The 144,179-nt window shown below is 42.4% G+C and overlaps 1 protein-coding gene across 1 annotated transcript; it reads right to left on the bottom strand.

Moving 5' to 3' along the window:
• Positions 1–1,653: 1,653 nt before the first annotated feature.
• Positions 1,654–121,096, bottom strand: LOC308127632 (C-myc promoter-binding protein-like). Its single transcript, XM_080492774.1, has 33 exons — positions 120,808–121,096; positions 90,044–90,374; positions 82,157–82,403; positions 76,164–76,233; positions 73,102–73,271; positions 65,901–66,184; positions 64,132–64,198; positions 63,857–63,915; positions 61,948–62,092; positions 60,889–61,064; positions 59,808–59,908; positions 57,596–57,811; positions 52,050–52,195; positions 51,265–51,303; positions 45,535–45,668; positions 41,500–41,632; positions 39,001–39,207; positions 38,803–38,931; positions 30,865–31,006; positions 28,663–28,782; positions 22,999–23,118; positions 22,544–22,693; positions 20,453–21,699; positions 16,578–16,803; positions 16,111–16,214; positions 14,535–14,710; positions 13,824–13,985; positions 7,552–7,735; positions 6,431–6,685; positions 6,004–6,121; positions 3,552–3,714; positions 2,457–2,521; positions 1,654–1,879 (listed from the first exon to the last, which is right to left on the bottom strand). Exons 2-33 carry the CDS (start codon positions 90,352–90,354, stop codon positions 1,743–1,745), a joined length of 6,003 nt encoding a protein of 2,000 aa, XP_080348900.1. The 5' UTR covers positions 90,355–90,374; positions 120,808–121,096; the 3' UTR covers positions 1,654–1,742.
• Between the last annotated feature and the right edge of the window lie 23,083 nt (positions 121,097–144,179).

The following is a 144,179-nucleotide window of genomic DNA, read 5'->3' on the forward strand; positions in this document are numbered from 1 at the left end:
TTGATCTTAATAGAAGAAATGGAGACGATGTGACTCTGGGCTGTCGGTACAAATGTTTCTCTGTTGCTTCAGATTGACGGACGTTTAAAGACAAAATGGTTCAACAAGATGGTGATTTAAATGTTTGCAGCCGAGTCGCCGTCAGGGCGTGTTGTAATGAGACCAGACTGAGAAAGTCTTCATAACAGTGTATTTAAGTACCAAATGATGGTTAAAGATAACTTTGATCTTTCTCGTGTCATCTTAAAAGTACACACTTTCAAGGTACAGTGTGTAAGATTGAGCCAATCCCACCTCTGAACACTAGATAGCAGCAGTGAGTCACTCGTTGAATTTCACCTTCTTCTTGTGTCAGAGGAACGTTCAAGCGACTCACTGCACCGCCTGCTGGCGTCCAGCGGTATTACAGCTAGCTGAAGGTGGCTCGTTAACGGGGGAAACTAGTTTTGAAAACTCTGATAGTTTGTTTTTCACGTCTCGACGAAAAATGAGGTACTATTCTATTAAGGCATTTCCAGACCCTGAAACATCGAATTATGACGCCTTCGTACCATCAGATTATTTTAGATTAAAGTTTCAGATCCAAGTTGACAATCGTGAGAAAAAAGTTCCTTTATAATCTCTTCAATCTTCTCAAGTGAGAAAAAAACCTTAAAACAAAGGAGATGTTTGTTATTGTTTAAGTAGAAAGATGAAAACACTAAACATTAATACTGCATTGACTTTGAACAGAACGACGGACAGAAAATATATTGGGAGAAAAAAAACTAGTTGAGTTTGATGAAGATTTAACAGAATTAAACTTTCATGTCATTGAACAGAAGTAAAGTTTTTACATTTGGAAAATATTGTCAGTTCAGAAACTATAATTATATAAATTACACATATTAAACGTACCCGTTCACACACACGGAGATCTTTCCTGTTATTTTAAAAATTCCAGCTACAACAATGTGAGGTGAACCTGACAGACTGCTGAGTCGTGAAAATATTTACTGAGACTTTCAAGAGGGCAGATAAAAACCGCAGAGAGGAAAAGCTGATTTAAGAGAGTTTTACACTTTTCCAAGTGAAAAGTATAAACTCCTGTGTACTTTCAGCTCTTTGTTCATTCGGAGCTCCTGATAAAAAAAAAGTCCTGCAACAGTTTTCAGCTGCGAGAAATTCATCCAGAAGAAGTCAAATAAGACGGTTGAGCTCCTGCTGCAGCTGGCGAGAGCAGATATTCAACCTGTTATTGTTTTGAATGAAGGAAACATGTTTCAGGAAACACAAGAAACACAAAAAAAAACCTTTGAGTGAAATGAAATAAACTCACGCTGGTGGTTTTGTTCAGTTGAACCTTAAAAGTGTCTTAAAGCCTCTAAAGGCTCGTATTTGGTTTAACCGATCCAAAGTGATTATTTTGACTTTCTGCTTCAGTCTCTTTCAGGAAGAACGTCACACAATCAGAGGACGGCACAATAAATAAAGCTGCGTTTGTATTAATTGACTTCAAGTTAAAATACTGCTAATATTAGTCTTCATGACAAAACAATGGAAATGCTGCAGTTCCAAGAAAGAAATCCTCTGTTGCTTTGTATTTACAGAACTGTAGAATTCTCACATGGGGGGGAGGGGTGGGGGGGGGGGGGGGGGGGGGGGGGGGGGGTTCAGGCTACATTGATGCCGAAGACACCACCTCTTCCTCCGTCCAGTTTCCTGAGCTGCTCTGGACGCCGCCGTGCGGCACCGTGGTGCATTTACAGGTACGGCTCTCCGAACGTCCTGCGGCACTCCATGACGCCGGTGCTCGGCGGGCGGTCACAGTTGTGGCTCAGCTTCACCAGGTTGGGCGCGAGGCGGTCGTACGCCAGCTTGTACTCACGATCAAAGGCGTCTGAGGAGGAAGAGGAGGGGGAGGTGAGATCAGGAGATAAACAATATCAGGGTCGACTCTGGCCAGGGTTGTGTTTCCACTGCAGCAGCAGACAGACTGGCAACGGCGTAGTTAGTCTGCCGGGCCACGGGAGGGCGCTGTTGCTTGTTTTTGTAATGAAACCACACAGACGTGTGGTAGAGAACAAAACGCTATAAACGTGAACAAAATGAAGAGAACCGACACAGAGAACCCTGATCTGCCAGCATCAACTCCACCCAGCTCTGTGAGCCCAGTGGAGAACATGAAGTCTAACATCTGGGAAGGACAACAAACAAACAAACAAACAAACAAACAAACAAACAAACAAACAAACAAACAAATGACTGTTTTATGGAACAAAGTTAGTTGTTCTCCTGATATGTGACCCTTCTCTCTCTCTCTCTCTCTCTCTCTCTCTCTCTCTCTCTCAACTTGCCATACGTAAATAAAATATTAAATAAAATACAACAAACAATATAAAACACAAGCAATAAAAAAAATGACTGTAAAAGTTTCAATTAGACGTAAAACATTAAAATCAGAAGGTTCAACTCACCAATATCGATGTTGTCTTTTCCCAGAGCCACCAGGGAGAGGAAGAGGATGTCCCGGTACAAACTCCTGAGAGGAAGAGTCAAACAAGCAGACCAGAGCTTCAAACTCAAGTTTTTGATTTGAGCACTAATATTTCATTCAAAGTGTTTTTTTAAAGTTCAACAACATGAACTGAATAATAAATATATTTTCAGTCAGAATGAGGACAAAGGGAACCGGCGGATCAATCAGCTGGTTCTCTGTCATAATGGAACTCGTGGCTGTATAAACATGTCACAAGCTCTTCAGCTGGACGTTTCACTCTTTTGGTTTATTAGTGAAGGAAGAGCAGAGAAGATCTTCACTGTGACGCTGAGCAGCTGGAAACTGTTCAACTCTATCAAATCTTTTCTCTCCCTCATTTCTGTAGAATTATTCTAACATTTTATTTTAAAGTTCTCATTTCATCCAGAAGTTCCTCCTGTTCACCTCCTCCTCCTGTCTCCTCCTCCTCCTGTTCTCCTCCTCCTCCTGGTCTGGTCGCTCCAGAAACCTTCAGTATTCTAAGTTTCTAGCTTCTCCTTGATTTTCCCCCATTTGAATATTGGATCATAGGAGCTGCATTCAGAATCTGCTGTGTCTGTGTGAGCTGGACTGGCTCCACCCACACATGCCCATCTTGGGAAGAGGAGGAAGTACTTCCTCTGGTGGTGCCATGTGCCAGAGCAGAGCTGCCTAATTGTGGGAGGAGTCAAAGGGAGGGCCTACCTTGATTGGGATTGGCTAAACCCCCGATGACACTATATAGGGTTTGATTCCTGATTGGCTGCTTGGAGCAACACACGTTTTAAAACCTGGAACAAGCCGGGGAGAGAGAGGACAGACTGTCTTCACTTCTGGGACGTCAGTCCAGGTATGGGGACGATTAGTACTGCTGGAAAACCTTTAGGAAGTGAATTTTCCATAATATGACCCTTTAATTTAGTATTTTGTTTTATTTTACAGCCGTTCACTGCCGACCTGACCGATTGCAAACACGACGACGAAGGAAACTTGAGATCAAAACCCGAGATTCAACATGTGATGACCTCCACATTCCCTCGCTGGCGTTGCTGACCTTTGACGTTTGACCCCGAGCGTCTGGCCCAGCAGCTGCAGCAGCTGAGCCATGGGTCTGCTCACGTCGTTCCTCTGGATGCTCTTCACCACGCTCTGCAGCAGCTCCTCGCTGAACGGACGCTCCTCCTCCAGGACGGGCCGGCTCAGAGGGTAGCCCACGTCTGAGGAGCAAACACACACCGCTGGTCAGCAGTCTGGCTGGAGACTCACAAACAAACAGGAAGTAGTGAGGATCATGTGAAGAGGACAGGCTCTCTGATGGGAAGCACTTGGGGGGGCTGGGTATCTGCACCCACTTCTGGAAATATTGTAGAGAGACAGTAAGTAAGTTTATTCAGGATTTAATCATAAGATGAGTGTGTTGTGTTTGGCAGCATATAAATAAAACTGAATTAAACTGAATTACAAAATGCTAAAACTGAGATAATTCCAGAATATCAAATGCAGTAGATCATAACCGTGAATTCTAATTATAAATACAGGAAGTATTGCCATAGTGAATACTGATGGAATACTACTGTTCCATGTTTGTACAGCTAAGGTGAGAAAATACAACTAATAATCTGCATTCAAGTTTTGGTGAATTATGTTTATTCCTCAGCTTTTTAAAGCTGCGTTCATTTTAACAAAGAACTTTATAAAAACATTACAGCCCTAAAAATATGTTTATGGAATAAATGTATCGTCTACTTTCCTGTATGCAGCAATAATACAACAGATAAATCCCATTTACATTTGCTCAGTAATAATATTGGCATCAGGACTTCAACCTGGTTTTCTAAATCTTTTTTTATTATACTTTACTGGAGTTTGGCTGCGTAATACTTCAGTATGAAACTTCCTGTTGAAATGAGACACATCTTCCGCCATCTTTTACATTTCCAGTGAATCAAACTTCATTTAGTTTTCATTCTCTTCAAACATTTATATATTTCTGTCTGCCTGCCTCTTTAAGGCGCAAAAATTACTATCCTGGGCGCCTGTTTTTCTTTTTAAATCAATTTTCATCTGACGATTTCCGGTTGTGTCGTGCCGTTGGGAGCATGTGTTCAAACCAGAATCGTCCACAAGGGGGCGCACCCCACAATGGAAGGTTTTGATTCTCGTCAACACAGGAGGCTGTCATTATAAACCCGGCCCTGTGAATTTAGCTGTTAGCCGCTATGCTAACGCTATGCGATCGCCATGATGTACAGTTCCTGCGGCCAATCAGCACGCTCCTAACATCCTGTCAAAATCTCACATGAACTCTATCGAGAGGTTTTTGTCTGAAAAAGGGTCAGAACGAGCTCCATGTTTGATTTTCTGTCCTATTAAATGTTAAGACACAGCTGTCTGCAGATGTTTTCAATAATAGGCTTAATTTATGGGCAATTTTCTTTTTTTTTTTAAAGCAAATTTCCAGGTTGTTTGTAATATATTGACATTTGTCTTATTGTATTTTATTGTCAGCGTGCGGCAGACACACAAAATGTAATCATTATGTTGTTTTTATGACTTTACGTATTTTCCCTCTCTATACTGAATCAAACTAAACTGTTGCTCCGTGGCTCCATACTCAGTTCTGCTGCTCATCCCACAAATGTCATGTGGGTGGTGTTGGGTACCCAGCCCTTTAAGCACTACAGCAACTCTCATCTTCCAGTTGCTCCAGAAAAGAAGTGTGTGTCCACCAAACACAGCAGCAGTCACCATGAAACTCACATTCAAATACACAGAAACAAAACAAATAACAGCCAATATATATATATATGTATATATATATAAACTCTGGGTGAAACTTCACACTGCAGACATTCCAACACGGTGAGACCATGAAAGGTGGAGGACGACTTTAGACAGAGAAGAGAAGAGAAGAGAAGAGAAGAGAAGAGCAGAACACAACACCAACAGCGTGTGAGAGCGGAGACTCACGCTCTAACAACAGAGTACAATTAAGGCCTGAAACACAAGAGAGCAGACAGAAGCCGTTAGAGGAGGATGGTTTTCCTCCAGCAGCTCAAACTGCCTCCGTTCAATAAGAACTGAAGAAAATCAATCAGTCTGAGTCGCTTCATTCACAAATCCAGTTCAAGTGTTTTCAAGATGAACTCAGAGTCTCACGACACTGAAAATGATTCTTTTATTCTGACACATTTCCTAGAACGTACCATGAACAATAATACGGAGCTTTTCCATCCGATGCAGGACAAACGTCAACTTCACTTCCAAAACTTGAGCAATTTAACGCAGGAGGATTTATTTTGATTTCATGGTGGTAGATCCGTCAAAAACATGCGATCAATTGGTGCATCTGGACAAGGTGACTTTAAAGTTGATTAAGATACCTCTCTGGAACATTTTCTTTCTGTGACTTTAAAACCTTTTCAGTTTCCTTCCCCTCATGTACCTCTGAGCATCTTTAAAGTTAAATCCCCCAGAAAAGCAAAGCCTGGGAGAGCGAGACTCACTGTAGGTGTTCCACAGGATGTAGAAGGGCTGGACGGGGTCCTGGTGCAGCTTCAGGTTGTCCCACAGGATCTGGATCAACACGTGTTTGCTGTCCTCCGACATCCAGTCACGAGGGATCTGACGAGAGGAGAACCGGGCCGACTTAGGAACAGATCCAAATACTGCAAGAGGCACAATAACTAATTCAAAAGTCACTTTATTTAGATTTGTTGGTTTTTCTCTGATAAAAGTTCCTAGAAATGACTGTTGGATGTGGTGCTTTATAAAGTAAAATTGAATTGATTCATAAATTGTGGCCGATAATCGTGTAAAATACAGAGTGAATCCAGTTTTATTGGCTTAAAAAGCATCTAGAGCAGCTGGAAAGCTTGTTTCCTGCAGGGCTTATTGACATTATTCCAGCAGGGGGCGCTGTGGACGCCGGACCTGAGAGTCCCGGTTGCAGTGCTCCGAGGTGAGGATGAGGCCGGGCAGGCTGCTGGGCAGGTCCAGGCGTCTGAAGTACCACACCAGGTTCCAGTAGATGATGGGGTGATGGTCCACCATGTCGGCCTCCATGATCACCGGGTCGCCCTCGTTCTCCAGCAGAGTCTCCAGCTCCTTCCACAGCACCAGTGGGCTCAGGTAGGGAACCGTCACCGGCTCGGGGTTGTGGAGCCGCCACTCCATACTCAGCGGGTCCTGGAGGAACGGAATTAAACCATTACTGGACTGACTTGGGGAGATGAACCCTCACACTGCAGGAACATTCTAGTCATCTGTCACGCAGTTACACCAGCTGCTGGTTTGGGGGCGCTGTGGCCTGAAACAAACCCTGACCAGAGAGGAAGTGAAGAAGAATCACAGCTCATTGATTGGTCTGGAATGAAAAAGGAAGTCGCTTTAGCCTGTGGTGGCTAGGCTAGTTAGCTCATGGCTAATGGGTTGCCACAAACAACCGTGATATAAAGTCTTCAGATATCAAAGAGTCTTCTTCTTCTCTACGTCTTCCTCTCTACTTCCTCCTCCATAATTCTTTCTCGCTACTTCTTCCTCTCTACTTCACATCTGCCCGCAAGATATTCTCCAACTTTTTCTTTCTGCGTCTGCTTCTTCTGATCTGCAGGGTTAGCTTTGTTTGTTCACTACCCAGAATGCTTTGCGCACTACGTCCCGCCCTCTCACCCCGCCTGCTAGAACGATCGTTTGTAAAGGAACCGAGACTGAGGATTTCAAGATCCGGTTCAGAGTTCGGGCGTGTTCTCGTCACCCAAACCAAACGGTTTGTCCCTGAAGAGACTCTGGTCCAGAACAAACAGGGTGTGAACAGACCCTAAACAAACCAGAGCACTACTATGTTACAGCGGGGAAAATAACTATTTGATACACTTTATAAGTTTTCCCACAAAGAACGAAGTTTGTAGTTTTTATCTTAGGTACACTTCAACTCTGAGGAGTTCAGTCAAATCTCATCAGTATACTTGATAGTACAGAAGGTGAGCAGCTGGTGTTGACGGCAGTATCCGTCGCTCTACCTCCAGGCTGAGCCCTGTCCTCTCCAGACGCACCGTGGCTTCGTTCAGACGGCTGGGAAGACTCCCCGACATCGGCACGCCGCAGCGGCTGAACCCCGGAGCTTCGTCCAGGGGACCGAAGGCGCTGACGCTGCGGGCCATGGGGGCCCCCGAGAACAGCGCCCCCTGCCGGCGGTCTGAGGGGATGTTGATGCCGTGAGCCCTGGAGGACCGAACCCTGAGAACAGCAGCCGAAACAATCACACGGTTTTATCAACCAACGTCCAAAAACTCACAATGAAGAAAGATGCGCTCGTCTCACCAGGTACAATTGTGGAACTCCTAAAAGTGTTTCCATGTATTATTTCAGGTTGAATGTAAGTTCTGGTTCATGAAGGTAATTTACAGTGTACTTATGTCCTGCTGAGAGGGGAGTGAGGTCCGGGGGGACCCTTTGTGTCATTGGGATTGCTGGGGGGACTGGTTTAGAGAGCGCACGCCCCACCATCTCTTCAAAGGCCGTTTTCCAATTCTTAGAACTCCAGTGTGACTCGCCTACGTCATGAGGAACTACTGCAGGGCGTCCTCGGAAGTGTGGAAATGCAACTTTACGAGGACGCATCGGCGTTAATGGAGAATTGGAACACGAGTACTTGATGACGCTGTGACTGTCATGGCTGGAGGAGGAGGAAGAGGAGGAGGAGGAGGAGAAGGAGGAGGAGCAGGAGAAGGAGGAGGAGGAGGAGGAGGAGGAGGAGGAGGAGGAGGAGGAGGAGGAGGAGGACCCTGTTTCCTCTCTGGTTCAGCAGGAAGGTGATTTGTACATGATATTTATATGATGATCTAAACTTTAGAACATTATTGTAAAATAGTACCTTTTCTGTCACATACATGCTGTGTATAAAGTACAGTGTATAGTACCGTGTACAGTACTGTATAAGGTACAGTGTATAGGACAGTGTTACTATTACTTCTGGCCTCTTCTAAGCCTTTATTTTACTCTTCATCCTCTTGGAGTTCAGTAATAATAAAAGCAACAAGGGCATAGTGTAATTTGAATTATTATTTTACTGTCTATGTATCCGTTACAACTTTTGAATTTGTTAAATATGTGACATTTGTTGATTCATACAGTTCAGTGGCCTGTGAATATTGCAGATTCAGCATGATTTAAGGACAGTGTATAATTCATTGTTGATGGTTGAAATGAAAAGCAGTTATTAGTTTTATGCTGTGGGTAAATGACATTTACATTTCCAGTCCAGCAGTAGAACTTTTATCGATGACGGGATCTTTGAACTTCAAACAAAATGTATCAGGCCCCGCCCACAGCAAGGGTCACACCCTGGACCTGGTGTTTTCACTTGGCCTACATGTTGGAATGTTAGAGTGGAGGATGTCCACCTTAGTGATCATAGCTGTGTGTTTTATGACCTGACTGTCCCTCCAGAGCCCAGGCCTGCTCCTACAAGGACAGAATGGAGGATCATTACAGAGACATGTCCTGCTGTGTTTCATCCTCGTGCTTTGAACCACTGTGCTGATGTTAATGACCTGATGCACTGTTTTAATTCACAATGTGGTTCTATTCTCCACCAGGTGGCACCGCTAATAATGTCTCTTGAAATCTGTCCTGCCCCTGGATTGACGACAATATCAGGAATCTTAAAAGATCCTGTAGCAAAATTGAGTGCCTTTGGAACTCTACCATCTAGTATCTAGTGTCTAGTGGATCTGGTGTCTTCCCTAAACAAAACAATCAAGGAGGCAAGAACTAAGTATTTCTCACAACTGATTGTACCCAACCGAAGAAATCCTAAAGTGCTGTTTGACACTATAAACTCCATTGTGTCCCCTGCTACAATGGCTATCCCTGTCCTCTGTGAGGAAGACAGCAAAGACTTTTTGAACTTTTTTATCACTAAGTTCCGGGACATAAAGCTTAAAACCCCACCTTTCTTTATGTAGCCCATCTCCACCTGAACCTCCTCCCAACTGTGGTCCTCTTTTAATCCTGTGTGTCTTGAAGACGTCTCTGCTCTGGTGGCTAAAATGAAACCGTCCTCCAGTTCTGAAGATGAACTGCCTTTTAAGCTCATTGTGAATACCTTTGACACAACAGGACCATGGGTGACCTGGATTTTTAATCTGTCGCTCTCTTCAGGCAGGTTTCCTAATTTGTTCAAACACGCTATTGTGGAACCAAAACTTAAAAACCCAATCTGGACCAATCAGACCTCAGGAACTTCAGGCCCATTTCTAAACTGCCCTTTCTGGGCAAACTGCTGGAATAAGAGGTTCCACTGCAACTCTCCATTTCTGGAGTCTCATAACATCTCTGATGTGTTTCAATCAGGGTCTGGTAAACACCACTCTACAGAGGGTCTGGTAAACACCGCTCTACAGAGGGTCTGGTAAACACCGCTCTACAGAGGGTTTGGTAAACACCGCTCTACAGAGGGTCTGGTAAACACCACTCTACAGAGGGTCTGGTAAACACCGCTCTACAGAGGGTCTGGTAAACACCGCTCTACAGAGGGTTTGGTAAACACCACTCTACAGAGGGTCTGGTAAACACCGCTCTACAGAGGGTTTGGTAAACACCACTCTACAGAGGGTTTGGTAAGCACCGCTCTACAGAGGGTTTGGTAAACACTGCTCTACAGAGGGTTTGGTAAACACCGCTCTACAGAGACTGCTCTGTTGAAAGTGTCCAGTGACATCCTGATGTCTGCAGACTCGGGGACATGCACGGTGTTGGTCCTATTGGACGTCTCCTCAGCCTTCGACACAGTCGACCACCTGATCCTGATAAACAGGTTACGTGACCGGATTGGAATGTCGGGTCCAGTACTCCAATGGTTCTCTTCATACCTGAAGGGTAGAACCTTCAGAGTGTCTGTCAACCATATAATGTCAGAGTCCGGCAATCTGCTGTACGGTGTGTTCCAAGGCTCTGTTTTGGGGCGTCTCCTGTTCTTGTTGTATGTTCTTCCTCTGGGTCAGATAATCCAGCAGTTCAGTGACGTGTCCTACTACCAGATGATCTTCAGTTGTACTGTTCATTCAAGACCTCTGAGGTCCACAAACTGAGCTCCTTAATGAGCTGTCTCACTCAAGTGAAGCAGTGGTTCTGTGAAAATAGTCTCCAACTGAACTCTGCCAGAACTGAGACACTTGTTATAGCCCCAGATAGTGGTACCCCCTCTATCAAACAGTACCCGGGTGAACTGAGCCTCTCAGCCAAAACAAAGCTGAGGAACTTAGGGCTGATCTTTGACCCGTCTCGACTCACGCTGCCACTGACTCTCGGCATTTGTTCTGTTTTTAAGATGTTTTTTTTCTCTCTTATGTGTTTTTATCTGTTTTTACTGTGAAACACTTTGTGGCTCCATGTCTGTGAAAAACGCTATACAAATAAAATTTACTTACTTACTATATATATATATATATATATATAACAATTACTTTGTGTGTGTGTGTGTGTGTGTGTGTGTGTGTGTGTGTGTGTGTGTGTGTGTGTGTGTGTGTGTGTGAGACACACATGTCAACTGGAGGTGTATTGAAGCTCAGTAATAACTAAACCTGTTTGTTAAAGTGGAATATTAAATGTTGAATAATTGTTGATGAGGAAACTGAATAAGAAACTTTAAAACAAACTGAATGTGAACGATAACAGTGATTGTTGAGTGCTGAACAAAGTAAATTATTTGGAATGACGTGTGTTACACCTCCTTCTCATTTCTCCTCATTACTCAACCTTTTACAGGGTGACGATGTATTTGTTCTGCAGTCCCTCATCCTGGGCCCCGTAACACAATCAACATGTTATCAATAACAATATCAGCTGCTCTAACAACACTTTATTTTACAGGAAGTCCAAATGAGATCAGAAGCATTTTGTCAAGATCTTTCCTCAGAAAGTACAGAACCGACAACACACATCAAATAAATGTAACTGTCAGAAGACTCATGACTGGTGAAAGTTCTCCACTGGACTTGGAGGTAAAAAAACACTGACAGACATTATTTTAACAGGACACACACACACACACACACACACACACACACACACACACACACACACACACACACACACACACACACACACACACACACACACACACACACACACACACACACACACACACACACACACACACACAGCTTTGTTAGGACCAGGTGCTGCAGGTCTTTTACAATGCAGATGTGTGTGTGTGTGTGTGTGTGTGTGTGTGTGTGTGTGTGTGTGTGTGTGTGTGTGTGTGTGTGTGTGTGTGTGTGTGTGTGTGTGTGTGTGTTCCACGCAGCTTCCTGAGGTTTTGACATCAAACGCGTTGTGCGTTCACACAAACTGACAGCCGCATGAAGAGAAGCTACAAAAAATTAAAAAGAAAGAAATTTGAGGTGATTCAGCAGCACGTCTGAGTGAACAGCAGGAGCGACTCAAAGACATTTATTATGTTTGTTTTGTTTGTTTTCACTTCAATCTGAATCAGACTTTCTGCTAGAATCTGAGGGTGACGATAACTGTCAGCTCAGAGGTCTGTACTACTGGATTTTCTCTTATCCAGGTAACTTCAGGATTAACTCTGGTTTTCTGTACTACGACGCTCGCTCACTTCTCACCAGGATAAATCACCTGGTAACTTATGTTGAAAGTCTAACCTGCTCTGGAGCAGGTTATGTTCTGGATAAGAAGGCTAAGCTCTGCCTCCTGACCAATCAGATCTCTTAGAAAATGCCCCGCCCATTCTTAAATGATGGTGATTGGTGGGCAGGTTCAGCGCTGAGCTGCAGCAGAGAGGAGATGATAAATTAAATAGAACAATCTTTTTGACATAATAAAATAAATCCTGGTCTCTGAGGCTCTGAAGATGTTTTTGTTCTTGACTTGTTCCAGGTTGTTTATCTCCACGAGGGTTAATCTGGAATAATGAGCTTAATGATCACACCTGACAGAACTGCAGAAACATGTATTTATAGAACCAGAACTACTCTTGTCGTCACGATGAAGTAATCAATATTCCAACATAAAACACAAGAGAAACTCGGCCTCAGAACAAGTGATGGAGAATCTAAAGTAAAAGAAGATCAGTGAGGAAGTTCAGCCTGAAACCTTTCAGCTGGAATAAAGTAAAACTGAGTGATCAGCAGACGTGCTGTCCATTTACATCTCTGATAAATTAATCTGGTATAATCTCACCAAGTCAGCATTAACAAGTCAGGAAGGTTCTGGCTTTGGCTGCAGCAGCAGTGTTGCTTTAGCTGCTGGATGTGTTTGAATTCTTCATAATCTCAGAGATTAACTGCTCCTTCAGTAATCTGTAAACTGCTCTGCAGGATTTCTCAGTGTGTGATTGGTCAGATGCTGTAAACTCCGCCTCTTTCATGTGAACGCTCACACCACGGTCTGAGTTAAACAGCGAGTTGACAACCTGCTTGGTAGGAACGGTGATCAGGATTGAGAACGTCTGGATAAGTTAACCAGGAAACAGAGAGATCCTGGATATGTTGATCAGGGTTCGTGGTACAGTTCTCTGATCAGCTGTTTTTTAGTCGTCAGATCAATATTCTTTCCTGAATCAGATGAATTAAAGACAAAATGATGATCCAGTAGCCTGAGACCTGCACAGAGCGGTGAGCTCCTCTTATCCAGAGTTTTAAGCACAATAGCCTTTTTTTAAATAATATCTGTCATAGTTAGAACGTGTATTCTTTCATGAATCAAATACAAATACAACCAATTAGATTAAGAGACATATTGCAAAGACCTACCAGAACTAACTGTTGTTATATGTTTCAGTTGGTTCCTTGATCCTTGAAGTGTCTGCATCTAATCCTCATACAGGATCATAATCATCAGTGACGGTTTATTATGTCGCGTCAACAAGTGAATTACAGTGAGATTACAGGATAAATACAGGAAGCAGGCTGATCCTGTATTATTTATGTTCTTCAACTAAAATTCAACATGGAGTTAAAGATAATGAGTGAGCTGACCTTCATGGCCTCAGCATTCAGCTGCACTCTCATCTTAATAACCTGAGGGACTTTTCTTTCACTTCAGTATGGTGATGTGTGTTTCACAAGGATTTCTCTTTCTTCTTATTGCCTCAGGGCCGATCACTTTATTGCACACTGAACGTTCTGTTCCCCGAGACGTTGTTTTGTTTGTCTAACAGCCCCGCAGGACGTCACCGTCAAGTTCATGATTAAAAAAATAAACTTGTAGTTATGAAATGATACAGAAAGAAGAATTTCCAGTGAACAAACTGAACAATGATCTCATTTTGCCTCAGCGTGCAAACAGATGGAGCGCTTACCTTCCCGAGCACTCCTGCACACTGATGATGGGGGAGGGGGGGGAGACTGCGGTCGTGGGACACGGCGTGGACAAGGTGGACGTCGCCGTGTCCAAACCGGTGGAGGCGGAGTAGGAGGACGTCATGGCCTCGTCCACGGAGGGGCTGCCCTTCAGGAAGAGCCTGTGGAGAGGAGAGCAGAGGGAGAGTCATTCCCTGGAAAAACCCTTCAAAGTGCTTTCCACCAGTAAACATGTATTATTGTAACTATAGTATAATTAGATTATTTTTGTTATATTATCGTGAAGATTTTCTTTTGGATTTTAAAAATATTTAATAAAATTTTCATTTTCAACCTCATTGTCCTCAGTTTAAAACTTAATTTATTTAAGTTTTTAATAACATTTTAAATTCAGCTACTTTTTAATATCAGTTTTGGGGTCATTTTATTATTTTAGTTCATTTTTATCATAATTTGTTATATAATTGAATTAGTTGCTTTATTAAACATGATTTGAATCACCATTGAAAATACAAACTCTGGAGTTATTTTTCTTCCTCCTGTCTTGTTTCTGTTCATTTCTTTTGTCCCGATATCAAAGGAGCTATGAAACTATAACTTGACCGAAGCATTTCACATCGTATACTAATTCATTCACGCATAGTAAAAGTTAAAAAGGATTCAAACGAGATATAAGTAGAAACTCTTGTGTACTGAAAGTGTTTCTGTACCTGCCGGGACCTCGCATGTCTCTGATCTCCACGTTGAGGAAGGGTAGGAAGGGGTTTCCACAGAAGGGGCAGGTGGTGTTGAGGTTGGAGTCGTCCGCCGTCCAGCCGGCCATGATCTCCTCGTCATACACCAGGCAGTCGCAGGTCTTACAGCGAGAACAGCTGGAGATCAACAGCTGGAAAACAACCACACACAGAGGCTCCACTCAGTCCAGCTTAAAGGTGCGTTTACACATCGCCATGACGAGTTACAAATATCATTTCCCCATAATTCCTGCCACATTCCTGACATTCTTTATGGGAATTAATGCATCTGAATAAGGTTCTTAAATGGGCGTGTCGGTGTGCTGACATTCCTGAACATCTTTTTGGCTCCAATAAATCTTCCAAGAATATCAGGAATCACCTGTATTGGTGGAGTTTGTAACTGAGCGTGTGGATTAGTAGTGATGTGTGTTGATGTGTTCTACAGCGTGACAGCATTCGCTCCCTGCAGCATCCTCCTCTCTCATCAACAATGGAATTTCTCTGAATGCTGAGCGATCTGGAGCGTGTGAACTGTTCAGTAGCTGCTGGTAGAATAACTGGGGGGGGGGGGGGGGGGACCACGAGACGCATCTGAGGCAGGGTGACTCTTTTCCCCTGGTGCGCTCCCCACAGATTGAGCCCTGGGCGGCTGCCCATATTGCTCATAGCAAAATCCACCACTGTTTATACTAGATTCTCTCGATTCGCCACATTCATGACAGATTATTGCGAGAAAGTGACGATGCAACACCGCGGAACAATATCGGTGACCGTGCGTAATGACTTCTGATGATCCGCCACCATTTCGTGCTCTTCCTTGTAATGCATGATAACAGGTCAGTGACGGTGCGTGGCGCCTGCTGCCTCCGCATGGAATCATGTCATTCAGGTCAAAATCCTGATCCGCGGTCAGGAATTGAGGTTTGTGTATTTCGTGACTTGTCGTTGTGTGTGAACGCACCTTTAGAAGCCATCTTTCCAAACATTATGACAAAACCTTTTTACTTCGACTTGAATTTCCTTTAAAAATGTAAGTAGTTGTGACTGTATACTTTCATGATAAGTAAAGAGAGAACATTTACTCCAGATGAATATGTTTGTATTTGCAGACAAATTGAAGTTAAGTAGCGTGAAGGGCTGGAAAGTGAAAGACTCACCAAGACAAGACGTGGATGGAAAGACAAGAACAGCGAGAATAAAATGATAATAAAAGAATTTCCCTCTGGGATTAATAAAGTATTTCTATTCTATTCAAGACAAAGACAAAGTAAGATATACAAAAATCGAATTACCAAAAAGATAATTATTGTAGTGTTTTTTTTAACGTAGCAGAAATAACAGAAATATAGTTCAAATAATGGTCACAATATTAAAACACCAAAAATAAATTTTTTGTTAAAAATAAAAAAAGGGAATCAACTTCTATTCAAATTGAGACTTTTTAGACGGAGAAACTGTATAACATGTGAAATAGAAAATATTGAAAGACTGTTAATATCAAGATGATATACAAAAGCAATATATTTGAGTATTTTTGCAGTGTTGTTACCTCCATAGCGTAGTTGTTGAAGATGCTGGTGTTGCTGGTGTAGCGAGAAGAGCCGAGGTCGGACTTGTCTGGCAGCGGGAAGCCGGTCGGGGAGGGGGCGCCCCCTGCAGGAGAACCAGGAGAACGATACCAGACATGATACGATATGCACTATACTAGCCTGTGTGATCCAGTACTACAGCTCTGCTTCCGCTCTCACACCGATAAACAAGCACTGCTTTGTTCAAGATCGTCAGATTCTATTTAAATCACCTTTATTGGCCCTGAACTTTAATCAATTACACTTTGGGGTGATTTAGTGTGACAAATTCCAAAGAAGCATGATCACTGACGACACCAGGATTTTCTGTTTTGCATTTGAATGATTCTTTAAACAGACTTTGTCTTTCAACCTCATGATGCAGATGAAACACACAGCAACTCTCTCCACTAATACTGTTAGTTGATGACGGGGAAGCTGAGCTCACCGGGTAGCAGAGACATCGGCCTCCCATGTCTGGACCCTGCAGAGGGGCAGTCCAGGCTGCTGTGCAGGGGGCTCCGTCTGGGGCTCCGGCGGGGCCCCGGGGGGCCGGCAAGGCCGTTCCTCTGTGGGGAGATGACGGGGAACTCTGAAGATGCCCTGCAGTTGTCCTCATCCAGCAAAGAGGAGCAGTCTGGATCTCCAAAGCTCAGACCATCGCTGAGACCGTCCTGCAGGGAGACGGAGCGTCAAACCACTACTGAAAACTACCAACAGTCACATAAAACTACCAACAGTCGTATAAAACTACCAACAGTCACATGAAACTACCAACAGTCCTATAAACCTACCAACAGTCACATAAAGCTACCAACAGTCACATAAAACTACCAACAGTCCTATAAAACTACCAACAGTCGTATAAAACTACCAACAGTTGTATAAAACTACCAACAGTTGTATAAAACTACCAACAGTCACATGAAACTACCCACAGTCACATGAAACTACCAACAGTCACATAAAACTACCAACAGTCGTATAAAACTACCAACAGTTGTATAAAACTACCAACAGTCACATGAAACTACCAACAGTCACATAAAACTACCAACACTCGTATAAAACTACTAAGAGTTACATAAAACTACCAACAGTCACATAAAACTACCAAGAGTTACATAAAACTACCCACAGTCACATAAAACTACCAACAGTCATATACACTCACTGGCCACTTTATTAGGTACGCCTGTCCAACTGCTCCTTAAAGCAAATTTCTAATCAGCCAATCACATGGCAGCAACTCAATGTATTTAGGTATGTAGGCATGTAGACATCAGAATGGAGAAGAAAGGAGATTTCAGTGACTTTGAACGTGACATGGTTGTTGGTGCCAGACGGGCTGAGTAATTCAGAAACTGCTGATCTACTGGGATTTTCACCCACAACCATCTCTAGGGTTTACAGAGAATGGTCAGAAAAAGATAAAATATCCAGTGAGCAGCAGTTCTGTGGGCCAAATGCCTTGTTGATGCCAGAGGTCAGAGGAGAATGTCCAGACTGGTTGGAGCTGATAGAACATCAACAGTAACTCCAATAACCACTGGTTACAACCGAGGTCTGCAGGAGAACGTCTCTGAAGGCACAACAGAGGAGGGTGAGGGTGAGACCTGGAACCTTGAGGGGGAGGGGCTCCAGCAGCAGAAGACCACACCGGGTGCCACTCCTGTGAGCTAAAAACAGGAAACTGAGGCTCCAACCCCCACAGGCTCAACAAACCTGGACAATAGAAGATTGGAAAAACGTTGCCTGGTCTGATGAGTCTCCATTTCTGCTGCGACATTCGGATGGTCGGGTCAGAATTTGGTGTCAACAACATGAAAGCATGGATCCATCCTGGCTTGTATCAACGCTTCAGGCTGGTGGTGGTGGTGTCATGGTGTGGGGGAGATTTTCTTGGCACACTTTGGGCTCCTTAGTACCAATTGAGCATGGTGTCAACGCCACAGCCTCCCTGAGTATTGTTGCTGACCATGTCCATCCCTTTATGACCACAGTGGACCATCTTCTGAGGGTTCCTTCCAGCAGGATAACGCTCCATGTCATAAAGCACCAATCATCTCAGACTGGTTCCTTGAACATGACAATGAGTTCACTGAACTCAAACGGCCTCCACAGTCACCAGATCTCCATCCAGTAGAACCTTTGGGATGTGGTGGAACGGGAGATTCACATCCTGGATGTGCAGCCGACAAATCTGCAGCAACTGCGTGACGCCATCACGTCAATATGGACCAACGTCTCTGAGGAACGTCTCCAGTACCTTGTTGAAACTAGGCCACCAAGGATTAAGGCAGTTCTGAAGGCAAAAGGGGTCCAACTCGGTACGAGCAAGGTGTACCTAATAAAGTGGCCAGTGAGTGTAAAACTACCATCACATAAAACTACCAACAGTCAAATAAAACCACAGTCACATAAAACTACCAACAGTCACATAAAACTACCATCGCATAAAATTACCATCACATAAAACTACCAACAGTCAAATAAAACCACAGTGACATAAAACTACCAACAGTCAAATAAAACTACCATCGCATAAAACTACCAACAGTCAAATAAAACCACAGTCACTTAAAACTACCTACAGTCAAATAAAACTACCTACAGTCACATAAAACTACCAACAGTCAAATAAAATCACAGTCACATAAAACTACCTACAGTCAAATAAAACTACCAACAGTCAAATAAAACCACAGTCACATAAAACTACCTACAGTCAAATAAAACTACCTACAGTCACATAAAACTACCGACAGTCAAATAAAATCGCAGTCACATAAAACTCCAAACAACATCCACAGGTGAATTCAGCAACGGGAACGTCTCACATGAAAACATTTACTGAGGAAATACTTGAGCAAATTGGTTGATCTATAATAAAGTATTGTGAGGGTTGTTGTGAAGTTTTACCCACAAAGCCACTGATGTTAGTTGTACTAGTAGTTACGAATCTTTAAAACCTTTTTATGGCAAAGTATACAATCACACCTGAAGCCTCCAGTCACAGGAAACACTTTGAACGTGTTGCTTTGGAAGTGGAAGATTCTGTTGCACCATCAGTTGCATATTTCAGGACATTCGACTACTTTTAACCTTTATTCTTAGTGTTTGTCATTTAAAGAGCCAGACATGTTTTTTTACTGTTTGGCAGATACTAAGAAAAACTTTTTTGTTCAGGGTTGTGTATTTCATCTGAGAGGTTTTTAAAAAAAGGTTTTTTTTACTTTTCTTTATATTATATCAGTTGTATTTCTATAACTTATTTGCTGCTGAACTGTAAATTGGAAAAGGTATATATACAATGAGAGATTCCAAAAACATTATCTCAGAGGTCATTTTTCTCTGTTTGACATAATTTACAATATTATGTGAATTTGTATGCACACGGTATTATAATTATGTACATGTCTTCTTTCTTTAGAAGCATTTTTTAAACTTTCTAGTCTTTGAGCTTTCTATTTATTCTCATTTTCTTGGTGGTGTTTTTTATGAACATTGATGACAGAATGTGCAGGAAAGAAATGACATAATATAACAGGACAGAGCAAATTCTTTCAATGGAAAGGGACATTGTAAGATATTATTGTTCATTGGTATGATTCAATAAAAACAACTTGGAAAGATAACTAAGGTCTGGAACAGCACTTTTTCTTATTGAAATACTTCATCTTCATTATGAAACACACAGATGTTACTCCCTAATGATATGAAATGATATGATATGAAATATATTCTTTTTTAAATAACAGCAATTGTCATGCCAGATCTCAAAAACTAGAATTTATAAGGAAATCTGCACAACAAAAAATAACTTTAAACAATCATAAACTTATTCTTTGTTTGTTTTCTAGAACAATGACACCCCGTGCAAACAAACATTGCACAGTATTTGTTTTCTGGAGAGTAAAGTAAAGAAATAGAGTTGTGGCCATAAGAGGCCACTAGGTGGCAGCATCATTCACTTTGAGCTCGTTTTGGACTCGGACCATTTTGGCCACAGAGACAGACTTGTTGCAGTGTCAAAATGTTCTCACATAATTCTACTTTAACAGGCTTTGGCCAACACAACAATTCAATTCTGCAACACATTAGAGAACACTGAGAAGGAAACGCTCTTTTCTCTATTAAGATATAAAATACAGGTTTAAAGTTGGGCTATTGTTGGTAAAGAAACTACAGCTGAAGAAATCTGAAGGGAAAATGTATCCCTCCTTTGTTAAGTAAATTTGTGAGGGACTTCTGAAGTTCATGTTCCCTGTCTCTTCAGTCCTGTTGAAATAGCTCGTTCTCTGGTTGGAAGTGAAGCTGTACCTTTGTGGGTGTGGTGTAGGTGGCCAGGCGTGAATACCAGCGGCTGGCCTTCTCGGCCACGCCCTTCCCAGCAGAGAACATGCTGGTCTTAAACACATCCAGCGTCGGCGTGAGCAGAGTGTCCAGAGCGAAGGAGGAAGAGGAGGGTGAGGGTGAGACCAGGCTCATCCTGTCTGCCCTCTCCCTGTAGGGGCTGGGCCGGGGACTGGGCCGGGGGCTGGGGCTGGGGGTCGTGCTGGAGCTCCGGCGGGGGGGCGACGACCACAGACGCTGGCGTGCAATGGGCTGGGAGGGGGACGGGGGCTGGAAGGTGCGGGAACGTGGCATCCCAGCACTCCGGAGGGGGGAGTTGTGGGGCAGGCTGGCTCTGCGGGGGGCAGAAAGCGAGGGGGGGTGCAGCAGCAGGGGGCTGGCGGGGTCCTGCAGGTCCAGGCTGGGCGTGCGGCTGCTCAGCGGGCTGCCAATGTGGTTCATGTACAATTCGATCTCTCTGGCCAGGTTCCTGCTGGCACTGGCCGCGCTCGCCTCGTCGCCCTCCGAGTACTGATCCTCGCCATGATGCGCCAACTGCGACTCGGCTGCCAAGAGCGAGAGGGGGTCGAAGCCTGTCTCAATGCCGGTTCGCTTCACCGCCCCTCTGGGCGTCGCACTGCTCACACCGCCGTAGCTGGCGCTGCGTTCCACCGACTTCTTATGGGATTTGTTGTAGGGTTTCGCTTGAGAGTTCGGTTTGCCTAAATCCAAATCTTCCAAATCAAAAATGGCCTCTGTGTTGCTTCTGTCTTCATCACTGGAGTCCTGCCCCTCTGTTGTCTCCTCTTCCTCCTCTTCCTCTTCCTCCTCCTCCTCTTCCTCCTCCTCCTCCCTGGGATCAAGACTTCTGACATTCCCTGCCTTTACAGTCGCCTCCTCTAACCCACCGAGCCTCAGAGAGTGAGGTCTCTTGCTCCTGCTGAAGTTGGAGGAGAGGATCTTGGCGTCGGCGCCCAGGTGGCCTGCGAGCTTCTCTGGGTCGGTTTCCCCCTGACTCATGCCCAGGCCGAGGACGGTGGTGCCACTGCCACTGCTGCCCACAGTGTCACCGCTCAGCCGGTGGCCCCTGGCGCCCTGCCAGTCCACGGCCGAGCCGCTGCTGGCTCTGCCCACCACCTCCTCCAGGGCGCTCTTGTGCCTCCTCAGCAGACTGCTGGTGCGGCACTCGCCAATGTCATCCAGGGAAGTAGTGAAGAGGAGGCCGGCAACATGGCCTGCAACAAGGCAGAGAGATGGATCACTCATCAACACTAGTTAACTGCATATAGAACAAATTTAACATTATAGAATGGGTTATCGATGCTGGCCGCCATGTTTGGAAGTGTCAGACTGATTAAACATTTTTGTGGGTCAACACAAAGTCTTGACCGCAGCTACACAAGAGTTCAACATGTTGATTATCTCTGGACCGTGTTTTCTTCACACATTCCAAAAACATTCGTCTGCGGTTCTTAAAGTCATTTTAACCTACTATTTTGCACTTTCTAAACTTATTTAACTTAATCGATTCACATCTATAAACAGTGGTGTATAAATGGATGTGTGTTTGATGTTTTTCTTTTAATGAGCTGCTGGACAGTGGAATTTCCCTTTGGGGATTAATAAAGTTCATTTGTTCTGTCTGTCTGTCTGTCTGTCTGCCTGTCTGTCTGTCTGTCTGTCTGTCTGTCTGTCTGCCTGTCTGTCTGCCTGTCTGTCTGTCTGTCTGTCTGTCTGTCTGTCTGTCTGTCTGTCTGTCTGTCTGCCTGTCTGCCTGTCTGTCTGTCTGTCCTGTTGACCCGACCATGTTGTCAAATATATGTTGGATTATACTTGCTGGTTTCATTAGATTGTAAGTAATCACACCTACCTTTATTTCCTCCAGTATTTTTAGAAACAACTCTCAAGTGTGCACACTCAAACCAAATTCTCAAAAAAGATCAAAGAGTCCATATTTCTTTGTCACTGCTTGTTTAAGTCAAATTCTCTGACAACTAAAAACTGAACGGAGGAAAAAAAATAAATCAGCAAACGGGTGAAATGCCTTTACAGTTGTGTTCCAGTGTGCAGTAGGATTACCTGTGCTGGCGGAGCTCCTGGGTTTACTGGCTCGGTCTTCATACGGACAACTGCTGCGAACGATGCCGCGCGGCTTGAAAGACGCATTGATCTCCAGGTCCAGCTGCGGGAGGCAGTCCTTGCTTCCCTTCGTGCTTTCTGTCTCTGACACTACAAACAGAAATTGCAATTTAAAACAGGCCTTCTTTTTTCTTTTCTTATTTTCTTAAACACACACACACACAGCTTGAAATGAAACAGTGCTCTTCAACCAATCCGCTGGAGGACGACACACAACTGGAAATGCTTTGATGTCCCTGAAAACCAAAAAGGAATGATTTGTCTCCGGCGCAGACGCAGAGATCAAGGCAGAGGGAAAAGGGAAATCCCATGTGGTGACCATGCTGCCAAGCTGGGGTTTGTCTTTTGAGCAGGTCGACGGGAAAATCAGGTGTCAGATGAGCCAGAATACTGACGTGAGCTGCAGTCGCTCTCCTTCTTGTCGTCTTTGTCCGGAGGAGCGTCCTGCGTGGCGGCGTCTCCTCTCCTAACCTCCTCTTTGGACAGCGAGTTGTAGCCCAGATCTGACTGGTCTCCTGGAAAACAACAAGAGAAGCAATAAACGCGAATGAGATAAAACAAAAGTGCTGCTGAAACCTGCTGGTAAACCACAAGGACACGCAGACAGAGATCTCCTCTTCTCTCAACATTACTGCCCTTCAAACAGTTCGGCGTTATGTCAAAATGCTTCCTTTTTAACGGTTTATTACTTAAAAGCATTAAAAAAAAAGTTCCGTGAAAAAGTATCAATGTTTTTGTAGATGGACACAGATTAACCACATTATGTCCCTCACAGGTGAAGAAAGCCCTAATTACACGCTGCATTTTGTGATACAATTCTTGAACGCATTTCCTAATGAACGTTGTCACATTTTGTATAACGGATCTGCAACAGTTACTACAAAATGTGGGTGTTCCACTTTTTTTTATAACTATATTTACATTATATAACAACAAAACCAAAACATAGAACAAACCAAACAGTATAAAAAGAACAGAACAAACAGAAGATAGTAGGCATACACGCGTCTTCATATTGAATTAAATTCATTTTAAGTAGGGAGTCACATTGCTGCCGTCTCAGGGAGGCAGGATCCTCTTCCTTCGAAGAAAACATAATCCACTTCTCACATTCTTTTGAAAAAGTAAGTTCTATTTCTTTCTCCACTGAAGACACTGAATTTGGGGTTTTCACTCTCTGCAAGTCATCATCATCAACTTTTCAAGAAATAAAGGCTTGGAATATTTCACTCTGTGTCATGAGCCGAGATCATATCTGGATTTGACTTTCTGAAATGAGTGACAACAAATATTGAACATTTTCATGATATCCTAATTTTTTGAGATGTACCTGTACCTGTACCTGCACACACACACACACACACACACACACACACACACACACACACACACAGTGAGCACCAACACAGTATTGAGCTGCTGGTCATAATGTTGTGGCTGACCGGTGTGACTGAAACATTCGTGGCGTTAATAGAAGCAGCGAGGCTTTTCATGGCTTTGATCGGTTCTGGGAGGAACGTGTTGCAGAGTGAGCAGACAGATAAAAGGCTGTGACGGATCGACGTTCGCTGCATCAAAACAAACTGAGAATGAATTTGACTGGAAGCCGACTCCTCCGTCTGACTCTGAAACTCCGCCGGTCTCCATGGCAACCGGCTGCATGACGATTTGCCCTCCTCTCTCATCCTGCCCATGAACCTCTCTGATCGTCATCTTTAAATAAACCATGAGGCTGCAACAGCTCGGCTCTCAAACAGAATGAAACCACGAGCGGCTGACGCCACGTGACTCAACTCCACCTCCACCTCGCACGTCGAGGCCCCGCCCACCTGCAGGGCGGCGAGCCGTGGCCCCTCCTCAGAGAGTCGGCAGAGCTCCTGCCGTCTCTCCTCCATGATTAAAATGAGTCCAGCAATCAAAAAGAAGGTGCCTCTGGGTAAATTACTCGCCACAGTTGACAAAGACAAATCCCTCGATGGTGAAGAAGATGAAGAGGAGAGGAGCAGCAGACTGTGATGAAGATGGGAAGATGTCACGAAAAGACCTGAGCTCAGACAGAAGCAGCTCTATGAGGAACACGTTACTGGAATGCCACTGCTCTTTAGAAGAAACAGAAAACTTCATAGAAGTCATTTGCAGTTTTTAACTACTTTTACCTCTTTATTTCAACATGAAACTGTTTAACTTAAACGTTTGGTGTCTTTTTTCCCACCGATGTGATTCTGCAATTATTTACTCATTCTGACCTACTGGCTGAACACACTGGACTGCAAAAACTACAAAATTAAATAAATCATTTCAGTGGGGAAAAGGTTGATTGTTTTAATATTGAGAGACACAAACATGTGTAATGAAACATTTTCACTACTTAGAAAGCATATCCAATTAGTTTAATGTGGCGGTGGAGCATGCCACCGTCAGGTTCACCCTCAGAGGCGTGGAGTCAGGGTTCCAGTTAACCATTCTTTATTACAACCAAATCAGGACACACTCTGAAGGCTCCTTCATCCTCCCTTTTTGAAGCCATAAGAACAAGAAGAAAAGTCGGCAGTGACGTCAGCCAGCTGCTGAAAAAACAGCTTTCTCTCCAGGACTGTTCATACTCCTATAAGAGGCTGCCAAACTTGCAGGCCCCGCCCCCTCAAAGCAGGCCACGCCCCCTCACAGCAGGCCACGCCCCCTCACAGCAGCCACACGTGTCTGTGATGCGGCATTTAAACTGTTTAACTGCAGTTTATTTCTGTCCTCCAGTGTTTTCAGAAACACATTTCTCTGAACTGTTTCAGTAATAAAGAGAGTTTTTGTCCGAGCCGCCATGTTGGTCTGGTTCTGACTACAGTAGCTGACAGCTGTTCGTGATGCGTTCAGGTGCATCACGTAAGCCTGCTCTCCAACTTTTTAACGAGCTGTGGGGCTCATACAGTAGCGCTGTTACAAGCTAAATATGATTAATATATGACAGACAGTCATTAGCGAGCTGGAACACATGAGCAGCACACGGCAGAGCAGCAGTTTCAGCAGAGCAGCTCCTACACAGTTCAGCCAGGACGGTTGGAACAGCCCAAACTAATCTGTTCAGCCAGAAGGAGCTGGAAGAAGGAAATGAGGTCATTTTGTTCAGCAGGACCTGCACTGCTGAACTCTCTTCTTGTTCTTATGGAGGAGGAATTGACCTTCAGACACGACTGCCTCTTTCAGGCTCTTCTGTGTCTGTGTGTTCACTCCCTCCTGTCACCCCGGCACTCTGGGTGGCAGAGAGGTGAGGCAGCACACCTGATTCACATCAGAGGCTTAATCACCTCCATGTCACATGTATGTACAACAACTAACTAGGTTTTAGTGTTGGGTTCTACTTTTGTAATCATTTAGAGCTGCAGCTGCTCAGTTTCACTAAACTGTTGTTGACTGGAGAAGGAACACCTCATTATTCTTGAACTCACTCCTGATAAACATGAAAGTATCTGGAGCATAAAATTAACATTTAGTAGCTACGGTGCATTAGCAGCATTACATTAACGTTATCTTTAAAAATGTTTATTTTTTCAAAAAGCTGCAAGAGCATCTTCCTCCTCAAACATCAAATTATAGAACATCTTCCTTTTCCAACATCCAGATTATAGTGCAGCTTCCTCCTCTAACATCAGATTATAGAGCATCTTCCTCCTCAAACATCAAATTATAGAAGATCTTCCTCCCCCAACATCATATTATAGAGCATCTTCCTCCTCCAACATCCAGATTATAGTGCAGCTTCCTCCTCTAACATCAGATTATAGAGCATCGCCCTCCTCTAAATTCACATTATAGAGCATCTTCCGCCTCTCACATCAGATTATAGAGCATCTTCCTCATCTCACATCAGATTATAGAGCATCGTCCTCCTCTCACATCAGATTATAGAGCATCTTCCTCCTGTAACATCCAGATTATAGTGCATTTTCCTCCTCTAACATCAGATAATAGAGCATCGTCCTCCTCCAACATCCAGATAATAGAGCACCGTCCTCCTCCAACATCCAGATTATAGAGCATCTTCCTCCACCAACATCCAGATTATAGAGCACCCTCCTCCTCTAACATCCAGATTATAGAGCATCTTCCTCCTCTAACACCAGACTATAGAGCATCTTCCTCCTCTAACATCCACATTATAGGGCATCTTCCTCCTCTAACATCCAGATTATAGAGCATCTTCCTCCTCTAACACCAGACTATAGAGCATCTTCCTCATCTATCATCCACATTATAGGGCATCTTCCTCCTCTAACATCCAGATTATAGAGCATCTTCCTCCTCTAACACCAGACTATAGAGCATCTTCCTCCTCTAACATCCAGATTATAGAGCATCTTCCTCCTCTAACACCAGATTATAGAGCATCTTCCTCATCTATCATCCACATTATAGGGCATCTTCCTCCTCTAACATCCAGATTATAGAGCATCTTCCTCCTCTAACACCAGACTATAGAGCATCTTCCTCCTCTAACATCCAGATTATAGAGCATCTTCCTCCTCTAACACCAGATTATAGAGCATCTTCCTCATCTATCATCCACATTATAGGGCATCTTCCTCCTCTAACATCCAGATTATAGAGCATCTTCCTCCTCTAACACCAGATTATAGAGCATCTTCCTCATCTATCATCCACATTATAGGGCATCTTCCTCCTCTAACATCCAGATTATAGAGCATCTTCCTCCTCTAACACCAGACTATAGAGCATCTTCCTCATCCATCATCCACATTATAGAGCATCTTCCTCCTCTAACATCCAGATTATAGAGCATCTTCCTCTACTAACTGATATACAACATCAACTGCACTGAATTATTCTCAGCTGATGTGTTAAAGCTATTCCAATAATACAGCTACAGTATGTTTACGTTATGACGACAGGCCCAGACAATTAGATTAAACACAATAGTCACTTCTTAAAGTAACTCTTTTTTATAATTTTTATTTTCAGCAACTGGTGAAGTGAATCAAGTCTTGACCTTGATTGTGTGGGATCTGTATTTGAATCCCAGTTGCAGCAGGAATGTCATCCAGCGGAACAAAATGGACCTCTGTGTAACAGTTCATACTATAATAATGTGGACCTTTTTCTGTGTAATAAAGCCAATAACTCATTAACTATCCAATAAGGTTGTTCATCCATCATCGTAATAACATGTTGCCAATAATGTAATAAGTTATTACATGATTGAAATTGCATTAAAAGAAATCCTTTCAAAATGTTAGAACTTCAGCCAGTAATGCAATAACACATGAATAAAACTGCATGTCTTGTAAATAAAAGCTTTTTTTTGCAGGTTTTGTGCAGCTGGCTGATCAAAAATATGTATAATGGACGGGAGAGCCATCATATTCTTTGATGATACAAACTCTAACTTTCTCAATCATGATTACAAGAAGTCTTCTGCTATCTATTATATTGGTGGCTTTATTATATTCAGAATGGCAAAATTTATTACGCTACTCACCAGTTAAAGGGAGCAGCCGAACAGACAGTTTAGAAAAGTAACTCACAAATGTTCTTAAAGAGGGTCTGGTGCCATTTTTCATTTGCAGTAACTTTCACAGCACTGATGAGCGAAAGAGGTGTGAAAACAAAAAGGTGTGACAGCAGGTAGGATGAGACACAACCAGAGAAAGGGCAGACGAGTCGGCTGACAGAGAGGTTTACCTGGATGGAGGGTGGCTTCTCTGAGCTCAGAGCCCCCCCAGAGTGGGTGGGCCTGCCGCCCCATGGCGCCCACGCCGCCGCCCCCACAGGCAGCTGCATGCAAGGGCAACACAGGCAGGGCCAGAGTGAGGGCAGGGTCAGGGACAGAGCACAGCAGAGACCGGGGGCGGGCGACGCAAACAAAAAGGATGGAAGGGAGGTGGAGAAACAGGCGGCGGAAATAAAAAAATAAAAAAGGAGGGTAGAAATGAGGAAGAGTCCGGTCGGTGAGTGGCAGACATGAAGAGGAAGGAGAAGGACAAGAAATGTCACGGTGAGAAAAGAAAAAGTGAGGTAGAACAAGATGGCAGCAGCTGTGGGGAGTGTACCTGTGCTGGACCTGTCGTCAGCGGGGTCTGCTTTGGCCACGGCGCCCTGCTGCTCGGCCGCGTTCGTGTCGGCAGAGCTGTCCACGCTGCCGTGACTCACGGCGTCCAGGTCGCTGCCATCTGCCCAAAAACAACCCGGCGTTAAAGGAGTCGGTGAATCGGTAAAGACTCGCCGTGCAGGTCAAGGTACAGGAGCTGAAGATCTGCGTCAAGTTCACTGCAGAATATAACGCTGCATTTGGAGGGAATCACTGCAAAATGATGGAGGAAGACAATCTTTTCAGTTTGCATTTAGCAAATCTGGAGAATAATGTCACATTTGGATTCATTCAGAGCACTTTTAAAAAGAGTTCTTCATATGACGTCCTGAAACTGGATTGAATGGATCCATCTCAATTTCTGTGATTTCAAATAGAAGAAGTTATGTCCATCTGTACATAAATAGTAGAAATTAAATGGTAATCAAATCGAAAAAATACAGGATGAATGAAAATGTATTTAATTTATTGATTATCTGTGTTTTTACAACTTAAACTCTTCCTGATCATTTCCAGAAATTAACCAGAAAGTTGTTGACTCGGCAGCAAATAAAAACAGAAACTGTGGACATGTTGCAGCAGCATGTGTGTGTGGGCAGGAGTGTTTGAGTGTTTTACACGATGCTTATCGATCTCTGTCGGACTGAACCGCCGAGGAAAACATGGCGTCGGCTGCTTAAGGGAATATTTGTAAAAAACTGAGATGAGCAGGTTTTGGATTATCACGTGCTGGGTGTGCGGGTTATTATGGACATGCAGGAGAAGGAAAGCCCACCTGCTGGAGGGCAGGTATCTGTTTTCACCTTTAACAAGGGCTGGCAATTCATCACATCACCAGAGCATTTTATTTTGAAAGTTTAGTTACCTTGTGATCTTGGAATGAAACCGTGTATTCTCACAATTTGTTTTAACATCATCATTATATTATATTATATTATATTATATTATATTATATTATATTATATTATATTATATTATATCATATCATATCATATTATATTATATTATATTATATTATATTATATTATATTATATTATATTATATTATATTATATTATATCATATTATATTATATTATATTATATTATATTATATTATGTTATGTTATATTATATTATATTATATTATGTTATGTTATGTTATATTATATTATATTACTGCTGGATTGCTGGACAGTTAATTTTTTGTAATAAATTTGTATAAATGCAACTGAAATAAAACTAACTAAACTAAATATTCTATTACATTTATTATATACATTTTGACAGTTTATTATACTAGTACAGGAAATCAAAGGATAATATAGACATTATAGGCATATTCACAACACTGCGGATGTTTTTCATGAACTGTAGTTTCAACATAAGTGATGAGAGAGACAGTACGAGTTCTAAATTGGGGTCAAATTTGAGAGGAGGGTTTTTTGTTTTCTTTACACAAATCAATAAAGTAAAGTGAAATCCTAACTTTATGGGTGGATGACGGTTTGGATCCCGCTCTGCCGGGCTGACAGCTGCTCAGGGTTTCAATGCTTGAAAAAAAAAGAATGATGTGTATTAAAGCTTCAGGTTTTTTTTTATCTAAAATCACTTATTATTGGAGGCTTTTTGACTGAAACGGAAACAAAGGAGAGCAGGAATGCTGACTGGAAGGGAACGTCTCTGACACACAGCTGCAGACCGGTGCACTTCTCCCGGGGAATGTGCATTGGGGGGCTCATTCAACAAGCTGCGTGCAGAAGCAGACGTGTGTTTACGTCGGTGAGGGAGACCGAAGGGAAACTTAAGGAGGAACGCTCTGGAGAGTGTGTGGATGTTGGACTTTGTTGCAGGCTACAGCTCTGGATGAACTTTATTTACTGCGGATGTGTCGAGGTCTGAACTCAACGCAAAACCCCAGGGAGTTGTTGTTCACTAGGATAAACTAGGATTCAAGTTCCCCCTCCTAAATCGGATCATTGAAACCAAAGATACACGACCCCCCCCCCCCCCATGATGAAGCATGAGATATCCCTCAAGTTGTTCAAGTTACATTTGCTCATGTCAAAAACCCAAAGAAATAACGAGCCCCTTTATGGAAACAAGAATTAAATCCTGGCTTGATTCCACTTGGCAAGGCCACACTCTCTAAACGAATCAATAATCAATCAAATGGCCATAGTCACCTGACAGAGGGCTCTGAGTGAGGGGGGCGTGGCGGCGCAGCGCCTGCTTGAACTGCGCCACGCCCAGAATGACGTTTCTCAGCTTCATCCACAGGAAGTATCCTCCTCTGGTGCTGGACGGCCACGTACTCTCCAGCACCGCCTAGAGGAGCAGCAGGACAGGAAGAGGACGGCGATGATGAAGGCAGATCACTTAAACAACCGTCAGGCTCAGAAATATAAAATATGTGCAATAATAATATGAACGGACAGGGTGGGTTTCATTGTGTTTTCATAGATATTTTAATAACCTCCTTTGTTAATGTACCTTCTCTACGTAAACATTTTTATCTAAAAACAAACATTACTTGTTATAAGATCATTTTGAACTCGAGGTGCAGTTTTGCTTGACTTCCTGCTTCAGTCTGTACGTTTGAACGACACATAAATCTAATTGTTACATTAGTCTGAGTAAAACTGGACTTTAAAGGAGTCATTTCATCCAGATGTTCACCTCCTCCTCCTGTTCTCCTCCTCCTGTTCCTCCTGTTCTCCTCCTCCTCCTGTTCCTCCTCCTCCTCCTGGTCCGGTCGCTCCAGAAACCTTCAGTATTCTAAGTTTCTAGCTCCTCCTTCATTTCCCTCATTTGAATATTGGATCATAGGAGCTGCATTCAGAATCTGCTGTGTCTGTGTGAGCTGGACTGGCTCCACCCACACATGCCCATCTTGGGAAGAGGAGGAAGTACTTCCTCTCGTGGTGCCATGTTCCAGAGCAGAGCTGCCTAATTGTGGGAGGAGTCAAAGGGAGGGCCTACCTTGATTGGGACTGGCTAAACCCCCGATGACACTATATAGGGTTTGATTTCTGATTGGCTGCTTGGAGCAACACACTTTTTAAAACCTGAAACAAGCCAGGGACAGAGAGGACAGACTGTCTTCACTTCTGGGACGTCAGTCCAGGTATGAGGACGATTAGTACTGCTGGAAAACCACTAGAAAGTTAATTTAGCACAATATAACCTCTTTGAAGTTCAGGCTCTGTAGCCTCCATCAGTCTCTGCAGGAGGGATTTGCGCAGTGAAAGAATCTTTCCACCTTGGGAGCCGGATTAAAAACTTTGCAGATACAGAGGATCAGAACACTGGTGCTGTGTAAACGGACCCCCCAAAATTGAAGAACGTTTTGCGGATACACTCTAATTCGTTGTCGTGTAAACGGGGCCTACCACACTGGGATACTGAGAAAGTGGATTTACGGATTCAGTATGAGACCAAATGCTTTCACATGTGCTAAAGAGGCAAGTGTCTAAACATGATGAAAACGGGTGGGGATTGATTTTCCGCTGCACGTTAAATGTTCTACAGCAGCTAAAATAAACAGTGAACACAACTTATAACGTACATGCGTCTATATTCTAAATACATTTCTCAAGATGTGGAGTCTGACTATTCTTGGAATGCAGCTCCAACTTTATTCAATTCAACTCAAACTGGACCAAAGCCGTGAGAACAAAAGTCATCAGAGACCCTGAACGCCCAGGTATAGAGGACAGTTAGGATAGTTGGACAGTCTGTCTGCCACCAGAATGAACGTCTGCAGCCCCTCGGAGAGAAGCTGGACTGCTCTGCCAGACTAAAGGAGCCAAGGTTTATCGTGCCGGCTGCTCTGCGGCGTGTCCTGGAGGTGTTATCAGCAGTGTCGTTGAGCGTGTTCCAGTGACGAAGGAAACTGGATATTTTACCTTTATTTTAGGAACGATTATTCCATAAGAAAATTGCAGTAATCAAATACTTTCCTTCAAATATTTCCAAATAAATAAAAATACTTTCCTGCCCTTTTCCAACCACAAAATCTAGTATTTTTAACGCTGATCTCTCCAGCTTTAGTTCAAGCAAAGAATGTGATCATCTGATGTGTGGACTGCACCAAAGAACCGGAGCCAGGTTCCTTCAGAAGGTCTCAGAAATATCAGAATGAACTGAACACAGGATGAGACGACGTACCGCAGTCTCTTCTCATTGCAGTGCATCTTTACTGTTCTGTGCAACAGAGTTTCTGCTGGTGTTTTCACTCCGTCATAAAGTTTATAAGCTCTCGGTTGAGCTGTCAGAAGCTAAAAATAGCACCGCAGTAATCCCACAAGTATCCCAGCGCAGCATTGTTACTGAACTTCTCTCACATAATACACAATATCATTTGCAGTTTAAGAAAGGAAAACTAAGCAAACTGGAATTCAATACTACAGTTTCTTGTGCATTTCCAAAAGAGTGATACACATTAAGATTCACATTAACAAAACTAGAATTCAGTCGTGTAAAAAGAAAGTTTGTGCTGCTAACACCTCTTAAGGTCACAGATTAACATGGAACAGACTTTAAGCTCAGCAAATACTTCTCACCTGCTGGCTCTGGGTTTATATTGATCATACAGGCAAGAACGGGCACCAATTAACACAATCACAGCCTGGTGACATCAAAACACTCATGCACTGTATAACAAAAGTCAAATTAAAAATAAACTGCTGGTAAAATATCAATAAATCTGTAAGGACAGCTCATATGAAACAATGAAGAAAAACAAAGCAATGAAGAACTACAGTGGGATAAAAAAATACCTTTAGGAAAAGAAAAACTAGAAAAATAAAATATACAATAAACTACATAAAACTGAATTCAAAACAAAACTTAAAACAGATGGATTGAATAGAATGGAAAATACAGTACAAAATACAATGTTATGAGGGGGAATAACAGTAAGAAGACCTTGTATTATTCAATATAAATATAAAAATGTTGGGAAAAGCTTTTGCATATAAATGTTTTTATGGACTGCTTTTTAAATCAAACTAATGAAAACAGGAAAATATATAGCTGTTGCAAACGGCTGCAGCATTCTAACACTGACGCTCCGCCCACACCGCAGGTCTTGATGCTCAATTCAGATTTTTTTCTTGGATCCAATTTTTTTGTTTGATCATATCAAACGCGACCTGCCGTCTGAAGGTGATCGGACCGGATGTTTCCGGGCCTCAGAGAGCAGAAGACGACGTGAAGTCACACCGAGCAGCACACTACTTACACATGGCACACCGGTCAGCACCAGGGTTGCCAGGTGTGACTCACTGTTTCAAGCCTAAAGAAGGTAAAACCCAGACGCCTCAATAAAAATCAGCCAAGATCTCAACCTGTGTAGGAATCATGTTAAAACCATAAAACTATCATATGTGTAATAAAGAACACGCTATAAACACACAAGCGCACTAAATAAAGTTTGACATCCTAATTTGGGGATACCACCATATCTGGCAACGCTGGTCAACTTGTAGATCCATTTTCTAGTGGTTCTTATATACGAGCGACAGAATCTAGACAACATGAGGAGGGAAGAAGGAGGAGAATGAAGTAAAAAGATGAGCACAGCTTTTACAGCTTTTATTCTGGCGGAGCCGCTTCCTCCGGCACTTATCATGACGTCAGTCAAACGTCGTTGACGAAGCCGTCACATGTAGGAAAATATCAGAACTGGTAAAACATATGATGGAGGCCTGGGTCTGGTGGGAAAACATCATAATGGAGCTTTAACATGGAAACAGAACAGGTTGATGTGAGTCACTGTGGGGAAAACATCAGAATCGGGTTGCTTTACCCGGCAGTGTGAACGAGGCCTTGGAGATGCAGAACATTAAATCCTTTGAGCAGCTTAACGATGTCCAGTAGCCGGACCCTCATCCTGCCAACGCACTGCTCACTTATCTTATATCTGGACGAATATGGAATTAAAAATCCAAATCTAATAGGATCCATTATTTCATGTGAATGTAATGAGGAATTAATGCACAGCTGTGTGTGCACAATGACAAAAGCTCTCCATAAAGAGCATGAAAAGGAAAAGAAGCACCTGCAGCTGCAGTGAACACACAGATTCATCCGCCAGGAAAGAAGAAGCCCCTCTCAGGTGTCACCTGACTCACCTTGACTGTGGCCTTGGCTCCTGGCAGCGAACGTCAGCCAATTCTCTCCTCCGGATCAGGGAGAGGCGGTAGTAATAACAGTCCCCACTCATCCTGACACCTGAGGGGGGGTCCAACGACCCCGGGGGTTTGTGCGCCACAAATGTCGCTGATGTTTTTCTTTTTGTTGCGAGAGCTGAATGCGTGTGGAGGTGTTACTGTGATCAAGTATAACGGCTTGTAAATATCAATCGGGGGGGAAATTAATTCTGAGCTCCCAAGCACAGCGGTGCAATACCTCGGATACTATTACTTAAACTCCATTGTGAATCATAAACACAGAAAAAAAACAAAAAACAAGAGGAAAACATCAGAGCTGCTTTCAGTCGATATTCTGCTTCATCTGGGCCGTGAAGATGTTCTTATCCAAGACTTTTCACCTCATCAGGGTTGAATGTCACTCAGGTCATTTCAAAGGATGAGAAAGGGGGTGCGTCCTAACACTCCCTACTATCTCCTTTCCTATCTCCTTTCCTATCCACTTCTCCTTAACCCCAGAAGTGTTTAAGAGGCGGCCAAGATAAGGAGCGCTGGAATTCTCACTAAGCTAAGGAAAGGAGGCTCAAAGCTTCCTTTGGAACCTCCTCAGGGCTCAAGTGCTTTCAACTTTTTACTTACCCAGACACATTTTTATTTGCCCGAAGTTTAATGGAAATCTATAAGCTTGGGTAATATATGAATTCGACCAATAAATACATTGTAATGTGTTTTTGAATAAACTTGAGGTACATTTGACTCCAATAAAAAATAACTAGACAAACATAAAAGGATTTCACGTCTTTCCATGAGAGTATCCATGCAGATTCTGACATAGTACTGAAACATTCATTTAGCCTATCAGAGTTCATTTACATATTTAATTTATTTACATATTAACAGAGTCATTTCAATTAACTTAGAATTAGTATTATATACAAGTACTGCATTAATGATTTAAAGGGAAGAATTATATTCTTGTGCAAACCAGAGAATTAATGACTAGTTTTGGACAAAAAGTAAATTGTAGTATCATACATTAAATATTATTCAGTGACTAGAGTACACTAATAAAAAGACACAAACTGATGCATGGCAGAGTGCAGTACTGTAGAACACAAACTGACGAAATGTGGATCCAGTTTGTCACTAAAATATTTTGAAAACAAGTATTGAAGCACAATTCATGAATATTCAAATGTTCTTATTTCAGGAGTCTGATGGAGGAACAGCTTCAGGAACTTGCTCATCTACACTGCAGTAGGGAAGCAACGATCCACGTTTTTTAACTTCCGATCTGATCCCGATACGTATATTTGTATATCTGCTGATAACGATACTATTCTGATACCAGAGCTGTTTGCTTTATTAATATTATCATCATTGTTGATTTTATATGAGGCTGTAATAAACTCTTCTCTACAGTAAAGTATGAAATGTACTAATGTATACATGTATTCTCTCAAAAGACAACGTGAGGTTAGTATCAGGACAGAAAAGGAAGCAGTACAAAGTATTTTAGTTCCATGTGGACAATGTGGGGGTCTGCGTGACGTCATCATCTCATAATAAACTAGTTCTATCTTTAAAAGCTCAGAATGACTTCATTAATCCCTGGGGAAACTCTTTAGCAAGGCAGCACCAACACAATGTTTCCAGCTCTAACGCAGCTCCAACCATTGGGACTATTTTCAGGGAGTTTATTGTGGAGTAGGATGCAGCTTCACGGAGGTGTGAATCGCCTGCTGACAGCCTGGAGGAGCTGCTGTTCATTGTTTTGATGTCAGTGCTGTTCTCCTCGGAGAGCTGGAGTTTGAAAACGCTGACGTCTGGCTGCAGAGCGCCGCCTCGCTGTGCTACGGCTTTGCTAACATCCACGTTGCTACGTTGCTTTGCAAACATCCACGTTGCTGTGTTGCTTTGCATTGTGGGTACAGTAAGTCCAAACAGCAACATGTTGTGATGAAAAGTTGGATAGCACAGTGCTACTTCCCTAGCCTGCTCGCTGGCTGCAAACTGTGGAATGGATTTCCTGACTCATTCCTCCTGGTCTCATTGAGACCCGCCTCCCTTCAGGAAATCCAGTCCACAGTTTGCAGCCAGCGAGCAGAGCAGCAGCAGGGAAACACTGTGGAGTCATTTCAGCAACAGTGAAGCAGACCAGGATCATGGATCAGAAATCTCCGCAGGTTGGAGCGGAAACTTCCCGATCCGTGAATTATGTTGATATCAGAACCCGATACGATCCAGGATCGGATCGACTCCATCCCTAAAATCCACTAGCCCGTTCAGGCAAGGTGGGCAGATGATTCACTTGCCTGAGCAAAGCTTTTACTAGCCCCGGAACTTCGGACAGTCCTTTATGTCGAGCCCTGCACTGATGCTTCCTTTAGAACCTCCTGTAGACTAGGAACCACGATGCTTCTTTTAGAACCTCCTTCAGCCTAGGAACCACTGATGCTTCCTTTAGAACCTCCTTCACCCTAGGAACCACTGATGTTTCCTTTAGAACCTCCTTCACCCTAGGAACCACTGATGCGACAACATTTAAAGGAACCCACTCATCGGAGCTTCAGGGAAACTCAGGATGACTGAAAAAGGAGCAGATCATGTAAGTTACCAAAGCAATAATCTGCCTAGAACAACTTGAAATCATCTAGAACCCAGATCCCAACTAGGAATGTTCTGGATGATGTAGAACCAACACAGTAAAGTCCAGTTTCTGTGCAGCCTCTTCTCACTCTGATTGGTTCTTTATTCACCTGCAGCCGTTTCCCTTTAGTTCCTCTTTTCCTTTGATTTACATTCAAACCTGAGATATTTGACTTTATATCAGAGGTTAGAACCTCAGAGGAACGTGAGAGGAACCACCTTTATACTACTTTATACATTTCTACTTGTTTCACCACGACAGACGTCACTAACCTTCACCGCCGTCGCATTATTATTACGCCACCTAGTGGAAGTTTGGTCTGACTGTCACAACAACATGATTATCTTTCCTTAACTCCTTTAGGAAGCCTCCTAACACCTTTCCTTAACTCCTTTAGGAAGCTTCCTAACACCTTTCACTAACTCCTTTAGGAAGCCTCCTAACACCTTTCCTAACTCCTTTAGGAAGCCTCCTAACACCTTTCCTTAACTCCTTTAGGAAGCCTCCTAACACCTTTCACTAACTCCTTTAGGAAGCCTCCTAACACCTTTCCTTAACTCCTTTAGGAAGCCTCCTAACACCTTTCCTAACTCCTTTAGGAAGCCTCCTAAGACCTTTCACTAACTCCTTTAGGAAGCCTCCTAACACCTTAACCCTCCTTAATCCTGTGGATGATGTCACAGGGTTAAGGAAAGGTGGATCGGTAAGGAGATAGGAGGGACTATGAGGAAGCACCCACTATCTTGATTTTCAAAAGACTCAAAATTGTGCCTCTTCCTTTTTCTTGTTCTTTCAGTTCTCGCTCTCTGTTTGTTCACTTCTGAATACAAACTGTAAAAAAAGATCCCGTTGCTGCTGTAAGGTAATAATATGTACACATGTAATCTTGTTTTTCCAATTCAGAGATTAACAGATTATCATGTACCCAGGATTTAATGCACGTTTGAATATTCCCATTGGGCTGCAGTCTGGGGAAGAGCAGAGGCGACTCTCCCTTCTGTGTTTTCGTCATCCTTGCAGCACTCGGTCTGCATATTCATCCATCACTGTTGATGGAACAAAAAGAGCATCCCAGTGGACAGTCATCCTGGAGATGTGTCTGGCTGCCACACGCGTGTTCATGCATTAGTCAAACTTGTTGCAGAATCAGCAGAATATTCATGATGCGGCGAAAACACCCTGGTTACTGTATATTTTTATCTAATCCAACTCTACGTGTCCGGCGGCTCTTTATGCCAGTGAACGAGGGAGTACATTTGCAGGTTTAATCAGGGAGAAATATTGTTATTTGGGTGTGTTATCATAAACAGGTACTGCACCTTGTTGTAGTAGCCGTACGTGATGGCGTTTGGGTGGACTCCGGCCTTCTTCATCTCAAACAGGACCCTGACAGCCAGGACCGGCTGGCCGTACTGCCCACACAGCTGCATCAGCACCCGGTAACACACCTGGACGCACACGTTGGATTGTTCAGGAAAACAGCAGCGGCGCTGGGTGGTGCTTTGTGGGTCACCAACCTCGTCAGGCGGCTGCAGCTTCTTCGCCTGCATTTTCCTGAGGACGTCGTACGCGGTGCGCAGCGCCCGCACCTTGGAGTGGCACACCTTGACGTACGCAGGCAGGCAGATGAACCACAGGCCGTAGCAGTGACGCAGCAGACACTTGGACCACAGCTGAGGGATGGACGAGTACTTCTTGGCTATCTTCTGAGCAGATTTGATCTCCTTAGGAAACAGAAGGTTAGGGTTAGCTTTAGAGTTAGGGCAACAACAAAGATGGAGGACAACAACATTTTAGCCTCGAGGACATGCGAGACCCCCCACAGGAAATAATGTGACTGAACAAAACAACTTTTGTTTGTGCATCGCCTCAGAGAACTGCTTCCTGAACTGAAAAAAAGAAAAGAAAAAGAGAAAACAAGAAAGGAAATAAGGAAAAAAGAACTTCTTCGTTTTCCTTTAACCAATTAAAAACTATTTTCTTGGCGTGTGAATCCATAAAGCAACTGTGGAATTTACAACCAGTAGATTTCCATTTCTGGTCTGACAATTATGTAACAACAATAGATAAAGTTTCTTTGAAATGCATTAAAATATATTAAAATGAAACACTGAAGGACATTAAAAGTAGTTTGGAGGTCATAAAAACAATAAACTAAACCAGTGGAACATTGAACAGACAATAAAAACAGCAGCTTCAGATGAGATGATTAATGTAAACAGGTTTAAGACCTGATTTAAATGATCCGACAGTTTCAGTTTATTCCAAAATTGGAGAGCAGAGAAAGTAAAGGCTGCTTCAGAACAACACGAGGGCTTTGAACCTGAACTCTGCCTGAACCCGTTTCACACATTTAAGGTCTGAATCCATCATTAGATACATTAGAGAAGTGTTTAGAGCCCATTGCGTCTTTCATAGAAATGATGTTGAAGTCCGACTGCGGTTTTCTGGATGAGAAGCAGCTGCTGATGGTTTCTAACCGTCCAGCCTGCTGAACACCACAACGGCTGATTCAGGTAACTCAGAAAACAAAAGTAGTGAAGGTTAAAGCAAATCCTCCAACGTAAGAGGATAGTTTAAAAATCATTTATAAACAATGGAGAAACTTAAACCTTTTCTATTAAAATCTCTTTGGGAAAATGTTTTGAAGGTAAAGAGCCAATTTTTACACACGAATATAAAATAGTAGAACATTATTTCTTGATAATGAAATATGTGAGAAAAAGACCAGAAACTGAGCAAAAGGAGACGTGTTTCATGATTTGTCTGAATTAAATGTACGTCTCAGTGGATTTCATGAAGGGATTCCAAAGTGTTGATTGTTTCAGTTCTACTCTGCGCCTCCAATGTGTCTCCTGTCACTTTCCAGAAAGTGGTGATTTACAAAGGCAAAGAGGCAAAAGATTTATATTTATCACAATATACGAGAAGTTTAAAGCAGAAGTGTCATGTTTTAACTTAATTTACATAACTTCTAAAAATCCCACACAAGCAGCACCAATCTCAACGGGTTCTTCTGTGAAATGAGGAAGTTAGTAAATATGACCAGCTGCCTGACGAGAGATTAAGAAAATGTGGTCAAAAAAATTCTATTTTACACCAACGTGACCAGCTTCAATAGAAACGGCTTTCCCCAGAGGCCTTTCATCATAGACAAATGAGTTTAGGTGAGAAAATGGTAGTTTGATCTGATTGTCCTGTTTCCAGCAGCACTGGATGAAGTGATCGGTTCATGTGTGGGATTAAATGCACCGGGAATATCATCTGCTTCTGTCAGGGGATCGTTCCCATAATGCTTTGTGATGTACGCACACATTCCCACATTCAGCTTTACCCGAAAACCTGCCAATGTAGAAACAAGTCCCTGTTATTAACTTTACATCCGTCGAGCCTGTAAACAATATTAAAGTACTTAAATATTTATCAAGAGCAGCATCGTCTTCAGCATCAACCATCCTTCTTTATGTGTGTGTGTGAAACTTCTGGTGGTGACGTTAGGTGACAGATATTCACACATACAGTAACTCTGACAGATCGTTTCAGGATTACACCACTTCCTACAGTCCAGCTGTAATCCTAATCAGACGGGGGGCTGATCTCATCACATCTGTGTTAAGCTGGATCATTTATGTGCATGAAACTCTGTTCCCCAATGAAAGAAAAACTTTTTGACTTTCACGTTGAACTGTTCTAATCAAAGACCGATCAGGAGAGAAAGGAGATTTTAGAAAATACTAAAACCAGGACAGCTCCCGCCACACAAACAGGCTGTAAACTTCTCCTCCGTCCTTTACCTCAAAACAAACACACTCCAGCAGCTTCACGTGCCAGAACTCAGAAATACAACATACGCACAAGAATAATAAAGTGTATATTTATCTCCCCGTGTACATTTAAGAGTAACAAAGACAACTCTAATAGAATACACATGAAGTAGTGTAATACTGTGTTTTCAAACAGTCACAGTGGTATGAGCGTTCTGAGGAGGCCGCTCTGTGATGGACTGCTCTGCTCACCTGCTTGGTGCGTCTGAACATGGGGGCGGGGCTGGTGGGGCAGCTGTGCCTGGCGGCGAGGCGGGACGACGGCGTCCGCAGGCCCTCCAAGGGGTCAAACAGGTCCAGACTCAACACGGGGAAACCGTCATACCTGAGGAGGAACATTCGTGGTATTTCTATTTTATCTATTCCATTCATTAAAAAAAAAGAAAAAATCTATTTAATATCAACACAAAAGTTTACAAACTTCTGAATGAAGGAAGCAGAAGGAAGAATAATCTCATGTAATCTGCCCCTTTGTACCAATAATCGGCTCACAACAGCTTGAGAAAACAACAAACAAAAAAATGTCTGTGATGATTGAGAAGGAAGCGCCGACACTCATTCATATCAACTTTATCTTTCATAAGAAACAAAATTAAACAAACCAGAAAACAAGACTAAAGAACAAAACAGACGAGCAGAAGGTCGACATCAACAACAACAACAACACAAAAACAAAAACAAAACCCAAGACATCATGGTACTTTAGAGAAGTTCACTGTATTTTAATAATATACTTGTTTTAATTAGATGTTTAAATCTTATATTTGCTTTACATTCTTTTAAATGCTCAGATTGTTCCACAATGTGACTCCTCCCACAGAAAAGCACGGCTCCTTTCATTTTGTCCTGAACTTTGGTTTCTTTTCCTTTTCAGTTTCACTCACTGACTCTTTTTGCAAATCTGACCTGGAGATTTACAGGTTAGAATTTTTGATGCCCTTTATACATAATTTGTAAAATGCTGTGATCTACAATGTCACTGAACTTCAACAGTTTTAACTGAAGGAATAAAGGGTTTGGAGGAGGTCTGGATTCTTTTCTGCTTATTATTCATACGGCTCTTTTCTGCAATATGAAGACTGACTGGATGTTTGTCTTACATGCTTTTCCCCAAACTTCAACACAGCCAGTCAGACAAGGACCAATCAGACAGTGAGATAACATGGACAGAGCTTTGTAATCCAATAGATCATTTACTTTGTGTAGGACAGCAATTGTTTTTGATATTTTCATGTTTGTGTAATTTCTGTGTGATTTCCAGCTCAAATTCTCTTCAATCATAACACCCAAAACATCACATTTTACTCCCTGCTCGCCTGCTCACACAGAAAGAAGACGTCTTTAATCTAAACATGGATCTTAAACAGGTTGTAAATCCGATCAGGAGAGAAAAATCACTGCAGAAAAGCATTTTAGAAAAACCATATTCCAGGTTGTAGTGATATGGCTTTTAATAAGAGCTGCCGACTGAGAAAATCAGCTGCAAAGTCCAGGTCTGTGGATTTCAATGAAACTTTGCATTTGTGATCCTTTTGATGATTTAAGACCAAAATAAGTACTTGGACGTCAAGATTTATTTTGGTTGCCATGGAAACAAGCTACAATGATTTAAGCCATATTTTGGTTGTGGTGCGACGAGGAGCAGTCTGGGTTTTGACCTTTTCACAAACATGTACAGAAGAGTTTTCAAAGTAACAACATACTAAACACATTATTGGAAAGTATAGCTCTTGTACTTTCCAGATGAAGGTGACTGTTGTTTCATGAAGTGAGAATGAAACAAGGCCATTTTCATTGAGCTGCTGGAACTATAGCGCCCACTACTATTCCAATGATGTGTGTAGTTTGTTGTTACTTTGAAATATACAGAAGGGTTTCAGCGGTGGCGGAGCGTCAGGGCCTGAAGGCTTCTCTGCAGGCCTCAGAAAAAGATCTGTTCGCTTCCTCTCAGAGCTTCTCTCCTGGCTGCGCTGCTTCCAGACTGAACTTCCATATTAAAGCTTTTAACCAATCACAGTTCAGCCATCACCTGTTGCCGGGTAAAGAAATCTGCCTGAGGCCTTCACTTTCAGTTCTGCAGGCATCTGCAGTGTAAAACAAGCGTTGGTCACGCTGCTGCTTCAACCAATCACATTTTGATATTGGCGACTCAGGACCTTCTAGAAGGCCTAGGGTGACGTCAGCATATTCAAGCCCTCTGATTGGCTCGTCAGAGAGTTCACTCTCCAGCTAGCTGACTGCCTCTGGAGCAGCTGCATGAACAACAATATAGTTGGTTGATTTAATAGAGGTTTAGTCAACCTACAATGGCTGAAGGAGACGATAAAGAGATTTGGTTGCAGATTTATTGTCAAAACCATTTTCAAGAGGGACTTTTCCAAGAGGTCATTGAACGCACCGCAGCACTCCAAGTGCACGGAGGTCCGGTACAATTTACTTGTACTCACTACAACTTCCATGGCAGGATTCAGTGTTATGTTATTTGCCATTATATTATTTTTAAGACCATGAAAAGCTGAGGTTTGTCTCCCTCCTCAACCCCCACAAGTTTTGGGAAAAGCAGCTTTTTTTATGCAGCTGCAGCAGAAGGAGAGACTGAACTGGGATTTTTTTCATTTGTAAAAGTATTCATTCTGGCTACACTGAGTATCTTAAACCCCGTTTCCACCGCACAAAAAGTGCAGGAATGGTCTGGTATAGTCCGTTACGGTTCGGGTTTCCCCCACAAGAATTTGGGATTTTCCGGAAATAACCGCTCCAAAGTTTGACGCTTTTCAGTCACCCCTCCATCGAGGTACTCGGGACCATAGAACGGGTCTGATTTCGAAGAGACGTCTGCTGATTGGTCAGTGATTTACTACACGTCCTCAATATTTTAATATGTCGGTTGTATGAATCCTCTGTTGTTAACATATTCAGCTTTGCATATGTGTTCAGGAACACACATGCAAAATTTTATTGAAATCTGAGAGAGCAGCTCTCAAATACAAAAAGAACCAATAAACAAGATCTTGAAGCTGCCGTTTTTATAGATTATCATTGCAGCTTAACTTAAGTGGTTCTGGAAAATAAAGTCTTTCCCCATAAATTATTCAGAGGGAATTGTGAAGAATACAAATGGCAAGTATTTAGACCAACGCAGTCATGCAGTGAGGTTCAGTACGAGTTGGACTCCTGCTGGTCCTCAATCATCTGTCGCAAGAATAAATGAGACAACTTTTCACTCAATGTATTATTTAGATTGCTTCATTTTCTCCCTGCTGTTCGATCAGAGTTGGTTTCCACTGAGTCCTGTGCAGAATTCGAGACGGGAAGCAGCACAAGACCACAGCAAAACATACATTTTCCATGTAAAGAATATTACTTTTTCAAAATGTATCCAAGTTTAGTGATTAGAGAGGCAATTTGCTGCATGTTTTGTTATTTTCAGCAAGAAAACTAGTGAATGAACAGCATGAATAATGTTATTTAGAATATGTCCGCACTATTCTGGACGGTATGAACACTAAATGAAATGTTATCTTGATTATATATTGCCTTTCACTTTGCACCGAATTCTGTTTTCAAATTTGCAAATGAAAAATGCAATTAAGAGAAAATTATTAGAGAAACCAGCATTAATGTTTCCTTAAAGGGGATATATTGTGCAAAATAGACTTTGCATGTGTGGGCGGAGCCAGTCCAGCTCACACAGACACAGCAGATTCTGAATGCAGCTCCTATGATCCAATATTCAAATGGAGGAAAATCAAGGAGAAGCTAGACCAACCTTGAATACAAGGTTTCTGGACCAACCAGACCAGCAGGAGGAGTTTAAAAACGGGATAATATGACTCCTTCAGCATCTCAACCAAATTATTTAGTTTTAGAAGGAACATCAAAACAAATTGGCTGCAGACTCCTGTGACTGATTAAAAGTATAGAAAGTAGACAATGGATTCTGTGCAGCATAGTTTTAGTTCAGTAGTTTAAGCACCACATTTATAATGTCACTCATATGACCCATATTTTTGTGTAATCTGTAATATGCTGTGATGCTGCCTTAAATCTACCAAGTAAATTACGCCGGCATGTTCATTTGCATTATATTACCATTATTGCAGTTTTACTTTCTTCTTTTTTCACAATCAGAACTGGTGTCATAACGATGAGAACAACACAATCTTGCACAACAGAAAAGCAAAAAGCTCATTACCCCTCCCCCGGGCCGATGAGTGCAGATTGTACCTGTAGCAGAGCGGATGTTCGTCCCCGTCGGGCAGAAGAGGCAGCTCTGGGGGTGTGATGAAGACCGTGTGCTCACTGCGCTGGGATTCATCGATCTCTATCAGCCGGGCCTCCTCCGGCCTGTCGCCGTCCACCTGCAGAGCACAAACATGAGGAGAGACGCTGCTGTGACCCTTCATCTGTCACACCGATGGAACCCAGGAGGAGAACCTGCACACACATCTGGACATCACCGCCCTCTGATGAACGACTCGGGCTGAAGCTGGGTTTCCTTTTGGAAATGTTTCATGTGATTTTCAAACAGCTTTGTCGCCGTCACCCTGAGAACAGGATTCCTGCAGGACGAGTATCTGGGGGAGGTGAGGGAGGAGGAGGACAGCAGGTGACCTACATTCCCCCAGTGAACAAGCCTTGCCTTTTCTCTCTGTTCTCCAGACTTGTTCTCGCTTGCTGCAGCCTCCTGCAGTTGCTGCACACAAAGGCAAAGCTGACCTGTGTATTTCACTGCCTCTGCAGCTTTCACCTGAATAACATGAATAAAACAACCTGAAACCATGCTACAAGAGATGATATATTAGAGGCAAACAGAGAATGGTGTATCTTCTGTCATATTCGGTGGGATTGCAGTGTTCGTGCTAAATCCCTGCATTATATGATGTCCCCACAGTTTTGACTCAAACTGCATCGTCCCAGAGCAAAACATCGTCTTACACTGAAACAGACACTTGGATAAACTGAGCATGGCTCCAGGACAGAGCACGCCTCATCCCTCTGGTCCCCTGAGCTCCAGCACAGTGAGTGCAGACCTGTTTCAGACATTACTGCTGTGGCAGGGAGGTGATTAGGCCCCCGATGGGAATGAGGTGTGCTACCCCACCTCTCTGCCCATAAGAGGAGCCGCCAGACACACGAGGTGGTGGGCGGAGGGACGGAGCCTGAAAGAGGCAGTAGTGTCTGTGAGTTTGGTTTATTTAATAAAAGGACTATGATTTGGGAAAGCTCTGACTCTGGGTCTCTGTGGGGGAACCTGATGGTGGCATGCACAACTGCATTCAATTATGATTGTTCAATGCTGCAGATACAAACAAAAACAAATTGCTCGCAGTGAGTCTTGCGTTTGCTACGCTTGAGGCAGACTGAAGTCTGCAGGCGTTTGCTTGAAAACATTCAGATCAGTGATCTGGACAGAAGGAGTGAGAAGGCCAGTTCTCGCATCCGAGATGAATCGTGGAGAACCAGCCCAAGTTATTTAAACCTAATGAATGAATGTAAAGTTTATTTTGGACATGTGGGGAACAAATGAGAATATTTAAAACAATAACAACAAAATCACATAAAACAAACATAACAGAGCAAAGCAACGCCAAAAGCATGTAATTAAATATAGAATTAAATAAAAATTGCCCAACCAAATCCGAAAAGGAGTAGGATGAAGCCTTAGCTTATTTACTCCTACACCTTCTCCACCTCAACAATTAATCATCTCATTTCCCAGTGGTTGTGTTCATATTTACAGAAATGTATATATATATAGTACATTAAGAAACATAGTAAATAAATGTTTAAATATAAATAAACATCATTCCATCCTATTTTCTGTCCTTCACTTCATTTAAACAGAGCACACACTGTATATTATATTGGAAATACAGTTTCTACAGTGAGTCACATCCAATAATGATGGTGGCATATTCAAAGCACATATATAGATAATTTGAGGACAGCAATCAAACTCTGTTATTTATTTATATACCACCTATCAGCCACATGACACACTGCTTCGTTACATCAGCGTTTGACACGCTGCAGATACGAGCTTGTAATCAGCTCAGCACGAGCATTAAATTACAATTTCTAGGAGCTGGTCTGCTGCTATAATGCTTCATCCCACAAATGATGGCTGATCGCTGGTGAGGAGACGCCAGGAAGGGAATGAAAGACGTGCAGGTGGAGAAGTGAGACGCAGTCACCCATCAACTGAAGTGACATTTGGAATTACTGCACAGATTTTATAACGGCAAAGCTTGAGAAACAGTTAAAACTCACAGTGAATTTGGAAACACCAAGGCTGGGTTTAATGGCAAATATTAAAAAAGAAATCAACAGCCATGGAGGATGGCATCATGATTGGAGGAGAGCTTAATGACAGGCTTTACTGCCACGGGCAATGGTTTCATCCATGTTGGACGGCAGCGAGTTGAATCCCCCGGTTTGAGTCATAATTCAGTCTAGTTAGTGTGAAGTTAATTAAAGTTTGATCAGCAGCCTCAGTGAGCGGAGGAGTGAGGGGGAGCCTCCCCTCTGCTGCTCACTGAAGAGAAAAAGCTTCCATTACTCCTCTTTTGTCTAACGAGGCACGGCTCAAGCCCAAACCAAAGATCTGTGAAGTCGCTCTGTCAGCATTTTAAAGCACGAGGTGAGAAGTTCACGGGATGAAAGTCGAGTGGCAGCTTCAGACACAACGCCGTGGAGCTCAGGTAGACACTGAGCCGGGGGGGTTCAGGCAGACACTGAGCTGGCGGGGGTTCAGGGAGACACTGAGCCGGGGGGGGGTTCAGGGAGACACTGAGCCGTGGAGCTCAGGTAGACACTGAGCCGGGGGGGTTCAGATAGACACTGAGCTGGGGGGGTTCAGGGAGACACTGAGCTGGGGGGGTTCAGGGAGACACTGAGCCGGTGGGGGTTCAGGTAGACCCTGAGGCGGGGGGGTTCAGGGAGACACTGAGCCGGGGGGTTCAGGTAGACACTGATCTGGGGGGGTTCAGGTAGACACTGAGCCGGGGGGGTTCAGGTATCTAATCAGGAAGGGGACAGACACCAAACATACTGCAGGAATGGGACGTCCCAAGACAGTTATAACTACATAAAACTACCAGCTGCATGTTCTTTTTCAATCATATTTCATTCAAATCAAAGTTATCTAAATGTAATATTTAAAACTTTGAACCTATCTTACTGCACCTTTACAAATATATTGTGAAGTTTGAGCTCCATCGCGCCCGTCCATGTGTTGAAATGTTGAGTTCAGGCGGTTACATGGTCTATATAAATTAATAACATGTAATTTTTTACAGATTAGTTGCTCTTGTATAATTTTGTCAGTGTTGAACTCATTAGGAATATTTGGGAAAAAACTCTGGAGAGTTTGGCCACGACGAAGACAATAGAGAAGCTTTTTTTTCCTGTCTTATATCTTTATTTTGGATTCTTTAAAGGATAAAACAATGATTTAATTTATGATTTATTTTGTGGCAGAACCCTGTATCATCTATATATTCCTTTTGATTTGATTTACAAACAGCTTTACCTCCAACAAACTTCATGACTTCTGTTTTCCCTCCATTTAAAGATAAAACTTTCCAATCATTCAAAAACTTCAATTCAAATTCTCAGATGTGGAACTAAACCATTAAACTGCACCAACATGACTTCAGGGACGGTTTGTAAACTCTTATCTCTGTAGTGGATATTCACTTTGCTGCCTTCACTCTGTCCTCCACAGAGACTAAAGACAGCTGCGATGATGAAGGAGCGATGATGAAGGAGCGATCCGTCTGACGAGCAGACGTTCTGTCAGTTCAGACGTAACGGCCGAGAAAAAGTACAGGACAGATGAGAAGAGATGAGAGCATTAGTGCCCGTACTGACCAAGCGTCTCAGAGTCTTGGGCCCCCGGCTCCACACATGAAGCCGGGAGCGGCAGAGCTCAGCTGGTAGGGCACTCATCTCCCAATCGGAAGGTTGCAGGTTTGATTCCCATCTCTGCCTGCCTACATGCCAAAGTGTCCTTTGGCAAGACACTGAACCCCGAACCCCCCCCCCCCATTGGAGTGACAGCTGCACAGCTGCAGCAGTGGGTGAATGTGATGAGCTATGTGAAGCGCTTTGGGGCTGCTGTCAGTGAAAAGGTGCTACAGAAGTGAGTCCATTGTTTTAGAATGGACAGTGATTTTAGATTGGACTCTCGGATCAGGACAGTGGTTCAGTCCAGTTTCTTCCACCTCAGCAGGTAAAGGTGAAGACCATTCTGGCACAGCAGCACTTTGAAACAGTAATCCAGGCGTTTATTCCATCCTGACTGGATTACTGTAACGCTCTTCGTGTTGGAGTCGGCCAGTCGTCCCTCGCTCGTCTCCAGTTAGTCCAGAACCCCGTCTTCTACCTGGAGCAGGTAAGGGGGAGCACAGGACTCCATTCTGGCTTCCCTCCACTGGCTGCCTGTGCATTTTAGGATTCTTTTAAAAGATTATTTTCTATGTTTTTAAATCTCTGAATGGTCTGGCCCCACCCTGCCTCTCTGAGCTGCTCCACCCCCCCACCCCTCCACCCCTACACCCCTCCACTCCTCCACCCCTGCTCGGTGCCTCCGGTCAGCTGATCAGCTCTTCTGGAGTAAACTCTAAATGTTTGGATTGCCAAAACATTATCAATTCAACTATAATTAATTATAAAATGTGTAAGTAAGTGTACACGCTTACTGACATGAAAGTACCTCCCATTAACTATTACTGCTCATGATTTATTTATTTGGTTAAAAAAACAAAAACATTTGTTACCGCTCAGTGTTTCGCTTTATTATTCATGTTTTTGCTACTTTTTCATTTATTAAATTCACATTAATATGTATGATTACAGAGTCTTTTAAGTTGTGCCAACATTGGATTTAATTAATTTTGTCACTACTGGAAACTCCTTTACCTCAGGGATCAATATAGTTTAACCTTATTGTTGTTTAATGTGTGTGTGTGTGTGTGTGTGTGTGTGTCTGTGTGTGTGTGTGTGTGTGTGTGTGTGTGTGTGTGTGTGTGTGTGTGTGTGTGTGTGTGTGTGTGTGCTGAGTGGTAAAATAATGTATTCCAGCTCCAGAGCAGAAAGACAACAGGAGTATTTAATCGTCTGTAGAAATGACGCACAAAGTTGGAGATGGATGCTGGCCCCTGGACTCACTCCCACTATGTCTCAATTACAGCCAGAACACACACACACACACACACACACACACACACACACACACACACACACACACACACACACACACACACACACACACACACACACACACACACACACACACACACACACACACACACACAGCCAAGTCTATTTCAGAAGTTATTACGAGTGACACCTTCACAAACCGGCGGTGTGGAGGCGTGACTGTGGGACACGAGGAGCTGCCTGGACTTTAAGAATACAAACACACGGCGGTTGACCTTCACAGAAACACGACACTGTGAGCAGTCGGGTCAAACTACTGAAAATGTTCCCGGTGGAGCGGAGAGGATCCACCGACGGCCTCGCCGCCACGCCATCCTGCCACACAGGAAGTCATGATCACCAAGTTAAAGCTCCAGGAAGCGGTGCGGTGAAGATCCTTCCTCTCCAGACTCACAATAAACTGAGGGCAGAGATCTTTGCAGAAAAACTGCGCTCATGGATTTTTTGAGGAAACTACTTCCACTATCGGTGTGCAAACTGCCATGGCAGCACTTTCAGTGTTGGTTGCGAATATTGAAAAATTCATTAGGAACCAGGGAAGTCTTGGTGATCATAAGGAGCTAATCTTAATTAAAAAACAATGAGTGTGATGGAATATATTTCAAAGTTGAACCAAAGCAATCAGGATGAGGGATGAAGGAACCGTAGTAGTTTCTTTAACTTTTCTTTTTTAAATTGTGGTTGTACTCATGGACAGCAGCCCAGCACAGGTGAGAATAATGGTCATCTTACCTTCCCTCCTTTGTCTCCACTCCGATCTGAACTGTAAAGCTGCTCACAATCGGAGGCAGAAAGAAAGAGAGAGAAAAGCAGAGTGTGGGAGCAGGAAGGAGAGACGGAAACAGGAAACAGAGTAGAGCCAAAGCTACTCAAACCAGAGACTACACACAAAAAGTACAAATATTTAATCGATTGTTTCAATGTAAATAAAGGAAAATAAACATGGTTGTTTAGCCTATATCCAATTCAAATGGTGCCACTTTTGTGAGAAACATTGGTGGGATTGGCGGCCAGGACGGGCATCAGGTGAAGTTTCTCTGAGGCGAAGTCGCCTTTTGAGGTTTTGGTAACTCTGATGGTCGAACGCAGCCACAGCAGCAGAATCTGGACAAATGCTTTTTGAAGAAACTCGTCCCTCAGCAGTGTGTGCGGAGGCAGGAGGACATGTCAGGGTGCGTTTGATTCGTTGGTCCACAGGCCGCTGAGGCTTCTGCTTGATCAACGTAAACACAGTCAACTTGCTGATGCGTCTTATTTCTTCAAACAAACAAAAGTAAACAGCAAAGACGAGCTGTTTTTTAGAGGCAAAGAAGAGTTTCAATTGTACACAACGCACATGCTCTTGCTGGCCAGCCATCCCACTAATGCATGTTCTGTACAGACGTGGCACTAATCAAAGAGGAAATAAACCAGACTTCCAATAGTGTGACGTTGTTAAAACAAAGAACTAATCCACCAAACAAAAACGTTCTTAGTTTTTGTTTGTAGTTTATAATCCGAGCAGACGACGACCTTACTTTGTCCACACAGTCGTCGAAGAAGGCCAGGCTGGCGTCTTTGTCGCTGACAAATGAGCATTCCTCGATGAAGCGGATGAACATCTGCGTCTTGGTCATGAGAGTGTAGAACTTCTGGTGCGAGCGGTCGCGGCTCTTCAGGAACCCTGAGCAGAGAAATGTTCTGCGTTGAAGGAACGACGGTGGAGAAAGGATTCACAAGGAGCCAGGCCGAGCCAAAACTACCGTAAAATAAATATAAGAAATAATATAAAGAAAGTAAACTTGACTGATCACACACAGGGAAAATGTCCTAATGTCTCCAGTAGGACAGACTCCAAAGGAGAGTGAACGACCACAAATCCAGGTGCAGAAGAATATAAAGACCAGAAGAGGAGGATTTCTTGAACTTTTGCCACTCAAACAGCATTTTGTTCCCGGAACTCAAAGAAACTCTGCAGTGAGGTTTTTTTTCCATCTTTAAGAATGAACTAAGACTGTAAATTAATATAGATTTATCAAAAGCCCCGTGTCTCCTCCTGTTACTGCAGATCCTCTCTTCTGTCCTTAATAAAAGCTCCGGGTGACACCGGCTGGGTGGCCTTGACCTCCTCAGTTCTAGAATGAACCTGAAGCCTTCCTGACGACTGTACGTCAGAGTGGCACTTATTCCCTCCAACAACTAAAGGATGATGATGATTATGAAATATGAAGCAATGAAATGGACAAAACTATACTCCTTTTACATTAAATCCACCCTAAACCTGTGACTATATGAAGAAATGTGACAGGTATGGATGTGTGAGGATAGCAGTGTCGTATCGCTGCAAACAGGCTGTAATGCAAACAGGAAAATAGTGAGTGAGTGAAAGTATAAAGCCAAAAGATCAATCAGACCAACATCAAGTCATTCTTTTAAAAATAGATTTTTTTTTAAATCTTCATCCTTTTATTTTAAAAGTATTTTATGATTCAGTTATTTTTAAATGTATCAGATTTCACTAGTCTGTTCAAATATACTTTTCTACGGATACTTTTACAAGTACTTATTTTCAATCTCTGATGAAGGAACTTGTGGAAGTTCTTCCTCCTGTTGACACAGGTTTGTTTTACATCGTCGTATGTTTTCATGTCCAGAGAAACATCCGAGTCGTCATGAGTAGAATTTGCATCCTTCCTCCGAAGTGGTGTCATTTTGTGGTTGAAGAATCCATTACTCATTGTTTCATTGTTCCGATGGTTTGGATAATGGATGCCACAGTGTGATTAGTATAATGGCCAATCTGGGACGTTCTGCATCATGTTGAAAAGCTTCCTGAAGAGACGCTGAAAGCAGCTTGGCTGAGTAATAAGCTGCTGCTTTTACCATGCTGAGAGTAGGACGGACGGGGCACTGCCCCCCCAGGACAAACGGGGCGCTGCCCCCGCAGGACAAACGGGGCGCTGCCCCCAGGACAAACGGGGCGCCGCCCCCAGGACAAACGGGGCGCCGCCCCCGCAGGACAAACGGGGCGCTGCCCCCGCAGGACAAACGGGGCGCTGCCCCCGCAGGACAAACGGGCGCTGCCCCCAGGACAAACGGGGCGCCGCCCGCAGGACGGAGGCTAAAAGCACTTCCTGCTGCAGCTGATAAATATTTTAATCCTGACACTGGCCACTTGTGACCCCGAACAGCAACATGCAGCAGAAGCAACATGCAGCAACATGTAGCAACATGTAGCAACAGCAACATGCAGCAGCAGCAACATGCAGCAGCAGCAACATGCAGCAGCAGCAACATGCAGCAGCAGCAACACAGCAGCCGTTTCACACCAAGACTCCAGCCAGTGTCTTTACTGAGCTGCGTTCCCACGTCTGTTCCAGAGGAGCTGCTTTCCACTTCGCTCTGAAACACTCAGGGTCCTGAGGGACTTTCTTAATCGAAAGTTAATGATTCGTCCATTTGTCAACCTCTCGTTTGGTCATAAAATTAACACTAAAACATAATAGATACGTTCTTTGCTCCATTTAATTAGCCTCCAAAGGCCTTAAAATACGTTTGTTTTGGGTTTGTATTCCTTTGGTTTGCACAAGATGCATGAATTATCATACAGTTCTGAAATGACCAGACATGATGAGATTTCCACTCATCCAATAACTGAAGTCACTTCTAGTGGCTAATTTTCAATTTTATAACTGATCATATTATTTCCTCTTTTTGTATTTAATGAATATCTTAATAAGCAGACTCACAAATATGTCCATTTGAGTTCAGTCATCTATGTAGTGACAATTGAAATAAGGCCATCTTTTGAAACTACAACAACAATAATTATAATCCATTTAAAATATGTCAATAAGACTGAACCTCCTGGATGTCCATACATCGAACTTCCTCCACAAGCCGCCCCTAAAAGCTTCTACTCAATGAGGGAACTGGAGCTGCACGCCATCAGGGGGAAATGTGATATGTGATGATCTTGAGGATTATTGCAATAATGACTGTGACCATTTGTAATAAATAGAAACACTTAGATGATTTAATGTCTGCAGGCTTTGAGGTTTGTGTTTCCAAAAAAGCAGCGCTCTTTCTTCTTTTTCACACATTTTGTGACGCTCACATCTAAGTGGGTGAGAATCTCAGACTCCAGCAGATTGATCAACTACGTTGCATAGACATTGCGTGGACCCATAATTCATTGCAGGTCATATGCGTTGGCGTTTTGCCTAATGGGAACAGTCACAAAGTCACAAGAGCTGAATCACAGTTTATAATCGGGAGGACAAAAGATGCAATAAATGTTAAACAGTAATTAAAACATGTATTGGTGCCACTTCTTTGGATGAATTAGCAGCTTAGCCCCACATAGCAAACATAATTGATTTTGTTTAAGTGCATTAGGTTTACTGTGACGGTAGGCAGCTGTAATTTCATAATTCTTCAACGTAAATAGCTTCAGCTTGTGTAAAAGTGGTTGTTTTTTTCAAATAACTTGCAGGTTTGAGTCCCTCAGTGTTTATATGTGTCGGCCTGCATTTAAAACTGTTAAAGAGACATATTTTAAGGTAAAACAACCTGCTGATCATCCATCATCCACCTCTTCTTCATCCAACTTAAGGGGAAAACACAGAGACACACGGTCCAACTGGAGGAACAAAGAGCAGCCGGACTAGAACTGAAGACAGAGCGGCTGTGGGGGGAGTTAAACACCACACTGCTGTGCAGTCAGTCAGAATGAAGCAGAAAGAGGGGCAGAGAGAAAAGAGAGGTAAATATATCGAGGGGAAGATGAGTTGAATAATACAAGTAATTCTTTTCTCATTATGAAAATCCCATCTGAACTGGGTGAGGGGTTCACACACGACACACGAGTCGCTCTGCAATGTGCTGCAGTCGTTCCTGTTAGCAGTTCCACAAAACTCTAACTGGAGTCGACCTTGGCTGGTCGCAGAGCGGCCGTGACGTCACCACCGCTCCCCTCCGCTCTGATCACAACCAGCGTTCGGCTTCCGCCCAGAGGCCAGTTTGGGGCTCCAGGGGATAGATACTGTGTGTAGTGTTTTAATCAGCTGTGGTGGTCACCGTGTGACCGATAGCAGGCAACCGGCCTTCAACCGCCAACCTCAGCGTCTCCAACAAACTCCATGGATTCGCACCCAAACCAGTTCTGTCTTATTTACTCAGACACTTATGAAAGCTCATGTATTAAACAACTCCATCTGTTTTCCAGGCGGGCCAGCTGTAGAGATGACACAGTGTTAGTTTATATATTCAGAGAGTCATTAGTGCTCATCATGCGCTGCCACTGTACCACTGCTGCAGCACCGAACCAGTCACAGCCTCATTACACGTGGTGGAAAGGAAAAAACATTCCCATTCTGGACAGATTAGCTCGCTTCAATGTTCTGAGGCTGAAAATGTGTTGATATTTGTGCTGATATTTGACTTCTAGGTGAATCTGTTCTAACTGAGGGGGATCTGCTCTCCTGCAGTCCCCTCAGAGCGAGATGGAACCTGTTTGAAGCAATTCTATCATGAATTTTCCACATTTTGCATTTTATTCTCCATCTTGTTTTTTTATTATCTCAAAAAGTCCAAAGAGACTTTAGGCTCAGTCGACTTTGCCTTTTACTCAACGTCAGCTGCCATGGTCCAACAGGGACAAGAGCAGGCACAGAAGATAGAAGGAACAATCTCCTCTGATTGGTTTAGATTCTCACAAACAGAATAGGTATCCTTCGTTTTTAACCTTTTTTGACAATTAAATCAATTATTTGAAAGATTCATAGGTTTAAATTGAAAATCCGACAGACTTAAGAAAGTGTTGATGTAAGGATGGCCCTTTAAGTTCATTTTCTAGTTTTTGTTAAGATAAACCTTCACAAGTGTAACTTACCAACATGCAGCACCTGGCGTTTGTAACTTGACACCAGCCTCATTGGAATTTTGCTTCATGTGAGCTACTTCTTGAAACCCTGGTTGCACCATCAGCGGGAATGTAACCATGAAAACTACCGTGTCTTCAGTGTAATTTCCATTTAGCTGCTGTGAAGGCCGCCGGGACAAAACCGTTTTTACAGGATCAAATAGACAAACTTCAAATTCAGCATGAGGAAGTAAAGATGTCCCTGACAGGAAAACTGGTTCAAGGTGAGAGACGACAGTCTGAACCTTCGATGGGATGTTTAGCTGATGTTTGCTTTAGAACTTAATACACATGGAAGACAAAGTTTCTGTAATAAATATGAGCCTGCATCCTGGTATTTAGAAGCTTGACTTGGATATAAGCTGACTGCACTTTGGACTAAATAGGAAAAAAACATATATGTAATGAAAACATATATGCAATGAAAACATATATGCAATGAAAACATATATGTAATGAAAATATATATGCAATGAAAACATATATGTAATGAAAACATATATGCAATGAAAACATATGTAATGAAAATATATATGTAATGCTTCCCAAAGAGGTTAGCAGGAGTTGTACCAAATACTGGACCATCGAACAAACAAATACTGAGCCTTTTAAAGATATGTGAGGATAAAACTAAATGTACAGTAGAATAAACAAAAGGAAATTTTTAAGATCAGGTTTGGAGTACACAAGTTCCCCCAGAGAGAAAGCTGAGGTTTATCCTGAAAAATAGTCATTAATGTCATTTACTCTAGGAAGCCCTTTTAAAACAGACTTAGGCTTCCTCCCTTGATATTCTGTTTGTTGACCGAACACATAAGCTGAGACAGCCTAGTAATTATACAGTAATGCCCTGTTGTTTGAGGAGAGCACAGAAAACCCCCAGATAATTCCCACCCAATAAGACCCATCTTCTGCTGTGGTGATGTGACATGGCTTCTGCAATTATGTAAACACTTCAGTGGAAATCGTCTCGGAGAAACGATTCTCCCTGAGGGGAGGAACTGGCCCGTTGCACTGCAGTGGACTTCCTTTGCGAGCGGTTCTGAAGAGGCTGCTGGGAAACAGGGCGGCTGGGTTCATTGGTTCAGTCTGCTTCCTTTCCGACGCTCGCCTGCTGTTTGAGGACTCACACGCAGCTGCGACGGCAGTGGGGGTTTTTACCTTGCAGGTCAAAGAGCGAGCTGGCGTCAGTGGCTTTCTCGGACGGCGCCTGCGTGATGGGGCGCAGGAACAAGCGGTAGCCTTTCAAAATGGCCGCCATGAAACGCAGGAAGGCTTCCTGGATCTCCAGCTCCAGCATGTGGAGGCTCTTCCCGCAGCTCAGCTCGGAGGAATCGCTCATGCTCAGCTCCAGCAGCCCGTCGGGACGGTACTGACCTGCAGACAGAAGTTGGGACGTCTCAGCCTGTTGCGCTTCACATCCAGATATACAGTCGGCCAATGACGAGGTCAGGAGTACATGAAATAGCATTTAGTTCCCAGGAGAAGAGCGCCCCCCTTTTCCAAAGATGTGAAGCACACCAACAAAGAACAAACCTCATTATTTGGGGCCTCATCTCAAAATTTATTGAAAAAATTAATGGTGCATTCTACTGCATTGTGGACTACTAAATACTGCATTGTGGACTACTAAATACTGCATTGTGGACTACTAAATACTACATTGTGGACTACTAAATACTACATTGTGGACTATTAAATACTGCATTGTGGACTACTAAATACTACATTGTAGACTACTAAATACTGTATTGTGGACTACTAAATACTGTATTGTGGACTATTAAATACTACAATGTGGACTACTAAATACTACATTGTGGATGATTAAATACTGCATTGTGGACTACTAAATACTACATTGTGGACTACTAAATACTGTATTGTTGACTACTAAATACTGTATTGTGGACTAATAAATACTACATTGTGGACTATTGAATACTACATTGTGGACTAATAAATACTACATTGTGGACTATTGACTACTACATTGTGGACTAATAAATACTACATTGTGGACTATTGAATACTACATTGTGGACTAATAAATACTACATTGTGGACTACTAGCACAAAGCACATAACTGAACCAATATGAAGATGCATATATATATATATATATATATATATATATATATATATATATATATATATATATATATAAGATAAATCGCGCAGCAAAAAGCAGCAATATTCTCATCCATGTTGAAGCGATATCTATTTTCTTTACAAACATAATTTCATGCCTGTGTTGGCTTGTTGTATTTGTCATATTGTCTTGAGATTTCTACAGGACAGACTTGTTTGGGAAACGGGACTTTCCCACCTGGAAACTTTCCATGATCCTGGCTGCATGAAAGCACCAGATCAGAACTCAGAACTGTGGCCTCTGCAGAAAACGCTGCTTCCTCTGGATTTAGAAGAAGTCTTAATGATTAAACATACATGTACGAAACTGTCTTTTGCCAGCATGCACTGCTTTTGGTATTTGTATCGTAAAAGATTATCAGCTTACATAATTACACTCAATACTGGCAGTTGTTTTGGGCTTTTTCAAAAGTCTAAGAGGGCTTAAACATTGACTAAAATCCTCTGGCATCAACATTCAGCACTTCTGGCAGCTGCTTGGTAGATTTCCAACTTCACTGAATCATAAAGTCAATTTATTGCGTTTTTACAGCTCAATAAGCGGCGGGTTTCACGGTCTCTCTGAGAACGGCAGGAAGAGTTGAGGATGAAGCAGTGAGCTCTACAGTGGGGTAGAAGGGTGATTAGGACATTATGATATGGTGGGATTATTGGTGGTTTTCAGTTTGTTCAGTTTAGATCACAAGACAGACTGAATGGAGTTAGAACGACCACACAATCTGACACATAATATAGACATTTGTCTTTAGTGGATTATTTCTTTGTCTTAATAATGCTTCTTCATAATAAATCTTAACTTCATTAAAAATGTATTAGTGGGATGAGCAGCAGAGCAGAGTATGAGCGCTGCAGTAATGACCAATTTGCTGGATCTTGTCTGACACTAACAAACAGCCTGTTGTGTTCTCACTCTTTGTTCAGTAAAAAATGACTGACGATTCAAAATGAAATCAGTTTAGAGCGGTCTGCAAAGCCACAACAAAGAAAAGACTTTCTTTCTGCGTGGTTATTGTGTTTTCTTTTCATCATTTGTGAGGTTTACATGAGTTGGAAAAAAAGTAGGAACATTGTTGTTCTACTTTTTTCCAATTGTTGTTTACACACAGAATACAGTCTGAGAGAACCTCCTGTCAGCTTTCATTCAGCTGAGTTAAAAACCAATACAGCCGACGAGGCAAACGTTTACGTAAAACAAATGAAAAACACCAAACCAAACCCTCACCATCGACCAGCTGCTGGTGGAGATTGTTGAGCACATTCATGAGGTTTTTGCAGGCTTTCTTTGGCAGGATCTTCCACGTGACGGCTCGCTTGTCTTCGTTGCTGGAAAAGCAGAAGCAAACGCTGAGCGAGGAAGAAGGCCAAAACCAACAAGAGCAGCAGTGGCGCCGCCGTGCCAAGACGACCGCCATGATGGATTCTGGCTGCTAGTGATGTGAACCACAAATGACCTGACCTGACGTGGCAAAAACTGCACACAGAAATGCAAAACCACCCAATCTGAGGAAATGGGCCTCTCTCTACACTCAGAACTCATGACCTGGCACCTGTGTGCTTTGGTTCAAAAAACTGTACGAAGGAAACAATATTGAACTTGTGTCCAGGAGTGCCGTGGAGCACGAGTGGGGCCTTGCACTTTGGGACCCGACCAGTGGCAGCTGGCCAATAGAGGGCGCCAGGGCACTGCTCCGCCATCTTAATGTGTCTCTGTTCACTAGCTGTTTAAAATAACTCTAAAGTTTCACCACTAGGGGGCTCTATGTTCACTAGCTATTGAAAAGTACAATATTGTTTCACCACTGGGGGGCTCTCTGTTCACTAGCTGTTTAAAAGAACTTTAATGTTTCATCACTAGGGGGCTCTCTGTTCACTAGCTGTTTAAAAGAACTTTAATGTTTCACCACTAGGGGGCTCTCTGTTTACTAGCTGTTTAAAAGAACTTTAATGTTTCACCACTAGGGGGCTCTCTGTTTACTAGCTGTTTAAAAGAACTTTAATGTTTCACCACTAGGGGGCTCTCTGTTTACTAGCTGTTGAAAAGAACTATTTTGTTTCACCACTAGGGGGCTCTCTCAATCTAAAAAAGGTAAGCTTGTTGTAATGTGGTTTATAAAGGTAGTGTATTTAAATGAAGGTAACACTGGATGAAATCGAATAATAATGACGAGCCAAGCTGAGAGATTCACCACCAGCCGCCACACAATATAATATAATACAATAATCACCACAAGGAGTCGACGGGGCAGGAAGATTGGGTTCTGTAAATATCTGCATGTGATCTGAATAAACCAAGGTTTGCTCACTGGAAAATGGTGTTTGTGTCCAGATCCACGCAGCTCACGTCCGGCGGCGGGTCGTACAGATCAAAGTAACGGGAGTCGACTCCGACGATGAAGGGACAGGGGGCGCTCAGCACGTCGGCCAGCGCCAGGGGGCACAGAGGGATGTACGGGCACGGCCAGTGGAACGGGAAAATCATCTGAGGAGGACGAAGAGGAGGAACACGAGGTGTGAGGTGAAGAAGAAACGGTGGAGCGAGGGAAGACTTTTAAAGACGGAGCTGGATGGTGTGGACAGATTGACATGTAGTGGAGTGAAGGTAACGTCCCGGAGAGAGGAAAAGACATCAAACCTCACAAGTTTTACTACAAAAACTGAACTGAGTTCTTTTTTTTGTCTTTGGTTTGAAAACAGATTAAAAAAATGGACTTTAGAAAATAAACCACATAAATCTTCACGTTTACTGAAGAACGGCTGAAGAATAAAACTGTTGAAAGGTTTTATATCCTGCTACAAATCAGGAACGGACTCAGGTTTGTCTTCATCTTTGTCATTTTCTTTTTTTTAACTTCGTCTTTTTATTTTCTATCTTGTTCGTCTTTGTCAGCGTCGTCGTCCTCTTCATCACCTTCATTGATTTCTTCATCATGTTCTTGGACATCTTCTCTTATTTTTCATCTTTGTGTTTGACGTACTTGTCGTCTTGTTCATCGTCTACTTTTGTTTGGTCTTCTTCTTCTTCTTCTTCTTCTTCTTCTTCTTCTTCTTCTTCTTCTTCATCATGTCAATGTTCTTTGTCTTCAACTTGTCGTCGTCCTATTCATTATGTTCCTCGTCATTTTCTCTGTTGTGATCTTTCATGTCTTCTTCTTCCTTTCCTGCTGTATCTTTTCTATCAGTGCTGTGGTTTTTTTTATCATTCGTTATTTTATTTTGTAAAGCCCCTCTAGTTTACACTGGAAATCCCCTCAGTTCCTGTTTACAAATTGCAGGCTGACTTTGCTGCCAGCACATGTGAGTTGAAGCGGTCGTCCAGACGGGAACCGGTGGTGTCTGGTGTGAACGTGGACGTGTAAACTTACCGAGACCAGAGCCTCGGTGACGCTGGTGAGCACGGCTGGTCGTAACGAGTGAACGAGGATCTTGTGCTCGGTGACGGCGAACACCAGCAAGGTGACGGCGTTCTCTGGTCCCAGGTTCTGGAGCAGCGTGGAAAATCGACCCCCACTGTGGAAAACATATGAAAACATGATGATCCTGATATTGATACGGTCGAGGCTCCCCCATCGGGGGAAACACCGTGGAGTGGACTTTACTGTGAAGGACTGGGGACGCTGCCGAGCAGCAGTCTTCTGTCAGGTAGAAAGTAACGACTGGGTTCCAGCAGCAAACACGTCTTTTTGAAATGTTACTGAGCCGTCATGGTTTGTACGCTACCAAACAACCACGAGCTCCTAGCAGCAAAAAAAAGGGAAAAATCTGAGAACGACGGGATCTTATGCATTTAAAGTGGAGATGTTTGTAAACACACATCCAAGTGGCTGCAGCTTGAATCTTCCACCGTGGCCGGGGAACCCAGAACCTGGGAGAAGTTCCACTCAGACTGACGGGCTGTGTGGTGTGTAGTGGTTAGCCCTGTCACCTCCCGGTGACCGGGTGTCCGGTTCAAGTCCAGGTTGTGCTGTTCCTAGTAAAGTTTGCAGGTTTTCCTAAGGTAGTTTGAGTTTGCTCCCACAGTCCAAATACCTGCATTTGAGGTTAACTGTTAATACTGCATTTATGATCTTTTAAAATACTAGTGCTCACTTTTAAAGCCAAACAGCTTTTTAGATTTCCAACCTCCTTCACCCGTTTGCCCCAAACAGATCCTCAGGTCTGAACAACCAAAGCTGCTTGCGGTTCCACACACCAAGCTCAGAACCCGAGGTGACTGTAGCTTTGAAGCTCTTCAGCTGGGATGGCTCCACTCCTGTGCTACTTTGATGAAGCAGTTAAACACATTTTGATTCGGGCAGGCCTTTGGCCTGGAGCTGCTCAGTTTAACGTTTTTGTAGAACTATGTGTTTTTCTTGCTTCTATATTTTTAATGATTTTATCTCAGTTGTATTTTTTCTGTTTTCAGCACTGTAACGCACCTTGTGACTCATGACTGTGAAAGGTGCTATATAAGTTAAGTTCTATTCTATTCTAATCTATTGAATAGCCTCAATTTCTGACTTGTCCATTTTTTAACCAATCAAAGTGCATTTCACATCATGACCTGGGAACGTGCCACCAGATGTGGCGGTGTTGGAGTGAGTTTTCCAGCTGTTTCCATGGACGTTCCAAGGTGGTGGTTGCTTAGAGTTCACCTCTTCATCATCTCATGAACCGAGTCAGAGACTAAACACGTCCCCTCATAATGACCCCCCACCCACTTACAGGGATAGAAAGATTTATTGTGGACCAGGAGGGAGCATGTCCTGGAGGTACATTCAGTTCAACACCACCAAAGGCTCTTAAAGCCTCTTAAAGTCCTCCACCACAAAAAATATCTCCAGGAAAAACAGGCTGAAGCTTTAGAAGCTGCCCTCGCTGTACTTTGCCCCGAGGATCATTGGAAATCTGAGAGGGGATCTCAAACTTTCAGTGCATGCGAGACAAAAAAAACCTCCCAGGATTTGAAGAGATTTGGAAGAAAGGAGAAATGACCAAATTGTGAATCCTGGACTGGCTGCAAAGATCATCTGCATGCTGTCATGTGTGCCAAATCTCAAGGTCGAACGTCCGAATCGTTGTTTGTTTTCTTCAGCTGTTTGACATCATCCAATAAGAGTCACTGATCTGTAACGTTGGACAGCAGCTGCTGGGGTTGTGTGCTTACTTTTTTCGCAATTGAAAAGTCAACAGAATATGACGTTTGCCCAGAGGTGGTCAAACTTTGGCAGGCAGTTGTCGTCCTTCAAAACAGAGATTTCACTGAGTAAAGTGGGGCTCTGCAGCTGCTCTTACCTCAGTGGTAAAGGAGAAGACACCGGCTGGCTCAACATCAGGCTGTCATGAGGGGAGAGCTGGAAGAGAAAGCTGGAAGGTGAGATGAAGACAACCGAGCACAAAAAAAAAAAAAAAAAAGGCACGCCTGTAATGAATCATTCAGTCAGTCCATCAATAATGGAACAAAGACCACCGCAGGAAAACTCCACTGAAAAATGGTTTGGCAGCCACTTCTTACTTAAGACAACAAACGTACAACAAGCAGTGGTTGAAGTGCAGCAATTCAAACTCACCTGCACCAGGATGCGAGGCCGCTGAGAGGAAGGGAAGGGAACCTTGTGCATAAAGTGAGAGATGTGCCTGAGAAGAAGAAGAATTACAAGGACCTGAGTCCAGAAATCCGAGTGGAAGGCAGCTGGATGAATCACCAGAGTTCTGGCTCCAATGCTAATGCTCCAGTGCTAATACAAAGTACGACCGACATGACAGAAAGTAAAGTCCCAACCTAAAAGCTGTGAACTCTGGTCCTATATTTCACTTATATCAAACTTTTTCTGCCTCTTGACTGAAATTTGTGTTTCTGAAGGTCGATAAAAAACAGAAGCAAGAATGCTTGAAAATTCACGCTAATAAAAACATTTTGCTATAAGGAGGAGCGCAGGGTGTTTTCTCTGCTTCTCAGACATGAAATGATATCCGGTTCTAGTAAATTCATTGGTTCTCAAACTGTGGGAGGATGAGAACAGAGCTTCAAACACGATTTATCTCACACCGAGTGGTAAATTACAGTTACATGCCCGGTTCCTTCATCTTTTTCAAATCACAAGATATAATAGTTTACTGCTGGTGAGATCGTTTGGTAATGGAAGCAAACCTCTTCTCTAGCTAGTTACAGGTTTTTAATCTTCAATCTGGTGGATCAGGGGTGTTTCACTTCAGAGGCCAATTTTATCTTTAGTGGGCTGGACCAGTAAAATAATGCCAAAATAACCTATACATTTAAATTTGAAAGTTTCTCTTAGTTGTGGGAAAGAGTATATGTAATGTAAATATCTAGATGTTAACATAACCAAACAATTACTATGGAACACTACAACAATCTCAAAAAGAAGTTAATTTTAATGAAACCTTCTGGGACAAAGTGAAATGTCCCAAAAATGTCTCCTATAGCTGTTGCATTCTGGGTGTTTTTACAAACGGGCCCTGGCAGCATGGCTGTGAGACGAGTGAGATAGCAGTGAGTTTTATATGGCAGCATCACCGATATCTCAGCTCAGGTCTCAGTGTTGTGTCGCTCTCTGAGGAAATTAGTTAAAAAAAAAGAGAATCGATGTTTTCTTTGAAATCTTTACAATTTGCTTGGCGGCTTGTTGGGCCAGATTGAAGCCTCTTGCTGGCCGGTTTTGGGCCGGAGGCCTTGTGTTTAACAACCCTGTAGTAGATCAGGTCTATCGTCTATGCTCCTTTATTGGCCTTGTTTGACAAACCTCAGGTCTCTTCCCTTCATGGTTCCTTGTGTTTCCTGTAGCTTAATGTTAAATGTAAAGTTCTTGATGATTCTGACTTTGTGTCTCATGTTCTTGTTTGTCATGTCGACACTACATGGTTTGTATTCATGATTTTGCTCTACATGTCTATTGTATTCGTATCGATGTCCTTGGTTCAGTTCATCTCCAGTGTGTTGATGCTTGAGCACCTCTTCTCACATCTCTGGTGTCTTGTGACTCCGCCCCTCCCTGCTCCCTCTCTGATTCTTCTTCTTCCAGTGTTTCCACCTGCGTCTGCTCAGCCCCGCCTCCCACTGTGTGTGTGTGCCTGTCTTTGTTGGTTGGCCTGCTGGATTTCTCTGTTGTTCTTGGATCTCCGGTAAGTGAGAGCATCAACATTAAGAACGAGATGTTCATTTGTTGCTTAATATATCCACCGATATAGAAATAACAGTGACCTGTTGATCATGGCAATATCATGGCTGATGTGGTTCCGTCTAGACTTGCACCAGGTTTATTGGGTGTGTACTGGGTGCATTGTCGATAAAATGAAGGAAGAACAGGGGAGAACTCACTTCTCGATGGGCAGGGCCTGAGGGCCGGAGATGGAGTAGCGATAGAGGAATGTGAGGAACTTGCGGAAAGCGTCGAAGAAGGGCCAGTGGGAGAGCAGGCAGATGCACTTGTTGGTGTGGACCGAGCGCGACTCGGTGGCGCTTGTGGCTGTGCTGGTGCTCGTGTCGGTGGGCGGCGGGGGCTTTTGAGGGTCTGGGCTGAGCAGACCCAGCTGGGAGCGCTGCTGGTCGGTCAGACACTCCAGTGGGAAGGGCTCGTAGAACTGGATGGCAGCACCATAGACCTGCAGCAGGAGACAGGATGCAGAGTTTGACACCTGCACTAGAGACGGAGACATCAGCGCAGACCAACAACAAACTGTATGAAAACAAGCTGAAGGATCATTGTATGTGTTTCATTGTTACTTAGGGCTCCGCCCACACCACAGGTCTTATTGCTCAATTCTGATTTTTGCTGGGATCTGATTTTTTTCCGTGATCATATCAAACGCGGCTGAACGTGATCGGACCGGATGTTTTCGGGCCTCAGAGCACAGAAGATGACGTGAAGTCACACTGAGCAGTATGCTATTTACACATGGCACGCTGGTCAGCACCAGGGCTGCCAGATGTGGAAAAACACAAAACAGCGAAGATCTCAACCTGTGTAGGAATTATGTTAAAACCATAAAACTATCATATGTGTAATAATGAACACGTCATAAACACACAAATGCACGAAATAAACAAAGTTAAAAGATAAGAGAGTTTGACTCCCCGATTGGGGGATCTCGAGATATCTGGCAACTCTATTCCGCGGGTAGATTCATTTTCCAGTGGTTGTTAAATACGAGCCACAGAATCAACATGAGGAGGAAAGAAGGAGAATGAGGGGAAAAAGAGAGCACAGCTTTAACAGCTTTTATTCTGGCGGAGCCACTTCCTCCGACACTTATCACTGATGACGAAGCCGTCGCATGTAGAAAAATATGTGATGGAGGCCTGGGTGTGGTGTGAAACATCAGAATGGAGCTTTGACATGGAAACAAAACAGGTTGATACGAGTCACTGAGAGTAAAAGATCAGAATTGGGTCGCTTTTCCCTGCAGTGTGAACGAGGCCAGTTACAGTTTGAAAAAGCTTTTATCAATCAATCAATCAATCAATCAATCAATCAATCAATCAATCAATCAATCAATCAATCAATCAATCAACCAACCAACCAACCAACCAACCAACCAACCAACCAACCAACCAACCAACCAACCAACCAACCAACCAATCAATCAATCAATCAATCAATCAATCAATCAATCAATCAATCAATCAATCAACCAATCAATCTCGTCCAAATGCCAACAATAAGACAATTCTTGTTCCCAGGGAAAAAGAATCAAACCAACAATGGTGGGGAGGAATAATGTTGATATTGAGAAAGAGGCTAAAAGCCGAGACGCGTTTCAGGCAGCGGCGATCTGTCAAGTTTTTTTTTAAAAACCTGAATCTTTAAACATTTCCGCCATTTTCTTTTGTCACTTCTCATCTCAACATTCCCCACAGCCACTGTCGGTACCGCTCCGCTGGTTTGTATTTCCAAACTTGCAGGAAACTTGCAGGAATATAATAATATAACAGGATTTAAACAGCTGCAATAATATTCGTCAATTTAAAAAAGAAAAGTCGTGATGTAGAAAGCTTTGTTCTGGACTGAAAACTTAAACTGGATCACTGTCAATTCATACTGCATGGGTTTTGTTTGTTTGTTAGTTTGTTGTGTGTTCTATAATCACTGGGTCAAAGGTTTAGGCTTCTGAAAAAAGCTACTTTTTTTTTAAATTTTATTTTCATTATTATTAAGTAAAGCGCAGGTAAATATTAAATTGAATTTCTTCGGGCTGTTGCCTTCCTTGGAGGTGTTTCTGATCATGCAGGGTGTACACATGTGGTAAACATTTCTTTACTGAATGAAAGAAACAAAAAAAATGAAATGAAACTCTTTGAATTCTCCACGAAGACGATCTCTAAAAGTCTCCAAAAGGATGGAGGAAGTCACATTTTTGCAACTATTGAGTATTTTTTGTTTATTCGCCTACCAAAGTATTTAGCAATGCAGCTTCTACTGAGAAGCCAATCAGCTGGAACTGGTTGTCCTCGTTTCCATCTAGTTGTTTCGAAAGAGCAAATATCTTCATCATCCACAAGGTCCAATCTTTAATGTTGGGCCTTGACAGAACCAAGCCAACCAGACTGAAATGTAACTGAAACTTGTCATCCTCAAACTATTTTCCAGATGATCTGGCCAGGGGAGAAACGTCTCCGCTTCCCTCTGCCACTTCCCCGCACTCCTAAATAAAAGGAAACGTCAATAAGCATTGAAATAAAGTGGGCAAGAGTAGAACACTGACGTTTTTCTTTTATTGAACATCAGTGTTGTGAGAGCAAACCGGCAGCAAATCAAACAGCGGTTCAGACGAATCCTGGTCAAATAAATCCCCTCCGCTTCCTGGAAAAATAAGAGCTTCCCAAAGTGACGCTCAGTTCAAAGCTGACTGGCTGATCGGCTGAACGGCTGCTCGTTTGAACAGTTTCCTCTGATGATTGAATTTGTGTGTGTGTGTGTGTGTGTGTGTGTGTGTGTGTGTGTGTGTGTGTGTGTGTGTGTGTGTGTGTGTGTGTGTGTGTGTGTGTGTGTGTGTGTGTGTGTGTGTGTGTGTGTGTGTGTGTGTGTGAATAAAAGATTTCCTCCAACACGAAGCTGAGAAACGCAGCGTCTCGTCACTTCTTTCTTCTGCTTTTGCCTCAAAACAAACAAAAACTCCTCTGATTGGCTGCGGGACAAAATCCTCTCTCCTGATTGGCTGTGAAATCAGTCCACCTCAGATAAGCACCGCCTTTTTCTACATTGTCTGAACGCACAGGTAGTTTTTCACCAAACATCTCAGCCGCGATGTGTGATTGGTGGTTGAAGAACACAGAACCTGAGACTCGGGAAGAACTTCACATTGATTCAGGAGCACAAATGTGTTTTTCACCAAATTCACTGAAACAAAGGTTTTTTAATCTGAGACTGCTAAAATAGGATTTGTGCTTCTTGGGAATTAAGAATTTGTGAATGTGTAAGTGTTGTGTTGTATTTATGGAGAGAAAAAATCCTACAAATTCCACTTTTTCACCAATAATACCTCCAAACTGAACAAAGCTTAATGAAGTTCCTCACCATTAGAACTTAAAAACATGAACGTGACATCCCTCAATTTGTGGAGATACAAATAAAGAACTCATTACTTTGAACAATATGAATTTAAACAGCCTTCTGTTTAGGTCTGAAAGAGCTGAAAGTTGTTTTATATTCCGGGGTTGATATTCCCAGTTCATAACAACGCCACGGGGGACAGAAACAAAAAGAAGAAGCAGGATCTGATGTGCAGATACCTGACTGAACCAGTGGAACACCACATGTGCAAAACGAATGTTGAATTGACACTTTGTCGTTCAGTTGCTGCACATCAGACACTTCAGATGGCAGTCAGGTTGTCACAGTATGAAAAGAGAGTGACGAGCGCTGAGCACAGTACAAACTAGACTGTATATGAAACCATTTTATAAACCAGATTATAAACCTTGTGAAATGGGGGGTTGTCCCCTAGTCCGGGCTCATACTGGATCAATACAGTCCCGTTTACACGATATTCCTCCCTCAGTTGGAGCCGTGTGGGTCAGTGTGTTAACATTTTCACTCATTAAATTCAGCTAAATTTAAATCACTTGTTGGGAAAAAGACGCTCTATAATGTGGATTTTAGCACCTCTTATAAGAAACACATTCAAGAGGAAGCAGGAACAGAACGGCTGCAACGGCAGCAGATTTCTCCTTTAAAGTATGTTTAGTCACGTGTACTTCAGGCTGCTATAGCATCACAGGTACTGTGAATACTGTGAGGAGGACAAACAGAACTATTTAACTGCAGGGTGTTTACAGAGAATATGGATCTGCCGAGCAAGTCTGTAATTTTCACTTGCCAGTGTTATAAATGTGCTTGCATGAGTGTCTGGCTCGTGTCATTTATTTAATTATTTTATCTATGATTGTTCAGATTAGAACGCTGTTGCGTTGCCATGGTAACATATTCTTCAAGGAGAACAGCTGTAGCTGCTTCTCCTTAATCCTCAGCAGGATTACTGAGGCGCTTCTCTTCCAGCAAACAGGAGTTTATTGAAATAATGACTGCTAAGACTACAGCATTACTAATGCTGAACAGTCGGCTTGTGAGCCAGATGAAGGAACAGTAAACGCGCAGCTCTTGCACGAATTTACCAAGAAACTTCGGCGGTTACTAATTTCAGAACAGTAATTACTTACAAGAGCATCACTGCCAAAAGAAGTGGCGTTATAGTGACATTTTACTTTCACAACAGAGTGTAGAGTCGCAGTGTGGAGGAACATGTGAACATGAAGTCTGCAGCCTGCCGGAGTGCTGCTGAGCCTCCCTCTGACCTCGGCCGGTAAAAGACGAGTCAGCGTACAACATATGCTCGCCAAATACCCAGCAGCACGCGTTACAGCGAGCCCTCCACACACACACACACACACACACACACACACACACACACACACACACACACACACACACACACACACACACACACACACACACACACACACACACACACACACACACACACACACACACACACACACACACACACACACACACACGAGTAGACTCAGCATCAGCAGCAGGAGCAGCTTGGTTTGGCGCCGCCGATCACTGCTGGACTGACCTTCTTGCTGATATTAAACATCTTTCCGGTTCTGATTGTGGTTCACCACATAGTTCACTAATGTGTTTCACGGATCTCGTTCCAACCAGAACCCTTTCCAAACACACAGACCAGGACGTCAGGGCGCTTTACTTCCTGGAATTTAGGAATCGCACGCCAACACTTCAGCTGGAAGTGTGTTATTCTGACTGCATGCTGGCCGGAATGTTTGCATGTTTCTGGAGTTTTCAGTTGCACCGTATGGAAGGACGTGGCTGCTGACAAGCAGTGTCACTTCTAAAACACATACATGTATGAAACAATCAAATCAGGATGATATCATTTACAGGCCGAGATTTTTTATTTTTTTTCTCCTTTCACTCTCCTCCTGTGAAGAATTTCTTATGTCTGTAATATGGACCAATCAATGCCCCGGCAGGATCAACCAATCAGACGACGGAGCTCAACAGTGATGCAACCATATCTCCATATTCAACAAACAAATCAAAGGGAAAGCTGAATTTTTCCTGCTGTCATTAATATCCAATACTAATATTTTGTTATATGTGTTTGACCTTTTAAAATAAAGAGAAGACAGTTCACAGAATGCCAATACAGCGAAAACATTAAAAAAATATATTTAAAAAAATTCCAACATGGGAAATAAATTGTTGTCATAACTTGAAAACAACTAAAAATATGAAAACAATTCTGATGACCTGATTGTGAAGTGGTAAACATTCACCTTGGGTTTTTTTCCAAGTAAATCCAGCTTCTGTGTCTCTAAATAGCCGGTACGTGTGAGTGATTGTCTGTCTGCAGCCCGGTCTGCAGTGCGTTCGCATATAGCTTTGAGTTTAGAAGTCTTGCTGCATCGTTGTGTTTGAGTTCTTTCAGCAGGACAGATGATAAACAAAAACATAATAAGGCTTGCAGCAGTAATGTATTTGCATACTGCTACATCTTATGCAGCTTAATCAAGCTTGAACAGAGTGGTCCCTGATAAGATGTTTAAAATGAGAATTCCATCCCAAGAACGACTCTGAAGGCTTCTGGATGAAAACATCTGGGTTACATGTCATATATGAATATTAAAACATATGCATTGAAAAATAGACAAACTGACCAAAACCACAATTATTTTGCAGTATTCAAGGCCCAAAAGTTATTTCAATGTGTTTAAGTTTCTTATTGGTAGCCGTTTCAAGTCAAAAACTTTTGGTTTTCGTGTTTTTGTTTGGCGTTCCAATGAGGACAGAGTGCTGTCTGCTGCTGCCGTGTGAACAAAGACCAAACGCTATGAAAGTTTTCCATTTTCACTTGAAACCGTCGTGGAAACAAGTCCTTAATGTTTCAGACTGACAAAACGCTGCATGTGCCGGGATTATTACCTCTGCCAAAGAGGTTATAAAATCTTCTGTCTGTTAACAAAAAAGCTCAAGAAGTAATGTGCTGATCTTCAGAGAAATTGGTACTCGTGTGCATTTTGATAAAAGGAAGGACCCTTAAAACTTGGGTGGTGATCCGGATCAAAATAATTGTGAAAATTGAAAATTTTAATTTTGTAATATATTGCCTTATCTTGTGTTCTTTCAAATTATGAAATAAAATCCCCAAACTAAATAAACGAACAAAGGCAGCTGATCTGGATGTGGAATATGAGTCACTTCCTTTCCATGTCGTTCCACTTGGCAGAGGTCTGAAATCTCTGATTGCTGTTGTATTTTGATGTTTTTGATATTGAAAGCATCAGTCGGGTGCACTGACTGGGTTAGTGAATGAAAAACCCAAACAGCTGGATTTGTGGCACCCCGAGAAATGTAGGACAATATTATAGGGAATTTTCTAAATTTGCTAAAATTCTGGAAACCCTACAAATGCAATATTTATTTCAAAGTTTAGCACAATCTTCAACCGTGCACTGAGTGACTGTCATCAGAGTCAGGTTGGAGAAACACCGAAGGAAAGGAAGGGTTAAAGCTAACCAAGCCCCTGAAGGTGGAACAAGTGAAAACAGACCTTGAATGCAGTGTGGATGTGTGTGGATCATTGTGCATGGCGGAGAGTGTGAGAGTGCTTAACAGAGAACAGACTTTATTTATCTATCAAATGTCTGTTATCTTTTCTGAACTGTTAAAGTGATGTTGATGTATTTAGGGTTCAATCATCCCAATTGGCTGCTTGAGGAGAGGAAACATCCGCCGTGGAGCTTCAAGGTTTTCACCAGACAATGGAAACATGCCTGACCTACTTTGGACCTGGCAGGCGGCAGGTTGTGGTTGTTGTTGTGCCCCGCGGTGGTACGTTACTCTGTGGTCATGTCAGCTGTGAGGATGGCGGTTTGAGTGCAGCGCTGAGGTCTAACAGTCACCGGCAGCCTCTGACATTCCACGCCGGGATGAAAGTTAGTCGTCTGGGTGAGCGAGAAACAATGAAAGCATGTCTCCGTCCCTCCACCTCACCTTCTCTCCCGAGGCTCCGGTGAGGACGAAGGTGGAGAAGACAGGCAGGGAGTATTTGGTGTTGGCCGGCCAGCACTCGATGGTGGCGCCCATGGGCAGGCAGAACAGAGGGACCGACTCCGGCAGGGGGAAGGACTCGTAGTCCTCCTCTGGATATCTGCTGAATAAACCTAACAGGGACAAAACAAACACAAGGTTCAGTTTGGAGCGCAGCTGAGGACAATCCCCACTCCTCCCACCGCCAATTAGAAGCTAAATTAGAAGTGAAATCTCCTTTCAAATGAGCTCAAAATGAGTTGGTGTGTCAAAGAATTGGTTGACTTGATAATGAGCGATGCTCCGTCAGCAGGCCTGCAGGCGACTGTTCGTATCAGCCCACACAAACTACAAACAACAAAGTAATGATGCCATGCTGTTCACTGTGTTTCATCCAACCTTTAAGTACATGATGAATAAACGAACAACTTGTGGATCTTCTGGAACATTACGGAGAGACCAAAACAAATTCATCGACCTGTATGAAAAAGTCTAATTGATGCGTCAGAATATGTCTAATTTGGCCCCATTTTATTTAGTTTTGTTAGTTTAAACAGAAACCAGATATGATGTTCAGTTGCTCATGCCACAAATGCATGTTTCTTAGAAATGTGTGAGATTTATTGACAATCAAAGAAATATTCTACTAAACACAAATTCTCTTAATTGTTGTGTTGAAATAAGAAACATATTTCTACTTGTGTGTCAGGAGGGGGATTATTGTTGGAGATGCAAAATCATTTAAATACAACATCAAATAAAATAAACTTATGATCACGATAATTATTATTTTTGATGATGCAGCTAATATGCACTTTGTGAAAACATCTTGCTCTTTGGGAGTTTGATTTTTCTTATCTAATTGAGGTAAAACACCTGGATATTTTGCTGGACGTTGGTGTAAGTATAGTAGAGGTGTATGTCCTTGAACAATATCACGCTGGCTTAATATTTCTTTTTATCAACAAAGTAAGTTCTATGAACATCTTTCACCTATTCACAACTTCAAATCTATTCTATTCTCTCCTTTTATGATTTACATGGAACTTTCTTAAGAGTCCATATTTTCATTTGTGTGTTTAATAGAAATAGAAGAAAGTTTTCATTTGCACTTCATGCAACTCCGACTGTCGAGTTTTTCTGAAGCAAAGCAACTGTTGGCTGTTAAACCATAAAAACAGTGATGCGTCACAACCAGACGTGTCCTTGAACACACAGATGTAGCGCTGCTGCTGCTGCACTTCAACCCAGTGACTGACTGCAGGACAGAGCGGTGCAGGGGATCGCCCCGTCGCTTCACCGCCCCAGAGCGTCTGTTCTCCCTCCGTCTGTACGTAGGGCTTCCTCACAGACGTTCAGTCCAACTGAACACTGAAAATCTGCATTTTGTCTGAACAATAACTTCACAAAGCAAGAACTACTCAAAAATAATTCAATTCATTTGGTCTTTTGTTGACTTTTTTACAATTTAAGAGCAACATTTTCTGCTTCAGTTTGCTTCTGAGATCCGAACTTCTCCCTGCCAACGGATGGTTTTGATGTTAATGCTTCATCTGTGTCACCTTGTCATAGCTGCTGCGCTTATGAAAACACAACTTGTACCAAAAACAGTCTTCAGTGTCATTTTTACATTTTAAAAGACGCGTCATGCTGAACCCGACACCCCTGATATAAACTTTTCCATGGTGGCCGTGGCCTCAGTCAGCGGGAGAATTTGCCCTGCTGCAAAGCAGAAATGGTTCAGGAATGAGTTGAGGAACACAACAGCCAGTTGGCTTTCAAATTTCCCAGATATCATTTTAATCAAGAATTTGTGGGATGAGCAGGACAAACCAGGCTGATCCTGGACTCCACATCTCATTAAAGGGTCACATTATATAAAAATTCCCTTCCTAAAGGTTTTCCAGCAGTACTAATCGTCCCCATACCTGGACTGACGTCCCAGAAGTGAAGACAGTCTGTCCTCTCTCTCCCTGGCTTGTTTCAGGTTTTAAAAAGTGTGTTGCTCCAAGCAGCCAATCAGGAATCAAACCCTATATAGTGTCATCGGGGGTTTAGCCAATCACAATCAAGGTCGGCCCTCCCTTTGACTCCTCCCACAATTAGGCAGCTCTGCTCTGGCACATGGCACCACCAGAGGAAGTACTTCCTCCTCTTCCCAAGATGGGCATGTGTGGGCGGAGCCAGTCCAGCTCACACAGACACAGCAGATTTTGAATGCAGCTCCTATGATCCAATATTCAAATGGAAGAAAATCAAGGAGGAGCTAGAAACTTAGAACACTGAAGGTTTCTGGAGCGACCAGACCAGGAGGAGGAGGAGAACAGGAGGAGGAGGAGGAGGTGAACAGCAGGAACAGGAGGAGGAGAACAGAAGGAACAGAAGGAGGAGGTGAAGAGGAGAAGGAGGTGAACTGCTGGATGAAATGAGCCTTTTTTTTTATTTTTTGAATTGGACAGCCATGTTTGAAAACTTAATTTCTGTGTGCTGAGTCACCCAAAGCATTAACAGATAGGATCTTTCCATTCAACGAAACCTCCAGCAGCAACATCAGCTAGTGACAATCTGAAGGTCCATTCATTGTGAACAAACCCTGATATCACCTTGGAAAATACACAATGAATGTAAACCCTTTGACGTGGAATTAGAAGAGCATGCAGAGGATTATCTGATCAGCCTTCTTCTGAGGAAACTACAGGCCTGAAGTTGTGAGCTCCGGCTGCAGCAGAATCCTCACGTTGAATCTCCTCCTTTCAACAAAAACGATTTACTGCAAATACAACAACGTTTAATGATATAAATATTCATGAACTATGAGTGAGACCGGTCCGAGTTATCGCTCAGAAAACTGCAGGTAACTTTCTAAACTTGTCTAAGATAATCTAAAATGTTCTCTAAACCAAGACTTCAATAATTGTCAGTAGAGGAGAGGAAGGAGGGAAAGCGCTGACAGAGAATGTGTAATTCGATACCTCTGAGGTTCACCCAGTATTTGGACTGGTAGTTATGGGATTAGAAAGGCTTACCTGCTTTGTAAGCGATTGTGTTGGTTTTGGCCACAGACTTCTTATAACACAGGTAGACTGAGGAGCCCCACTGGAAAGGAGAGCAGAATGGGAAACACTGTGAATTCTGAGCTTCTTTCTTCTTTGTAGAATTAATAGTAAAACATACTGAAATCATCAATCACAATTTACTCCACAGATCAATCAAATATTTGCATTTTGTACAAGCTGGCCTCCAGTAACAGTACTATTGACTTGACTGCAGCGGCGCTGTTGACGCCACGGCTGTTTCAAAGTATAAGTTCCTTTATATTTAGTTTTTGGACTTTGCATTACATTGGCTTTACTTCAACGACACACTTGCAGATTAGTTTTTTTTCTTTAACACGTCACAAAGAAGCAGATTTCAAACGTCTTTTGCTGGAATCTGCCCGGATTTGGGATGTTTTGGAAAGCTCTGCTCTTGTTTATTAATCCAGCATATATTGTTAAATACACAGAATTTATAGTTTTTGGCTGCAAATGAACAGTATTAGAAACTGTTAATGAAACTGATCATTTGAAATAATCTGATAAAAGACTGCAAAATCCCAAATCAATGTCACTTATACATCATTATACAGTAAATACAATAATTGTTTAATATTTTGATGGATTTTCCATGTTCTCCAAAAACGATAAATAATATCTACAACAAATATATTTTGATAAGCAACAAATATCACGAGATCTTTTAGAAAACCCTGATCTGTTTGTGGCATTTCAACATTTTGAACATATAACAGTTCTTCAGAAATTCCTCCATAAAATTGTATCTGTAATTCCCATAAAGTTGCTTTTTGAATTCGTTTCAAGGATCAGGGCCTAAAGAAAGACACGTTCAATTTCAAATAAATTCATTTAAATCAGAAAATCTAATATTATACTGCATATTAGAAGTTTAACAATCCATCTTACTGTATATCCATCACATAAACTGTAAAAAGGTCCTTTTTCCTCCAGAGGTGATCAGCACAGCTTCTTCACCTTCTTATAATACTAAATAATAAAGCAGCCATACAGCAGAACTCTTTTCCACATCAAAAGTATGATTAAAAGCTTTTTGTCTCGTTACTTCAGTCCTTTTTAGTGCAACCTTTTCAGACTGTTCCCACTGAGCAAAAAGTGGCTTAAAACACGTCTAAACGTCTCTATACATCCAGAAGACGTCCTCAGAGGGGCCAGGATGAAAGTTTTTTAGACGTCTTTCTTGGACGTTGTATTCACGTCTTGTCTGGACGTCACATGGACGTCAATGAAAATAGTAAGTAAGTAAGTAAGTAAGTAAGCAAGTAAGTAAATTCTATTTATAAAGCGATTTCACAAATCAAATCACAAAGTGCTGTACAACAAGGTGAAACTAAGACAATAGCAGCAACATCACACAGTGGATAATAAAACATATGTGACTTTAAAACACCAGGAGCCACATAATAAAAGAAAATAAAAGTTAAAAGGCAATTTAACTAAAAGCTTTTCTGAAAAGCGCAGTCTTCAGATGCTTTTTAAAAGAGTCCACACAGCCAAGCTCACGAAGGGACTGGTGCAGGTTATTCCAGAGTCTGGGGGCTCCTGCCTGGAACGCCAGGTCTCCCTGGGTTTTAAAATGAGTCTCTGGGATCTTTAAGAGACCCTGGCCTGAGGACCGGAGGGTCCTGAAGTGTAGGGGCACAACAAGTCAGTGATGTATTGAGGGGCCTGACCATGCAACACACCAAAAATCAGGACTAAAATCTTCAATACACAGACAGTCGTGTTCGCTTTACCAACTACATGCACTTTTCTGGAACGTGGGAGGAAACCAGAGAATCCTGAGGAAACACATGCACACACAGGGAAACTCTACAAACACCTCCGGCTGGATTTGAACCAACGATCTTCTGTCTGTGAAGCAAAGCACTAACCAGTGTGCAATGAGACAATGACGAGTACCAGTGGTGATAAAACACTTACTCATGTACATAGTTGTATTGACAAGATGAAAGGTTATCAAAGTGGCCAGTTTCTCTGTGAAGTTCAATATCTGGAGACCAAAACAATGAATTGAGCATTAAACTTCACATTCTGTCTCCTCTTGCCTGTCATGATCTACGTCCATCAATATTTTAATGACAAATCAATAATCATACAGGCAGTTGGACTTAGCAGACAGCTTGTGACCGTCTCTTTCAACTGATTCTGGCTGTCTTAATGTCCATCATTTTATTTTTATGTGTCATTTGACAAGTTGAATAGACGTCCAGATTACAGCCTGGACGGACAGACGTGTCTGAGATGTCTACGGACGCTGCTTGCTCAGTGGGTTGATGATCTGAATAATGTTTTTACAAGCAGACGTTGACAGTACTAAACCGAGGCTTCAGTTCAATGATGATTTATCCTTCTATCCTCATAATCTATCATATCATCGATCCTGTGTGTTATATTGTGTGTGTGTGTGTGTGTGTGTGTGTGTGTGTGTGTGTGTGTGTGTGTGTGTGTGTGTGTGTGTGTGTGTGTGTGTGTGTGTGTGTGTGACTGAGAAGGGGGATGCTGAAAGACTTTAATGAATACAACAATAGTGTGAAAAGTGTGTGAGGAGGAAGAGAAAGAATGAAGCCACGAGGCCGAGAGACTCTGCTTTCCTCTTTGAAAAGAAGCAAGACTGAAAAAGTAAAAGTAAAAGTACACGCAGCACTAAAAGACCACCGGAGGGCTTTTAGGATTAGTTTTCATAATTGGATGCACGAGTCAGTTTGAGCTCCTCACCTGGAGGCAGGGGTCTCTCTTTTAGCTGCTGGAAAACCACAAATATTAATAATCTGGTTTTGTCTTCTTCTGGTCTCCAGTCCATCATTTCAACATAAAATAAAACAGAAGCTGCACTGAGATCAAGGCTAAGATTTATTTTTTCTTTCAAATTGTTCAACAATAGTGAAGCGTGGCATCCATCACTGTCGGAGCAGTTTACTCACTCCTGATTCCATCCTGGTCTCATCAATGACTTAATAGACTAGTTGATTAATATGATCAAATTAGTAACTTAGGCTCCGCCCACACCGCAGGTCTTGATGCTCAATTACATTTGCTGGGATCAGATTTTTTTGTTTGATCATTTCAGTCGCGACCTGCCGTCTGAAGGTGATCGGACCGGATGTTTTCGGGCCTCAGAGAGCAGAAGACAACGTGAAGTCACACCGAGCAGCACGCCGGTCAGCACCAGGGTTGCCAGCTGTGACTCACTGTTTCCAGCCTAAACAAGGTAAAACCCTGACGCCTCAATAAAAACCAGCCAAGATCTCAACCTGTGTAGGAATCATGTTAAAACCATAAAACTATCATATGTGTAATAAAGAACACGCCATAAACACACAAATGCACAAAATAAACAAAATAAATAAAGTTAAACAGTAAGAGAGTTTGGCTCGCCAATTGGGGGATACCACCATATCTGGCAACGCTGGTCAACATGTAGATTTACTTTCAAGTGGTTGTTAAACACGAGCGACAGAATCTAGACAACACGAGGAGGAAAGAAGAAGGAGAATGAAGTAAAAAGACGAGCACAGCTTTAACAGCTTTTATTCTGGCGGAGCCGCTTCCTCCGGCACTTATCCCTGACGTCGGTCAGACGTCAATGACGAAGCCGTCACGTGTAGAAAAATATCAGAACTGGTAAAACATATGATGGAGGCCTGGGTCTGGTGGGAAAACATCATAATGGAGCTTTAACATGGAAACAAAACAGCTTGATGTGAGTCACTGTGAGTAAAACATCAGAATTCGGTCACTTTTCCCTGCAGTGTGAACAAGGCCGTAGTCACTGTCACGGTAACTTAACTTGTAAGTCAGCTATCTTAAGTCTTATTATTTATTTTAAACTCATCTTAACTGGTGAAGGTATAAATTATCAATCTTAAAGTTAAATCCTCTCGGGAGCAACATTAGACTTGACGTACAACCTGTTTACAGCTCAGCTACACTACATTATTAAATGAACACATTATTAATACCAACAGGAATAATAATAACACAAAAGTTACTTTCCTAAGTTACTGGTTATGTTTCTCCAGTAACTAGTAAGTTAACTTTGTCCTGTGATGGACCTTTGCAGCGTCTGTCCTGCTTTTCACCGATTGTCATATTCATCTCTCGCTCTAACAACAGAGTAAAACAAAGGGAATATCAACGATGAATGAATGATGATTAACTCTTTGGCCTCTAGGGCTCAATTTGACTGTTTTCACCGCTGTTGATTTTACGTTCATATCTCAGTATTTAAAGTGTTTACCTCGAATATTCCATGTCCCTTTTTTCAGCACAACCTCACCTACATGATTCTACAATTATTTAGTCATTTTGACGCACTGGAAGAACACACTGGACCAAAAATCACATAAAAAAATAAAAAATAAAAAATTGGGGGGATTTCTTTCATATTTGGAGACAAGAGCATGTTTACCAAACTAATTTCACAACCGAGAATCCATTCAATCAGTTCATTACACAAAACAAATCCATTACAATACGTCATTATAGACGATTGTATAAAGTCACTGTTTTGACTATACTTTTGATTTGACCTCATATTTCACTATTTGAAGCTGATAAGACTCAAGTGTTTGGTATTATACCCGTAACTTAGTCTGTACTGCACCTGGAAACACGGGATTACTCCAGTTATATGAAAAAAGACCTATTCAATCTATTTCTCGTGAAAAAAAGTGACATATTTTGTGTGTAAAATGACTTTTCACGTCAAGCGCTGCGTCGCTGTGCCGGAAACTGAGACGCGTATTGCTGCAGCTGGCGTGACTCTGCCCGCTGATTACAAATATGGATGAATTGGACGATCGAAGAGAAGTTGCTTCGATCGCTTCTAAAGCCGTTATCTGCTTCATAATGTTTATCGTCTTTAATACTCAGTGCATAAATAAAACATTATTATTTCTGAAATGCAAGCCATTTTCTTTATTCTGTGGGCCACACCTGATTCGGCGAGGGGGGGGGTAGAGCATAGATTTACAGACCAGATGTAGAGCTATGCATTTAGAATGCATACAAACTGTGATTTATCATAAATTGTGCACAAATGAATGAAAAACATGTTTGGCTCCAACTGCTCACTGAGCGCAGCCAACAACTTCACAGATAGTTTTCATCAGAAACCTGGTTACCTATCAACCTATCAACACGGGACTGGTATGAGGCTTAGCATGTGCTCTTACCACGTCTGGTGAAATGGAGTCTCAGCGCCATCCCGCTACGTCCCGCTACGTCATCGTAAACAAGGCATGTGATAGGGCCCTTAAAAGCGTTCCCCGGTACGGGGGTTAAAAGAGAAATCTTTCTGTCCTTGTGGTCGCCAGTCCAACATGCAGAGTTTGATATGACTTCCCATACTTCAATAGATTGCCGACAATTTAGCGACTTCACTTCTGTTTACTTAATTCCAACGTTTTCCAACTCAGTTCAACCCTTTCCTACCGCAGTGGAGGGGCATCGACAGGAAGATGGATCAGATCACTCGACATGTAGCAAAGCTAAACGCGCTGCCAGTATCTCACCAGAGGAGAAATCAATCACAACGAGGAACAAAATAAATCATGATCAATCAGATTAATCATTGGAATCAAATACACAACCCAACATCTTTCTGAAATTGTTAAAAGAAATTAAGCATCAGGCTCAAACAGTAATATAAACACAATGTGTGCATGCTTTGTAAATGATGTCATATTTCTACACAAACACATCTCAGAAAACTTGTTACGTCCTGGTCATCTCCGCTGGATGAAGAACGACAGAGGATTGAGTAGTTTGATCAGTGATGTCTGGATTATAAATGAAGCAATAATCTGAACTCTTTGTCACATTTCAAAAGACAAGTTGTTTCCCAATTAATGTACATTTACTTTAATGTACTTTAATGTGGGAGTAGAAGTTGCTTGCCCCTCAGAGCAGAGCTCAGCACCCAGCTGGTGATGAAGCCTCACCATGCTGCTGTTCAGGTTCTTCTCCACCTTGCAGAAAGTGTGCGGGGGCGTCTCCCCCTTGCTCGGGATGATGATGCAGACGTCGGTGACGGCCAGGGCGGCGTGCGGCTGGCTCTCGGGCGCCCGGCGGTAGGTGACGTAGATACGCTGGGAGGAGTTACCGCTGATGTTGGCCGGCCGGCCGGAGGGTGTGGTCTGGATGAGGTGGCAGCCCTGCTTCAGTCGCTCCTTCCACTCGTACAGCACCCTGAGGGGAGAGGCACAGCGCACTCTGGTCACTCTGGTCACTCTGGACTCCAGGTTTCAGTCTGCACAGGCTTTAGTACTCACTCAAAACTACAAATCAATATCTTTTTCTTCCTTCCTTTCTTTTTCTCTTTTTTTTCCCTTTTTCTTTTTTTCTCTTTTTCATTTTTTTTCTTTCTTTTTCCTTGTTTTCTTTTCTTTTTTTCAACAATAATTTTTTTGCCTTCTTTCTTTTTCTCCCTTTTCTTTTTCTTCTTTTTTCCTTTTTCATTTTTCTTTTTTTCTTTTCTTTTATCTTTTCAACAAAACAATATCTGATTAATAATTTTTTCTGTAAACGGAGAAGGAAACGTGTAAATACTTTACTTTGTTCAAATAGCTTTTTTTATGTAACAGTATTTTCTTTGGCCCCTATTTTTTTTAAATATTATGTATTTTTACTTTGTAAGACATTGATAAGTTCTTCTGTGGGGTGAAGGCTCCTTCATCCTCCCTTTTTGAACCCATAAGAACAAGAAGAAAAGTCGGTAGTGACGTCAGCCAGCTGCTGAAAAACAGCTTTCTCTCCAGGACTGTTCATACTCCGATAAGAAGCTGCCAAACTCACAGGCCACGCCCCCTCACCGCAGGCCACGCCCCCTCGCCGCAGGCCACACATGTCTGTGATGCGGGTTTTAAACTTTTTAACTGCAGTTTATTTTTGGCCTCCAGTGCTTTCAGAAATACATTTCTCTGAACTGTTTCAGTAATAAAGACAGTTTTTGTCCGAGCGCCATGTTGGTCTGGTTTTGACTACAGGAGCTGACAGCTGTTCGTGATGCGTTCAGGTGCATCACGTAAGCCTGCTCTCCAACTTTTTAACGAGCTGCGGCGCTCGTACAGTGGAGATGTTACAAGCTAAATATGATTAAAATATGACAGACAGTCATTAGCGAGCTGGAACACATGAGCAGCACACGGCAGAGCAGCAGTTTCAGCAGAGCAGCTCCTACACAGTTCAGCCAGGACAGTTGGAACAGCCCAAACTAATCTGTTCAGCCAGAAGGAGCTGGAAGAAGGAAATGAGGTCATTTTGTTCAGCAGAACCTCCACTGCTGAACTCTCTTCTTGTTCTTATAGAGGAGGAATTGGCCTTTAGAGTGAGAGACCTTCTGGAGGATGGAGACTGCATGTTCTTTCTGTTCCTGCAGAGTCTCCTGGGTTCTCCTCCTACAACCCACAGTTAGGTTAAAGGGCTCTTATTCTCCAGCAGTTCAGAATGGAAAAATCCTATCTGTTAATGCTTTGGGTGACTCAGCACACAGAAATTAAGTTTTCAAACATTGCTGTCCAATTCAAAAAATGTAAAAAAGGGCTCATTTCATCCAGCTGTTCACCTCCTCCTCCTGGTCTGGTTGCTCCAGAAACCTTCAGCATTGTAAGTTTCTAGCTTCTCCTTGATTTTCCTCATTTGAATCTATAAACGTGAAGAAAATGTAGAGAACCTGACATCCGTATGGACTGATGACACATCGGATGATATCAGGGAGAGTCTCAACTATTAAACTACTGATCTGGACCATAAAACTAGAATATGGACCGCGGGTCGTACCACTACGGGTCGTACCACTACGGGTCGTACCACTACGGGTCGTACCACTACGGGTCGTACCACTACGGGTCGTACCACTACGGGTCGTACCACTACGGGTCGTACCACTACGGGTCGTACCACTACGGGTCGTACCACTACGCGGCCGCCATGTTTGTTTACAACTGGATGAGCAGGAGGGAGGGGGAGATGAGCAGTAACAGGCTCTGTAGCCTCCATCAGTCTCTGCAGGAGGGATTTGCGCCGTGAAAGAATCTTTCCACTTTGGGAGCCGGATTAAAAACTTTGTAGATACAGAGGATCAGAACACTGGTGTCGTGTAAACGGACCCCCCAAAAGTAAAGAAAGCTTTGCGGATACACACTAAGTTAGATTACAAGTAACTTTTTAGTTACTTTCAGCAGCTGCCGACGACGCCCCCCCACGGTCTCAACATAAAAATAACAACCGGTTTTACCAAACTCTGCTGATCCCTCCCTCGCCTCCTGCTGATACAGATTTAACCTTTGACCTTCATTCTTTGTTGTATTTATATCTGACTCACGCTTTTATTATACAATTTTTATTATTACTGCTATTTATTTGCCCAGTGATGTAGTTGTAGTCTGTTGTTGGAATATTTATTTATTTGCACTGCCTGCTCCATGTGACCTTTTAATTACCCCCAGGGGACTAATAAAGTCTTTCATTGATTGATTGATTGAAAACAAGGGGCGGGGCTTCCTGCCAATATATATTCTTACTCATGAAAATGACAAAAAATAGTGTAACATCTCTGCAGTTGTTTTCTTGATGCAAAGATAAGGTTTAGTGACGTCGTTTGTTGGTTCTGATGCTTTTGTGTCACCTTTTTGTGTTCCGTGAAAACCAGGTTTATTGTAACAAAGTCCAGGGAACACGAGGAAACCAGGCGCGACACGACGAGAGGGGCGACAAGATGACAGGAGGCAAGACATGTTGACGAGACGATCCAACAAGGACAACAGAGGGACAGGAGTTTAAATACACAAGGAAGGGCTGGACACAAGTGGAACATTGGTTAATTGGAAACACGAGGTGAGACACACAGAGGCGGACACAGAGACCTGACATGGGGTCACTTGCCCTTGGATTTTAGGGCATCCCTACATCAGAAGTTTTAATGTATTAGTAAGATACTCCAGCCACTTAAAAAAAAACTAAAAACTGTGAGATTAAGCAATTGCTGAGTTCAACTAACACCTTCTATTTTCTTTATATGTAGGATTTCCTGTGTGAAGCAAGCAGGGGATGGAAGTACTATTCTGCTTTTAAGAACAGCACAATGTAAAAAAAAAATTTTACTGAACAATGTACATTTTTTTCATTAAAAACAACATAAAGTTAATGTGTTATTTTCTGCGTCATTTGAGGGCAACATTTCTACAATACCACCCACATCCATTTCCAGTTTTGTGATCTAGCCGTCCTTGCAGGCTCCACAGGTGAGCTTAGGTACGGTGCACTGTTGGTTATTATTTATTAACCCGGCAGTGCAACGTTAGAATTAAGCAGGAGGCAATTCTAACTGAAACCACTTAGAGGCGGAGTACTCAGAGGTGGCTGCAGTAATTTTCAATGTGCCACTTTGTGTTTCCATTATCCACCATTTCTGTTTTAAGTGAGCTCAAGAGGCGTTTTGTAGCTGAAAAAGAACAGAATCTCGAGTGGCTGTGGGATGTATATACCGTTTTTTCCCGTTTGGTCATTCTGGTGCTCATTGCTCTGGTGATTTCTCTCTGCTGCTGGTACACCCAAGCCTGTTTTTCTTTCTGTCGCTGCGGTTCCCCGAGTGCAGCTGACATTTGTCGTTTTATTGACAGAATCAGCAATTCTGTAGAATTTGAAAGCACCTTTAATGTTTGCTAAATTAGACCTTGAATAGACTTCTCTAAACAGAGTTGTGTAAGTAGGGCAGAGATTTGCACAGTATTTCATTTTTGAAGGGCTGGTCTTTATTTCAGCTGTGGAGGCCTACCGCTAACACAAAATAACATGTCAACACACTGAAGGACATGAAGGATTAATACCGACATTCAGGGAGCAATTTGCCAGGAGGGATTCAGCGATATATCACCATCAAAACTGTACGGCCCCTCTTCTACTCACAGCAAGAAGTTGTTTTGTTTTGGGTTTTTTTTTTTTTCATGAAACCTTCCTTTATTTTCACACTAAGAGATATTGTACAAATTGTACTGATCAGATCCAAAGGTAATATAAATTATTAGCCAATAATTAAGGTAGACCCTTACATAAGCAACTGCACCTGTTCCACTCATGGTTCTGTATAATAGCTTGTTTTTAAGTATAATTTTAAATTGTTTCACAATGAATTCCATTTTAAAACTGCATTTTGGTGAAAAGTTTCACAAGAAGTAAAGTATACAAGAAAGACGCTATGCTGACACATGAATATCGATAGCAAGTAGAGCAAAAATAAACATTTAAATTAGTGGAAAGACAAAATTATCTGTAGTCTCATACAAATGTAGAACTTTGACTTCTCCGTCCACGGCTGCTATTTTTGATAAGCAAACTGCACAAAACCTGCGAAAAAAACTTTTATTTACGAGAAATGCAGTTCTCATTATATATTATTACATTATTGGTTGCAGTTATTACATTTTGAGAGGATTCTTTAAATGTAAACAAAGCAAGTATATATGTATATATATTTATATTTATATATTTATTTATTTATGCTTTTCAAATATATCACCCTTAACAGGCAATAATCACAAAGTGCTTCACAAACAGCAATAATGCGACTTTAGTCATGTCGTAACTTATTACAATTTTGACTAAATGTTATTATGAGACTGATCTGATAAATCATTACGTTATTGGTAACTTATTACATTATGAGCTTCATTGCTTTGAAAAAGGCCAGATTATTACATTCTTGGTTGTTACACTACCTGAGTTGGATAAATCAGTCCAGAAGACGGATGAATGGATGGAGGAAACATCTTAAACTAGAGCTAAACTCGGCAGAGCGCAGACCTTCACCAAGCAGGGAGCGTCTCCATGGCAACAGACGCTGATCTCCACGAGGTGCCTCTCTCTACCGCTTTGTATGGAACATTTTTTCAGTTTCTTGGGATTTATTATTAACGTCCCAAAATCTAATGGATTGGTGTTTGGATGATGACAGATTATCCCTGAAAATTTCATGCAATTTGGGTGAGTAGTTTTTCTGTAAAGTTGGAAAATACAAACATAGAAACCAATAAATAAATACACGCAGGCGAACACATAATCTTCTCGGCCTCATTGGTCGCCTAACTTTTACTGTTGAAGGTAATGAAGTTGTACTGACCCAAGACAAGAGGGCAAACTGTCAGTTATAATTGCCCCCAGGTGAAACAGAAAAGGAACAAACACATGGGAACCGATGAATATGCCTGTTCAGTCATGCACACACACACACACACACACACACACACACACACACACACACACACACACACACACACACACACACACACACACACACACACACACACACACACACACACACACACACGTCACCTTCCCATCCGCTGTGCAGAGAGCGGTCCGGCTGAGCCCTCGACACACAGGAGCTGCTGATACTGTCTGAGCAGAGTGTCGGTGTCAGTGCCTGATAAGCAGTTCGCTCTGTGGTGTCGAGGGCCGCTACGAGCCTCCTTAGCATTGTCACCACTCGCCTCTGCCGGGCCGAGGCGCCGGTCGACTGAACAAACGCTGTCGGATTTGCATGGCTCAAAGGATGTTGCTGAGGACGGCGCCTCACTTTCACTTTCCGTCACTAAATCACAGCGGCTGCAATGGAGACGGAAAACTGCTGCACCCGAGGAATTTCAGGCAGAGCGGAGCACTTTCTCAAAGTCACGAACACTTCAGCTTTACTGGGCTGTCTTTTCATGCTTTACCTCACGCACACTAACAGGAAACAGCCGAGAGGGTTTCACAGCATTAGAAGGCTGCCAGGTATAGAAAAACATCAATGTTTGTTGAGCTTCGGCGCAGTGCTAATGTGAGTCACAGTGGAAGCACCAAGGAGCTGCTGTTCAGGTTCAGAAATGACACTGTCCTCACTAACATTCATGCCGGCTCACAGTCTGCATCTCGCTCAAAGCACAGAGACCATAAGGATGGCACTCCTGGCATTTTGTAAAATAACTCATCAACTCTCTCGTGAATTTCCTTGAAACCTTTCTGTCTCCCACAGGATGAACTGTTTATACTGGTTTCATCGTCCATCTATTCACTGGGTTTTGGAGCTTTTTTCTTCTACGTTCCCGGCAGAGACGCTGCGGCAGGGCTTATTGTGCTCAAGGCCTTTATACACATAATGGGTTGCAAGTATGAGATGAATGTTTTTTTCTTTTTTCACTAAGAAAAGTTTGCTTTTGTCACACATAAATTCATGTAAAACACACATTGTAAGGGAGACTGTGGCTGTAATGGTCATATCACTGGTAGTCCTCCAATCTAAAGGGTCAATCCTTATGTCCACTCGTCCCAACAGTAAAAGAGTTTCCACAGTATTTTACTCCTACATTGGTAGATTATGTACATTGTGGTATTAAAGGTGATGTACACAATATTAAATCTCCAAGCTTGTATTGCCTTAAGTGAGCATTCGAATTTGAAACATTTCATCTCCAGTTGTTCTTCACTTCTGCTCATCAGTTCTACTTTAACTGTGGACAACCATGTGTGTGTGTGTGTGTGTGCGTGTGCGTGTGCGTGTGCGTGTGCGTGTGCGCGTGTGTGTGTGCGTGTGTGTGTGTGTGTGTGTGTGTGTGTGTGTGTGTGTGTGTGTGTGTGTGTGTGTGTGTAGCCTTGCTTGGGGAAAAAGTATGACTGTAGGAACAAAATATTGGGGATGAAGGAATCATCAAGCTTTTACTGTAAGTGAAGATAAGAATTGAATTTCTTACAAAGGTTGTTGTTAAGTTAAAGTTAAGATTTATGAATGAAGGTTAGGTGAGTATAAATCTGCAGGTAATGATCATAATGTAATGTAAAGTCCCCAAAAGGCCTGGGAACATGAATATGACTGATCTTATAATGAGTTTCATATTTATAACGAAGAGAAACAATCCAGCATGTGGTATAAAATGCAAAACATTTTCCCGAACAAGGTTAAATATTTTGGGAGATTTTATGTAAGTAATATAAACAATCACTTCCGCTTGAACATTACATAAGGTAGCCTGTAAATATAATTTTATTTCTGCTTTCCAAGAAGTGGTTCTTGCACCATCACAGGTTCTTCAGACAGTTTAAAAACGTGGCGCAGCAGCAGAGGTGGACCTTCAGTCTTTGTTTAAGGAGTGGAGCTCCTGCTCCTCGTCTCTACCTTGTGAAATCAAGACATGTCTAGAATCTCCTGTGGGTACTTCAAGAATATACTGAGTCAAACCTCAGAAATCCCAGCAACAAAAAGAATAAACTAGATGGATTAACTAAAATTACTTGCTTGACAAACGCTGGTTAAGCGAGCAACAGAAGCATAGTTGTTTGATACGTACAGTAATTTTCTAAAGCGACACAGCTACAATGCTTTTTATGCTATTTGCAAAAATAAAAGTGCTGAGTCTCATTTTTAGAAGAAAGCAAAAGGATCTACTAAAGCCACGTAAGCGATGCATCAGCAGGCCTTACAAGGCAAATAACCCTTCAAAGTATGATCTGCTGGAGATCCTGGCTCATGGTGCTGCTGCCCCACTGGATTACAGTCTGACAGGCCATCCTCCAGAACGCCGCCAGGCTTTGAAAGACTTCATTTAGAAAAATCATATTGACTGAGAGGCAAGTGTTTGCTATTCATGTTGAGGGGCTCGATACTTTGAAAACATCTGATCAGGAAGAACGACTAGACGCTAACCTATTTCAACATTTGACTCAATAACATCGGCCACGGACTCACATCACTGCAGTTGTGTTCTTGTGGTGTAAAATCTTTACTGTGTAGATTTACTATGATGAAACAGATTGTTTTGTTGCTGTCCTGCAAAAACTGAGAATGGCCTCGCACTCACCCCAGGTCAGTGAGCGGCGGCTTGTCCCGGCCTCGTCTGTAGCACAGGAATATCTGAGGCGCCATGAGGCCGCCATTGTTGAGGTCCGCCGACTGGCCGCTCGGTGTCGTCTCGATGCAGGTGAAACCGGGCGGCGCCTCCTCGCCCATCGACCGGATCACCAGCGCCACGTCGGTGATGGGCGCCTTGGGCTTGGCCGTCTTGTGGCAGACGTCATCAAAGTGGATCTCCTGGTCCAACGGCTTGGACGGGTCCGTCAGACCGGCCACCACAAAGTAGTCGGCTACACGAGGGCCTTTGTCCTCCATCATTTCCCATCACCGCCAACCACCTGCAGACAGGAAACAGGAAGACGGGACAGAGAGACAGGCAGGGGAGATGAAGTTTTGTTGTGGTAGCAGGTACAGACAGTTCTTGTGTCCTTGCATTGGCAGTACATATAAAAGAAAAATCTGGAGCTATAAATCTTCCTAAGGGGAGGCCAGGAGAAGGGCACGTGGAAGAGGGTAATATGTGACTCCGTACCAAAACAGCACTTTACAGTTTTGGACACTCAGTTGACGGTCTTTGACCAGAGTGACTTCAGGTCGCGTGTCCAGCCGATTGGTTCAAGCGTTCCGGCTCAAGGTCGCACGTGGCTCTGGAGAGCGCCAGACTGGAGTCGGTGTTGCAGAGTCTGAACCTTTCCCCGACTCTTGGGAGTGAAGGAGCACAGCTAAAGCCCGGCTGGCTGCACAGACCTGAGTGTGCATTTTAAAAAGGCGTTCACATGAACCCCTCAATTACAGGCCACAGCCACGTGAACAAGCTCAGCTTAGGAGCTCTGTGTTATGGTGGAGACTACAAAAGTGAGTGATAAAAGGCAAAACAATAGTTTTCTTAGTCTATCTGGCGAAGGGTGTGTACTCCTGACGGCACTACGTCGTCTTCCTGAAGACACACTGAAGTGAGGAACGGAGCACACAACAGTAAAACACAGGATAAGTGACATTTAAAGGAAAGAAGAATGAATAAAATGTCTTAATTTAACAATAACTAAGATGTTCACCATCAAGTTGGAAACATTTGATCATTTGAAACAAGAACCCACGTGACAAAGACAAAGAGAAAATGTTTTGTAAAACAGGAAAATGCATCAGAGTCTACCTGCTGCCGTTAAAAAGTCCAGAGCGACGCTGATTCAGCTCCACAGCTGTTGCTCTGTAACAATCATCGTGTCAATCTCAGCAAAACAAATTAATTAAGACCGGTGAGGTTTCCAAGTCAGACAAAGGAACTTCATTTCCATTTGGGCCAAAATAACAAGAAAAAAACTGAATTATTGTTTATTATTTATTAATTAGATGAAACTGTGACAGAAGTGGTTTGTGAGACTGTGTTGGAGGTTGTGGTTTAGTTTTGATGACAGTCAAATGTAAACAGGTGAGTGATGATTTTCATGGCTTGTTTAACTCGGTATTTAACAGAGGAGCAAACCTCAAGGAGCTCACAGTATAAGTCAAGCCTTTACACATGAGCGTGTCTCTGAAGGTTCAATTGAAACGTCAGCCTCCTCTCCTGAGAAGTCGTGAAGAAACAGATCTTAATCTAGAATCAAGATTTGAGAAATGTGCATATACACGCCATACACACAGATTGTGCTTAACTTTTCACACGAAGTCAGAAATCCCCTTGCTGGCGTCAGTCAGCGACCATTTCTCACTGGATAGGCCTTTTTTTATTACAACCAGGTTTTGTAACCCAAACGTTTTGACTCAATTTAATTGTGAGCAACTCATTCAGACAAGGCCAGTGATTCCAGCTGAATGCAGTCAGAGGGCGTGGGAAGAGAGCTCTAATTAGAAGGGTGTGTTGGCTTGTCTTAATGCACTTGCCCAGGGGGAAAGGGTTAAAAAAACTATGTCCAATGCTGTGCAAGCTGAACGCCAGCTGCCATCACATCTTCCTAACACACTGTTACAGCCTCCTGTTACTCACCTCATCATGAGAGACTGGTTTGAGTCAAAAGAAATATTAAAACTGACAGCTGCTTTCTCTTTTGTGACCTTTGTAAATGATTCTCCATTTTCATTTTTGGACTTCAGCTCTCCCCCTGGCGAGCTCAGGTGGTAGAGCATGAGACTCTCAATCTCAAGGTAGAGGGTTCGTGTCCCACGCCGGGCGCCACCTTCCCGTGGGCTCACCACCTGCAGGAACGGTTCTTAATCAGTGCTTTGTGATCTGGGTGACGGTGCTCAGACTGGCACCCCTGTGACCCGGAAACAGATAAGTGGGAGAAGATGGATGGACTTCAGCTCTCACGAGGACATTTTGACCTATTATCTGGCAAATGGTATTATTTGGTAACGGCTGCAGATTTTCCAACATGTCTTCAAAACCTAAATACAGTAAATACAGTTAAGTAGTTGTGCCAAAGCCCAGCTGAGCATCAACGAAGGCATGGTACAACCTGGACCGGTCACCAGGCCGCCACAATTCAATTCAATTCAACTTTATTTATATAGCACCAAATACAACAGTCATTTCTATGTGCTTTAAACAGAGAAAAGAGAAAAACCCAACAAATCCACATGAGCAGAAGATTTATTTGCGACTGTGGAAAGAAAAACCCCTCTAACAGGAAGAAACCTGCAGAACCAGACTCAGAGGTGGAGGCTTTCTGCTGACCGGTTGGAGTGAGGGGATAGAGGAGAGGAAAGGAGAGGATAGGATAGAAAGAGAGATAGGTTGAGGGGATAGAGGAGAGGAAAGGAGAGGATAGACAGAGAGATAGATTGAGGGGATAGAGGAGAGGAAAGGAGAGGATAGACAGAGATAGATTGAGGGGATAGAGGAGAGGAAAGGAGAGGATAGACAGAGATAGATTGAGGGGATAGAGGAGAGGAAAGGAGAGGATAGACAGAGAGATAGATTGAGGGGATAGAGGAGAGGAAAGGAGAGGATAGACAGAGATAGATTGAGGGGGAGATCCAAACCTTGGTTTGGGTAGTCACAGAGCAGGAATGAAGAGACAGACCACACACACTCTCTAACCACATTAAACCTAAACCCATGAGCGGTCTCAGCACCAGAGCGTCCTACAGAGATGTTGAAATCCCACAGAGAAGAACAACATTTGGACAAACTGCTGTCCATAAGAGGAGGTCAGTTTTTGAACAGCCTGCCAACAGATATAAGAGGATGGCCGACTTACATCTCCTTTAAAAAACAACTTAAACATTTTACCTGAGTGTAATTTGTATAGTTTTTATACTGTGTTTTGTATTCCTCTATACATTGTACTGCTTGTGTGACCTGCCTCGGGACTACAGATGTAAATTAGCAGTTTTGCTATAATCAGGTACATTTACAGTTTGCGTACAATTTGTATATGATTGTTCATTAATGTGCGTTGTCCCGTTCAAATAAACAAATAAATAAACTAACAATGAAAACCTATGGGCGGCTTAGAGTCACCAAGAAACCTTTAATGTTTTTGAAATGAATCAAACCAGGGCAGCTGAGGAAAACCAGAAGTAAAAAGACACCCTGAAATAAAGGATCACGTTTGTACTAATGTTTCTCACATTAACCACATGGTGGTCTAGTGGTTACCCCTCGGACCTTAAAGCAATATGTTGTGGGCTTGAATCGGGGCTGGACCTTTCTGTGTGGAGTTTTCATGTACTCCATGTGCCTGAATGGGTTTTCTCTGTTTTTCTTCCACAGTCCAAACACAGGCAGGCCGTATGTGTGAGTAAATGAGTGAGTAATGAGTAAATAAACGATTGAAAAAGTGAGTAAATTTCAAATGTCAAACTTGCACAATTGTAAAGAAGATATCTTGAAAACCCTTCACCTCCATATCAATGAGTGGCTGATGTTTCCTGGTGGCACATGCTGCAAAATAAAAACAGCTCAATAATATTTCACATCAAAGTTATGTGGATTAAGAATTTAGTCGTCGATGCTGCAGGCAGGAGCAGATGGAAAAGTGTTTTCTTCATTAGGGAGACCAGATCTCGTTTTATTTTATTCCAATAAGCGGTTATGAGTGTTTGGAAGCAACATTTTGTAAGAAATTGACATAATGAAATGATCATCGGAGGGTCAATGAGACTCATTAACGGAAAAACACAGAGCAATGTGTCGCTCTTTCTTTTGACTGTCACTTCCAGCTCTTGACAGATGGTGAGAAAACGCTGGTTCACTGTGTTCCGGCTCCTGTACTCAGCTTACAAACGCATCCCACCTCATCAATTGTTCACCATGAGAAGACAGTGAAGAGACGGAGTTGATTTCATGTGACAATCGATGTCTGGTCCGCTGTGATAAAACAAGACCTGAACTTCTCATTCATTCAATCTAGTGTTTTCCACAGCTCGTGATCTGGAGAAGAACCAGCTGAACGAACTAAGACTGTATGAGGACTAAATCTTGGTGCTGCTGGACTGAAGTCTGATGGAAGTCTGAATGCAGCACAGGCTCAAGAGCTGTAGGCAAATGACACAGGAGGACAGAAGTACTTCAGAAGCCATACGCTCGCAGTTCATCGCAACCGATACACGTAGCAGAGGACTTCCTGCTGCTGTCACTGACTTCTTGGCTGGTAAAACTCCGATCACAACAATCTGGCATTCAAGTGCATTTAGCTCCCCGCAGTATTGTTGTGAAAATTGTCTCAAAGAAAATATGCTCCAGCTGCTGTTCAGCACGGGTTTTGTTTACAGCACCAACTGGATCTTTTTTTTTTGTTTTTTTCAAATTTGGTGAAGTACACTGAAGTGTTAACGCTCTGTTAGAGTGGACTCAGATGCTCAGAGGGAAACACATCTGCACAACACACTCGGTCCGACGCTACAGTCCAAGTTTGCTCAAGCATTTTAGGCCAATCGACTCACGCTGCCACTGACTGTCGGCATTTGTTGTGTTTTTAAGATGTTTTATATATGTTTTTATTTGTGTTTACTGTGAAGCACTTTGTGACTCTGTCTGCGAAACGCGCTATACAAATAAAATTTACTTACTTACACACACATACATGCACCACCACTAGTCGGGGCTACAGAGCCGGTACACAGAGTCGTGGTCAATTTTGTTCGGTTGACAGGAAACTCAAAGCACCAATAACATCTCTAACGATATGACAGATCCTGGTCAGTTCAAACCCAGCAAAAATCCAGATGTAGTTTATTGATGGAAATAATATATGTCATTCCAATTCAAAGATTGCAATGTTCTGGTGATGTTGGTGTGTAAAAAGAATCCAAGAATGTATTCTGTGTCCTTACTGAAGCTCATTTGTATCTGATGAAATGTGGTGGATTCTGCTGGTAAAGGTCCCACATAACATTGATACACAAGTATTGAAAGTTTAGTTTGTTCTACACATCATAGCAGTGTCCAATATGTCAAACGTCCATGGTCTGATGCTAAAAATTCCACTGAAACCTCAAAGCAAACAGGACATAACTTCAATCTTTTGACTTTTTTTTAACACTTCCTTCCAGGCCAGTGAACTTCACCACAAGTGTGACTGTGGCTGCAAGATTCAGCAACAACAAAAACTGGGCGAGACGCTTCACTATGTCAGTAAAGGTTCTTTGATCAATGTGAAGCCCACAAAAAATATCATCCTCACATCCCAACAGCCAAATGGTGACAGACTGCTTCTATCAAAATAACGTATCATAATTAGTGCTGTCAAACAATTACAATTTTTAATCTGATTAATCACAGGACTGCTGTGGATTCATTTTGATTAATCACAATCAAACTATTTCTAATTTAATCTAGATTAATCTTGTTTCATTTTGCATGAGCAAACAGACTCAAGAAAGAAGGGAATATATATGCACTTAACATGATTATTAAACACCTTTAATAGTTCATGTTAACAAACTTTTATCCACATCAATGTGGCCCCGTTACTCCTTCAACAGTTACTGACTAACTTGTTGACGTTGTCCGAAATGAGACGCATCACTCCGGGGGCTTTCTCTTGTACAGTATTACTAAAGCAGTTCAGCGAAAAGTATTTCTGAAAACCTCTGAGGTGAGAAGTAAGCTGTGCAGCTGCAGAATGTGTCCTCGTGTTGGTTCCACCACAGCTCAGTTAGACCTTTTGAGAAAGTTTTGCAATGCGTGGAATGCCCGCTCTGCTTCATTTGCATAAAATTGACAGGGATATCACTCCTGTGGCCATGTACCTTTGTTCTGCACTGCAGATGGGTTAATTGGATTAATGTTTTTAATCAGATTACTCATGATGGTCAAATAATCTGTGTTAACGTATTTATTTGACAGTTACTGGTGTGAGACAAAATTGTTTTTATTTTTTTATTTAACTTTGGTTTATTGTTGTGTTGAGACAGTATTTAGAATTCAACTGAGGTATAAATATAGCTAAAAGGAGTTTTTTTTTTTTTTTGGGGGGGGGGGTTGTGATGACCTACGATAACAAAAATGTAAATTCCTCTGGGATTTGGCTCAGAGTCCACAAAGACTAGCTGCTGAGGCTGCTGGTGGCCCGCAGCCCGCCAGCTGTCCAGGTCTGGTGTGAAGCCTGCAGGTAACGACAGCAACCACCCAAAACTAAGCTGAGTAAGTTAAACTTTGTTTTTCATTCAAGGAGAATGCTGACTGCTCAGAAAACCGGAGGACCATAATATGGTCTGAGAGGAAGGGTGGAACAGCACAGGGTGTCGGCGAGTGCAGCAGCTATCTGGTTTCTTGCAAACGAAGGCTGTTTTATTGCACCGGGGGGATTTTGCATGAGACAGACATGGGTATCGTTTCATGGAGTGCACAGCAAGTCAACGCCTCGCTTTTGACAAACGTATAACAACAAAATAAAATAGATGGTGACCTACTTTATTCCAGTCCCTTGGATGCAGAGCCGCGTGGTGTCACCTCCCCATTCAGACGATGACAGAGGCACATGACGGGCCAAAGAATGACACCCATCCTGACCATGTTGTTGGCCGGCTAAAAATACAAATACTCGCCGCACGCCATGAGTTACATAAGGATTACATCTATATGCACCACAGATGTGGGACAATCCTGGACGCCCCCTGAAATCAAAAATCCTCTATTGTTTCCACCTTGCTCTACCTGCAGGTGTTTTATATCAAAAACATCATGACTGCAGGGAAAAAGGAATGTGTTGTCTCACAGTTATTGCCCTCTAATCCCAAAGTGAACGTTCGTGTAGAAGCTAATTGTGAAGTTTTAAGAGCTGCACGATATACTCGGATCTATCGAGAGCCATCATGCTGTACTGGTGTGATGACTTCATACAAAGGCAGGACAGTTGGGAACACTTTCATTGCCAATTTTAGCAAAAGTTTTTATTCTAGCAGAACCAACAGAGATGCAATAAAGTGCTGAGACGGCATTAAAGTGAGAAACACCCTTCCACTGGAAGCCAATGGAAAGGTTCATGTAATACTCCTCACTGGATCTGGATCCAAGAGCTGCATCCCAAAGATGCAGAGCTGTGACTCACACTGAACATTGAAAAAAAAACACGATTATTTACATCACAGCTTAAGTGGTCTGATATCTTAATTTACTGGCTGCTCTACTTCCTGCCCTGGCAGAGTGACCAGAAAGAGAAAGTTGGACTTGGACTGGGAGTAAACGCCCAGAGAGAGAGAGAGAGAGAGAGAGAGAGAGAGAGAAGGCAAACTGAATTCCTATTTAAATGCCATTAGGGCCCATTACAGGGTCCTGAAGCACTGCAGAATTAACTCATATGTTCCTGAATTATTTATGATGTTGCTCCATTCATCACAATTGCCCAAAGAGATTTCTTTATTTTCTTCAAAGCTTTAAGGACAATTTCTCAAACTGAAATCAACTTTTAGATTGTGCACCTACAAATAACAAGGCAACTAAAAACGAATTTCTATTTCTTTCTTCCCAGGAGAACACGACTAAAGTGATCTAGAAAGTTATTGTGTGATTATCAATTTCACAATGACAGCAATATATTGATGGGTGATTTATTTTAATTTTTTCCTTTTTATGGTTGACTGAACAAACCGCTGTTCCTTTGAAGGAGTGAGTGAGTTCCCTTGTCACTGCGCTCAAGCCAGCCGTCCCTCGTTTCTGTTTGGTGAAGTGAGCCGCTCCGAGATGTTTATGGTCGCTCATTATGTGAACTTTACGGTAACGTCTCGAAGCAGAGTCAAGCTCTCGGTTTTCAAAACAAAGGCCATTTATGTTCTGAATTCAATTATGGCCAGATGTCTGCAGCGACATTGATATAGCATTTTAGCAAAACAGTCTAAATCTTCGTTCATTTTGACCGAGATAGTCGTGTTAGATTTCCAATCTGTTCCAACTTCTTCATCAATGAGTAGTGTGTCGTCTGTCTCTGAGTCTTCATCATCATCGGGCACTCCACCTTGTTTTGGAACGCCACACGTGCCGGCCCCTGCGTTATTCTCCAGCCAGGCAGTAAACAGCGAATCAAGCAGCAGACCTACCACATCTCAAATGCTGAAAACATGGCCAGAAACATTCCAGGTGCCTGGCGAACGAATGCCACAGGAAATACGCTCTACAATTGTAGATGGTAGGAGACCTAAACCAGTGGAAGGACGCAGGACGATAAGAGTACTTGCAGATGATGAGGAGGTATGAAGCCAATCAGACTCGTTCACAGTGCTTTGCTGTTGTCCGAAATATAAGCAGACAGTACCCAAAGTCTTTTGCTGACATCCACCACATGGGTAACTTTTGGGAGGAGGGTATACGCCACTATTGATTCAAGTGAAGAACCGCATGGAGAACTTGAATCGTGAAGGAAGCTGCACATGCCACCGAGCCTCCAGATCCTGTTCCACAGAAAAGAGGGGGTTACGGATGTACAAGATTTCAGCCAGAGCTCCCTCCAGAGGAAACTAACGAGACTGTGGAGAAGCATCGCCAAAGACTGGAGGAGATTTACACACAGGAGGGTCAAGTGGAGCTGAAAGAGCAGAGGTCAAAAATCTCATGGAGCTCACATTTTGTCTACAACGTCGTCATATAAATGCACATCCGCCAGCTGACATCAAAGAGATGAAAAGCAAATGTTCTTTTCTTTTCATTCAGAAGTACATCTGTGGCCATTTTGAATTGCTTACAGACATCAGTGTGCTTCGTAGCTTGGAATTGCGCATGGAGGAATGTGGGAGAGCCATCACAGAAAACTTCAGGGTAAATCCTACAAACAAAGATGTTAAAGATGTCCTCGCTAACAGTGAACATACAGAGATGGCACTCTGCATTGCTCAGCTGCTCATGGCACACTTTGGAGAGAAGCTAACAGGCTTACTCCTTCTTGCAGATGTAAGTTTATATCCTCTTTCTTGCCATGTCTTTTAAATACTGAATGCCATATCTAGTTTTCACAGAAGATTACAGACATTGTCACTGAGGACAAAATACAAATACAAATACTGTAAAATAACGGTGACGTGCTGGCGTCTCTGCTTATTTTACAGAGAAAGTCTTTACAGTGTAGGTCAATCGGCCATTTGAGTCAACCTGAGCTTCCCAGAGAAGCTTATAGCGACTCAGACAGCAACACTGACCTGACAGAGACATCCGAGCGTACAGACTGACATCGCTATTCTGTCTGTATCTGTCTCGGGGACCAGAAAAGTAACGCTGGCTCTTTAATAGTGTGTCAAATATTTTCTTGGATCAGGACAAATAGTTGAAGATGTTTCACCTCTCGTGTTAATATTAACCCATTATCCAGTCATAACTGCAACAGCATTACTCCTCGTCAGTCAGTTTGATGACACTGACAACACAGGAACAGTTACTGAAGCTGCTTTTCACATGAAACTGTCAGAGGAAACAGCTTCAAAAGAAACAACCTGCTGTCTCTCTATGTCCTGCTCAATTCTTACTATTTCAATACACTCCTGTACATGAGTCATGTAGTTTGTCAACAAGAGAATAACAAAAGAATTATAATCATCCTGAAAGGAATGGAATACTGTTATGAATAAAAATCTATCCATCTTTTATACCCGCTTTATTCATCGGGGAGTTCAAGTGGATCCTGACTGACGTTAAACCAAAGACATCTTGTCACCAGTTCATCACAAGGTACACACTGACAGTCTCACACACACACACACACACACACACACACACACACACACACACACACACACACACACACACACACACACACACACACACACACACACACACACACACACACACACTTCACATGTACAGACGATCAAACAGAATCACAAGTGAACTCAGAACTCAGGGAGAACATGCAATCTCCCCACAGAAATGCAACAAACTGACTTGAAATGTGTGATTCTCGCTGTGCGGTGAGCGAAGAAACCACTGCACCACATTGCAGTCATTCTTCCTGCGCTGCAGGGATTTCTGCCGGAGGGACTGCTGCACTGCTGTTTGGTTGTTTACTCCAGTTGTGTGGGCTGTCAGTTAAAGGTACCTCAAACTATGACTCTGATGATCGGGCTTTGAGAGATTGACTGCTGCGTCCTCACTAATTATACAGGATACAGAGCAGCAGAGCAGTGTGGGAGACAGAAGAAAGCGCCACAGGCCCACAAACTTAAAACTTGGACACGTAAAAAGGGCCCGGTGCCAGAGTCGTAGACTAAAGCGTCACATTGACTTATTGCCACATTAGGAAACCAGGGAGGAGCTCGATAAGATGTTCAGACCCAACAGACCTCCACTCACTTCCACAAGAGTTTTATTAAAGCAAAGGTGACAGGGAGAAACAGTTTCCAGCTGGAACCAGAGCCAACCACATTCACTAAAGAGGTGCTCGGCTTGGGGCCGGGTCGGTCACCCCTCTCGGGTCCAGCCACAGCAGGGCAGACACGTGGAGGAGGTGAAGAGGAATGTGCTCAAGAACATAAACACAACCCAGTGGGAAGTCAAGCATCTGCTAGCAGTTATCCCAGAGTTGTGGGCGTTCGTTCCTCGCTCTTTTCACCAGACCATCAGGGTCGTGTAACATTCGGGGGAAAGACGACCTTTGTGAGAAATCAGCTTTTGCATGGAAAACCTGTAATCCTGACACCTGATTGCTGTTTAAACCCTCAGGAAAAAAAAACAATAACAGACACTTGACTCAGACTGTTACTGACACAACTACTTCGGTGACACCTGAGTGAAATGCTGATCCTCTCAAATCTAAAGGTGCTTCCATTGTACTTGCGCTGTGCGCACGTGTTGGTTGTTACCTGACAAAGGAACACCACTGAGCAGTGACCGAGCATAGTAACTGCAGCATGTTCAACATTTCACACATTCCTGGGTTTACAGTGCTCCGAAGCATTGCCGTCTAAATGTGTAACTCTTCTGAACCATAAACAAAAAGAACAATACGTTTAAACATGTAGGGTAAACACGGCAAATCTTCATATTCATCTAAACTCCCAGAAGGAAAACCAACCACTGGACGGTGGTCCGGCGGTTACTCTTGCTTCATAGTGAGAACATCACTGGTTCAAGCTCATCCTGGTTTGGGGCCATTCTGTGTGGAGTTTACATGTTCTCACCTGTGGCGGTGGGGCGCTTCACCCCCCCATGAAACATTTACGGCTATTGAACAGAGACACTTATTGGGACTTTTTATTAACATACTTGTAAACAAATATTAGCAGAAGCTTCATTAATCCCTTTTAGAAAATGAACGTGTTTTGGGGTTGGTTTACTGGAAATGACAGTTAGTCTGAGTTTAGGGAAAACAAAAGGTACATCAGGTATATTTTCAAACAACACATCAATTCCTGTCTCTTGAAAAAATACTCAAGAAAATAACAATACCGGAGAAAGTTAAACCTGTCCTGAAACTTTTCAGCCAAATTTCTTCTTTCAAACCAGTAAATTAGAAGAGATGTGACAGAGTTAATAATCAGAGGACACGTCAGGTTTCTGTGTCTGCCTCTCTGTGTCTCACCTCGTGATTCCAATTAACCAATGTTCCACTTGTGTCCACCCCTTCCTTGTGTATTTAAACTCCTCTCCCTCTGTTGTCCTTGTTGGATCGTCTCGTCAACATGTCTTGTCTCCTCGTCACTTGTCTCCCCTCTGGTCATCTCGTCTCGTCGCCCTTGTGTCTCCTCGTGTTCCATGGACTTTTGTTACAATAAAGCTGTTTTTCATGGATCTGGCTGAGTCTGCGTTTGAGTCCACCCTGCACAACCCTGACAGACTCACTGCTTGTTGTCTTCATCTCAACATCTCATAGAAACACCAGAACAAACCAGAAATGACTTTAAGCCAATCACTGAACAGGTCTGGCCAGGGGCCATTTAAAAAGCGCCCCAAGTCTCGGACATGAAACGAGCTGATTGGTTTAATTTTCTGTCAGTTGCTCTGGTGTTAATCAGTAACTGGTGAGATCGATACTAAGCCCCGCCTCCACAGGGCGGCTTTCCTCATCGGCCCAGGCTGTACACACACACACACACACACACACACACACACTATTAGAGAGAGTGAAATCCTCTCTTTTATTGAAGATTATCAATAGAAAATGAAGCGATTACAGTTCAGGGCCCATTGTTAGTTTGTTGGCATCAACAAATGTTGATAGTATTACAGTTTATTCATATATCTTATAATTTTTTTTAAAAACATTCCTCTCACTACCACCAGGGCGGCGCCCCGGTGCCCTCTATTGAAAAACCGCCACTGGTTCTCACCATGTGTATTTTTGTTTTCCCTGTCCAAAAACATATACATTTAAAGTAAATTGGGTCCTCTAAGTGCTTACAGGTATGAATGCGAGTGTGTGTCTGTAATTCTGTGTTTGCCCTGTGATGGATTGCTGTTTGGTTCAGGATGTACATGGGCGTAAAAACAGTCAGCTGAGATCGACTAGCATGAAGTGGAAAAGAAGAAAAAGGATATATGGCTTGAGTAAAGTACGACTAACGGTTTGTCTACGTACAGCCGTTGTTCATGAAAATATACGTTGACAATGTTATTAGATTTAGTGGACAAATTAACCCACCAAACAACAAGTTCCTTACATTTTGGCGTGTTTAAGAGCTGATGCTGTCAAATGAGGACTGCACTTTCTTTTCAAGGTAAAACCAATAAAAAAAAACTCAAAAAACACTGACTACATTTAAAGTCATACGTTAGAGAAACGTCATTTTATTTTATCTCATTCTCCTCTCTTGAGGATTGCAGCAGAAACCCCTCTGACCTCATAAATAACTGTGGTGGTAGGACTGTCTCTACCAGTTATTAAAAAAAAACAAAATAAAAGTCGCCCCAGCTTTGAAAAATGTGAAACAAAAATAAGCCAACAAACAAACATCAAGGTTGGTTTATTAAGAAAAAAGAAAGAGAGCAAAGGTTTAACTGTGGCCGCCTCACTGAATCTGCAATAACTCTCCTCTGGACCGAGGACGCTGGTTTGAACCACAAACACTCTCTGCTTCTCTCCACGTGAGCAAAGTGGCTTCGAAACAGGTAATAAAGCAGAAGAAAGATCAAGGGGGTAGAAAATGGAAATAACAGTGTCAAGGTTAGCAATATGGGCCCCTGCAGAGACCAACCTCCACTGTATGAATATGCTAATGGGGCAGGACGCTGCATCAGTATGAACTGCATGCATTGGGGAGCATACCAAGTGCCTGAACCTAAAGAAGGAAAAAAAAGCTTTCTGACCTAAATTTTAGAAGATGTTCTTGAAATGCAGCGCAAGTTCATTGCGACCATTCTGTGTGGTGGGGCCTGAGCAGAAGCCCGCGATGTGTTTGTTCTGGATAATTAGGCACACATCATGATGGATGAGGATTCAGCAGCGTGAGACGCAGCGGACAGGCTTTACCTGCTGGCAGCTCATACCATTAACCTCACGACTTGATTATATCCGGAATATATAAATAAATAAAAGGGTAAATGAATTGGAGAGCGTCTCCTTGCCGCCAAGTACAAGTGCAATGCCAACATTTGGAGAGTGTGGCTGAGCCTGCTTCTCTTTGGTGACGGAGGCACCACTAACAACCATACAAAGTCTAAATGCATAGGCAACAATAAGTCTGCTTTGACAGGAGAAAAGTTTTGGGCAAAATAACAACTTGCAGCGAATTGTAGTCCAAGAAAATATAGTAAGACAACATAAAAAATAAAAAGCTCTATACTTGTATTTAGTAGCTTTCTAAAGGTAAAATAATCATAAAGTAATAATAATAAGAAGAAAAAGAAACAGAAATAAAACATAAGGCAGTTGTAATAAAGACATCACCGGTACTGTAGATAGAGGGTAACATTAATGCACCTTGCAGTTAGAAATAATTAGTGTTGTTGGCTCCTCCTTGAGTAGAATAGCAACTGTTGAGACAACAGTGTAAACTGAACTTACAACAAACAGTTAACTCAATAAGCAATAGAGATGGACAGTTGACACACAGCTCTAATACTGTTTAATGTACAACAAAACTAACGCTTGATAAGCCCACTGTAATCTCATAACATAATTTTAAAAGTTGTAGCATCGCCGCTTTAATCTCCAAATAACAGAAAACACACTGAGAACTGGCAGTATCAGCTTTAGTTTTTATCAATGAAAGATTGTATGCACAGTTTATATGCATAGTTTAGTATGTTCTTCTTTCTCTATTTTCTTGTATATATATATGTGTGTGTGTGTGTGTGTGTGTGTGTGTGTGTGTGTGTGTGTGTGTGTGTGTGTGTGTGTGTGTGTGTGTGTGTGTGTGTGTGTGTGTGTGTGTGTGTGTGTGTGTGTGTGGATATGAATATGGATATAGATAGATAGATAGATAGATAGATAGATAGATACATAGATACATAGATAGATAGATAGATAAACAAGAAAATATATATAATTATCACTGTCTTCACTGCCAAACTTGTGATGAGTCTGCTGTGTGTTTAACCGCTCCGGTCACAGAGAAGACAGGGTTAGGGTTGAGGCTCTGTCAAATCACATCAACTCAACACACATCGATATGCAACACATGTTGTTCTACACCCAAGAGTCTGTTTTCTTAACTGCAGTAAGTCTGCTGGAGCAAAACAGAGAGGCAAAGTGGAACCAGATCACCCCCCGTTCTGTAGAACTCACTAACTTCAATAACATCCCAGCCTAACTATTTTAACATGTCCGTTATATATTTTCTCTGTTTAGCAAATACTTATAGAGATAATATGCAGGATTTCCAGGAACATAGTTGAAAAACTGCTTAAACTATAACAAAGCATTAGTTCAATTATGTCATCCGTGAGTTGAGCAGCAAAGGCATAAAACTAATTAGTTATATGGAGTCGAATGGCCTGAGGTTGCCCCACTCGCAATACCACTTTCTACCACACGATGCACAGTGAGTCACTCTTGTATCCAGTGTGTTGCTGAGGCCCTTCCATACTTTCCACGTTGTGATTCCGCAGACCGCTTTGGACTTGCACATGAATGGCGGATGCACACGTCGGCCTGTCAGGATAACAAATTTTGCTGGACGATAAATTTCCCAGAAATTATTGCGATAAACGATAATATTGCCGTTTTGATACCATCTTTCCACTAATATATTATTAATGGTATCATAATGCAAGTATACCCTTTTAAAGATAAATAAACTTTTATTTCTTAAGAATATTTAAAATTGGAATTGTATTATGAAAAAAGAGATTGTAAATATCCAAAATAAAGAATCAGAACAACCTCATCCCTCCCTGTCCTCCTCACGGGGTCTCATGCTGCTCTCAGGTGTGCCAGGTGCCCCCCCCCCCCCCCCCCCCCCACACACACACACACACACACACACACACACACACACACAAGAGTGATTGACAGGCAGTGTTGGGAAAGTTCAGTTTCTACATGAACCAGTTCAAAGTTCAGTTCACAAATTTTAATATGAACTACTTCAGTTCATAGTTCTAAATTCAAAGTTCCAAAAATGAACTAGTTCATAATTCTTTTTTTTAAATATGTTGCTGTGAGCTTTGGAGTTACGTGATGCACCTGAACGCATCACCCAGTATCAGCAGCATGAAGCTTGTTCACCCTTAAAAAGTAGCAGCTTGTCGTCCAGAAAGTAGGGTAACCATACGAAGATGAAGTATTAATGGTGGAGACAGAGTCTGAGGTAGAGCTGCTGTCTTCTACTTGTTTTTGTCGTGATGCTTCACATTTTGATGACGTATGCGGCACACAATGAAATACAGAATTAGCAGATCAGACACATGGACCTCTTCAGACATAAATTAACCTTCATTTTTGGATATTATATTTCTGAAGTGACATCTCTTTGCAGATTATTGAACAGCCAACGTACAGAGTACGAGAAGGCTTTAGTTGTTTTTCCTGGAACGTGTCAGAACCTTTACAGTACATTAAAAAACAACCAACCATCAGAGGAGTGAAGCAGGGAGCTTGACGAGTGTAAATGAATAGAAGCAGCAGGGCCATTTGAAAGTTTACCTCCTATTGTTTTGTAAATCTTAAATGAAACATGCAGTGCAGATGTCCGCCCATACTACAACTTACTAGATCGTACCCCGTCATCGCCCTAGTCAGCCCATTGAAAAGCTGCAACAGATTAACCTCTAAACTGAGACGGCATTGGTGCAATAGTCTGTATACTTTTTAACATGCACACTTTTGCATGATATTTGTGGAATAGTTGCGTTCATTCTAAAAATGTCTAACTTTTACATTTCTATTAAATTCTTATATGCACAGTTTAGTATGTTGTATCTTTCATTATTTATTTTTTTTCCAACTTTTTCTTCTTTCTCTATGTACTTGATATGTTGTTTTATATGAACCTGTGTCTGCAATGATTAAGGATTATATAAATAAAGAATACAACGGCGTGGAAAACACTTTGAATTCACTCCACTCTAACTGTGCAATAAGTGGTGCAATAACAATAATAATCTATAAAAACGTATTTACTATTTACTATGTGCAATACATCCGCCCCCATATTCTGTACATGTCCACACTTATAGCCACCGTGTGCATATTTTTATTATATTGTATTTTTATCTGCTTTTTTAGTTTCTGCTATGTGTGCTTCTTTCTCTTTACTATCCTGCTGTACCACTGCAAATTTCTCCACATGTGAGATAAATAAAGGGATATCTTATCTAATCTTATCTTATCTTATCTTAAACCCATTCTACAGCTCAATCCCAATGGCTGCTGCTATAGCCACCTCAACCTTGCAAATTAGATTTTTAATCAGTAAAGTACATCAATTAATAAGATGGAATGGGGAACATTCTTTCTTAACACAGCCAGGAATGTGCAGTACCATCCACCACATTTCATTGGTATTTAAAAAAAAGAAGATTTTTTTCCCAAATTAACAAAATGTCCCTACTAAAAGATCCTCCAAAGCTTTTATGATGAGAAACATTAATATCACATATTAAAATACCAAAATACTGTAGCTGTAAACATGTTATTGAGAAGATTGTGTACTTTGTTTTCTGTCTATTTGACACATTTTAAATCTCTGCTGTTTGTAATTAACCGAATGTTTACTAAAAGGTGTTCAGCTCTTTTCAATGACTTCAGTCCATATATATTAAGGCCGAGGCCTTTTTCTGCAACAGTTTGTTCTGAGGCCTTTTTCAGCACTTGATGTTCCATCTGCTGATCGCCTCCCTGCAGTCTGCTTTTAGCAATGGAGACCTAGATATCACATGAACCCATTTGTGGAGCCTCACTGCACATTTTATCTTTCATTGACGGATTTTGCACATAATCTCAGAGACACCTTAACAAGAGCGAGCCGCACTTTCACGCCTGAACATTGGGACAAAAACAGCTGCAGGATGAAAAATGTATTTCCTGAAAGTATTATACAAGGTCAATTGTCAATGCATGGATATTTAGGTAAATTCCAGAATTAAAGATCATAGCCGTTATCAGGGATGTTGTATTAATAAGTGTAAATGTAAAGCTATGTAGGAATGAAAGACCATGTCATCAGGAAACATGATCTTACCGGCTGGTTACCAGCTGATCTGTTAATTCCCTGGTTCGCAGCAAACTCTTCTGGAAGCTGCCGCTTTCTCTTTCACAGCTGTTAAACTGGAGTCTGGCAGTTTTGATTTAGCGATGTCTTTATTCTCCTCTGATAAGCACCCACTTCTGTTCCAATGATTAGCAATGAGAAAGACTGTGGGGAATAATCCTTTATCCTTGTGAACCCGGCGGACCACACAGTGGCAGCACACTGATGTGAGAGTAAGACCATTACAACCTTCAGCAGAGACGTTTTGACATCAAGCCCACGGCCAACCAAGTTTTAGTTAAAGCTGGAAAACTCAAAGTTTCCTCAAAGTGGAACGGAGCAGAAAATCAGATCTAAATGTAAATGAGCAGAGACAAAATGTTTGTGTATGTGGGCCGAGCATTATCACTCAAAGTGCTGCACACATGGAGGGGCTGTGGTGAGAATTGGAAAAGATTCACCACTTTTTGGCGTTTCCGATTCAGGGTCCACAAAGTTTCAGTGTAGGGAAGCACTGATACACATTTTTTCTCTTCCGATCCGATCCCGATACCCGAATTTGGATATCTGCCGATACCGATACTATTCCGATACCAGAGCTGTTTGCTTTAATATTATCATTATTAGCATTGTTGACTTTATATGAGGCTGTAATAAACTTCTCTCTACAGTAAAGTAAAGTATGAAATGTACTAATGTATACATGTATTCTCCCAAAAGACAACTTGAGGTTAGTATCAGGTCAGAAAAGGAAGCAGTACAAAGTATTTTTGTTCCATGTGGACAATGTGGGGGTCTGCGTGACGTCATCATCTCATAATAAACTAGTTCTACCTTTAAAAGCTCAGAATGACTTTATTAATCCCTGAGGAAACTCTTGAGCAAGGCAGCAGCAACACAATGTTTCCAGCTCTAACGCAGCTCCAACCATTGGGACTATTTTCAGGGAGTTTAACGTGGAGTAGGACGCAGCTTCAGGGAGGTGTGAATCGCCTGCTGACAGCCTGGAGGAGCTGCTGTTCATTGTTTTGATGTCAGTGCTGTTCTCCTCCGAGAGCTGGAGTTTGAAAACGCTGACGTCTGGCTGCAGAGCGCCGCCTCGCTGTGCTACGGCTTTGCTAACATTGCTGCGTTGCTTTGCTAACATTGCTGCATTGCTTTTCAAACATTGCTGCATTGCTGTGTTGCTTTGCGTTGTGGGTACAGTAAGTCCAAACAGCAACATGTTGTGATGAAAAGTTGGATAGCACAGTGCTACTTCCCTAGCCTGCTCGCTGGCTGCAAACTGTGGAATGGATTTCCTGACTCATTCCTCCTGGTCTCATTGAGACCCGCCTCCCTTCAGGAAATCCAGTCCACAGTTTGCAGCCAGCGAGCAGAGCAGCAGCAGGGAAACACTGTGGAGTCATTTCAGCAACAGTGAAGCAGACGAGGATCATGGATCAGAAATCTCTGCAGGTTGGATCGGAAACTTCCGATCCGTGAATTACGTTGATATCAGAACCCGATATGATCCAGGATCGGATCGGCCCCATCCCTAGATCAGTGTCCTGTAATCACTTTATATTAGGGAAATATAGACCTTCCAGGCTCCCGTTCAGCTTGATATAATTAAATACCATCAATCATATATCTCTTCTTTAAATTTTAACTCATGTTCTTGTAACGTCATACTTCTTTCAACCAATTCCTTACATAAGTACTTCATATTTTCTTGTGAAATGGAAACAATAGCACCAGTGCCGCTATACAACATTAATAACGAACTAACGGCCCGACTCATGGAGGCATGGACTCCACAAGACCTCTGAAGGTGTCCTGGGGTATCTGGAAACAACACGCTAGCAGCAGGTGATTTAAGTCCTCTAAGTTGCCATGTTGGGCTTAAATGAAGCAGACTTTTTTAATCCCAAATTTTTTTGCGTGATTTCTAACATGACCTGCCGTCTCAATATGATCGGACCGGATGTTTTCGGGCCTCAGAGCGCAGAAAATGATGTAAAGTCACACCGAGCATGCTATTTACACATGGCATGCCGGTCAGCACCAGGGTTGCCAGATGTGACTCACTGTTTCCAGCCTAAACAACCTCAATAAAAAACAGCCCAAATCTCAGCCTGCGTAGGAATCATGTTAAAACCATAAAACTATCATATGTGTGATAATGAACACATCATAAACACACAAATGTACGAAATAAACAAAGTAAAAAAGGTAAGAGAGTTTGGCTCCCCGATAGGGGGATACCCGCCATATCTGGTAACACAGGCCAGCATGTAGATTCATTTTCCAGTGGCTGTTAAATACAAGCCGACAAAATCTAGACAATATGATGAGGAAAGAACCTTTTAACATTCTGGCAGAGCCACTTCCTCCGGTGCTTAGCCGTGACGTCAGTCACACATCGATAACGAAGCAGTCGCGTGTAGAAAAATATCAGAATTGATTCCACATATGATGGAGGTCTGGGTCTGGTGTGAAAACAGATGAATTGGAGCATTCACATGGTCACAAAACAGGTTGGATACGAGTCACTATGAGTAAAAAATCAGAATTGAGTTGCTTTTCACTGCAGTGTGAACGAGGCCAAAGTGCTTCAGTGAGATTTGGTTGCTCATGACGCTCTCACCACTTCACTGCTTTTCCTTGTTTGGACCACTGGAAAGCGGGAACTCCTCACAAGAGCTGCAGGTTTGGAGAGGCTCTCACTCTGTACTACAGTCATCACAGTTTAGCCGCTCATATGTTTACACTCGTCCATTTTTCCTGCCTCTAACACATCCACGTTGACAGCAGAGTGACCCCTTGCTGCCTAAAAGAATCATGATAACAAGAAAACCAGTGCGATTGACTTCACTCCATAGCAGTCATAATATTATGGCGCGTCAAGCATGTCACACTCTTAAATCACATTCTCAAAAGCGACTCCAGTCCTTCTGACAGTCCCACACTTCTTTTTCTCACATATCCAGCACTGCTGTACAATAATATCCAAGAGACAATAGAGGCAACGACTAAATGTGTTTCTGTTTCCCTCAGATGACTTTGGCAGGTTGTTCAAGAAGTGATCAGGACCCAAATTCATTCCAAGGAACGCCAGATGCCACACATCCTGCCTTCCTCCCAGCAGATAATACTCTGAGCTTACAGCTAATTACTGTTTGTGGACGGTGCTCCCTGGGAATGTGTATTCCTACTCTCACATCTGTAGCAGTTTCCTTTACCTTGTATATCGTTGCCTTTCAGCTCCACTGGATAAAAAAGAAGAGCAGGCAGTGCAGTGATCTTTAGGCCGATACAATCTCTGATTTATATCAACAGAATCACTTAGCCGGGTTTTTAGCCTCAACTGTAGATGCAAACTCAAATACTGAAGTACAAGAACTGCTACATCAGGGTCAATTATCTAAAATGTCCAGTGTTATATTATATGATGTAATCACTATCCATAATTGCTGTGATTTCACCCAACAACCATCCTAACATAGTTTTACCTTATTATCTTACTTTTTTCCACAAAAACATGCTGAGTTGTGTCCATTCCTTGAAGAATCGTTGAACTAAATGAGCCTTTCTCCTGATTGGTTCCATCTTTTGTTAAAAAATCCAGGCTAATCAGAAGCATAATGTCCTAAAGTTACAGAAGTGCCAATGGTTTGTTTAAATATAGTTGAATCATGTGGGTTGCATGCATTTCTGCATACTTTCCATACATCTATTTTGTGTGTAGATGTACTGTAAAGCCAAACTGAAAGACTTGAACCTTCATGCCGGCATTTCAGATATGAGGACTAGTTTGATTTAGTTTTTTTGTGTGAGTTTTTATTTCATATAAAAGGCAAGCACTCACACAAACAATTCAGGATTAGAAGTGAGCATTACGTTTTGTCAACATAATGAATGTGATTTTGGCCCATTTAAACAAGGACTGGGCAACATGAACAAAAAGCAGATATGACAAACTTTTGAACACCTTGACATGATGATTTTAGGCAAAACTGTGAGGATGACGACAGATTCGACTTGACTACTGTCACAAGATTATATGAGACGATTACATGAGTCTGAACACTGACAACTGTTGACTGTGAGATGTAAAACGATCATTTTCAAATCATGAGGTCTGGAAGAGTCTAAAATAATTGTGTACCTGCTTTATGGACAATAACCATGCCATGTCATCATATCGGGATGGTATTAATATATTACACAGCCCAAGTGGGAACATCACTAAACTTAATCTGTGAATACTTTAAAATAGAATTTAAAAATAAGAATAAACTAAACATGACTTGTTGTGCGTTCATGATTTATTCATGATTGACATCTAGACAGTAAATCTAAAACTGCAAAAAGCTGCGGGTGCATCTAAATCATATCGCTAAAAACAGCTTCTATGAAGTTTAATAACATTAAGAGAGAGACAGAGAGAGAGACACACAGAAAGAGGGACACAGAGAGAGAGACAGAGAGAGAGACACACAGAGAAAGAGGGACAGAGAGAGAGAAACAGAGACACAGCGAGAGAGACAGAGACAGAGAGACATAAAGAAAGAGGGACACAGAGAGAGACAGAGAGAGAGAAAGACAGAGAGAGACTGAGAGTGAGACAGAGAGAGAGAGAGTGAGAGAGAGAGAGAGAGAGAGAGAGAGAGAGAGAGAGAGAGAGAGAGAGAGAGAGAGAGAGAGACAGAGAGAGAGACAGAGAGAGAGAAAGAGACAGAGAGAGAGACAGAGAGAGAGAGGGACAGAGAGAGACTGAGAGAGAGACAGAGAGACAGAAACAGAGACACAGCGAGAGAGAGAGAGAGACAAAGACAGAGAGACAGAGAGAGACAGAGAACGACAGAGACAGTGAGAGAGAAACAGAGAAACAGAGAGAGAGACAGAGAGGGAGAGAGACAAAGAGAGGGAGAGAGGGAGAAAAATAAAATGACTTGAATTAAAAAAAATATGCAAACTGCCTTACAATGCCTCACAAAAACTAATTAATGTTAACTTAAATTACTTCTTGTGAGTTTGCAGTACTCAAAGTAAATTAAAGAATTTAGATTATGGTAACTTGTTTATTTTGAGTTTGCAGTACTCAAAGTAACTGAAAGTTTTAGTCATTCATAATATTAAAGTCATCATACTATTAGGTTTTATATAGAGCTTTTCTGGACACTCAAAGATGCTTTGCATTGCATTATTCATTCCCTCCATACTGGATGGTGGTAAACTACGTATGTAGCCACAGCTGCTCTGGGGAAGACTGACGGAGGAGAAGCTGCTAATCTGAGCCATTGGCCCCTACGACCACCACCAACCATTCACTCTCTCACTACATTCACCCTCTGACCACCACCAACCACTCACTCTCTCACTACATTCACCCTCTGACCACCACCAACCACTCACTCTCTCACTACATTCACCCTCTACCACCAACCACTCACTCTCTCACTACATTCACCCTCTGACCACCACCAACCACTCACTCTCTCACTACATTCACCCTCTGACCACCACCAACCACTCACTCTCTCACTACATTCACCCTCTGACCACCACCAACCACTCACTCTCTCACTACATTCACCCTCTGACCACCACCAACCACTCACTCTCTCACTACATTCACCCTCTGACTACCACCAACCACTCACTCTCTCACTACATTCACCCTCTGACTACCACCAACCACTCACTCTCTCACTACATTCACCCTCTGACTACCACCAACCACTCACTCTCTCACTACATTCACCCTCTGACCACCACAAACCACCCACTCTCTCACTACATTCACCCTCTGACTACCACCAACCACTCACTCTCTCACTACATTCACCCTCTACCACCAACCACTCACTCTCTCACTACATTCACCCTCTGACCACCACCAACCACTCACTCTCTCACTACATTCACCCTCTGACCACCACCAACCACTCACTCTCTCATTACATTCACCCTCTGACCACCACCAACCACCCACTCTCTCACTACATTCACCCTCTACCACCAACCACTCACTCTCTCACTACATTCACCCTCTGACCACCACCAACCACTCACTCTCTCACTACATTCACCCTCTGACCACCACCAACCACTCACTCTCTCACTACATTCACCCTCTGACTACCACCAACCACTCACTCTCTCACTACATTCACCCTCTGACTACCACCAACCACTCACTCTCTCACTACATTCACCCTCTGACTACCACCAACCACTCACTCTCTCACTACATTCACCCTCTGACCACCACCAACCACTCACTCTCTCACTACATTCACCCTCTGACCACCACCAACCACTCACTCTCACACACAGGCAGTTCGGGGTTCGGTGTCTTGCCCAAGGACACTTCAGCTTGTAGGCATGCAGAGATGGGAATTGAACCTGCAACCTTCCATTTGGGAGACAACTGCTCTACCAACGGAGCAATGACTGTAGACATGTGCGGACAAAGTGTGGGATAAAAGTATCTGTGCATGTCTGAAAGAATGCGCAAAGGACACTTGGAAAATAAGTCATTTTTCCTAAGTTAATGTAACTGGGATACATCAAGTCAAGCATGTTTTACAACCCCAAATTACTACTTAATTATTTAAAAGTAGTGTTCTCAACTCAAATGATCTTTTTCATTCATTTCATCAATTTCAAATAATACAATCAAAATTGTATGTTAGCATTTACAGGGCAGGTTCTAGTTCAGGGCCAGATTTAGTACCCGTTCTTAGTCTTTCCACCACCAAAGCCCCGGCCAATCAGAGCAGAGCCAGAGCGGAGCCAGAGCGGGGCCAGAGCGGAGCCAGAGCGGATCCAGAGCGGATCCAGGGCGTAGCCAAGGCGGGGCCAGAGCGGATCCAGGGCGGAGCCAGAGCGGACCCAAGGCGGAGCCAGAGCGGGGCCAGAGCGGATCTAGGGCGGAGCCAGGGCAGAGCCAGAGCAGGGCCAGAGCAGATCTAGGGCGGAGCCAGGGCAGAGCCAGAGCGGGGCCAGAGTGGGGCCAGAGCGGAGCCAGAGCAGGATCTGACACGTCATCAGCTGGGGGCGGAGTTATCACTGGAGTTATCACTGCCTTCGAGGAGGAAGAGACGCTGAAAAGGCATTCTGAAATCTACAGCCAACACGGAGCCCCATCATTGTAACTAACTTCACTTCCAGGTCTTGTATGGAGTTCTGACCGGAGGCTGAGGTCTGCATGAGGCAGCAAGGGGCGCTCCGCTACAAGACGCTCCACAGAACTTCTTTATAATGAAGCCAGACTTTTGGTTCCTCAGGAACTACTAAACAAACTACAAACTACTGTCAAGGAAAGCTTGTAGTTTTTAGACATAAAATGAGGTTTTAATGGCTTCATGTGAAAGAGAACTTTGATCAGAGTGTTTACGTAGGTCGCCATGGAAACGGCTGTAGAGCAGCGTTCTATCATTCTACACCTCCATTCTTCAATAAAGTGAAAGGAGCAGAAATTCACTATGAAATGCCCAAATGTTGAATAATAAGCCCCAAGGTCATTTACAGGTAGATTTTTTCTCTATGTCCACTCCGGGGCTCCGGACTAAAGCAAGTAGGACATGAAAAAACAAGAACGGCACGACAAGGAGACTCAATGTTTTCTGGCTCTTTGGTGCATCCGAGGTTCAGGTCAGACTAGATGGAGCGACAAGGACTAAACCACTGTTACAGTCCGTCTCCTGGTTCCTGGATGAGTGCTACTTTGGTGAAATCAGTGACGTACCACGTTTTGGAGTGACATAATGACGTGGCTCTCACTTGGCTCTGTTGACAATGAAAAAACAACAGGTTCTTTGGTGGTGCTCATTTAGGAACTGAACTAGATCCTGGTTCTTTTTGGTGGAAAAGCCCTATAAGAGAACAATTTCAAGGTTTATACAGGCGGGAAATAGACCAGAATGTAAAAGAGCGTGACCATCATTTATTTTCAGCAGTTACATCTCTCGCTCTGTTGCTCTTCTCTTCCTTGTCATCGTCTCTATCGCCGCCTCGACCTGAAACAACGAGATACGGCTGTGTTCAATGTGATGACACCAAATGACATTATGAGAAAATGTAGGCCATTATGAGTGATTCATCCATCTTTTATCACTCCCAGGGAGTGGTAGTCGATCCAAGCTGACTGCATGTGGTGGTGTCTGTGGGGGGGGGGGGGGGGGGGCATTAGGAAGCTGGGCAAAAAAGACAGATTTTCAATTTGGGATTGTAAAACTTGTTTTCCACTATTTTGATAGTGAACGACACATACATATTAACAACACTCTCAATGTAAGGCCCCGTTTACACGACAACGTTTCACGTGACAACACCTAATTCATTAAAAAAAAAGGTGTGTTTCCACTGCAGCAGCGGACACACTGACAACGATATAGTTAGTCTGCCGGGCCACTAGAGGGTGCTGTTGCTTGATTTAGTAATGAACCCACACAGACGTGTGGGGAGAACAATACGCTATAAACGTGATGAAAATGGAGAGAACCCGACATCCGTATGGACTGATGAGGAATCAGATGCAATCAGGGGAGAGTCTCAACTATTAAACTACTGATATGGACGATAAATCTACAATACGGACTGCGAGTCAAACCACTACGGGTCGGCCATGTTTGTTTACAAGAGGATGAGCAGACGGAAGGGGAGAGATGCTCAGTAACAGGCTAATAGCCTCCATCAGTCTCTGCAGGAGGGAATAGTGACCATGAAAGAATCTTTCCACCTCGGGAGCCGAGATAAAAACTTTGTGGATGCAGAGGATCAGAACACTGGTGTCGTGTAAACGGACCCCCCAAAAGTGAAGAAAGTTTTGCGGATACACTCGTATTTGTTTTTGTGTAAACAGGGCCTAAATCGCCCATTTGTTTCACCTCCCTTTCCCACCGCCCTCCCATTAGATGACATCACATATCTCAGGAAAAATGATTAAATCATGATAATAAATGAGGAGAACTGAAGGGGGTAATAATGATAACTATATCTGTGTGAGAAGTTCTCATAGAGTTTCTGCTACAGGCTGATTAATACGAGTGGACGAATCAGTCAGGAGGAAAATCATTTAAACTGTCAAAGGAGATGAGGAGTTGCCATATGTCTGGATCGTGCTCAGACGATCCTGTGAATCTCAACTTCATCTTTTTTAATTGCAAAAATGACATTGTCTTTCAGCCGGACTGAGAAAGTATGGGCAGTCGCCCAGTCGATGACTTCCAGGAGAGAAGGAATCTTCTCCTCAGCTAAAAGCGTTGTCAACCATGGATTTAGGCAGCGAGCCGTCCAGCCGTCATTTGGACGGTCAATTTTCAGAAAAGACACACAAAAAAAATAGCAGACGTGTTGCTCAAAGCCTCTAGAATATGTGTATAATGGCCATTACTACTTGTCATGGTCTAATTTTGCCTAGATTCATCTTTTTTCGCCAAAATATCGCGAATTAGCGACTCTTGTACACGACGCACAACTGACTTACGGTTTTGTATTATGCCCAGTAATGAGCAACATGATTGGTCAATTGATACCATGTGGACTAAACCTTTTGAAAGGCGGCCTCTGATTGGTTCATAATTCTCTGACTCATCCTGGTGCGTTCAGATGCTGAAGCAGAAAGGAAGTTGCTGAGGAATTACATCTGCAGAATCCACTCAGATGGTATTAATCATATGGACCTATGATCTATCTAATTTTCTATCTAAATGAAATGAGAAAAGTAAATATATTACTCTTAAGAAGCAAATCCCCCCGCCGACCAAATAAATTTTGGAGACCCATCATTTTTGGATGGACACCCAAAACACCAATTTCTGGCTAAAACCCATGTTGTGAACACAGTCCTGCCACCCTCATTGAAGGAACGGCGCCAGGGGTTTGCAAGCATCGCAGTGATGGCAATTATGGGATAATTCTCTTTAATAATGTCCAATACTTTGAGAAGAACCTCAAGAGAATTATGTGCTGAATGTAGAACACAACCAAAACATATGTAGGTAGTTTGCAGGTCGAAAGCAGGAAGAGAGGATCCAAATCAGAAAGATGGGCTCTCTGTTGGACCAGAGAATAAGTCAAATAAAGGGAATGAAAAAGTGTCAGAACCCGACTCAAGGTCATGATAAAAACACAAAGTATACAAGATGTCTAAATCAAAACACTCAAGTAAGTTTTTACATGTATGTTGGTCCTTTATTATCCAGCAGAACATTTTGTTCTCAGAGTGCTGCTTACTGGAGGGTCCTTGGATTTGTAAAAGTAGAGTTTGAGGCCGAGCTCCTGTCATGTGGAAGTTAAGGAGGCTGACACAGTCTGTACTTTTAAGGTTTTGCTCAAGACTTTTCTAGTTAATGAAGCTTACAGTTAGAGCAGTTTTCATTCCAAACTGGAGCATTTTCCAGTTAAGCTGCTATAGGTTTATATTTCTGGTGGACCTTCGCTGTGCTGAGCCGCTCTACTCTCCTCTTTGACTCTCCATATATTCATGTCAGTAATCCTGTCCTGTAGTCGGAGCCCCTCCTCCCTGTCGTCTCTCTGTATCTTCCTGCAGGATCTATGACAGTAAAGGTGGAAGTTTGTGACATGAACCTCTTGCCCCCATCCAGTCTGTTGTGACTGGATGAGCTTCTTTGTTCGCTTGTTGCTTCTCTGTCTCTGTCCTAAACTTTTCTCTCTGTTCCATCCTCTGAGCCCCAGTAGAGTCTCAGCCTCTGAGCCTGGTTCTGAAAAGGTTTCTTCTATTCTTGAAAGGGAGTTTTATCTTTCCACCATCACCTACAGGTATGCCTGCTCGTGTGGAATAGTTGGGCCGTTTTATTTCTGCACATGTACCTTGAGATGAATGTGTTGTTAATGATGCTACATAAATAAAACTGAATTGAAATGAGAGCACAGCTGAGCTTCAGGAAGTTACGTGGCTTTCTGGGCTGTGAAGCTTCATGCAGATGGAAAACAAGCAAATTCACAGAACCGAGCAGCTCTGACTCAAAACTCAGGTCCTCTCATTGTGATGTGGGAGAGCAAACCGCTATACTGTTCCATTACTAACCTATTTACTTCAATGTGCACCTTTGCTCCAAGTGTGTTGGACAAACTCCAATAAGCCTGATTATAAGACGTACTTCAGAGAGATGTCAAATCCAAGAAGTAGCCTCCAGCCTGGAGAGCAAAACAAAGCACCACTTTATAGTGTCGTCCCTCCAAAACTAACGTTTCATCACAAAATAACTCCTTGGGGGAAACAAACCTGGCAGCATTTCAATTGTACAGTGTGAGAAACACCGTTCTCGCTATGAGAGTGGGTTAATGTGTTATAACAGGGACGTCCATCATTTAAAGTTCAGAACCGTTGAAACCCCTGTAAGTAAAGAACAAAACACCACAACAGACTGCAGCCGCTCGCAGTCATCGACAGCTCTGTAAAAACACATGGTTTGTTCGGTGGATTACGCAAGATGGGGAAAAAAAGTGTCCCATGTGTCAGGTTTTAAAGCAATCACTGCCAGAGAGAACATTCTGCGATGAATACAGACAGACGGAAGGCTTTAACCTTGGTGTCAAGATAAGAGGAGCCGGGGTTACCTGGAGGCTTCCATCAGCTCAGCAGACGCCGTCTACCTCCCCTCATGTCTGTTTCATCTCGAACGCACTGCTGCAAATCCTGCACAATGCAATCCGTCTAAAACCATTTGGCTCCTTTTTGGACCATAGAATGTTCTTTTCCTTTCTCCAAAGCAGCACCGTGATGCCCTCTGAGAGGAACATACAAGCCGACCGGAGGGATCACAAACATCCTGTTGACTGTGTGCACATCAACAGAATCTAACATCTCCCAGAACTGAATGAATCAGCTAAAACAAAAAAAGTAAAACAGTGATCCAGCATAAGATTTGTGGGTTTGTCGTGGCTACCTTTCTGGTATGTGGTGTTGAGGTTTTCTAATGACAGGCTTGGGGGGGATTTTTGTCACATAGATGATTTGACCAGACTTGCCTGGCCCTGTGTGACGCCACAGAAGAGGGGGATTTCTTTTGGAGGGGAAGTAAACCTCCAGAATGTGAATCCTGATACCAGCTTGTCACCACTGCTGCTTCTCCTCCTGCCTGACGTCTGCTGACAGGACAGGCGACGCCAGCTCCAACTCGGATTGCACACAAAACCGTCTCAGACAGACGCAGACCATTGCGAAGCATTTGCACAATATCACCGCGTGCATGACTTAAACTTAACACATTAGTAAGATCTGCCGCACTCTCCCTGGGATAAACTCCGTCTCTGCTTGACGAGCAGCGTGTATTGCAGTCTGCACTGCATGCAACGCGGATAAAAATGCAGTTTCTTTAATGCAAGGTTAAATGAGACACTGACGCAAAAAAAGAAAAGTACAAGCTGATCCACCTGGAGCACGGCTGTGCACGGAGGGGAAAGACTCGACGTGTTTGAGGGTTATTTTTAGCCCTGAGCCGCACGGGAGACATATAACAGGATGACCTGGGGTTTACTAGACTTCTTTTTAATTGCAAACAACCTGTGGCACGCACGCATAAATGCGCGTTCACGCTCGTCTGCGTCTGTATTAAATGAAGGAGCGCGCAGAGCGCGAGCGGCTGGAGATGTACCGAAGCTTGTCATTTAGTGAAAAACAGAAAAAAAAAACGTAAACAAGCGGATAAGACGAGCGGGGAGCGCTAGCAGGTTGTAGCGGCGGTTAGCAGCCTGGCAGCTGCTCAGTAACCCCCCCTCCTCCGGCTCTTTGTAGCGGCTCGTCATCTCTTTACTCACCCCCGTTTGTGGACGTTAAAATTAGTCCTCGCGCTCAACTTCGCCCGCTGTCCGTCGTCGCATGACACCGAGCTGGAAGCGGTGCTGTTCAGGTGTCAAAACTGTGTGACTGGAAGATATGTTTCTGGTTAGAAAAATAAATAATTAAAATATAATAATCTCTCTCTCGCTCTCGCTCTCCCTCCCGGAGCGTAACCGTTAGTCGTCCGACAGAGCGACGCTGCTGCTCCGTCTGTCAGTCAGAGCGCCGAGCCGGCTGTCCGCGCCGCTGCGCCGCCATCTTGGCTGTGATGGGAATCCGGGGACACACACACACACACACACACACACACACACACACACACACACACACAGGTTCGTCTTTACGTCACTGGTCATCCTAATAATAATGTAATAAAGGACTTGACTTGACTTTATAATGTGACATTAAGTCAAGTCCTTTATTGGTCATAAACTATTATACACAGTATATAATGTGCCGTGAAGTGTGTTTAGTACTTGTTTCACACCAAAACGACAATTTTAATAGTAGGAGTAGTTACATGTTTTGGGGCTGTGGGAAGAAACCCAGGCTCACTCGGGGAGAACATGCAAACTGCAAAATGCCTGGACAAAAATGGATTTTTACTTATTGCATTTTTCCACCACTTGAACAGTCTCCAAAATGCTTTCGTAGTCACTTTCACTCTTTCACACACACATTTACACACCGATGGAGGCAGCTTCCATGTAAGGCACTCAGTCCATCCACTGGGAGCTGCTAGTTGTCCGTGATGTTGCTCAAGAGCACTTTGCTGTGTTGACAGGTGGACCCTGAACTGGATAGAGATGTACAGAGGATGGATGGACAGTAGATGGTTATTGATACTATCTATGATGTGGACGGAGTGAAGGAGAGGTAGTGTCACAGAAGGAATCTGGGTTGAGGAGGAATGTCTGCAGTGAGAGCAGCTGTATTGTTTTGTTTGGAGATGGTGGCGTCGAACAAAAGATGGAGTCCGAGGCTTTTGCTCAGAGACATTTTATGCACAATGGCTAAAGTATATGTAGTTACAATAACAAAAAGGTGTGCTTTCTCCCTTTCCAACGGGTGATCGATCCAGTCATCCTGTTCGACAGTCACGCTTATTATTTCATGAATGATTGGTCGATCTTTTAAGAGCCAATCAAGAAATATTTCAGGAACACTTTCTGTCACATACCTATAATGCAAAACTCTGTTGTGACCATATATCGTTGGCTTTGTTGAGAAGAGAAATCTACAGAGCATAAAATAATCCAGTCCCCTGAAAGTGAATGTCTCTGTGGCCACAGCATTCACGTTGCAGCTGAAGACATTCAGTTTCAGGTTTCCATCACAGTGGGGAGAAACTCATATAAGCTACCTGATGCTGACAGTGTTCACATTTAAATTACCTCAGAATTATCTACTCAATCGTACATGACTGACTTTCTCATAAACGCTGCCTAATTGTGGTCTTAATTAAAGGGACACGCTCCCAGTATTGCACAGGACATTAGATGATAATTGCAGGTGTTAGCTACCCCACTGTCTTCTATTTTATAATCAACCTATATACCTTCATATACTCTCTTCATATACTCTCTTCTCACAAATGTCTCCTGGCTGGAAAACATTTTCCTGAACTGTATTTTATGCAAATTATTTTGAAAGGTGCCAAAACTATAAAAAAAAATTAAAAATAAAAAACCTTGTATAAATGCACAAAGCCTGTGTTAGCTATTATACTTTATGTGTTCTTTTGAAAATACTTTATTTGAAAGGTGCTTGCTGTTGAGGATAACATTACTTCTCACTGGTGCTTTCAGATCAGATGCATCAGACCAAAAAGTTCATGCAGGACTGTCTACAAAACAGAGAGCTGCACACAGTCCTGCACAGCGGGTAAATACTCGTACTACATACTGGACTGTAAGGTAAAAAGCCAAAATAAAGTTTAAGTCAGATTCAGGATGTATTTTGCAGCCAACAAAATGCACTTTTTCTCCATGCAAATGATGGAAAATCATGCACCTCCAGCACATTGTGACCTGCTTCCTGTTTCCTTTCCACTGAGATCCTCTTTCTGCTAAAATTATTGAGTGTCTCACCACTGATGCTCTTTAATATGAAGCCAGCAGTTTGAACAGATTACTGAGACCCGACTCTGCATGTTCTTGGTGTGCATGAGTTTCTTCTTCCTGACATATAAAAATATATGCATGTTGGTTAACTGGTGACTCTGGATTGCCTGCATGGTTGTTATTATCGTGAAGAGCTGAAGCAAAAGCTGTTGAATCTTGAGGGAATTTGCCTCGTATATTCTGCAGCCACACATCTAACAACGCAATCAAAGTATGCAGGATATCTCATTATGAGTCACCCTTTACAGTAAGGTACGTTCAAGCAGGAACATTTTGAAAACATGCAGAACAATCGTCCTCGGGGACCACGATTCAACAAGGATGAAGTGCCTGAGAGCTCTGAGCTTTATCTCCTCCTTCCAGTGGGCAGCTTCATGCTGTCCTCGTTCCCACTGGCTCCCTGTGGAGGTGGCTTTGGGCTGTGAGGACGTCAGGCTTTTTATTTGTACTGTACTGGACCGGTTTGATTGTTTTCCTCTTGTCTTGATTCTGAGATCTGTTCACTCCTCATGGGTTCAAAAACCTGTGACAAGTCCTGATCAGTCCCGGACTGCTTCATTGATTTTGAGCGACACCGTTCCTGTGGGTCATCTCTGAATGAACCCGCTTCCAGCGTTACTTGCTGAAAGGACGAATATATGACGAAACTGGCTGAAAATGTTGGGTGGTGAGTGGGTGTGAGGTTTGCTTGGTGTGGGCGGAAGCTGGGAAGGTATTCCCACTCAGTCCTGCAGAGTCATGAATCCTTCAAATATACATTTCACATTTCATTCTCTTTGATTCACCAAAGTTACCCTGTAGCTTTTTGTAAAAAAATTGTTCAGATGTTCATGGTTTTTTTTCTTGTTTGTCCCATAAGGTTACTATTTAATTCCTACTTTTTATATTATTTGAAGTATGAAAAAGCTGTTTCCATTAAAAAATCCCACAGAAGAGATCGATCTGAAATATGAACGAAACAAGGACTAGATGAAAAATAAAAAGACTGATACGTTTCCTCTTTTTTTCAGGTTATGAAAAAGCTTTCTTTCTCATTTTGATTAGATTTTTTTACATTATCACAGTCGGTTCTCTTTCTTTTCTTTCACTGGATCAGCCACGAAGTTCACTGAGGTAGAACTTGAGTATTTTCTAGTAAGCTGCTAGAGGTTTAGACTTCAGTAGTGAACATCTTTGCTTCTCTCTCAGTGACGTTCAGTCAGGCTAATCAGGGTAGGCAGTAGCAACCCAAGGCTGGATTGAAATGAATGAAATATTCATTTGATTATTTGTTCTAATTATAATGTAATTAATCATAATTTATTTTTCAATTCAGGCTGGAGGTCGTTGATAGACTTCGTGGTCGTGTCATCTGATCTCCGGCCACTTGTCTTGGACACTCGGGTGAAGAGAGGGGCAGAGCTGTCAACTGATCACCACCTGGTGGTGAGTTGGATGCGCTGGACGGGGAGAAAGCCCGACAGACTCGGCAGGCCCAAACGTGTCACGAGGGTCTGTTGGGAACGCCTGGCCGAGCCCTCTGTCCGCGCAGTCTTCAACTCCCGCCTCCGGGAGAGCTTCTCACGGATTCCGGGGGAGGTTGGAGACATTGAGTCCGAGTTGACTATGTTCTCCACCTCCATTGTTGAAGCTGCTGCTCAGAGCTGTGGTCGCTGGGTCTCTGGTGCCTGTCGTGGCGGCAACCCCCGAACCCTGTGGTGGACACCGGAAGTAAGGGATGCCGTCAAGCTGAAGAAGGAGTCCTATCGGGCGCTGTTAGCTCAGAGGACTCCCGAGGCAGCTGACAGGTACCGGCAGGCCAGGTGGGCCGCAGCCCGGGCCGTAGTGGAGGCAAAAACTCGGGTCTGGGAGGAATTCGAGGAGGACATAGAGGAGGACTATCGGTCGGCCCCGAGGAAATTCTGGCAAACCGTCCGGCGCCTCAGGAAGGAGAAGCAGTTTTTCACCAACATTGTTTACAGTGGAGGTGGGGAGCTGCTGACCTCAACCGGAGATGTCGTCGGGCCGTGGAAGGAATACTTCGAGGACCTCCTCAATCCCACCATCACGTCTTCCGCTGAGGAAGCAGAGGCTGGGTTCTCAGAGGTAGACTCGTTCACTACCCAAGCTGAAGTCACTGAGGTAGTTGCTAAGCTCCTCGGTGGCAAGGCCTGAGTTCCTTAAGTCTCTGGATGTGCAGGGACTGGATGTACACGTCTCTGCAACATTGCGTGGCGGTCGGGGACAGTACCTCTGGACTGGCAGACCGGGGTGGTGGTCCCTCTTTTTAAGAAGGGGGACTACAGGAGGATCACACTCCTCAGCCTCCCCGGGAAAGACTATTCCAGGGTACTGGAGAGGAGGATCCAGCCGTTAGTCAAACCTCCGATCCAAGAGGAACAATGCGGTTTTCGTCCAGGTCGCGGAACACTGGACCAGCTCTATACTCTCCACCGGGTGTTCGAGGGCTCATGGGAGTTCGCCCAATCATTCCACATGTGTTTTGTGGACCTGGAGAAGGCGTTCGACCGTGTCCCTCGAGACGTCCTATGGGAGGTGCTCCTGAAGTATGGAGTCCAGGACCATTTGCTAAGGGCTGTCCGGTCCCTGTACGCCCGGAGCAGGAGTTTGGTTCGCATTGCTGGCAGTAAGTCGGACCTGTTCCCAGTGCACGTTGGCCTCCGGCAGGGCTGTCCTTTATCACCGGTTCTGTTCACAACTTTTATGGACCGAATTTTTAGGTGCAGCCAGGGACCGGAGGGGGTCTGGTTTGGAGACCACAGGATCTCGTCTCTGCTTTTTGCAGACGATGTGGTCCTGGTGGCTTCATCAAACCTGGACCTTCAATGTGCACTGGCGCGGTTCACAGCTGAGTGTGACGCAACTGGGATGAGGATCAGCACCTCTAAATCCGAGGCCATGGTTCTCGACCGGAAAAAGGTGGCTTGCCCCCTTCAGGTCAATGAAGAGCCCTTGTCCCAAGTGGAGGAGTTCAAGTATCTCGGGGTCTTGTTCACGAGTGGGGGGAAGATGGAGCGTGAGATCGACAGGCGGATCGGTGCAGCGTCTGCAGTTATGCGGTCGCTGTATCGGTCCGTCGTGGTGAAGAAGGAGTGAAGCCAAAAGGCAAGGCTCTCGATTTACCGGTCGATGTTCGTGTTCGGTCGATGTTCGGGGCAGACCTAGGACACGCTGGAGAGACTATGTCTTTCGGCTGGCCTGGGAACGCCTTGGGGTCCCACCAGAAGAGCTCGAGGAAGAGTCTGGGGCAAGGGAAGTCTGGGCTTCCTTGCTTGGACTGCTGCCCCCGTGACCCGGCCCCGGATAAGCGGAAGAAAAGGGATGGAATTGATGGATTATTTTTCAATTCCCGGTACCTTACAGTACCTTTAGGTTTGAAAGTGTCAGCATTTTGTACTTTTCATAGCCCAAATGACTCAACACCGCCAACTCCTGGTATGGCAGAGAGGCTGCATAAGTCACTTCTGCTGTCTTACTGTGAAGGCCACACCCTCTCCTGAAGGCCACACCCTCTCCCGAAGACCACACCCTCTCCTGAAGGCCACTCCCTCTCCCGAAGGCCACACCCTCTCCCTGAGGCCACACCCTCTCCTGAAGGCCACACCCTCTCCTGAAGGCCACACCCTCTCCTGAAGGCCACACTGCTGCACTGCCTTTGCCGGTCATATCCAGTGTCTGGATGTTTGCTCATACGCAGTCAGTATAAACAACGGATGCCATGTCATGTCATGAGATTTATATTTTTGGGAGAGTCTGGAGACGGATATTGAACCATTGTTTAAGTTTCTTTTATGCTGTTTTACCATCTTGATTTTGTTAGATTAACACTTTGCCTGGCGAAACATATTGTAGCGTCATGAAGCTGATCGCTGCAATGCATTATGGGAGTTGGGTTGACAGTGCTTCAAATGTCTTTATTTGGGGTTATATTAGGCTTGTTAGTGTTGGTAATGATTGTGTTGTGTTGTGTTTTTGTTGCTTAGTTCGTGTGGTTAATTAGTTGATCTAGTTTAGTTTAGTTTAATATTTAGAAGTTTGCAACCTGGAGTGAAGAGGGTTTTGTGTGTCATGTCGTCCTGCCATGGTGTAACAGGTCTAAAGACTTTGGTCTGTAGTGCAAAGGCACAATGCAGGTTCCACCGATGATCCTTCCTAAATGAACTTGATACTCTCAACAGTCACTGCTTCCTCATTCTAACCTGTCACTGATATATCATTGTGGGTTTCACTCAGTTGAATTCATTGTATTTATATGAATTCTAAAGCAGTCATCACAGGATACTTTAACAGAGTGTAAAAGACCATTCAAAATATTAGTTCCCAACTTTTCTGAAGCCATCAAGCATTACACTTCTCTAAAGAAATCCTATCAAAACTCCTTCTAAAGCAAACTTGGAATACTGCATGGAGCTTTTATTCTAAAAAGGAAAAACTGAGGAAGTTCTACTTTAGAGCATTTTTAATCCACCTAAGCAATGGAAATTGAGTTATTTTAATGTTTCTAGACTGGATTATTTGTTTTCCAGTGTCTGTTCTAGTCTGAAAATAATAATCTCATTTGTTATCCATACCTATTCATTATAAAAGGTTTACACTGTTTTCTCATTTTGTAACTTACAGCTCACAAATCTTTTAGTCAAATTTAAACTGATATTTTTACACCGCTCAGGTTATTCCTAGAGCAGAATTCACAGCATGAACATCATTTAATAAAGTGTTATGGATTTGTTGATTGAGTTTTTGATTTGCTTGTTTATTATTTATGTATTTGTAACATTCAATCTAATATATCAAGGTTGCTTTTAAGATTAACTGATACATTTTCCTTTTAAATATTGAGTTTATTTTATAGAATAAATGTTCAATATGGAAATGAAAACATTGCATGCTCCTCAAATATTAATTTTTTGTTTCTCACTACGGGTGTATTTCACATCAAACGAAACCGTTTACATTTTACAGATAGTTTTGTGAAATAGTTCATTAATGCAGACATAAATTTAATCTTATTTCTCTGCTGCCATCTGCTGTTCACTGGTGCAAAACACAACCTGCTCTGAGCACATATTATAAAATGTTACTTACCAATAACCCTTACATTTTTAACTTCTCTTTTTACTTAACTTTTAGATTTTTCCTGTAGGACATTGAGATTGTTTTAATATAAAGTGTCTTATGAATAATAATTATCATTGTTATTAATATTGTTATTGGTGGTATTATTATTATTGTTGTTGTTGTTGTTGTTGTTGTTGATGTTATTGTTATTATTATTATTATTATTATTATTATTATTACTACTAGTTCTTATAACAAATGCAGTGTCAGTACTTTAAAAGGTAATTCATTAGGCGTAATTCATTAGATTCATCGGACACATACAATGGAAGTGTGTTTTTTAGTTGTATTTCAGAATTAGTGATTATTAAAAAAGAAAAAATGTTTATTTCATTCATGCATAGAGTGAGGAGGAGGATGTGGCTTGAGAACCATGTGACCTCTTCAGCCAGGTCAGGTGGGTGAGTGAGGAGAGGAAGGAGTGATGTCACCTTATTTTAAAGGCAGCAGCTGGCCAATCAGAGCCAAGCACCTGAAACAGGTAAACAAATCATTTTGAGGTGTTGAATGTAAACTTAATGTCAGCTATGGAAGTAACTGATTACTAATACGTACTGGAATTGAAAACTGGATTTGGACTTTAATTGTAGTTTCACCTGTCCTTAAATTCAATGTACCATGTGTATTGTAATTTGTTATTTTTATAAGTATTACTTACGACAGTGTCTTCACACAACTTGAATTATTATTCAAACCTCCTGATTGAAATTTTTTGTGATTTGCAAGTTTAGTTTTTGAACCGAGACAATTAAATCTAACTAGAAATTGATTACATTTTGTAAAAATAATTTTTTAGATTACCTGTAAATGTACTTTTTTGTTTTAGAAATTCAACAATTTAACAGTAGTAGTATCATCAAATCTTTTTTCATCTATTGCAGCGAACCTTTCTTTCAGTTGCAGTTGAAAACATTCAGCTCACTATAGTTTTCATGCTCCTGATCTCTACTGACTGACAGTTCCAGCTATATTTGATTTTGTTTTTGGTGGGGATGAATCGGAGAAGGGCCACTGCAGCAGATTATGTGATCTGTGTGTTTGAGTTTGGTGTTTTACACGAGTTGATGTCATTCCTGATGCAGGCTGGTTGTTCAGGATGAAACGTCGTGTTCCAGAAAATCCACAATCCAGTTAGTGGTACAGTTATTACCCATTAAACAAACAAAAAAAGAGTTGATATGCACCTAATTGATGTTACAGGGACTTTTGAAATACTTAATTTACTGAATGTTGTGTGCAGGAAGTCACAAACAATTAAATGGCAGCAACACAGCCCTTGGATTAGGATTATTTTTTTATTTTTTTTATTTTCTTGATTGGACAGCTCACAATATTAATACGTCACACTAAATAAAAAAATATTATTTTCTTTCATGGCTAAACTTCTTTTCTTTTGTCAAGGTGCTGATGCCACCAGGGACAATGTTCATCATGTCACGTGAGTGAGTGAGTGAGTGAGAGAGAGAGAGAGAGAGAGAGAGTGAGTGAGTGAGTGAGTGAGTGAGTGAGTGAGAGAGAGAGAGAGAGAGAGAGAGAGAGAGAGAGAGAGAGAGAGAGAGAGAGAGAGAGAGAGAGAGAGAGAGAGAGAGAGTGAGTGAGTGAGTGAGTGAGTGAGTGAGTGAGTGAGTGAGTGAGTGAGAGAGAGAGAGAGAGAGAGAGAGAGAGAGAGAGAGAGAGAGAGAGAGAGAGAGAGAGAGAGAGAGCGAGCGAGCAATAAACAGTATGAGATTAAATATAAAGTATGGGAAGAGGATGAATAATTGATGGTGGATAACATTGAGCTCACGATCATCAGGATGTGCTGATTGTTTCCTTTTAAGCTTTGATTGATCACTCGCATCTCCAATATGTCTTCCTTTGGAAAGCATTCATCAGTCGCATGTTATTAATAGTTACTCAATAATTCAGAACTCCACCAGATATGAAGCAGTAGTGAACTAAAATGCAACAGCAATATCATGGTTGCTTGGTTGCTGCCAGCTGATAATTACAATCAATTATTGACTGCCTCCATTAGTGGAACGGCACATTTTGGTGAATGAAAAAGAAATGTAGAGGCGAGGTGGAGATCAGGTCAAACACCCTGCTCAGAGTTCAGACCTTCGTCTCTCCAGCTTTTATCCGTTTTGCCTCAGATTGATAGTTTGCAAACCAGCTGAAAAACATTAAAGGACGCGTCTACTGTCACTAAAATAAAACCAGTTTCCCAAATCTGATCTACAAACCGTCATATTCAACCTGTATATAAAAGTACACCGCTGCACGAGGAGGGGAACCTGCTGGCGGTCGTCTAATAACCTGATAATCTTCCATTGAACAAGGTTGGTTTTCATGATCACTCGAACTCATTACATCTACAAGCAGAAACTTTTAAATTCACTCATCTGGTGGAGTTCAAAACCATTCAAATATTGTTCAAAGCAAAGAAGAACGTATTACCGGAGAATATCCAGAAACTCTTCCGTGACACAGTGACTGGTTATCATTTTAGAGGAACATTAAATTTCAAGATTCATAAAGTGGCACTACTCTGAAAAGTTTCAGTGTCACCGTCTGTGGAGGGAAGATGTAGAATGACTTAGGAATGGAGAAAAAACTACTAGCAAATATAAATTACTTTTAAAAAGCATGTAAAGGACTGATTCCTGAGACGTCCAATAGATCATCTTTGTGAGTACCAGAGTTTATTATTAGCACCTGTGCAACATGTTGATGTTAGAGGAGGATAGAGTATATAGATATATATATATATATATAGTCAGGAAAATACGGTATATAGATATATAGATATATATAGATAGATATATATCTATATACCGTATTTTCCTGACTATAGAGCGCACCTCAATAAAAGCCGCACCAACAAAGTTTTTAAAAAAAAATTGGAAATGTACTTATATATGCCGCACCGGCCTAAAAGCCGCGGTTAACTACTGAACTGAATATTTAGTTTAACTGAACAGAACTGAACTGATCAGTTTCTCAACGGTGCCCAAAGCATAAAAGCGCTTATCAAACAAAACAGGAAAGTTATTGATTGCTTTATTCGTCTTCCTCCTGCGCACTGAAACCATCGAAGTCCTCTTCTTCAGTGTCGGAGTTGAACAGCCTCAGAAGAGCTTCGTCACACACCTTTTCTGTGGCGATGTCAGTGTTGCTCTCCCTGTCGCTCTCCGTGTCGCTCTCCATGTCGCTCTCCGTGTCGCTGTCATCGTCCCGGGGTGAAGCTGACTCTGAAGCTGAAGCGCCCTCTTCACGCAACAGTCCAGCCTTCCGGAACCCGGTGGTGCTGGTGGATTCCTTCACGCTGCTCCACGCAGCGAGGATCCACTGACAGACATCAGAAAATGATGCTCTTCGCATGCGGCCAGTGTTTGGGAAGGATTTATCGCCACTCGTCATCCAAGTCTCCCATTCACAGCGGGGTGCTGCTTTAAACGCTCGATTCACGCTGAGGTCCAGGGGTGGCAAAAACTTTGTAGTACCTCCAGGAATCACAGCAGGAATTGAGTTGGTTCTCTTGATGACTGCTTTCACTGAATGGGTAACATGGGCCCTCATACTGTCCAAAACAAGCAGCGCCTTTTTACGGTGAAAGAGTCCTCCTGGGCGCTTTCCGTAGCGCTCCGTTAACCAGCCCTTCATTAGACTTTCTAGCATCCATCCTTTCTGGTTGACTTTAACCACAATGTCCGTCGGGAATTGGTCTTTCGGCATAGTTTTGCGCTTAAAAATGACCATCGGGGGAAGCTTCTTTCCAGATGCGGTGCAGCCCAGGACACAGGTGAAATGTGTCCTCTCGTGCCCGGTGGTTTTCACCATGATGGACGATGCACCTGTCTTGTTTACAGTCCTGGTCAGAGGCAGATCAAATGTCAGTGGCACTTCATCCATATTTATAATGTTGTCTGGTTCTATGGCGTTCTCCGCGATCTTTGTTTCAACAAATTTGCAAGTTTTTCCTGGTAGTCCGGGGGGAGTTGCTGACAGAGAGATGTCCGTGCCCTGATGGACAAGCTCTTTCTTCTCATCAATCTGAAACACCAGGACGGTCCTCCGTTAAAATCTTCAATATTCATTTCGCGGGCTACTGATTTGGCTTCAAAATTAGCTGGTCCCACAATTTATCACTTGTCATGATGTAGTATTCAGTAGTCCACAATGCAGTATATTAGTAGTCCACAAGGTAGTATTTAGTAGTTCACAATGTAGTATTTAGTAGTCCACAATGTAGTGTTTAGTAGTCCACAATGCAGTATATTAGTAGTCCACAAGGTAGTATTTAGTAGTTCACAATGTAGTATAGTATTTAGTAGTCCCCAATGTAGTATAGTATTTAGTAGTACACAATGTAGTATAGTATTTAGTAGTTCACAATGTAGTATAGTATTTAGTAGTCCACAATGTAGTATAGTATTTAGTAGTCCACAATGTAGTATAGTATTTAGTAGTACACAGTGTAGTATAGTATTTAGTAGTCCACAATGTAGTATAGTATTTTGTAGTCCACAATGTAGTATAGTCTTTAGTAGTTCACAATGTAGTATAGTATTTATTAGTACACAATGTAGTATAGTATTGAGTAGTACACAATGTAGTATAGTATTTAGTAGTTCACAATGTAGTATAGTATTTAGTAGTCCACAATGTAGTATAGTATTTTGTAGTCCACAATGTAGTATAGTATTTAGTAGTTCACAATGTAGTATAGTATTTATTAGTACACAATGTAGTATAGTATTGAGTAGTACACAATGTAGTATAGTATTTAGTAGTTCACAATGTAGTATAGTATTTAGTAGTACACAGTGTAGTATAGTATTTAGTAGTCCACAATGTAGTATAGTATTTTGTAGTCCACAATGTAGTATAGTATTTAGTAGTTCACAATGTAGTATAGTATTTATTAGTACACAATGTAGTATAGTATTTAGTAGTTCACAATGTAGTATAGTATTTAGTAGTCCACAATGTAGTATAGTATTTTGTAGTCCACAATGTAGTATAGTATTTAGTAGTTCACAATGTAGTATAGTATTTATTAGTACACAATGTAGTATAGTATTGAGTAGTACACAATGTAGTATAGTATTTAGTAGTTCACAATGTAGTATAGTATTTAGTAGTACACAGTGTAGTATAGTATTTAGTAGTCCACAATGTAGTATAGTATTTTGTAGTCCACAATGTAGTATAGTATTTAGTAGTTCACAATGTAGTATAGTATTTATTAGTACACAATGTAGTATAGTATTGAGTAGTACACAATGTAGTATAGTATTTAGTAGTTCACAATGTAGTATAGTATTTAGTAGTCCACAATGTAGTATAGTATTTTGTAGTCCACAATGTAGTATAGTATTTAGTAGTTCACAATGTAGTATAGTATTTATTAGTACACAATGTAGTATAGTATTGAGTAGTACACAATGTAGTATAGTATTTAGTAGTTCACAATGTAGTATAGTATTTAGTAGTACACAGTGTAGTATAGTATTTAGTAGTCCACAATGTAGTATAGTATTTTGTAGTCCACAATGTAGTATAGTATTTAGTAGTTCACAATGTAGTATAGTATTTATTAGTACACAATGTAGTATAGTATTGAGTAGTACACAATGTAGTATAGTATTTAGTAGTTCACAATGTAGTATAGTATTTAGTAGTCCACAATGTAGTATAGTATTTTGTAGTCCACAATGTAGTATAGTATTTAGTAGTTCACAATGTAGTATAGTATTTATTAGTACACAATGTAGTATAGTATTGAGTAGTACACAATGTAGTATAGTATTTAGTAGTCCACAATGTAGTATAGTATTTAGTAGTTCACAATGTATTACAACATTAGAAAGCAACGTCTATTTTTTCAAACCCACCAACCTTTCTTTTGCTCCATTTCTTTTCAATTTTAGATATTTACTTGATTTAATTTTTTGACTGTATATTAATACCAAAACAATATATATATATATTCGGGTGGAAAATAGCCCAGATAGGTCCAAACAGAGCTCACCTGGAGTGAGCAGCCTGGCTGGGAATGTGTTTTTCCATATGTGGCCGTTGGTGAAAAAAGTTTGGACGCGTCTGCTAGAGACACAAAGATCATAGTTCTGAAAGATAAGCTACGTTTAGAACAGAATTGAACCTTGAAGAAGCCAAAGAAAGAACAAATATAAAGCATTCTCAATGCAAATTAACTTTAAATGATATTTGATTCAAAACTTAACATCGCAGTTTCTTATTAGAGTTGTATTAGTACTTATTCAGCCGTAAGACAAGCTGCGTGCTCAGACACAGTTACTGGAATCTCTTCCCTCTGCTATTGATCTTCGGTGGGGCTTACAAAGGTTTACATGACTAGCGAGAGACACACAAGCTTCTCCTCCTCCTCCTCCTCCTCTTCCTCCTCCTCTTCCTCCTCCTCTTCCTCTGTCCATTAGAGGTCAGGAGACGGGCAGGATGTGAGCTGCTGACGGCCGGGGAGGCTGTTGGATGTTCTCTGGTGTTCAGTCCGTCACCGTCGAACAGCTGCTGTGAACGTTCACACCTCCAAAATACTTTTCCTTTTCATCAACACAAACAATACAATGCTTAAAAGAATCAAATCCCAGATTAATCCAATACTTGAATTAAGATTGACAGGAAGGGGAGGAAGCCACAGAGCTACTGAGCTGGTCTGTTCCCTCTAATGCTCCTTGACATTAAGCATAATGATGAAAGTCCTGGTCAGACCACTGCGGCGCCGTTAATGATGCTGCTGCGTTGAAAACATATTTAAAACGGGCTGGTTGTTCTGGCTGCACAACTTGAACTGCTGGTAATTTAATATAATATTTAGCTCTGTGTACGTGTACGTGTGAACGGGTGAATGTGATGAACAGTGTAAAGCACTTTGGTGGGCTGCTCAGGAGGTGGAAAAACGCTATAGAAATTAAATCCATTTATTATTTAACCAAACAGTTTACATGTGTGACACTAGCAACAAGTACCAGGTATACTGAGACTTAACTTTAGTGCCGTGTCAAAGGCAGAAACAATAGCGGAGCTAATGTTTGAATATAAGCCGTAAATAACTTGACGACATTATAGAAATGAGTAACACTTATAGAAGGTTTCTATGTACCGGTAACCGTCTTGTAACTTGTTTCTGCAGCTGTTACTCTCACAAATACCTTTTAGTGAGATTGTGTGCTAATATACTTCATTTAATACCTGAGTTTAAATCCACTTACTTTGTTATATCAGTCTGGGAATGTTTTGTGACAAAATCCTGAAATAGAAGAAACGTTAGAGAAAGTAAAGATACAAACAAAATCCCAACCATTGTGTTCGTTGACCTCGACCTCTGATCTCTAATCTCTAATCCCCCGAAAGGAAGAATAACTTCCCTCCTGGGATCAATACATATTAATCACTGAAAACCACCACAAGTCAGAAAGGACTCGCACAGAAGGAGGAGAAGCTGCACAGAAACAGTCTTAAAGCTTAACAACACTAAAGACGGAATAAAAGCCTGATGATTACACTAAAAGCCACTTTCACCAGCTTTGACATCACAACACAGATTATGACGGTTTTTCTGATAGGTTTGTGTTTTTTATGATTAATAATGACGTCACATATTTGTGATTTCTAGATTAATTCCACTATGATTCAGTGATCCTTTACAGTAAAACTCCTGATACTGCAGTTGTTCACTGCTGAGGAAACATGAACTCATTTCTAAAAACTCCATCAGGAGATAACATGCAGTAAAAAAAAATAAATAGTCTGTATTTTTAAAATCTAAGTCAACAGGAAACTACAGATAAAAAATATCTGAGTTTTAAATGAGTTAGCAGTATAAAATATGTTACAGTAGAACATATAAGGAAGATTATTAATACCACAACCAAAAACAATCCTAAAAAGATACACAGGAACAATCTAATCTTGATTCTTCTAAATAATTTAAGATTGGATCAATATATTCTGACAGAAAAAAAAAGTGGAAGTTTCTGATGTTTGTCACACAAATTAATTAGATTTCCTCCAGGAAAAATCCTTTAAAACTATTAAAATACAAAATATTGTTATTTTTGCGATTGACTCTCAGTCACGTTGTTTCCAATGATCCTTCACCCCAGTGGCTTTCAGACTTTTTTTTAATAAAACCATTTAAAGCACTTTGAAAATGTATTTCTGTATATAGTGTTATATAGACATTATACACATCTGTCTCATTTACCTTTATAGCTTATTTTCATCTATTCTCATTTTAGTTGCAAGCTAAAGTTTTTTAACATAATGTATTTTATGTCTATTTCAAGATGGCAAAATTCCCTCCAGCAATTCTATTCTATTCTATTCTATTCTATTCTATTCTATTCTATTCTATTGGCGCTGCTATGATATGTGAATTTCCCCAGGTGGGCACACCTTTATTTTTCAGCCTCTGTCCTCTGCCTCAGCTGCTCGGTTGGAGTGCCTCCTCCCAGGGTCCTGTCAGCTCCATGGTGTAGGCGAGCTGGGGGGACTTGGGCCAGAGGACAAGGTCTGGCTGCAGTCACTGGGATCTTCGAGGGAAAGATGAGCTTCCGGTCCAAGTCCACTCGCATTTGCCAATGCCCGGCTGCATTTAGTGGCCCTGGATCAGGGGTTGAGAGGTAAGACCTTGGCTTGTCCCCCTCCCGAACAAATGATGGTGGGTGTCGGTGCATGCCCTGGTTTTTTGGGGGTTGGGCATTGATTGATACCCTCTTGCACTCGATCTTGTCAGCTAAGGACCTGAGGACCTGGTTTTGTCTCCAGGTACACCTGCCTTGCATGAGCCAACAAGGATGTGCTTGAGTGTAGCTGGGGCTGAGCACAGAGTACCTGCTGGGTCCTTACCAAGCCATGGGTGTTGGTGTTCCTCTTTTCAACACCCTCCCAACTCATCCATCAGCCCTGTTTGGCGCCCCTCCTCTACCACCATCATCGACGTTCAGTCGTAGAAGCCTTTTGCCAGAAAGATGTTGCTTTTCCAAGGCCAAGGCCTGCTCTGCTTTGTTGGACGTGGCCCACTATGTCGCGGTGGACTAGAGCGGACTTGGCCTGGAGCTCAGCTGTAGCTGGAGTCCACTTCTTCCCCGTCGCTTAGGGTAGGAGCGGCTCCTCTCACAACAGGGTCCCGAGAGATTAGTAGTGACAGGCCTCCATTACAGTATAGCCCAATGCTACTGACGGACTTTAGAAGTCCGAGCCTCTTCCTCACATGGGAATTTACTGGTGATGGTCATGTCGTCCATGTCGGCTCTAAATGGTGAAAGATGCAGGCCATTCCGGGTCCTCTCACCTTCCACTACCCAACCTGAAGCACGTGCGATCAGCTCCATTGCCATGGTGATTGCCAGAGGAGAAATGGTGCAGCCTGCCATGGTGCCTATCTCCAGATGTTGTGGCGTTGTTCCCGAAAGTACCTTTTGCTCAATTCTGTGATGTGATTTGGTACTCCAAAGTAATTAAAGGCTGCCAACAAGATCTTGTGAGGGACTGGCCCGAAGGCATTGGGGAGGTCTAGGAAAACCACGTGGAGGTCTGTTCGCTCCTTCTTGGCTGTTTGAATCTGGTGCCAGATGAGTTTGGCATCCTCCAGACATCCTGACAAACCTTGGTTCAACAGCCTTTTGGACTGAGGTATCAATGAAGTTGTTACACGTCATCTTATCTTTAAAGGTTTCTAGGCCATGTTGGGAAAGTGTGAGAGTAGATATTGTCATTTAAAATAGAACTGTATAGATATTTTACTCTACATGTCAACATCTGCCCTGTCAGTTCCCTAACATGCCGTAGAAATCTTTAAAGATATGGAAAAGCAAGTGGATGTCAAAAATTACAGATTTATTTTGAAGCACTGTCAAACTCCTAAGGTTTTAGTTAAACTAATGAAAAGAATATTATTATTGTAGAAATGTAGGATATTCTGATTCTGTTAATACTTAAGTACAAATAGTAAATTCTATTCATCAGTGACCGAGGTGAACTCACTGTGTCACAAGCTGAAGCAGGATTTTCATTATGAGCCTCTGTGTTTTCTACCGAGTCGTCTCTGTTTCCTCTGAGTGCCTGTGATCCAGCGACATGTGGCACTAATATGAAGTAATTCTGTTATCTTGCTCAGAGATTCGTCCTCTTCATCCTCTTAATATTGATCCAGAAGCATGATGGAGTGTCAAACTGGGCTGACTCACATCCGGCTGCACCCCCCCACCCCCCACCCCACCACCACCCCCACCAAAAAAAGCACAATAAACTCCTCATTATCAGCTGCTTCAAGTTTAACAGAACAAAGTGTAACATGCACTGATGCACTGTGTGCTTCATCCAGCTTTCACTGATATTATAATGACATTTACATGTGAATAAATACACATTGCCATGACACACATTTACTATTTGCATATTAAATTTAATTAAAACAATCTGAATCAACAGATACTGTTCTGGTTCATTAGGAAAAAGAGTAAATTGCAGTGGTGGCTGGTGATGACTTTCTTAGGTGGAGCTCTTCATTATTGTTTAATTTCAGCCAATGTTAACTTCATTTAATTATTTTAATGAATTGACTATAATTGAGCCTCCTTTCCTTAGCTTCGTGAGAATTCCAACACTCTTATCATGGCCACCACTAAACACTGCAGGGGTTAAGGATAAGTGGATAGGAAAGGAGATAGGAAAGGAGATAGGAAAGGAGATAGGAAAGGAGATAGGAAAGGAGATAGGAGGCACTATTAGGACGCAGCCATGGGGTCTGAGTCATGTCCCAGAACAGGTGGAGTTAATAGAGAAGACAACCTTCAAACCACGTTTCTCTTTATCTGCCACTGCAGGAACATACAAACACACATGCATCAGCTACACCCTCATCTGTGTGTGTGTGTGTGTGTGTGTGTGTGTGTGTGTGTGTGTGTGTGTGTGTGTGTGTGTGTGTGTGTGTGTGTGTGTGTGTGTGTGTGTGTGTGTGTGTCCTGTCTTAGGTTACGCTCTTTCCAGTGTGACGGAGAGGAGAAACCTCTCTGGATGCACCTTGCTTGCGGGAAGCGAAGCGGCTGCAGGAATAAATAAACCTCCCCTGAGGAAAGTAGATCCAGCGGCTCGCGTGTCGGCGGCAGATGAATATCCAGACCCGTCTGCGTCTTAATGGCTGCAAAGCACTGAGCATTTGATACAAGCAAACATCTTATCTTAATATATGAAGGAGCCACTCGGAATAAAAAGGAGTGGAGCTGCTGCGGAAGCAGAACTAATAAAACCGATTAATTTTTAATTCATTTCTGTGATTCTGTTTTTCTCCAGTGACCAAGAAGCAGTTAAGGGACGTTTGTCTTCAGATGAGACATGGAACAAATAAACGAGGGAATACCAATATAAGATAAGATAAAATACTAAAATTAATTTAAATCAATTAGTAAAGTAGCAGTAACTATTCAAAAAGTACTAAGAATACCAATTTTTGTGCATCCATGTAGTTTATAAAAAAATGTTTATGAAAACTTTAAGATCAAGAAGTTCAGTTTATTTTCTAGTCTAGAATTGTTATATTGAACCCTTTGACACAATATATTGAAATAAAAGTCTGATTAGATTGAATATGAAACAATTTTTAACGACTCGTGAGACACTATTTTCAATTAACACTCCTTAAACATTTAGCTTGTTTTTATCTCTTATAAGACAATAAAAAACTACAAAAGTATTCTTGAATATGAGGACATGAGAATGGATCAGATCTCATCTGATAACAAATGAATGCGTAAAACTGGACCTAATGTATCATGAATGCATGTTAGACGTAAATCAAATCACCATTCATGGTGAAATCATCAGACTGGTAAAGTACAGCTTAATAAACGTCCTTTAGTGAGAGTAAAAATGTCCAAAGATCCAACAAAATAAACAGTAACTCCTCAAACTTTTCAAAATGCGCAGGATTCAGGTTGCCAAATGGCCAAAAAGAAACATAAACCTTGAAGAAAGATGGCGTATTCATGTATGTGGGATGAAATGAATCCCTGAATGTGAGACGTTCATTCAGCTCAGAGACTTTTGATACTGATCAATGGAAACAACTGAGACCCGTGGAGCCAGAAACTCTCTGCTGATTCAATTTACCATCTCTGTAACTCACATGATCACACACACACACACACACACACACACACACACACACACACACACACACACGGATATTGCATTGACTTACATCCATTTCCTCTACCCTCCCTCTTACCATACCTTAATCCTCACCATACACTGACGTTTTAACACATTATTAACCCTACAAAACACAAGCTGTTTATAGGAATCTCCTTTCAGTACCCTCAGGTTTCTATCTACGTCGGTCCCACCCGTAAAATAAAAGAAAACTGCATTCCCCATGTCAAACTTCAGAGTGTACAAATCTGGACTCGTTGGTCAAAACACAGAAAATGTAATTTACTACATTTGACTTTTTGACAAAAAATCAGCAACAATATCAAATGATGTCAATGTTTATTAGCTGTCAGATTGTCCCTGAAACTGTCGCTGGAAAACAGGAGTTGTGCTTCAAATGTCAACAACTACTGGCTGAAAATGAAAATCTAATTATTAAAAGATTAAAAAGAAAGACTAAAGATTTTCTTTAGCTTTGAACACATTTAAATACAATTTCTACCACCTCTTTACGGAGATTTTGAACCTGAACCACCTTTATTTATTTATTTATTTATTTACGAACATGTACAACATTTTTTGAAAAGAGACAAGCGAAACAAACAGAATGAATAAAAACAAAAAAGCGACACTCATCCAAATGAGTAATCCAGAAATTACGAGACACACTCCAATTTGACAAGATGTGCGTTCCATGTTAGAAAGGAGGTACGAAGCAGTGTATCCTTTTTATCTTACGCCTTTACATTTTTAACATTGTAAATCACACAAAAGATATATATATACATGTATATATACATATATTTATTTTTTAAATTCCATCCATCCATCCATTTTCTCCCGCTTCTCCGTTCCCGGGTGGTGGGGGTGTCAGTCTGAACACCGTCACCCAGATCACATTGCACCATTAAGAACCTTCCTGCAGGTGGAGAGCCCACAGGAAGGTGGCGCCCGGCGTGGGACATGAACCCTCTACCTTGAGATGAGAGTCTCATGCTCTACCTACTGAGCTAGCCGGGGGACCCTTTTCTTAATTTTTTAAATTAAAATTTTTTTATTTTTCCGAATTTACATTAACTACACCCAAATAACAAAAACACCAATAAACAGAGCAACACCATTACCCACAATGCCTTGCTCTCATGACTAAACCCTATACCTCGCCAGAATCAGCTCTTGATATTTTCTTTATAACTGTATTAAATTTGATCATTGTTTAATCTCCATACATAAATTAGTCCATAATTTTGCACTATGGATGGTGATACAGAAGCTTTTCTGGGTGGTGCAGACTTTGAGATTTTAACTAATTTTACCCTGAAGTTGTACCTGAACACTTTCTGATTATTGCCCGGCAGCAAGTTATTCTTTGCTTTAAACAGTATTTGGACAATTTTGAACTCCATCAGGTCAGAGAACTTTAAAGTTTTCAAATGTAAGAACTAGGGATGTCCCGATCACACTTTATGGCCCCCGATACCGATCCAATTTTTCAGAATTGAGTATTGACCGATACCGATACTTTCCTGATCCAGTACTTACATTGCTATTGCAAATATACTCAATAGTGTATTTTTGGAGCGACTAGGATGTCTGAAGCTAAAAGCACTATTGGCAGAAGCTTTGTTTACCTAGAAATTATTGTAAAACTCACTTATTGAATCAAAATTCTTCTCAGAATGACTTAAGAACTTATTTAAACTTTATTCAGTCATTACAACAACAAACCAATTACACTCTGCAGTCTTGTTTCTCTTATTTATATTAACTTAAACAACTTCACCTGGATTTTGTGGCAAAAAAATAATAATAAATAAATGAAACCCAGTAAATCAGTTTGACTAACATATAAACTATAAAAAACTACAACATAAACAGTATTCAGTAAAACCAATCAGAAGAACCCAATTCCCAATTGCCTTTAGGGGGCGCTGTGACTCACCAAACACAACAGAAAGCAGAAGAAGACAGACCACATAGAAATGTAGAAGTAGACTTCTGCACATAAACACATAAAGCACTATATATAACTCTAGTTTTATAGGTCTATGGCCCCGCTTCACCTGCTTCTAGCTTCTGCAGCTCCACCGGAGCTTGTAGTCCCTGATTGTTGTGGTTATTAGGAGACGTTGCGGACCGCGCTTTTTTTTTTAGATCGGCAGGGTGATCGGCTGGATTTGCCGATTCCCGATCACTCACAAATCACCAATATCGGCCCCGATCCGATACCGATATCTACCGATCGGATCGGGACATCCCTAATTTCTACTTTTTTCACTACGACAGACGTCGACGACTAACCTTCACCGCCGTCGCATTATTATTATGCCACCTAGTGGAAATGTGGTCTGACTGTCACAAAAACGTGATCGCCTTTCCTAACTCCTTTAGGAAGTCTCCTAACACCTTAGGAGGAGGGGGGCGATTACGTCATCTTTTTTCACAGATGATCGTCTTTGCTGAGCGTACTCCGCTGGATGTTTACTTTTTAGATGTCTTATCAGATTAGTTGTGTTAAATGAAGCTCTGGTGCTCCACTTCTCGGGACTGTGGTGAAGCTCTGGTGCTCCACCTCTCGGGACTGTGGTGAAGCTCTGGTGCTCCACCTCTCGGGACTGTGGTGAAGCTCTGGTGCTCCACCTCTCAGGACCGTGGTGAAGCTCTGGTGCTCCACCTCTCAGGACTGTGACGAAGCAAATAGTACAACTGGCTGCTGGACTGGTTTGGTTATGAACCTTAAAATCCCTCCAGACTGCTGATATTTTATCCTCTCAATGGCTTTAAGCTGCTCACGTGACTTTACGGCAGGTCTCAAATGGGGCTCGCTTTACGGCAGCTGACGGGAAAATTTTATTTTTATGTTTTTTTAATTTAGATCGGCGGGGTGATCGGCTGGATTTGCCGATTCCTGATCCCTCACCAATCACCAATATCGATCCAATATCTACCGATCTGATCGGGACATCCCTAGTAAGAACAGTGAATTGGTGTGATCACAAAAGCCAACATTGTGTACGATTCTCACGGCTCTTTTTTTATAAAATAATGAGTCTTTGTAATGAATTTGCGTTAGTGTTTAACCCAAGTAAACCCGGACATCCCCTTCATAACCTCCTTATCCACAAAACCACACAGTTTCAAAACAATGCAAACCAGTGTGGGGCCCTGCAGATGGGAGCGCACAAGGTAAACAAAGCCATTAAAGTGTAGTATTGTTCCACTTTCCAGCCCCACAACACTCAGACAGGAGGCCTCTAATGACAATGGATGGCTGCACATAAAATAAATGCTTCTAAGAGCCACAGGAGACAAGATATATAGACTAGAACATTCCAGAGGAAATGTTGTGTGCCTCCCTCCTACTGCCAAATACACCGAGCATCGCGAGCTGATGCTCGGTGACGTTGCTACCTTGTGATGCTAACTCATGTTAGTACACTAACTGTGTAGCGTGCTAGCTCATGATGGTAACTAGCGATGCTAACTCGTGTTTGTATGCTAACTGTGTAGCGTGCTAGCTCATGATGGTAACTAGCGATGCTAACTCGTGTTTGTTTGCTAACTGTGTAGCGTGCTAGCTCATGATGGTAACTAGCGATGCTAACTCGTGTTTGTATGCTAACTGTGTAGCCTGCTAGCTCATGATGGTAACTAGCGATGCTAACTCGTGTTAGCATTAGGGTTACCAACCCCTCACTGGCAGGCCGGCCGACCACATTGCCATTGGCCTTTCCGGAGGGGGAAATCTTTTTTTGTGTGTGAAATGTTTTTTTTAACTATTTGATTTTAACCTGAATTTAAGTAGATGCATTTTTTTGTGATATGAACACATTGGAAACAGATTAATATTTAGCTTTATATTTTTAACAAAATGAACAGACTAAAATAAATACTTTTCGTAAATAGAAAACCTGTCATAACTAGAACAAAAA

This window comes from Lipophrys pholis (genome assembly GCF_963383615.2).
Source record: "Lipophrys pholis genome assembly, chromosome: 2".
Taxonomy (NCBI): Eukaryota; Metazoa; Chordata; class Actinopteri; order Blenniiformes; family Blenniidae; genus Lipophrys; species Lipophrys pholis.

What these genes read in the sequence shown, in the direction of transcription:
- LOC308127632 (XM_080492774.1), bottom strand. Translation starts at nt 90,354, where the DNA reads ATGATGGAGGACAAAGGCCCTCGTGTAGCCGACTACTTTGTGGTGGCC. An exon ending in TGACGACAGGTCCAGCACAG is followed by an intron (nt 23,119 to 28,662) that starts GTACACTCCCCA and finishes GTTGTTTTCCAG; the next exon opens with GAGACCAGTCAGATCTGGGC. An exon ending in AAAAGACAACATCGATATTG is followed by an intron (nt 1,880 to 2,456) that starts GTGAGTTGAACC and finishes CTTCCTCCTCAG; the next exon opens with ACGCCTTTGATCGTGAGTAC.